General features: G+C 39.1%; 3 protein-coding genes and 1 long non-coding RNA gene across 5 annotated transcripts in view; 1 reads left to right on the top strand and 3 right to left on the bottom strand.

Annotated features, from left to right (window-relative positions):
- Nucleotides 1-5,858, bottom strand: part of DHRS9 (dehydrogenase/reductase 9) — a 23,252-nt gene extending 17,394 nt beyond the window's left edge. The window contains exon 1 of the mRNA XM_065931699.1: nucleotides 5,715-5,858. The gene's annotated coding sequence lies outside the window, so the exon portion shown is untranslated. The remainder of the gene's footprint in view (nucleotides 1-5,714) is intronic.
- Nucleotides 5,859-42,533: 36,675 nt separating this feature from the next.
- ABCB11 (ATP binding cassette subfamily B member 11) lies at nucleotides 42,534-122,115 on the top strand. 2 transcript variants are annotated; one of them, XM_065927891.1, is made up of 27 exons: nucleotides 42,534-42,609; nucleotides 44,074-44,095; nucleotides 44,950-45,001; nucleotides 45,784-46,022; nucleotides 55,200-55,287; nucleotides 56,543-56,676; nucleotides 59,633-59,804; nucleotides 63,685-63,809; nucleotides 65,769-65,943; nucleotides 73,716-73,829; nucleotides 76,322-76,432; nucleotides 78,659-78,784; nucleotides 80,505-80,708; nucleotides 82,559-82,729; nucleotides 83,221-83,422; nucleotides 84,651-84,720; nucleotides 89,130-89,232; nucleotides 96,211-96,375; nucleotides 103,273-103,377; nucleotides 103,465-103,626; nucleotides 106,816-107,019; nucleotides 108,729-108,970; nucleotides 114,035-114,191; nucleotides 115,327-115,524; nucleotides 118,963-119,169; nucleotides 120,940-121,086; nucleotides 121,915-122,115. In XM_065927891.1, the coding sequence occupies exons 1-27, from the start codon at nucleotides 42,534-42,536 to the stop codon at nucleotides 122,113-122,115; spliced, it is 3,972 nt and encodes a 1,323-aa protein (XP_065783963.1). The 2 variants fall into 2 exon arrangements, with proteins under 2 accessions (XP_065783963.1, XP_065783964.1); XM_065927892.1 differs by having other exon boundaries at nucleotides 118,963-119,173; nucleotides 120,941-121,086.
- Nucleotides 53,498-65,314, bottom strand: LOC136163462 (uncharacterized). Its single transcript, XR_010662243.1, has 4 exons — nucleotides 65,098-65,314; nucleotides 63,639-63,778; nucleotides 59,747-59,847; nucleotides 53,498-53,632 (listed from the first exon to the last, which is right to left on the bottom strand). It is a non-coding gene; the product is annotated as an uncharacterized lncRNA (long non-coding RNA).
- Nucleotides 122,116-122,695: 580 nt separating the features above from the next.
- On the bottom strand, nucleotides 122,696-141,376 carry G6PC2 (glucose-6-phosphatase catalytic subunit 2). The gene is given in 10 exon segments (XM_065928992.1): nucleotides 122,696-122,993; nucleotides 125,826-126,107; nucleotides 129,482-129,668; nucleotides 132,347-132,503; nucleotides 134,989-135,321; nucleotides 135,324-135,514; nucleotides 136,319-136,434; nucleotides 138,432-138,543; nucleotides 140,474-140,583; nucleotides 141,159-141,376. Coding segments are annotated over 10 exon segments (2,004 nt in total).
- Between the last annotated feature and the right edge of the window lie 2,803 nt (nucleotides 141,377-144,179).

The raw sequence follows: 144,179 nt of genomic DNA, 5'->3' as shown, positions 1-144,179 counted from the left end.
TCTATCAGAGTCCCTCTAACACCAAAGGACTGTGAGCTTATTGACTCATCAAGGCCAAGAACAGAGTAAGAGAAAGCAGATCTTTAGCCCCTACAACTCAACGCATGAGGTCGGGTGCAATTCTGAGTGGACGTCCTCTGAACAGGTCATGGAGTGTTTTCTTCAGCCAAAATCAATACTAGCCAATTTGCCAGTAAAAATTTAGAAAGCAAAGACCAAGGTCACACACACACACACGCACACGTACACAAGAGACATTAAATCAGGATTTAGGAGCTGAGGCCTTGGAAGCAGGCAGATCAAGTTTCAGACTCAGTTCCTCTACCATCAGAGGGCCTTTGGGTCAATTGTCATATTATCTTCATTTCCATTTTTCTATCTGTAAAATAGAGATAACTTCTACCTTGAAGAGTGTTGTTGTTATTTAGTCTCTAAGTCTTATCCAACCCCTTAGGACTGTATAGACTATAGCCCACCAGGCTCTTCTGTCCATGGGATTCTCCAGGCAAGACTACTGAAGTGGGTTGCCATTGCCTCCTTCAGGGGATCTTCCAGACCTAAGAATTGAACTCACGTCTCCTGCATATCCTGCATTGGCAGATAGATTCTTTACCACGGAGCCACCAGGAAAGCCCGCCTTGAAGAGTACCTGGTGAAATAAAATGACTAGACTTCCTGTTACCCAGGAAGACCCTTGTCATGTGGCAGGATTGGTTGCTGTATGCATTGCTCAGGTCTTAGCATGGGGTTCTCAGCCTCAGTGTTTTGGCAGTTTCGGTCAGATAATTCTTTATTGTGGGGGGTCTCTCCTGTGTATTACAGGATGTTAGCACCACCCTGGCCTCTGCCACTTAGATGCCAGTAGTCCTCTCCCCTAGTTGTGACAACAAAAAATGTCTTCAGACATTGCCAGATGTTCCCCTAGGAATAAAATTCCTCCCAGTAGAGGAAAATTTCCTCCCAGTAGAAATGCTGGTCTAGTGTTTCCTTGTCTTGGAGGTCCAGAACAGTGAAACTCAGTCTTTGTTTCCTCAGTAGTGACATATGGATGAAAGTTTATATTTTTTATGGTCTTACCAGAAAATTTTTATTATTTATAAATACTGGATGGCATCATCAGCTCAATGGACACGAGTCTGAGCAAATTCCTGGAGGTAGTGAAGGACAATGAAGCCTGGAGTGCGACAGTCCATCTGGTCGCAAGGAGACAGACGTGACTGAACAACAACAAATTCATAGCCTGCTGCAGTAAGCATTAATATCTATGATTTTAAAAAGTTTCCTAGGAACTTCGCTGTTGGTCTAGTGGTTAAGAATCTGCCTTTAAATGCAGGATACTCAGGTTCAATCCCTGTTTGGGGAACTAAGATACCACATGCTGTGTGGAGCAACTAAGCCCACGGGCTGCAACTACTGAGCTTGTGTATTCGAGTCCACACGATACAACGGGAGAGTTTGTGCATTGCACCACAGGGATCGCACATGCTGCAACTAAGAGCTGAGGCAGCCAAATAAATAACACGAATGAATATACGTATTTTGAAGACTGCCTTTTTGTCATCAGGAGGATAGGAGGCAGTGAGCAAAGCCAAATCTATGTATGCAGCCATTTGTGAATTTAGAAATTAGCAAATGAGCACTCACAGCATTTATGAGGCCTAAATTCTAGCTGAGCCTTTTGAGTTTGGACCGCTATGAACTCCTCTGGGGTGCCCTTCAGATGAGTACCATTGACTACAGAATTCAAAGAATGCCCTGAGAAAGCCATGGTCCTTGGGATTCCCAGTTGACCAAGTCAGGTAGGAATGACAGCAACTCTATGATCTATCGAGTTGGTACCACATTCTAGTGGCTCAGCTGGTAAAGAATCTGCCTGCAGTGCAGGAGACCTGGGTTTGATCCCTGGGTTGGGAAGGTCCCCTGAAGAAGGGAAAGGCTACCCACTCCTATATTTGGCCTAGAGAATTCCATGGACTGTATAGTCTATGGGGTCGCAAAGAGTCAGACACAACTGAGTGACTTTCACTTCACCTCACCACAGTCTAGGCCCTCTGCTAAGATCTAAAAATATTTATCTCATTCAAACCTTACAGTAAAATTATCTCTATTTTATGGATGAGGAAACAAATTTAGAATTGCATGTTAATGGGCTCAAGATAGAACTGTGTTGTTTCAGGCCACTTAATCCCAGCATCCATCCTTTAATTATCTGTTCCACTGTTACCAGGATTTCCACTCAACTCTGGGAGTCTGGACTGTGTGTACACTTCTCTACACCACCATGCCTAATGATACTTGATATTAAGTAAATACATGTAGAAAGAAAGAAGAAAGAAAGAGAAGAAAGTTTCCACTTGAACACCAGGCATCTAGCAATAACTGGATTAGTTTTTGAGTCCTTGGAATCATCAGGGCATCCACCTCTCCTTCTCGTCCTTGTCATCAGATAGTCACACTTCCCATTTAGATAACTTTAAACATTATTGAAAAACGTTCCTATAAAATTTATCTCATCAAATTATCAAAATATTTCTGTGAGCTAAGTAGGATTGGTGTCAGACATAAGATCATTTGCCAGAGAGTGGCTAGAACTAAAAATTTCATCTCTGAGCTCCTAAACTGTGTTAAAAAAAAAAAAAGAGAGAGAGAGAGAAAGATAAGTAGAACTAGAAAGAGAGGAACACATTATCAGTCGATAGGAAAAATTAAAATATATTATCAAAATTCCCCATGATGCCACAAAAACTCAAAAGGAATCAAAAAAGGAGAACTAGGTTTCTGTTTGATCTGTATTTGAAGGGCTGAAGAGTAACTGCTTGTCTGCAGCTACTGGAAAATATTACAACTCAATTCCTGTCCTTGTCCAGTTCTGCTTCTTTTAATTTTCTCTTCCTGGGTTTCTCTTCCCGGTTGAAATATCTAAAATAAGATCCTTTGATTTCACTTCTCTTATTCATCTTCCTCCGCCCTTTAAAAATAAATGAGAGATTCTTAAAAAATAATAAGATAGAAAATAATGTCCCCATGTTTCAAAGTCACTGTGAGGTACACTTTGTATAAGAGAGGTGGAGTTCTTTGTAGTTACTTCCTCCCAAACAGTTTGGTTTTATTTCCACAAAACTTCACGAAGAGAAAGCAATACCGAATCTAGTCAATCACACTGACTGTTCGGGTATTTGCTGAATCTTTATTTTTATTTTTTTCAATTTGCTGCAAGTGTGACCCGAGGTGAATTAACAACTAAGTTTTTTAAACCAAAACACATCAAATAGAGAACATTTATCAAAAAGCTTTCTTAAATATATTCTTTCTGAGTTTCTCTTGCACAAGCTTTCTTAAGGTTGACAGCAGTCTGACTGGACAGGTATGTCCCTTATCCGTTTAAATCTTGTAAACCTGGGACTTCTCTGATAGTTCAGTGCTTAGGAGTGTACCCTACAATGCAGGAAATGTGAGTTCAATTCCTGGTCATGGAACTAAGATCCCACATACTGCAGAGCAACTAAGCCCATGTGGTGCTACCATTGAGCCCGCACACCACAACCAGTCAATAGGAAAATGAAAACCTATTATCAAAATTCTCCACCACGCCACAAAGACGCAAAGGAAATAAAAAAAGGAGAACTAGTTTTCTCTTTTATCTACACAAAGTCCAAACACCACAACCAACGACCCTGCATGATGCAACCCAAATCCCACAAATTGAAACTGACTTGACACAGCCAAATAAATAAATAAATATTGTAAACCTGGTAAACTGACACCAGATTCCTTTTTATTTTTATCTTTTCATTGAATCAAGAAAGTCTGTCACTATTTAACCTAACTGGCCATTCTGAGATTTCTGTGACACATTTCTTTAAGAAAAATGACATTTGTGCCCAATGACACAAACTAAGAATATGATTAATGAATGATATTTTTTGTGAAAAAAGTCTTCAGTTGGGCACCCAGAAATCTAAAAGAAAATTTAAATGGAGCCAAAGATCTTACCTAAAATAGTCTCACATGAGCGTCAGATTAAAATAATAATGATTATGGTGCACCAATGAGATCATTGAGGTGATATTCATCCTTGGAAGTTCCCTCAGACAGTGTAATGAAGAAGCTCCTCCATTAGTTACGTTCCCCTTGAATCCCGCTTCCTGCAGGAGGGAAGTGGCCCTCAGGATCCAGTGTGCCTTGTATAATGGGACACTGAGGTGTGTGTGTGTGTGTGGGGGGGGTGCCTACTTTGCAGGCTCATTCAGTCTCCTGGTTGAGCCTGGAGGTGTGCCAGCCCACTCTTTTGTAGGGAAGACCTGATGAGTTTATGTTTTGCATTTTTAGTTCTAAGGAAAAAAACCTATCTCCAATTTTCCTTTGACTTCTTTCAAAACTTTTAAATTATAATTCATCAAATCATCTGCAATAATACTTAATATTCTCAGTCTCTTCTAGGTTTATTATTTTGCCAATATGCTCTCTGATATTATTGGCAGGTTAAGAATCATTGCTAAAGCCATGGTTACCTTATTTATGTTGCTGAGTAAGCATTGCTAACTGGAAGACATGACATACTAAATGTTATTATAGCTTACAGTTACAAAGCTTCAAGGAAGCTTGCAATATAGAGAGAATGTTATGTAGAGTTGCAGAAAGTGTGTTCAAATCTTCAGTATATTTCTTTTCATCTCAGTTATCTTTGAGCAGTTTTTAATGGCAATACCTTGAGAAAGTGACATTCATTGTAAGAGTTTTAAATCCAATTCCCATTTTTTCCCATTTGATATATGAAATAAATTTTCCTTGAATTCAGATATTGAACTTTGTTCTAAAAATTGGGAACACTTTTCAAATATCACAAATAAAACAAAGATGATACAACATTTAATTTTCATTTTGTGCAGCGTCTAGCCAAGGATATTTTTAGGGCACCTACTAAGCTAAGTAAAGTACAGTCCTTACCCTGGAACTGATAGTATAGCAGGACATTTCAGAACTATTTGTTCAACCTTAAACTGAATTTTAATTTAAAAATGTGTTTTTTTTTAAACTTTTCCCCCAACTGTTAAAAATTGATCCATTGAGAAAGAAAGACCACACCACCACTTGGATCATAAAGTCTTTAACAAGGGTTGCCCTTGAAGCCACTAAACTGACTTTCTCCCTCTGTTATTTGTATGTTGGAAGTTTCAGGTAAAATTCCAACCCCTGAATCATAAAACAGAGTGAATATCTGAAGCAGACTTATTGCTGTCATCCCAGTGTCCAGGAATCAAATGTGCATTGAGGAATATCCCTGCTTCCTCCTGGACAGAACAGCATCTTTCTCACTCAGCTTATGTGTGAGTGTATATTTGCCTAAACTGCCCTCTGAAAGTATTGGTAAAACAGGTAGACAAATAGACCTGACCCGCAGTTGGTAGCAAATCTGTTGTTCCAATTAGGAACACTCTTTTTAAGAGCTCTTCCCCACTCCAGTTTCCAATTCATTATAAGATTCCTAGATGGTGTCAAATAGGTACAGAGAGATGAACTAGAGGTAAATCTAATTGTAACTCTAGGGTGATAAAGAACATTCAAAGAGAAACCTGGAGAAGGAAGTTCAAGGCAAGGTTTCTGGTGGCATTGAGCTTATTTCTGTGATGAGATGGACCCAGTGCCATGAAGGAATGAAGTGACAGAAGTGACAGGAATGAAGGAATAAGTGACAGAACTCCATCATCGGTTACCTTATTTAAGATGACCTGGGACACAGAAGCTGTTGTGGCCTTGCTGGGCTGCTTGTAATCTGCCTGATCTGGCCGCTGTGCTGGGGGAAGGAAGGATTGTGCCACCCTGACCTCTCAGATCCTCTTAAGGTAGAAATGTCTGGGCTTCCGTGAAGCTCAAAGTACTTAAGTGTGTGAGGAGTCCGCAGGTTCCCTCCTCACTCTATGAGTCACTGTGACTCGAGTTGATGACTAAATTTGTCTTCTTCAGATGGAGGAAGCCAAGAAGCTCTGGGTCATGTGTTTCCAAAGGAATCTGCAGTATCTTTAGCAAATAAAATGTAGTAACTTTTAGAAGGGACTTAAAAATGATCAATGATACTTTTTCATTGTGAGTACTGAAATAATTAACATAGAGACATTTTGTAAATGGCCTGATATATTGTTTTAGTTATTTAATTTTTGAATTAAGATTATTGTTCATGATCTCTAGTTGTTTTTTTCATCCTGTTAACAGTACTCCTTCCTTTCTAAAAGAATAGGTAGGGGAAATCAGTCCCTGATGATTCTTTTTACCACCTTAAAAAAAACTGATGAGCAAGGAGATCAAAACTGGTGAAATGAGAGAGTGGACTTATAAGTCTTAATTTGTGTTTTAAGGTACAATAAAGAGATACTGACCTTGGTGGCTCAGACGGTAAAACGTCTGCCTACAATGCGGGAGACCTGATTTGATCCCTGAGTCAGGAAGATCCCCCGGAGAAGGAAATGGCAACTCACTCCAGTACTCTTGCCTGGGAAATTCCATGGACGGAGGATCCTGGTCATGGGGTCACAAAGAGTCAGACACGACTGAGCGACTTCACTTTCACTTTCAAGGAGATACTGAACAGTCTCTAGTACTGAGATCACTGGAAATGGGAAAGGATGCCCCCTTCTTTCCCAGCATTGGTCTATTTTAGAAACGATCACAACTGACCTGGCATACCCTGAAATGCAGTGGGAAGTGCTGAGGCTGCAGGTGCTAATATGTACCACCGCCTCCTCTCCCCTGCCCCCCAAGCTGACCACCTACACCTTAAGCACACAGGCTGGTACAAATGCCTCTGATTGTTTAGTTTCAGTCCCTTTATGTACTAATTTATTGCTACATGTCTCAGCTTTCCCAAGCTTCTGTGTTCCTTCTTTGAAAAGCGCAGTTTCTTGTGGTTGGACTGGGTAGATGAATGAATTTACCTGTCTAGGTAGAGTCTAGATAACTGCTATCACTCTTCAAATTACACAGGGACCTTTTTTTCTCCAAATGAACAAAACATAAAGACTGAAATTTATTTAGGTAAAGGTTTGCCATCACTTAATGGCAAATAGATGGGGAAACAATGGAAACAGTGAGAGATTATTTTTGGGGGCTCCAAAATAACTGCAGATGGTGACTGCAGCCATGAAATTAAAAGACGCTTGCTCCTTGGAAGAAGCTATGACCAACCTAGATAGCATATTAAAAAGCAGAGACATGACTTTGCCAACAAAGGTCCGTCTAGTCAAAGCTATGGTTTTTCCAGTAGTCATGTATGGATGTGAGAGTTGGACTCATAAAGAAAGCTGAGCACCAAAGAATTGATGCTTTTGAACTGTGGTGTTGGAGAAGACTCTTCAGAGTCCCTTGTACTGCAGGGAGATCCAACCAGTCAATCTTAAAAGAAATCAGTACTGAATATTCATTGGAAGACTGAAGCTGAAGCTGAAACTCCAGTACTTTGGCCACCTGATACGAAGAACTGACTCACTGGAAAAGACCCTGATGCTGGGAGAGATTGAAAGCGGGAGGAGAAGGGGATGACAGAGGATGAGATGGTTGGATGGCATTACCAACACAATAGACATGAGTTTGTGTAAGCTCTGGGAGTTAGTGATGAACCAGGAAGCCTGGTGTGGTGCAGTCCATGGGGTTGCAAAGAGTTGGACACAACTGAGTGGCTGAACTGAACTGAAAGGTTTAGGGTGTCCAAAATGTCTAAACATAGTTCTTCCCCTTTGATATTCCATAAGTCAGAGTAGGCCTTAAATTGAAAACTTTTTTGAGAGATAGTACATTGACTTACATCCACGTGAAGAAAGATACAACCAGTTAACATCTGACTCTTGATGCGAGCAAGTTAATGTTACTGAGAGGTGGAGACAGCCACAGGCACCTGGGTGGGGATGAGGTAGAGACTCAAGAAGGACCAAGAAAACACTAACAATAGTAGGTTCTACTATGACTCAGTCATCTTGTTTAGTGCAGCCCCATTTTAAAAACCTCTCAAATAGACTTTTAAAACGATCGGATGTTTTGACTGATTTGTGTGTTATGAAGCAGAATTCTGGCCATGTGTCTGGATTCCTCAATTCCAGTGGATCCAATTTAGGAGTTCAGCTTCTGTAGCACCAGGGTTGGAACACTTGCTTCCTTTGTCAAATGATCCTATTTAGGTGTTCAGTTAGAGGAATCATTCATTAGCAGTGCGTTATCTGGACTGGCAACATATCTGCATCAAGTTCACTTGGGCGCTTTCTTTCATTTCACTTTCTTTCATTCTCATTCCTTAATAAGGATATGAAGGTGTTTCTTTGTTCAAAACTCTCCTTATGTTAGATTTCTGGTCATCAAAGGTGATATAAAAAATCCAGAATCAAATTGCCATCCTATTTTCTTTCCAATTCCCTTTTAAAGCAGAAGATTGCGTTGTGAACTTCATTCAAGGGTAAATGTCAATGTTGATAATTGGGATGTAATTATATGGGGGCAAAGCTAGATACTGCCATAGAAAAAACACTAAACATATGACTCTCCCTTTTCTTCTAAATGTGTATGTCCCCCATTTTCCCCTCTGATTTCTGCCCAAGGATGCCTTCTCTACTCTTTTCCAGACACCAAAACACAAGGAGAATATCCAGATCTGAGGCTGTCTCAAGTGATATCCATCAGGCTCATTGTCCCTGCACTATGCCGGGGTGGTCCAAGCTACAGGTAATCCTCAAATGGGAGTCAAATGGAGAGAAAGACTAATCCCAGTGCTGTGGGCTATAGCAGAACAAATTCCTGGAGTATGGCTGGTGTCACTCTTGTAAGAGTTGTCAGAGGGGCAAGGCTGTTCATGGAGTTTGCATGTTGACCAACTCCTTCCTGAATAATAATATAGTCCTCTCTCCAAGGTCACTCTAGCAGAGTGTGTTTCTCTGAATAACTATGAATTGAATTTATGGCTTCCTATAAAAAAAAAAGTACACTTTGAAATTCTACCTCCTCCCTTTGTCAACAGCTCTCCTAGTTCCACTGTAGGGGTTCCCCTTACTACACCAACAATGCTTCTGACACATGAGGAGCTTAATTGCAAATGTTGTTCATAAAAGCATAGCTAGGCTTGGTCAAAACCAGGAACTCTGTTTTTTATCTGGCATTTCCTGACTGTCCCAACAGTAAGATGAAGCTGGGGTAGTCATTTGTTTCCCTACCCTGTAAGATCCTTAGGTATAATAATAATAAGGGACTGAGTCTCGGGTACATTTGGTAGATTCTTTGAAAAAAGATTCTTATTTGCAGAAAACATCATTTCAACTGAACCAAGAGATCTTTGTTTGAAAGGTGGGGTGAGGAGTATTATATTGGCAAGTATTGTCCTTCAAGAGCAAGAGAAGACGGGTGAGAATGGAGGGAAAGGAACAGAAGAACTGGGGATTCCCAGCAACAGAGAGACTTGTGAGAAATAGCGTGGAGGTTTAGTGAGAAAAATGTGGCTCTCACAGAGGGTAGGAAGTGGTTACTCCTTCTGGTGTGCCCAACACATGTAGAGCATTACATTGTTTTTATTCCCTGGCTTAAGAATGATCCTTTTACTAAGTTTACTGGTTTCTTCCTATCCAAGACAACTTCCTTTTCCCAGAACCTTAACTGAGATGATAAAGAATCAAATGAAATTAAGAGCAGATGCTTCATAAATCCTACTGTGTAATATGCAAGTACCATCCAGCAGGAAAGAACTCACTAGGAACCTGGAAATGGAGAAGAGTTAAAGACAACCTTCAGCAGTTACAGAAAACTGGACTCAAACCCTGTTTTAAGATCTTCTGGAATGTTTGTTCTGTGCCAGCCTGTGTTAGGCTCATGAGGTGCAAGGATGACTGAGTAGGGCTTTTCCTATTGAGGAATCACTCATCATTCATTCGTTAATTGTGGATTAAGGAAGCTCATAGAGCTGCTGCTTCTCCTCGAATGCCCCTTGCTGGCTCCCAACATGTGACCGTCATCTGCGACTATTTTTCATTCCTTGAGACTGTTTTAGATTGTCAGAGGAAGGATGAGTTCATCCCTTGCTGGTGGACATGTGAACCACTACAACCTTTTTTGAAAGCTGTCTGGAAACATTTATTAAAGTAAAAAATATGAATTACTTTTTGACCCAGCAGTCCCACTCCTGGGAATCCATTCTATAAAAACAAAGCCAGTATGAACTTATGAACAAGATGTGGCTACAAGATCCAGGAACAAAGTGGTGGCCACTAAGAGTGGCTAAGTAAATTGTGGTAGATATGTACATGGAATGTTATTTTGAAGCCGTGAAATAGAACAAATTATGGCTCTGCCATTTGGCATGGAAGGCTTTCCATGACCTCCTTTTTAAAGGCAGACAGGAATCTCTATATGCATGTGCATAAAGATATTTAAGTGAACAGGGAGAAAATATGGAGGGATATGCCCTGGGTTGTTAATATTAGTCACTTGTAGATGGATGGTGTAGGTGAATCAACAATGGGATAAACCAAGAGAGAAAGGAAAAGATTTTGTTGTTGTTGTTGTGTTGCATGGCTTGTGGGATTTCTCCAACCAGGGACTGAACCCAGGCCCTTCGCAGTGAAAGCTCAGAATCCTGACCACTGGGCCTCCAGGGAAAGATACTTTTAAAAGACTGCACTGAAAATAATTTGACTCAACACAATGCCAACTAAAATAAAGTCCTGTCATACGTCTACTCCCCCCTGCAAAACCAAGCATCAAAACAACAAAAAAAAAAGCAAAACAAAAAACTCCTGATTCTCATAGAGCCTTTATGTCCAATTATAGGCAATATAGAGAAAAGAGGAAACAGTCAAACTATATCCTGGGGGCTATAATCAATAAACCAATGATGGACTCCCAAGGACAAACAGCTCGGTTTATTCAATGAAAATAAATCGCACACAAAACAATGGAGAAGGAATCTACTGATTAAAGGAGATTTAAAAGATACAACCATCTGTAGTATGCAGGCCTTATTTGCATCCTGAAGGAACATACTCTAAAACAACAATAAATCCATTTATGGCAATTTTTATGAAACAGTTGGAAATTTAAATAATGGATAGTTGATTATGATAGTTTTTATTAATTTTGCAGATATGGTATTAGAGTTATCAATAAAGGAGCTCTTATCATTTATGTTAATTACTGAATAAAGTTTTTTTGGCAAATTTTAAGAGAAATTAAGCAAATCAAAAAGCAAGATTGACTTTGAGATATATAACATAACTCTTTTGTCAGTGTTTCCATGAATTAAAGTTCAAAACTGAATTAAAGTATTGCAGAAAATGGGGCCATACTGAGATTAGCTTCTGGTCTGATAACCTGTGCCTGAGATGAATATCATGTTAAGAACAGACTGCCCACCTATTAGAAAGTATAGATTTGTTGTAGGCTTTTTACATTCTAAATGTGATTTCAAATTTTCTCTGCTCCTTTGTCATAATGTTAAAAAGTAAGATATTTCATTACTATTTTATAAGATGCATCAAAAACTTTCCCTATAATAGAGTTGAGCCTGTATTTGCTAGGCAACAGCACCCAATGTCAATTCAAATGTTTTTCATATTAATCAAGGAAATCAATCTGGCCTCATGTATTTCTTATGCAAAATGCTTTCCCAGCTGTTATGGGAAATACAAATATTAGTAATATGGAACACAAACTTGACCATCAACAAGTTTATGATGTCTGGAACAATCACCGTTTTTAAACATAAATATCTTTATCATCTAGATGCATCTGGATTAATTTAGTTTGCAAGATATATTGACACCATTACATTGACTGAGATCTGTGATATGTTTGCTAGCCTTTCTGCTTTTCTGAATATAATGTTCATGTCCCACTTGAATACAATGAAGTAAACCTGGCATTTAGATGGTTGCTTATTTTAAAACGTGAATTATTAGCTTGAAAGCAAACTGCTGATAAACTAATTGAAATTCAAAGCATCACATGATGGGAATGGCAATACTGTTAATGAAGCCTACCTACTTATGCAGAGCCTATAGTGATTGGGGCTAACGTGGTTAGGACTCCGGGCTTCCACGGCAGGGGGCATGGCTTTGATCCCTGGTTGGGGACCTAAGATCCCATAGGCCTTGAGGTATCCAAAAAAAAGGTGAAAGCTTATAGTCTTTAAATCTTTTCTGAGCATTCATGCTGCTCTGGGCATGAGCTCGGCTTTCTAGATTCCCTGGTATACTCAGGAGTTTTTCAAAGACTTTATTCCCCAGAATCTCACTCCACAGCCTTTTCTTCCTTTTATCATGTTTATTCCTTCCTTCAACTGTTGATTTTCATCCCAGGTGGCAGCAGCTTGTTCCTTTGGCTGCCAATATTTTTGAGGAACATCCTTCACCCTGAGGGCATTCCAAGACAGGTGAAACAAAGGCAGGCTCCTTGTGGTGGTTCTTCAGGGAACTCAAAGACATGTCAAAGGAAACTATAAGTAAGGTGAAAAGACAGCCCTCAGATTGGAAGAAAATAATAGCAAATGAAGAAACAGACAAAGGATTAATCTCAAAAATATACAAGCAACTCCTGAAGCTCAATTCCAGAAAAATAAATGACCCAATCAAAAAATGGGCCAAAGAACTAAACAGACATTTCTCCAAAGAAGACATACAGATGGCTAACAAACACATGAAAAGATGCTCAACATCACTCATTATTAGAGAAATGCAAATCAAAACCACAATGAGGTACCATTACACGCCAGTCAGGATGGCTGCTATCCAAAAGTCTACAAGCAATAAATGCTGGAGAGGGTGTGGAGAAAAGGGAACGCTCTTACACTGTTGGTGGGAATGCAAACTAGTACAGCCATTATGGAGAACAGTGTGGAGATTTCTTAAAAAACTGGAAATAGAACTACCATATGACCCAGCAATACCACTTCTGGGCATACACACTGAGGAATCCAGATCTGAAAGAGACATGCACCCCAATGTTCATCGCAGCACTGTTTATAATAGCCAGGACGTGGAAGCAGCCTAGATGCCCATCAGCAGATGAATGGATACGGAAGCTGTGGTACATATACACCATGGAATATTATTCAGCCGTTAAAAAGAATTCATTTGAATCAATTCTAATGAGATGGATGAAACTGGAGCCCATTATACAGAGTGAAGTAAGCCAGAAAGATAAAGAACATTACAGCATACTAACACATATATATGGAATTTAGAAAGATGATAACGATAACCCTATATGCAAAAAAGAAAAAGAGACACAGAAGTACAGAACAGACTTTTGAACTCTGTGGGAGAAGGTGAGGGTGGGATGTTTCAAAAGAACAGCATGTATATTATCTATGGTGAAACAGATCACTAGCCCAGGTGACATGCATGAGACAAGTGCTCGGGCCTGGTGCACTGGGAGGACCCAGAGGAGTCGGGTGGAGAGGGAGGTGGGAGGGGAGATCGGGATGGGGAATACGTATAACTCTATGGCTGATTCGTGTCAATGTATGTCAAAATCCACTGAAATGTTGTGAAGTAATTGGCCTCCAACTAATAAAATAAAATAAAATAAAATAAAAAAAAGACATGTTAAAACAAGTGTGATTCCTTGGGAACAAGGTTTTCTCTACTCTCTCCAATATCATACATTCATACTTGGAATTCAAATTGCCATCTTGAAGAATACCATGTAAGTGTGTGTTGGGGGGGGGGGTGGTTAAAGCTAAGTTAAAATGTTACAGATTCTCTTATAATGTTTTAGTGGCCTTGTTCTGGTTAAATGTTTAGTGGGTTGCTGTAAAGTTTTGCTTATCTTCCAGCATTCCAATAAAGTTAATCCTTACAGGACCCTTACTCTCCACTCCTCTGACCCCCCAAGTAAATGAGTAAATGTTTAAAAATGAAAATTAGATCCCATTGTTCCTTTGCTGCATCAGAACTCATGAATGTGGTTTTCAAGGTCCTGCACGATCAACCTTTGCCTACCCATCCAGCCACAGGCCACACCACTCTCTCCCTTTCTTAGGCCAGCCTCTCCAAAGCCTCAGTCTAAGTTAAATCACTCTTCTCAAAAACCTCTTGGACATTTCCTTAATAGACTTTATGAAATTTGTCATCATTTCTGTGGTTACTTGTGTAATTATTTATTATTGGTTCTCCTTTGGATTATAAACTTCATGAGACTATGTCTATTTTGCTCATCATCTCTATCCATAGTGCCTATCATGATGCTGAGCTAATAGTCAATGATAAAAGAATATTTGTTGAATTAATAAATGAAAGAATGAGTAGATTTGGGATCAGAAGCAGTCTATTGTGATTTTTCCCAGGGGGTAATAGCATTAAGTGTTTCCTGGGCACCTGTCTACATGCTAGAAATAGGAGTAAACTCTCTTTTTCCCTTGTTCTTTGCCCCCTTATATGTGTCAGGAATATGATCCTGTTTGTTCAAGGACTGCTCTGGGATGGAGGAACTGAATTCCAAGATGAACCAGGGGCAAGAGTGGAATTTTTATGCTCAAGATAAGCTAGGAATTATCAGTGAAGAAGGAGAGAAGCTAAACCCATTAGACTAAAACAAAGAAAAGATTTTTCATATTAAAGTATTTACAATTGAAGTTGATTTACAATGTTGGGTTAATCACAGCAAAGTGATTCAGTTCTATTTATATACACACACATACATGTATATGTAGGTATATATATGTATGTGCGTGTGTGTGTGTGTGTGTGTGTGTGTGTATACATGTTCTTTTACGAATTCTTTCCCCTTACAGATTATAAAATATTGTTATTACAAAATAGCATAGTTCCCTATGCTATATAGTAGGTCCTTGTTGGTCACCTTACACACTACTATACTTAGTAGTGTGTGTGTTAATCTCAAATTCCTAATTTATCCCTTCCTCCATCTTTCCCCTTTTAAATTCATTAGATTGTTCAAGAAGTTCAAAAGGCCATTAGTTTATGAAGACATATTTCTCATAAATGTTATGATGATATAAATAAAACAAAAATGAGGGCAAAAGACATTGGGGTTATGGTAAAATCTAACAGATGTGTCAAAAAACACAGCTGCAGGCGCTTCCAAGGGGAAATTTAAAAATGTGAATCCAGTGGAGTGTGAAGAAAAGAGGAAGCAGGTTCTCACTGTTGGGAGTTAAAACTAGTTCCCTGGCGGCTCAGACAGTAAAGCATCTGCCTACAATGTGGGAGACCCGGGTTCAAACCCTGGGTCGGGAAGATCTCCTGGAGAAGGAAAGGGTAACCCATTCCAGTATTCTTGCCTGGAAAATCCCATGGATGGAGGAGCTTGGTAGGCTACAGGCCATGGGGTCGCAAAGAGTCGGACATGACTGAGCGACTTCAGTTTTCTATCTTTTTTCTTTTAGAGACTTAGAGATTTGAAGGTGAAAATTGAGAGGTGACATTGGAAATTATGAAGAAAGCTATATATACTTTAATATTGCCATGAATTTTAGCCTGATTATAAAAGTTAAATATGAATGTTTTGAAACTTGGGATATTGTAGGAGATACTAGAAATGACAAATGGAATTTCATGCTTGGAAAGGCTGTAGGTATTTTTAATCATTGTTTGGTTGTTGTTAGTTGCTAAGTCACATCTGACTCTTTGCTACCCCATGAGCTGTAGCCCACCAGGCTCCTCCATGGGATTCCTGGCAAGAATACTGAAGTGGGTTGCCATTTCTATACATTATCCTTTTATTGAAATACCTGTCTGATCACACATGACCCAAGAATATTCAAATAATAAACCAAATATAATCAGATATTAAAGACTGGTCCTTAAACATTGTAGCCAACCATGCCAGGCTTGCCTGTGATTTCACTGATATAAAGCCATGGCCTTACCTCACTAGCCACTGAACTATTTGGCACAGTCTCCTTAACTGTGAGCTATTTGCAGCAACCAGTTTGAGCACTGCTGATGATTTTTTCAGCTTCTAAGTAGTTGTTGAAATCTCAGCAGAGGTTGGAGAAGCCAGCTTTGTCATAAGGTCTGAGACCAAGATGTGGTTAATCCAGGCTTTGAGCAAGTCACAGCACCATTTATTAGCACTGGAGCCTTCTCAGTGAGATTACGGACAAATTGTCACCTTTAACAGTTGACTGAGTTAGGTATAGGTAGTTTACAAGGCTGATAAGAATAAAGGGATCCAGGAAGCAGAAGTGTGGAGGAGAGCAGAGCTTAATGCTTTACCAGTGTATCTGAGCTGGCAGTGACACGTCAGGAATAGGGCTGAGGGAGGAGAGGGAAGTCAGTAATCATTTAGGTGGGGGATCACTCAGAGAGGCCATGAGAGGTTGTTGGAATGAAGATTTGAGATGAATCATTACAGAGTCACTTAGTTGGGCTGTCTCTTCCTCTTTTTTTTTTTTTTCTTATTTTCTTGTGCCATTTTCTGAATTCCCTCTAATCAAATCTTCAGAATGTATAAAATGGTATACCTGTGTCTATGTGTATTTGCCTATATCTCCTTGAAAAATAATAATGCAATTTAATTTCTGGAGCTATTTATGAATGTAAGAGGATCTGTTAGCTTGTGTCTAGCTGCATGTGAAAGAATATCCTGGTAGTAGTGGCTTAAATAATAAGAGTAATGATGTCACAGTACATGAAATCTGGAAGTATTTGGTTCCAGGGTTGGTTCAGTGGTTCAATTATATCATCAAAGCCCAGACTCTTTTTATCTCTCCACCCTGTTGTCCTCAGCTTGTGACTCTTCATTTTTTAAAAGTATGTCATGCATCTCATGATCACCAGACATAATTTCTTAAGTTCCGACTTAGAGGCAAAAGCTCCAGCTTAGAATACAATATATTGTAGTTTTGTTTCTGCTTGGCATGCATGTGTGCACGCACACATACACACATTCATTTATACTACAAATAAAGACTTAAAGAGCAGTCCATGGAGGGGGTGGTGGTGGAAACAACTAGTGACTGTCCTTAGAATATGCCCATAAGGAACATGTGAAATCTTGAAATGAATTCCTGAGAATACAAGCAATCACCCTTCCACACCCAATAAAGAAGTATGTACATGCTCAGTCACGTCTGACTCTTTGCAAGTCCATGGTCTATAGCCTGCCAGGCTCCCCTGTCCATGGGATTTCTCAGGCAAGAATACTGGAGTGGGTTGCCACTTCCTCCTCCAGGGGACCTTCCCAACCCAGGGATCAAACCCACATCTCCTGCACTGGCAGGCGGAATCTTTACAACTGAGCCACATGGGGATCCTGATAAAGAAGTTCGTGCTCAATCATTTCAGTGTGTCTAACTCTTTGTGACCCCATGTACTGTAGCCCGAAAGGCTCTTCTGTCCATGGGATTCTCCTAGCAAGAATACTGGAGTGGGTTGCCATTTCCCAGTGCAGGGGATAAAGAAATGAGGATGTGGCAAATCAGCAAGTGTGGGATGGGCTGTGGTTTAAAGAGAGGATGCCTGACTACAACCCAGGATAGAGGAGCACGGACTCTGACACAGGTCTGCTGGAACCCTTGGGCTGGATGGGAAGACAGTCTCTAGAGTGATGGCAGCTGACTCTACTTCTCTGTCAGAGTTGGCTGCAAGTCAAACTTGGCTGCAAGCCCTCTATTTGGCACATCTCAGTTTGAGGTTTGATGCTCATGACCAGGGGCCCCTAGTTAATCACTCTTAATCATTGCTATTTAAAATTGTGACATTCTAACATGTGCCTGGACAAGTGTCATTGAGAAGCCATGGACTAGTGAATCAGGTCTAGATAGCTCACTGCTTTAGAGAAGTGTTTCAAAGCTAAGTTTTCTGTTGTCATAAGGCATTGCCTAGAGTCAGTAAGAATGCAACTGGGGAGCCTTCAACAGTAATTTACAACATAGCAATAAAAATAATGTTCCTGCCTTCACTCTTTCACTGGTAAGAATACTAGTTTACAACATCCACCTGGATTGAAAAACTTATATAGAGAACTGTGTCTTGGTCATATGAGACTATTGGATTGCTGTCCAAAGGCATGACTGACTGATTTGGTAAGACTGGTTCCTTATTGCCAAGGTATGAGACACTAGTTCCCTAACCAGGGATCAAACTTGTACCTTCCTGCATTGTAAGGCAGAATCTTGACCACTAGACTGCCAGAGAAGTCCCTTTTTCTTCTTTATTAGTTTTACCTATTCTTCCCTCTTTTCCAATTACTGATTTTCACTTGTAATTTTTATAACTATGTGTACAATGATGAGCCTTTGGGGAAAGGCAAGAACTACCATACTCAAAAGCATGAGAAAAGATGTGCTCATAAATGAAGTCTATGTTTTTTCTGCCAGTTTTCTTCATTAGAAAGGGAAACAAAAATAGAAATTCTGACCAAGTACTGAGTGCTGAAGAGGATAAATATCTGTGGAGTTCAGTGACTTTCTTTCAGATAGCTGTAAGTTACAACTTGCCTAGACTATGATTAAACAGTCTTATTTGGTATTGTCGATTCTATAGGGGGAGCATAAAACATCTAAAAATATGTTGAGGTTACTCAACTCACTGCTTTTGGGTCCGATGATCATCTTAAAGGAAGCATGATTTGAAGGCCATACTGAAGGGTTGTATGTATCAAGTGTTTTACTCTAAATGATCAAACAGGTAGGACCGGAAGGAGTTCCAGGAGCCAAGGCCAGATGTGACATATGGTTGGGATAAGCTGTCCATGGAGCCAGAGGGGATGCCAAGCATTGTTCAGATTAGAGCCAGCTTGTGGGAGAAGTGGGCCCAGAGCAGAGGTCTGGAGGGAGTTGGAGCTACCTACAGGTTTAAGACCATTAGGCCATATCACCGAGTAACAGCTTCAGACACCACCACACTGGGCTAGTCTACATAAGGATAAACCAAGATTGCATGCCAGAAAAGATCTAGAATCCACAGAACCCTTGCCTATGATTTCCAGATGAAGGCCCACTTTTCTGCAGAGGCTAGAGTCTCTAGGGCAGAGAAGGAAAGACTGAACTGCAACTAGTATTTGGAGAGCACCCAGAGTTTCTAGATATATTTTTAAAACATCATTCTTAGTATACATTTTATTAAACATCCTTTTAGACTTATACCTCTTGCCATATACTTTATTCTTTTTATATAATAACTTGCATATTACAAAAAGGAGTAGTTTTCTCTTATTGTATACAATTCAGAAGATACAGAAAAGCACAAGGCAGAATCTAAAACTCACCCATGTTCACATTTTAAAGCTTACAGATAATCACTTTTATATTTTCTTGTATTTTCTTCTAGTCATTTTTACATGTCTATAAAACAAAATTAGGAATATACTAATTTGGATAGATACAAATTTTACCTCACTGCCTGCCTTGGGGTGAGTCATAGGATAAATGAAGCGGAAGAGGAAAAATGCATGGGTTACTGGTTTACACTGTTACACTTTCATACTGATCTCCAATCATCCCCGCACAGCCATGGATATCTTAACTTCTAGGGAAGGGCTTCTACTCCATGACTATCAATACTGTATGTGGGTGTCAATCATGGGAATCCTTGACTAGACAAAACAGGATTCAGAAACTTCATTAAACAATTTTTAAACATATATTTTTCACGGCAGAGCTAGTTGTAGGATGTGATTAAGGAGGGTGCCTAATTGGTGGCTTGGGGGATGTTGGTGTATACATCCACATGCCAGCCAGATAGATTAACATCTCAGGCTCTAAACTAAAATTTCCTAATCTTAAAGTGTAATCTCTAGGAGTCAGCTAAACTTTGTGGTACCCATGCTGGAGGAGAAACTGCTCTGCCCCTAGATCCAAAACACTTTCTTTTCAAAGTCCAGCATATTTGCTCAGGATCCATGGCACAGGGTTCAGACAGACTTTGTCACCTTATGAAGGTGGTATTACCACTCCCATTCTACAGATGAAGAAACTGAGGCTAATACAGATTAAATAACGTGCCCAAAGTCACTCAGCTAGTGTGTGAACTCAAATCATTGTGTTTCCAAAGCCTATGTCTTGAGATTGGTTAGCTTTTAAGCAAATCTTCTGTGCCCACAGCTAGACCTCGTCTCCCAGTCTCTCTGGCAGGTAGGTATGGCCATGTGACAGAGAGCTCTGGCCAATGAAGTGTGGTGGAAGTGATGAATGCCACTTCCAGGTTTGTTGATGGCAACTGCCCACACAAAATGTCCCATATTTTCTCTTCCCTTTGTGTGATGGCTGGATGCCAATGTACAAGGAGACCTTAGAATCCACATGTGGAGGATGGTGGTACCTCTGTCAGCTTGGGTCCCTGAATGACTTGTGGAGCAGAACACCTTCCCGTGCCATGAATTTTCCTTCACTCGAGACCTATTGGACTTCATCTGAGTCCACGTATCATTAGCAGCTGTCATTCAGTTCAGTTCAGTTCAGTTCAGTCGTGTCTGACCCTTTGTGACCCCATGAACCACAGCACACCCGGCCTCCCTGTCCATCACCAACTCCCGAGTTTACCCAAACTCACGTCCACTGAGTCGGTAATGCCATCTAATAATCTCATCCTCTGTTGTCCCCTTCTCCTCCTGCCTTCAATCTTTCCCAGCATCAGGGTCTTTTCAAATGAATCAACTCTTCGCATGAGGTGGCCAAAATATTGGAGTATCAGCTTCAACATCAGTCCTTCCAATGAACACCCAGGACTGATTTCCTTTAGGATAGACTGGTTGGATCTCCTTGCAGTCCAAGTTACTCTCAAGAGTCTTCTCCAACACCACAGTTCAAAAGCATCAATTTGCCAGCGCTCAGTTTTCTTCACAGTCCAACTCTCACATCCATACATGACTACTGGAAAAACCATAGCCTTGACTAGACAGATCTTTGTTGGCAAAGTAACGTCTCTTCTTTTTAATATGCTGTCTAGGTTGGTCATAACTTTCTTTCCAAGGAGTAAGCGTCTTAACTTCATGGCTGCAATCACCATCTGCAGTCATTTTGGAGCCCCCCAAAATAAAGTCTGACACTGTTTCCACTATTTCCCCATCTATTTCCCATGAAGTGATGGGGTCAGATGCCATGATCTTAGTTTTCTGAATGTTGAGCTTTAAGCCAACTTTTTCACTCTCCTCTTTCACTTTCATCAAGAGGCTTTTTAGTTACTCTTCGCTTTCTGCCATAAGGGTGGTGTCATCTGCATATCTGAGGTTATTGATATTTCTCCTGGCAATCTTGATTCCAGCTTGTGCTTCTTCCAGCCCAGCGTTTCTCATGATGTACTCTGCATAGAAGTTAAATAAGCAGGGTGACAATATACAGCTTTGATGTACTCCTTTTCCTATTTGGAACCAGTCTGTTGTTCCATGTGCAGTTCTAACTGTTGCTTCCTGACCTGCATACAGATTTCTCAAGAGGCAGGTTAGGTGGTCTGGTATCCCCATCTCTTTCAGAATTTTCCAGAGTTTATTGTGATCCACACAGTCAAGGCTTTGGCATAGTCAATAAAGCAGAAATAGATGTTTTTCTGGAACTCTCTTGCTTTTTTGATGATCCAGCGGATGTTGGCAATTTGATCTCTGGTTCCTCTGCCTTTTCTAAAACCAGCTTGAACATCTGGAAGTTCACAGTTCACGTATTGCTGACCAAGGAAGCTCTAATCTAGCCATTTTTCTCTCTGCTAATCTCTGGGCCACAAAAACACAGCCAATTTTGTGTTAACTGATTCAAGTTATGTTTTTGCAGTTCATATTGGTTTTCAGGGTGGTAATGACCAAGCAAAAGAGTGCATCATCAGTGTACATGTGCAAGCTCCCCTGGACTGAAATTTCAGTCTTACCCTTGCTGCAACTCAGCCTGTCGGCACTGAAAACCCTTCTTTACCTGTCTTTCCCTACCTAAACAAATTAGATATCATTGTTTGGCAACAAATAAAACATCATTTTCTAATCTCTTCACTCAGTAGATATCCTGTCCTTGTTAATCCTGCCTGCATGTGTTCTAAGACCTTGAAAAAGTGAAAGTGTTAGTCACTCAATTGTGTCTGACTCTCTGCAACCTCATAGGACTGTAGCCCGCCAGGCTCCTCTGCCCATGGGGATTCTACAGGCAGGAATACTGGAGTGGGTTGCCATGCCCTCCTTCAGGGAATCTTCCTGACCCAGGGATTGAACCCAGGTCTCCCTTGCTCACTGTCTATTTCTGACCTGGTCCTTCCCCTACTTTGGGGCATAACTCATATTTCCCCTCTTCTGACACTCTTTTTCTGATGATTCCTGTCCTGACTGATGTGTCACATTTTAAATATTTGAGAGATGCACTGAATATTTGACATTTAACATTGTTTAATTTATATTCCTTAATTGCTTTTTATGTGAAGCCTAATCTTCTTTTTAAAATTTAAACATTCTCAGGGACAACTTAATGTTGCCCCTCGACAACTAACCTAATGTTTACAAGTTGGAAATCAGCATAACACCCAACATGGTGTCATGTAAATCATTTTTTAAAAAATTATTTGTTTGTTTGTTTTTGGCTGTGCTGAGTCTTCATTGCTGTGCACAGACTTTCTCTAGTTGCAGAGACTGGGGGCAACACTTTAGTTGTGGTGCACGGGCTTCTCATTGTAGTGGCTTCTCTCGTTGTGGAGCTTGGGCTCTAGGCACTCGGGCTTCCATGTTTGCTGCCTGTGGGCTCAGTGGTTGTGGCTCATGGGCTCCAGAGCCCAGGCTCAATAGTTGTGGTATACTGGCTTGGTTGCCCTGCAGCGTGTGGGATCCTCCCCAACCAGGGATTGAACTGGTGTCTTGTGTTACAAGGCAGATTCTTAACCACTGGACCACCAAGGAATTCCAATAATTTGTTTTTGAATGGTTCAAGGAAGGAAAGTAATGCAGCTTCTTTTATTTCTTCCATAGTGAGTGCCCATAATGATCGGCAATTCAAGTTTTTAAACAATCATTGGCCAAATTCTTCCTTGAGGCATTTTGAGGCATGATTTTGAAATGTGGTCTAAATTGGTCTACTGTGACTTCTGAAGCTCTACAATAGGGGTTCTCAAGCTTCAGTATGCCAGGGCCCACCTCCAGAATTTCTGATTCAGTAGGCATGAGTAGAGCCCAGATTTTCTATTTCTAGCAGATGCTGCTGCTGCTGCTGGTCTAGTCATCGCAGCTTGAGGACCTCTGCCCGACTTCCACCACACTGATACCATCTACCACTGCATCCCCTGCTTACTCTCCTCCACATGCTCCCCTGCTCCAGGGCTTTTGCATTTACTATTTTCCCAGATACTCCTGCACTTTCTTCCTTATCTCAGGTCATTCCTTATGTGTCATCTTTCCATTCATCTGATTTCAGATGATAACACTCTCCGCCCCCTCTCCCACCTCCCCCCCCCCCCACGCACACATTCACACACACACACTCACACATACACTCCCTATCAAATTCCTTTCTTGATGTTTTCCTCCACAGGATTTATCACAACCTGATGTATATGTTTTCTTTGTTTACTGTCTACCTCCTGTCCGCACCAGAACATAAGGTTCCTGAGGACAAGGATTCTTATTCATTCCTGTATTTCGGAGGAATGAACAGTGTTTGGCACATAGTAAGCACTCAAACAGTAGTTGATGTTTTAACTGGAGGACAGTAAGGACTATAACCCTATTGTCTTCAGACCGTGAACCATAAAGAAAACACACCTACTGCTGAAACAAAACAGGGATGACTAACAAAGCATTCACCGTGCTCAGGCTGACTCCGTCAAGGGGCTAGAGTTGAAGGAGCAAAGGAAGACACCATTAGCCCTCCCAGAGGCCCTGGACAGGCCACTGTCCTGTCCTTCTCATCTATGGGATGAGGGGCTTGAAATAAAGTATCTGCAATCTTGTTTCCCACTCTAAAACTTTATCTTTATCTTCCTCCGAGGAAGGACTTCCCCACAAAGGGAAGTTTAGGACAGTAGGACCAGTGAGAAGCTCTGCCCAGTTTTCTCCTTAGCATTTTCCTCCTTTGGCTATTGCCAACAATTTCACCAAAACAAAGTTAGCAAAATTCTGCTGAGAATCTTCTCCCAATCAAAAGTATGATCCCTCAGCAGGGCTGCCGTTTTGGTTTTGTGTCAAGTCTTTTTTCCTGTGTCCTAACTGATGCCACACCCAACCTTATTCTATCATCATTGCCTCAGAAGTCAACCCACTCCTGGGATTTTCAAACCAGTTCAGATAGGGGAACATTAAGAAGTCTTTCTCATCTTTGCTGACCTTGTTATATTGAGATTTTAATGCCTAATTATAATAACCCACAAAATTTGGGGCTAAATCACAAACTGTCTTTTGTATAGAATCCAGTAGAGACAAACAGTAGTGGAAACTGAATTTCAAAGGAAGCCTTATGGAAGAAAAATTTGTAATTTAAAAATTTTGATATTATCATTTAATTTGATCTTACTTTCTGCGAACTGAGAAGCACTGGTTGGTCCACAACATTTCAGAGTATGGGGTGGAAGAGGGTTAGCTTAGAAGGGTGAGGAGCATGAGTTCTGAACCCACTGGTTATAAGAACTTGTGTGGATTATTCACTTCTCTGAGTTTCAGTTTCCTCCACTATGAAATGGGGATGGTGATGACAGCACCTAACTCCTATGATTGTGGAGAAGTCCAAATAAGGTGGTACTCTTAAACTCTTAAACCAAGCCAGGTACTCAATAAGGGGATGACTAACGTTGGCTGTTACTATTCATTGCTGAAGGTCATAGTGAGACGTGTTTAGGAAAGCGTTTGCTCAGGAGAGGGAGAGAGAAGACATAAGAGCCTTTGAGAAGATGGAAGGACCAACAGGAAGGGAGAGGAACAGATATGGGTGGCAGCACAAAGCTATTGGAGAAGCTATATGTATTGATTTGGCTTGGTTTTCCATTCATTTGAAACTTTAAAAAAGAAAGCCTTACACAGGTCTTCATTTGGAAGGTTGAGCCTGAGGTTATTGACTGTTCAGACCAGGGTGCAAGGGTCATCTGAGCACTCAGTTGAACAAAAGTCTGTTTCAGGTGTTCTTTGAGATTATCTGTTTCCATGAAACTCTGGGGTTGGCAGACAGTAATATCAGGGCCCTGCACAAGGATTTTCCAAGAGTGATCTTTCCAACTGAGGAGGAAAAGTTTCAAGGTTGTTTTTTTTTTTCCTGCCTTGTTATGTTTTTAAGTAACTTTTCAAAAATAATGGTCTATAAGGGAAGAGTTGGACACAGCCAGAATCACTGTGCTCTCCCCGGGCACTCCAGCTCCCTTCCTTCGAAGCCAAGTCAACACAGTCCAAAGCCAGTTGACACTGTCAGAGAGCTTCCCAAGAGCGTTGTTTGTGGTTATTATTTTGAATGTGTTCAACTTTTCCTCAGGTGTCACTGAACTCTGCTCAGTCTGGCCTTCGGGGCATTCACCCTTAAGCAAATAGATAGTGTTCTCAAAAAAGCTTGAATTCTGTTCAGTGCTTTAAATGAGGAAAACTGGAGTTGGAACAGGTTGGAAAACCTTTTGACTCTCTACTGTGGAGTCCATTGTTCCTTCTGGCTTCTTCAAGTTAATGTTCCCAGGTAAGTGACTTATATGGTCTAAAGGATTTGCAGACTATGTTCTACAAGTCCACTTCCTTTAAGTCTTACTTTGTGCCATGCTGTGTTTCTGACTCATAAATGCTGGCATCTTGTTATACAATAACAATGCTACAAGGCTTGGATAGGAACTTGCAGAATACATTAATGATTTCATAATATATATAATACAGATGACTATTGTTTTCTATCTCATTTATAGTAATGCTTTTTAATGCATCAATTCTCTTGAGAATGTGTGTGTGTGTGTGTGTGTGTGTGTGTGTGTGTGTGTGTGTTGCGGGGTGGTGTATGGGAGCATATGGTGCAAATGGGTGAACAGATTGAATAATCTGTCCAAATTATAAATGCTAACAAAATTTTTAAACTTGCCTTTATGAACGTGCAGTTCTGTTTTGCCCTGGCCACCACAAAATCTTACCCCAGAAAGCTGCTGCTGCTTTAGTACGGAACTATACCAACTCCATTCTCCTAGTTTTCAGTAATTTAGATACTGAGCTCTGGATTCATGGCTAGCAGCGGAAAAGTTGGATTCTAAAATCTAATTTCCATTTTTCAGTTTCCTGAGCCAGTAGAAATCACATGTTGCTGATGATCTGATCAAATATCATTTACTTTAAGACTGAAGTGAGGCATTTCTAAATATTTTGAGGGGGGAAGAGCCTTCTAGACATTTTAGAGGCAAATTATAATGAGTGTCCTTAGAACTTTTAATATTGGAAACTGATAGTGGTTATTATTAAGCTTTAAAAGTATTGACTTATTTACAGGCTTATGCTTAATAGACGTTCTTTCTGTGTGCATCCACCTTCACCCCCACTCCCCAAACCCCAGACTTCTACTCTGCCCTGTAACACTCCTGTAGTTATCTGTTTTAAGCTTCCATCTCCCTGCCTAGGGGATTATACTCCCCTCCCCACCCCACTCAATTGTAAGCCCTTGAATAATTTGTGTATCCTACTATGAAGAGTGACGGTGACAAATATTTGCTGATGAATGCTGGAAGTGGACTTGGAAGCAATTTAGGAAGGAAACATTGTCCGCTTTGTGGTTTTAGAAGACCTTGAAATTGCTAGAAAATGCCAAGTCCCATTTTGGTAATCAAGTATTAGGGTTATGTTGCTTTATGAAGGTGAAAGAACTATGCATGTAGAGTTGAAATGCTGGGAGGAACTTTGGCGTTAAATCCTGTTTTCCTCAAGAGCAGTTCATTAGTTCTCCATCTGAACTGTGACTCCGTGAAGCAGGGTTCCCCATGTGCACCTCAAGAATCACTGTGTATCTCTTTCCTTTCTCCATGGGCTGTAGCCTCCAGGGCTGAAGGGCCTCAGTTTCATTACCCCTGGACAGTGTCTTTACTTCATTGACACACACTGTCACCCCACAACCTTTTTATCTGCAAGGCAGTATTTTTCTATTTTTCTTGCTTTTTAGTATAAGTCAGTATTTCTTTCCTCCTCTGATGATTCTTGGGAGAAAGAAATCATTGGCTGGGTTTGATAATAACAAAGGGCGACCTTCCTAAATCACTACATGTCAGCAGTGAAAGATACTTCAAGGGCTCTTTAAAAAATTTGGAATTTGTGGTTTCAAAAGGGACTTGAAAACTCACCAGGAGCAGGAGCAGCTCTGGTCTCTGAGCAGCTAAGGGGAGGGGAAAGCGTGGTGCCAGTGGCCTTGAATGGTCTTACAGAAGGGAGGACTTTATAGGAGAAAAGCCAAGGCCAATATTCATACTGGGATATGGGGTGAAGGAAGCCATGTCTCACATCTCTTCACTCCCCATCACCCCACACCTCAGCTCTCCAGTGGCTGCAAGTGTGTTTAGATCTTCCTAATCATTGAGGCCTAAATATGGAAAAACCTTTGCTTTTTCCTCCTGAACTCAGTCTAGGCAAGATCAACGTGTTTTAAAAATAGCATTCTGAGGAAAATGAACGCAGAACAAATCTCCCTGAAGAAAATTTGAAGCCAAGCAGAGTAGTAGAGTTGAAAAGCCATGTCCTAAATTGACAAGAGCCGGGCCCTGTTAGCTGGCTGTCCCATCACACAACCTGTTTCCTTTGGTCACCTCACACCAGGTTGCCCGGGAATGAGGTGACCTATGTATGCTCTTGGCCTTGGTAAATGAGGGGGCAGCTCTGCTGGGTCTCGGGGATTTCTATCCTTCCCAGCCTTATGTCTTACTCTAAGAGTATGGATTTATCAGAGTGTTGTGGGTTTTTTTTTAAAGTATAAATATAATTATATTCTTTCTTTGCCTAAAAGTCCTTATTAAAGACCCAAGTCCTCAGCATTATTAAGGATTATGATATCCTGAGGAAAGAGGCAGCCACATTCTCCAGAGCTGTTCCATCCACTGTCCTTCAGACTCACTGGACACCCTTGGGTCCTTGTGTATTGTCTCTCAAGTCCAGGCCTTTGCATGATCCTGGAACACTCCTCTTCTCCTGTTTCCTTGGCTAACTTGCCCCATGTTCAAGGTGTCATCTTAAAAACACTAGTTGCATAGCCTTCCCCAGCTCTCCAGGTGGGGACAGGGCCCTGCTTGAGGGTCTTGGAGATGCCCACACTTTTCCTTTACTCCCTGTCATTGGGCTTATTTCTCATGTGTCATCTGTCTTCCCTGCACAACGTGAGCTCCATGAGGACAGGCAGGTTGGAGGGCCTGTGCTCTGTTAGATTTTTAGGTTGGTTAAATCAGGTTCTCAAAGGTTTCTCCCCAGGCTTCAGGCTGTTCTGAACTGACCTAATAATGCAGGGATCTGCAAATATATCTGTGAAGGGCTAGACAGTGAATATTTGGGGCATCAGTGGGAGAGTGGGAATCATCTCTGTCACAGTAGATCTGATCTGCCATTGTAGCCCCAAAGCAGCCAAGGACAAAGCAAAAACAAGTGGGCATGACCGAGTTCCAATCAAACTTTATGTATAAAAATAGGCAGTGGATTGAAGGCCTCTATTATTGTCATATCCTTCAGCCTGGAAGGATTCCAGCTCCCAGGAGAACTGTTTTTACCTTGACATTTCTCTTCCTTCCCTCCCTCCTTCCTTTCTTGCTCCCTCCCTTTCTTTCTCCCTTTCTCTCTTGCCTTCTTTTTTCCTCCCTCCTTCCCTTCTTTCCTTCCTTCCTTTCTTCCCCGTTTTTCCTACACTGTCAATAGCCAGTTGCTAGTGTTGACCCAGTCTTTGGTGAAGGTCAGCCCACTCATCTATTGCTCCAGACTGGTGTCTTGAATTCACACCAGCAGCCTCGTTGGGCACTTAGGATCTTTGATTAGCTCCTGGCATGGCCTGTGGAAACTTGGATCTCCTCCAGCTTTGACAGCCTCAACCCCTGGGTCCACTGCCCCCTTAGCCCTCTCTCTGAGGTCTGTCAATGTCCCAGGTTCTCTAGGGTGACCCATCCAGGTGCTTTTGTCTGCTTACTCTCTCTCCTCCCTGGCAGTGGTCTTCCAGAATGTTGTTGCTAAAGTTCTAAGGTAGAAAAATCCTTGATGTGCATACCAAAGGATTTCCCTTGTGGCTCAGGCAGTAAAGAATCCTCCTGCAAAGCAGGAGACCTAGGTTTGATCCCTGGGTTGGGAAGATCCCCTGGAGAGAGGAATGGATGCCCACTCCAGTATTCTTTCCTGGAGAATCCCATGAGCATAGAGGCCAGGCAGGCTATAGTTCATGGGATTGCAAAGAGTCAGACTTGACTGAGCAACTAACACTATGTCTACCAATAAAGATCAGGAGACAGTTCTCTAATGTGAATTTCTGGGTTGATAAGATTACACATTTTATCAAAGAAAAAGAAACTTCAACCCTGAATAGTTAAACTAGTTAAATAGTTAATATAGTTAAATAGTTAATATAGTTAAATAAATATAGTAAAATAGTTAAATAGAAGCACATTGTAGTGTATGAGTCATAGACCACATGCCATTTGGCAGAGGGGGAAATTGGCTTTGGCATGAGCAATTCAGAATTGTTGGAGGATTCCATGATTAGGTGGCCAAAATCTGCTGACCAGTGCTTAGAAATCTTGATTTCTCACTTTTAGCATCTAAAGTCTCTTAAGTTTATCAGAAGACCATATTTTTTTCTGGAAGACATTAAATACTCAGTCTGTGTTCAAAGAGATTTTTCAGAGATGAGGATAATTTACTACATAAGAAGGTGGAGAAAGGGACCTCCCTGGTGGCCCAGTGGTTAAAACTTTGCCTTCTGGTTCAAGGCGTACAGGTTTGATACTGTCAGGGAGCTAAGATTCCCCCATACCTAGTGGCCAAAAAAACAAAATTTAAGTAAAAGAAGCTGTATTGTAACAAATTCAATAGAGACTTTAAAGATGGCCCACATCAAACGAAAAAAACAATCTTAAAAAAAAAAAGGTGGTGTGAAAAGGAAATAGCTTGGTACCTTTTAACTCTGAGTTCTTTGGTGTGAGTTAAAATACAATTTTGTTATTACAAATTAAGAAACCCTAATTAAAGCTTCCTGTAATATATGATACCCAAGTACCTTTCCCACACTTCAGGAAGCTCAAGAACCAATTGTTAGCTTAGATGCTATAGATAGTAGCTGAGAGAGTACAATTAGATGACTTGACATCAGTTTGCACTCTTAAATCATAAATCTTAAATCATGTGAGGAGGAGGCATATTCTCATTACCCTGTATAACAAATGTGTTTGTCACTGAAATCTAGGTTCCTGCTCTTTCCAGGGTTTCAGAGACTAACAGAGATGTTCTCCAGCATCAGCTATACGAGTTTCCCAGAATCTAATCTAATAAAAAGGGAATTAATCAGTGGGAAAAAACATGGTCTAATGATACATCAGAGTACACTTACAATGATATGAGACCATTCATCTAATTTTGGAAACATTGTTCCTTTGGTTTTTTTTTTTTTTTTTTTTTCTGGAAAATGCCAGGGGCAAAGCCTTCATTTATTCTTTCTAGTCATTTTGATCTCTCCTTGCACTTTCCCAAAAGTAGTGTTAGAAAACTGCCACTGTCTTTGTAGATGCATGCAAGTAAATAATACTTTCTACACAGTGGCTTTTAAAAGCCATCATGGCCATTTCAGAGCTAGCTCTCATTTCTGACTGAGCAACTGAAGCATGTCTTGTAGCACTGGAGAGTGTGTGTCTTTTAAAATACAGCTCCTTAGAGTGGACTACCAAAGTTCAGAGTGATGCACTGAACGCTTAGAAAGAAAACAAACAGAAGAACAGCTCCAGATATTTGGTGGCTGGCCTGGAACTCAGAGCTAAACTGTGTCATTCCCTTATTTTAAATAAACGACCTCTGTACATAATGTACATTGGAATGCTTTTAAAGGTTAACTATATATGTCATACGAACAAGTTGTACCTTCTTGCTTTTTTCCTCTGTGCTATACAGTGTTCTCATCAGCCATGTCTTCCACACGAGTAGTGTACATATATCAATCTCAATGTCCCCACTCATCCCTTGGTACGCACATCCTGTGTTCTCCACCTCTGCTTTGCAACATCCCATATTCTCCGCCTCTGCTTTGCAAGCAGGTTCATCTGTACTATTTATCTAGATTCCACATATATATATATTAACATACAGTATTTGTTTTTCTCTTTCTGACTTATTTCACTCTGTATGGCAATTCCATTCATGTCTCTGAATACGGCATACTTTGTTCCTTTTTATGTCTGAATAATATTCCATTGTATGGGTGTACCACATCTTTATCTCTTCTTTTGCTGAGGGGGAGTTAGTGTTTAATGGGGACAAAGTTTCTGGGGATGGATGATGGTGAGAGTTGCACAAAACTATAAATGTACTTACTGCCTCTGAACTGTACAGTGAATTATGGTTAAAATAGTATGCTTTATATTATGTGACTTTTTACCACACACACACACACACACAACATTAAAAAACAAAAGCATCAGGACCAAAAAAAGAAATAATTTCATGGAATACTCACTGTAATACTCCGTGTGCTCTAAGGTAACAGAAACAGTAGGATTATATATAGATACATAGAAGAAGATTTATTGTGAGGGATTGAGTCACATGACTACGGAGGCTGAGGAGTTCTTGATCTGCCATCTGCAAGATGCAGGCCTAGGGAAGTTGGGGGTATAGTTCCAGTTCAAATCTAAAGGTCTAAGAACCAAGGGAGCTGTTGGCATAAGTCTCATTTTGAGTCTGAAAGCCCAAGAACCAGGAAAGCAAATGTTGGAGAGCAGGAAAAGTTGGATGTCCCAGCTAAAGCAAATGGGCAAATTCACCCTTCCTCAGCCTTAAAAAATTAAGGCTGACATAAAACATGATGCTGCTGCTGCTGCTAAGTCACGTCAGTCATGTCTGACTCTGTGCGACCCCATAGATGGCAGCCCGCCAGGCTCCCGTCCCTGGGATTCTCCAGGCAAGAATACTGGAGTGGGTTGCCGTTTCCTTCTCCAGTGCACGAAAATGAGAAGTGAAAGGGAAGTCGCTCAGTCGTGTCCGACTCTTCACGACCCCATGGACTGTAGCCTACCAGGCTCCTCCATCCATGGGATTTCCCAGGCAAGAGTACTGGAGTGGGGCGCCATTGCCTTCTCTCATATAACATATATGTTGGTATATAACATTATGTCAGTTTAAGGTGTATATTTAATAGCATGTTGATTTTACACATTTATATTTTTTACAACATGATTACCACTATACTTTTAGCCAGAAACTTCATCACATCACATAATTATTATTTGTCTTGTGGTGAGAGCATTTAAAATCTAGTCCCCTAGCAATTTTGAAGCATACAGTACAGTATTGATGACTGCCACCACTGTGCTGTACATTAAATCTCCAGATTGTAAAATGGAGATCACAAAAATCACTATATTCAGAAGGAAGTAAAAGAGTTCATATGAACCCTAATGTATAGAATAGCTGGGGAAATAGAGAGGGAGAGTGAGAGACTAGATTGGTTTATTAGCTTAACAGATGAGGGCAGGTGGTGATGGGGTGGGGGAACTTGGTTGCCAAGCCTGAAGGGCAAAGGGAGCTTTCTCTGCCTTCTCCTTTTGGGACAGCTGATGTACAGACTCAGTTTCCTGTCCTTTTTATACCTGTCCTGCAAGGTGAATTTTACCACCATCACCATCATTGCCTGACTTAAAAGGTGAAGTCAGGGCCCAGAGAAAGGTTAAAAAGCATATCCAACAACACAGAGTGAAGCTGTAGGCAGTAACAGAATCTGTGAAACTCCAAAATTCACAGACAAGACACTACACCAGTAGCCTCTAAACACTGCCAAATATTTGCACACCATTGGAAAGAAATCTTTCTAAATGGAGCCAGGATAAAAATTGGAGACTGGATTTTTTCATAAAAGTCTTATTTTAAAATTAGGAAATGAAATCTTATAACCATTGTTAACGTTTTTACATTGTCCCCTTATCAAAGAGTATCTTAGCCTCTTGAAAAAGTTTTTGGTCAAAATTTCAAAAATGGTGTGACCAGCAAACATTGCAGACTGAATGTATTATTGCTGTAGTAAAGAAATTTTGTTGTTGGATAAAAGAATTTTGAATTAGGCATTTTTTTTAGTATTTTTTTTTTACTGACCTGATAAACTAAGTAATTAATATTTCTTAGTCTACTTCTTAATATTGAGTTTATTTTTAATTTTTTTTATAAATCATGCTAAAAGGTACTATTATTTTGATAGTACTTTTGATATGATGTAATGAGGATACTTTGCCTCCGTGATCTTCCTCTCCAAAACACACAACCTTGTCTAATCATGAGAAAAACAGCAGATAAATCCCAATTTAAGGAACATTCTACAAAACAACTCAGTACGTCTCAAAACTGTCAAGATCATCAAAAACAAGAGATTTGTAAGAAATTGTCATGGTTAAGAGAATCTTACAGAGATTTCACAACTTAATGGAATGTGTTTATGGCTTCACAATGCTTTGTACTATTGGATATTTAATCTTTGCCAGTATTTCAGTGAGCTTTTTTAGTATTTGTCATTGATCTGTATCCAAATTTATTCATTGGATTACAATATAATGATTTTTTTCTAATTTTATGAGCTTTTAAATTTCAAGAAAGGATATTAATTCTGATTAAGTATCTCTTTCATCTATCAAAATGATAGATCAAAATGTTTATATCAAATGTTTATATGTTTAGATCAAATGTTTGCATCAAATGTTTCTATCATTGCATTCCTGGTATCAACATTTCTCACTATATTTTTTTCATAAATTGCTAAATTATACTGAACATATTTAGTATTTTTAAATCTATTTTCAAAAGTAATTATAATCCTGTTTTTTTTTCCTTATGACATTTTTGCTTGTTTTGATATCAAGGTTATACTTGTGTTACAAAATGAATTAGGTAGCAGATTCCCTGGTCCATGCTGAACTTGCCATATTCTGCATCTAGTGGCTGCATTTGCAAAGGAGCACTGAAGCCTACCCACAGTATTTGACAGTATTTGGCTGTCGTTGGCCAGCTTCACTGACCCAAGAATGTCACCAGTGGGTTGTGCCCATCTACTGGTTTTTAGCTTTACTCACTTGAAAAATCAATCAAATAAACAAGCAAGCACAGGTAAGAAAGAAAAATAAAAAACAGCTATCCACCTATCAACCAGAGAAACCCATAGTCAATGGCTTGGGATTATTATTTCCTAATAATTAGACTCTTTCATGGGATTATCAACTAACTAAAAAGCCTGTTTTTGTCTGAGATTGTTAGTTAAGGAAATTTTTGAACCGAATTGTTCTTCTGTTTGGCTACATTGATTAAAGATGAGAAAATAACTAATAGTTGCAATGATTTTTTTAATCTATTTTTAATTGAAGGATAATTGCTTTACAGTATTGTGTTGGTTTCTGCCATACATCAACATGAATCAGCCATAGGTATACATATGTCCCCTCCCTCTTGAAGTTTCCTCCCATCTCCACCTGATCGCGGCACTCTGGGTTTTTACAGAGCACTGATTTGAGCTCCCTGAGCCATACAGCAAATTCACACTGGCTATTTATTTTACATGTGGTAGTGTATATGCTTCCATGCTACTCTGTCCATTTGTCCCATCCCCGCCTTCCCCCACTGCTATGTCCACAAATCTGTTCTCTATGTCTGTGTCTCCATTGCCGCCATGCAAATAAGTTCATCAGGACCATCTTTCTAGATTTCATATATATGCATTAATATATGATATTTGTTTTTCTCTTTCTGACTTACTTCAGTCTGCATAGTAGACTCTAGGTTCATGTTCTTTTTAGAACGGACTCAAATGCATTCCTTTTCATGGCTGAGTAATATTTCATTGTATATAGGTACTACAGCTTCCTTATTCCATTCTTCTGTTGATGGACATCTAGGTTGCTTCCTTGTTCTAGCTATTGTAAATAGTGCTGCAATGAATATTGAGATACATGTGTCTTTTTCAATTATGGTTTTCTCAGGGTATATTTCTCAGGGTACTGGTCTTCCAGTAGTGGGACTGTTGGGTCATATGGTAGTTTTATTCCTAGTTTTTTAAAGCAATCTCCATACTGTTCTCCATAGTAGCTGTATCAATTTACATTCCCTTCAACAGTGCAAGAGAGTTCCCTTTTTCCCACACTCCAGCATTTATTGTTTATAGATTTTCAGATGATGGCCTTTCTGACTGGTATTAGGTGATATCTCATTATAGTTTTGATTTGCATTTCTCTAATAATGAGTGATATTGAGCATCTTGCCATATGTTTATTAGCCATCTGCATGTCTTCTTCATTGAAATGTCTGTTTAGGTCTTCTGCCCCTTTTTTGATTGGATTGTTTGTTTTTCTGGTATTGAGTTGCATGAGCTGCTTGTATATTTTGGACATTAATCCTTTGTCAGTTGTTTCATTTGCTCTTATTTTCTCCCATTCTGAGGGTTGTCTTTTCACCATCTTTATCGTTTCCTTTGTGGTACAAAAGTTCTTAAAGTTTAATTAGGTCTCATTTGTTTATTTTTGGTTTTATTTCCATTACTCTGGAAAGCGGGTCATAGAGGATCTTGCTGTGATTTATGGCATAGACTGTTCTGGCTTTGTTTTTCTCTAAGAGTTTCTGGTCTTACATTTAGGCCTTTAATCCATTTTGAGTTCAGCTTTGTGTCTGGTGTTAGGAAGTGTTTTAATTTCATTCTTTAACATGTAGCTGTCCAGTTTTCCCAGAAGCACTTATTGAAGAGACCATCTTTTCTCCATTGTATATTTTTGCCTCCTTTGTCAAAGATAAGGTGTCCATAGATGTATGGGTTTATCTCTGGGCTTTCTACCTTATTCCATTCCTCTACATTTCTGCTTTTGTGAGAGTACCATACAGTCTTAATGACTGTAGCTTTGTAGTATAGTCTGAATCAGGCAGGCTGATTCCTCCAGTTTCATTCTTCTTTCTCAAGATTGCTTTGGCTATTCAGGGTCTTTTGTATTTCCATACAAACTGTGACATTTCTTGTTCTAGTTCTGTGGAAAATGCCATTGGTGATTTGACAGGGATTGCACTGAATCTGTACTCCAATATTCTTGCCTGGAGAATCCCAGGGATGGAGAAGCCCGGTGGGCTGCTGTCTATGAGGACGCACAGAGTCAGACACGACTGAAGTGACTTAGCAGCAGCAGCAGCAGCACTGAATCTGTAGATTGCTTTTAGTAGTATAGTCATTTTCACAATACTGATTCTTCCAACCCAGGAACATGGACTATCTCTCCATCTGTTTATGCTGTCTTTGACTTCTTTCATCAGTGTCTTATAGTTTTCTGTATACAGTTCTTTTGTCTCCTTAGGTAGGTTTATTCCTAGGTATTTTATTCTTTTTTTTTTTTTTTTTTTGCAAGGGTAAAAGAGATTGATTTCTTAATTTCTCTTCCTGATTTTTCATTGTTAGTGTATAGGAACACAAGTGATTTCTGTATATTGATTTTGTATCCTGCAACTTTACTAAATTGACTAATTAGTTCTAGTAATTTTCTGATAGTATTTTTAGGGTTTCTATGTATAGTATCATGTCTTCTGCAAACAGTGAGAGTTTTACTTCTTCTTTTCCAATCTGGATTTCTTTTATTTCTTTATAATCTTTCTCTGATTGCCATGGCTAGGTCTTCGAAAACTGTGTTGAATAATAGTGGTGAGAGAGGGCACCCTTGTCTTATGTCTGATCTTAGAGGAAATGCTTTCAGTTTCACCATTGAGAATAGTGTTTGCACTGGGTTTATCATATATGGCCTTTGTTATGCTGAGGTAGGTTTCTTCTATGCCCATTTTTGGATGAGTTTTTATCATAAATGGGTGCTGAATTTATTCAAAAGCTTTTTATTCATCTATTGAGATTATCATGATTATCATATGGTTTTTATCTTTCAGTTTGTTAATACAGTGTATCACAATGATTGATTTGTGTATATTGAAGAAGTCTTGTATCCCTGGAATAAACCCAACTTGTTAATGGTGTATGACCTTTTTAATATGCTGTTGAATTCTGGTTGCTAGAATTTTTTTGAGGATTTTTGCATCTATGTTCATCAGTGATATTGGCATATAATTTTATTTTTTGTGTGATGTCTTTATCTGGTTTTGGTATCAGGGTGATAGTGGCCTTGTAGAATGAGTTTGAAAGTGTTCTTTCCTCTGCAATTTTTTGGAAGAGTTTGAGAAGGATAGGCATTAGCTTGTCTCTAAATGTCTGATAGAATTTACCTGTGGAGTCAATTGGCCCTGTGCTTTTGTTTTTTGGGGGATTTTTTTTTTATCAGTTTTGATTTCAGTGTTTATAGTTGGCTTATTCATAGTTTCTATTTCTTCCTGGCTCAGTTTTGGAAGGTTGAACTTTTCTAAGAATCCTGGGGTGGTCTTCCTCCAGCTTCACTGTCACCATCATAGGGCCCTGCTGATCCCATGGGGCTTGGAACAGCTGACCAGCAGACTTTCTTGTGTCCACAACCATCATGCCTGGAGTTTCAACTGAAGGCTTCTGAGGGCACCCTGGGGAATAAGAATTGCGTGATAAAGGGATACATGGCAAATACTTCAAAGAACCCACACAAGAAAGAAGATGACCTGTAACCAAGATAACTAATTTTATTAATTCACTAAATCCACAAATATTTTTTAGAAGCCTACCTTGCACAGAAACTGTTCAAGATGTTTGAAACACATTAGCAGAGTGTCCATTCTAGTTGAAACAGTAAAATAAACACAACCAAAGAAAAAAAAAGAATCTGTCCATTTCTTCCAGGTTATCCATTGTATTGGCATATCAAGTTGCTCATAATAGTCTCTTATGATCCTTTGTATGTCAGCATTGCCTATGATAACTTCTCCTTTTTCATCTCTAATTTTGTTGATTTGATTCTTCTCCCCTTTTTCCTTGTTGAATCTGGCTAATAGTTTGTCAATTTGTTTATCTTCTCAAAGAACCAACTTTCAGTTTTACTAGTCTTTACTATTGTTTCCTTTATTTCTCCTTCATTTATTTCTACTCTGATCTTTATGATTTATTTCCTTCTATTAACCTTGAGGGTTTTTGTTCTTTCCCAGTTGTTTTAGGTGTAAAATTAGGTTGTCTATTTGATGTTTTTCTTGTTTCTTAAGGTAGGATTGTATTGCTATAAGCTTCTCTCTTAGAACAGCTTTTGCTGCATCCCATAGGTTTTGAGTCATCATGCTTTCATTACATTCATTTCTAGGAATTTTTTTATTTCCCTATTAATTTCTTCAGTAACCTGTTCATTATGTAGAAATGTATTGTGTAACCTCCATGTATTTATGCTTTTTTACAGTTTTTTTTTCCCTTGTAATTGATATCTAGTTTCATAGCATTGTGGTCATAAAAGATGCTTGATACAATTTCAATTTTCTTAAATTTACTGAGGCTTGATTTATGACCCAAGATGTGGTCTATGCTTGAGAATATTCCATGTGTGCACTTGAGAAGAAAGTGTATTGTTCTGCTTAGATGAAATGTCCTGAAGAGGTCAATTAGGTCCCACCTGGCCTAATGTGTCATTGAACACCTTGTTTCCTTATTAATTTTCTGTTGTGATGATCTGTCCATTGGTGCAAGTGGAATGTCAAGTCCCCTACTACTATTGTGTTACTGTCAGTTTCCCCTTTTATGTCTGTTAGTGTTTGCTTTATGTAGTGTGGTGCTCCTATCTTGGGTGCATAAATACTTACAATTGTTATGTCTTCTTGGATTGACCCCTTGATCATTATGTAGTGACCTTCATTATTTCTTTTAATTTTCTTTATTTTAAGGCCTATTTTGTCTGATATGAAAATTGCTACTCTGGCTTTCCTTTGATTTCCATGTGCATGGAATATCTTTTTTCATCTTCTCACTTTCAGTCTGTGTGTGTGTGCCTCTGGGTCTGAAGTGGGTCTCTTGTAGACAGAATATATATGGGTCTTGTTTTTGTATCCATTTAGCCTGTCTGTGTGTTTTGGTTGGAGCATTTAATCCCTTTGCATTTAAAGTAATTAAGGATATATACTTTCCTATTGGCATTCTTCAAAATTATTTTTGTAGGTCTTTCCTTCTCCTGTGTTTCCTGCCTATAGGTCTCTTTAACATGGTTGTAAACTGGTTTGGGGGGCTATATTCTCTCAACTTTTGTTTATCTGTAAAACTTTGATTTTTCCATCAACTTTGAATGAGATCCTTGCCAGGTAGAGTAATCTTGGTTGTATATTTTCCCCTTTCAGTACTTTAAATACATCCTGCCATTTCCTCTGGTCTTCAGAGTGTCTGCTGAAAGATCTATTGTTAATCTTATGGGGTTCCTTTTGTATGTTACTTGCTGCTTTTCCCTTGCTGTTTTTACTGTTCTTTCTCTGTGTTTAATATTTGTTAGCTTGATTAGTATGTGTCTTGGCATGTTTCTCCTTGAGTTTATCCTCTATGGGACTCTGTGCTTCTTGGATCAATTGACTATTTCTTTTCCCATGTTAGGGAAGTTTTCAACTATTTTCTCAGACCCTTTGCTTTTCTCATCTTCTTCTAGGACCCCTATAATTCAAATGTGAGTACCTTTAATATTGTCCCAGAGGTCTCTGAGACTATCCTCAATCATTCTCATTCTCCTTTTATTCTGTTCTTCAGTTATTTCCACTATTCTTCTTCCAGCTCATTTATCTGTTTTTCTGCCTCAGTTATTCTGCTACTGATTTCTTCTAGAGTATTTTTAATTTCAGTAATTGTATTGTTTGTCTCTGTTTATTCTTAATTTCTTCTAGATCTTTGTTAAATGTGTTAATTGATCCTTGCATTTTCTCCATTCTGTTTTTGAGGTTTTGGGTAATCTTTACTATCATTACTTTGAATTCTTTTTCATGTAGTTTGCATATTTCCTCTTTGTTTATTTGGTCTTGTGAATTTTTACCTTGTTCCTTCATTTGTATAATATTTCTCTGTCTTTTCATTTTTTTCTAGCTTACTTTGTCTGAGGTCTTCTTTCTCCAGGCTTTAGGGTCATATACCTTCTTCCTTCTGGTTACTGCCCTTGGTGGGTGAGGTTGATCCAGTGGTTGTGTAGGCTTTGTGTCGGGAGGGACTTGTGTCTACATTCTGGTAGGAGGAGGTAAGTTTGATGGACAGGATTGTGTGAGGTGGTAGGTTTTGGGGTGTCCGTGGCAAGCCTCTCCACTAGTGGTTGGGTCTGTGTTCTGTCTTACTTGTCAGCTGGCTGAGGTGTCTTACACTGGGTGCTGCTGCCAGTTGGGTGATTCCAGGTCTTAGAATCAGGTGGAGGTCTTCATGAGAGTTCTCAATAATCAATACTCCCTGGTGTCAGTAGGTCTCTGGCAGTCCACTGCCCTGGATTCAGAGCTTCCACTCCAAAGGCTCAGGCCCAGTCTTTGCCTGGGGAACTGACTCTCCACAAGCCATTTGTTATGGCATTAAAGGGGATTAAAACAAAAACACAAAAATAACAAAACAAAATAAGAAACAAAAGAGGAGCCCCAGACAAATGGTAAATGCAAAATCAAGCAAATAATAACAAAAACAAAGGAACACACGTATACACACACACAAAACCCAAAGTAGTCCAAAGACAAGAAAGTACAAGAGTGACTTGGCAAGCAAAGGAAACCAAAAATGATACCAATAGATTAAAAACAAAACTAACTAAAACACAAATTGGTAAACAAGACAAAAGCAGTGTGTCAACTGGAGAATAAGCAAAGAAAACAAAACAGACTAGCAAACATGGTGAAATAAAGGAAGAAAAGGAAGAAAAGGAAAAAATAGAAAAGAAAAAAAGATTTATATATATTAAAGAATAACTATAGCAGGAAATGAACAGTAAGAAAAACAAACAAACAAACAAAATTTAAAAAAGAAAAGAGTCCCACAGAATCACGGAAAACCCATGAAGAGGTAGAAGTATATAGAGGAAATCAAAAGTGTGACTTAAAAAATGTTCTCAAAAACTTAAGAGTTAATAGTAATAATAAAATAAACAACCATAGCAACAAAGAAAAACAACAAAGATAAAAAACTAGGATCACCTACAGAACAAATTAAAATATATGAATAATAATAAATGCTTTTTTTGGATCTCAGCTGCCGGTGTCCTTTCCTTCACTGTGAGTCACAATCCACCTCTGCCTCTCTAGGATGCCCTCCAATACTGGGCTGATGTCTGGACCTGCTGTGGGAACAGCTCAGACTAATCTGGCCCTATTCTTGCCTGCAATATCCACAGCTACCAGAGCTAGTGTGATTTTGTGTGTGTGTGTGTGATAGCTCTCATTGCCCTTTTGTATATTCCATAGACACAGTCTTCCTAATTGATCATGTGGTTTTAATCTGCACCTTGTACAGCTGGTGGAAAGGTTTTTGATCCGCTTCCTTAGCCACACTACCCTTGGAGTTCAATTGTGGTTGTATCCCCACCTCTGCATGTGGGTCATCCACAGGAGTTTGCTCCTGAGGCAGCCCTGGCAGACTTAGGTCTGTCTTAGTGAGCCTGGGTGTGGAGGTGGCGCAGTTGCTTGGATCACAGGGACCTTGGTGGTGCCAAGTGTGCAGAGACGCTGGTGGCCTCAGGCGCAGGAGCTAGGGCACTATTACAGTCTTTTTCTAGCCTCTGGGGCAGCTGGCATTCAAAAGGCCTCTCTGGCTGGTTCTTCTCTGCTGTTTGGTGCAGCAGGGACTCAAAGGTCTCCACTGGCTGGGGTCCTCTCTGTTGCTCTGTGCATCAGACACTCAAAGGGTGACCTGCTCTGGAGTCTTTGTCTATTGGTTAGCTGCCAGCACTAGCATGTGAGGGAGAGAAGCTACAGTGATGGCTCCTCCCCCTGCACATGACTCAGCAGTATCGCTTTGCTTCAGTGGCTACCCAGCATTGCTCCAAAGGCATTCTCCACCATGATCTCCTCCCTCATGTCCTGTTGGGCTGTCTCCCAACGGTCAACAGCAACCCCCACCCTGGGATTGCTCTCCAGTTCCTATGCTCCAGCTCCCAGCCACTGTGTGCTTCAGGAGACTTGGGTCCCTGACCAGGGTACATGGGGCTGCAGCAAGGATTGTCTGCTTCTCACTCCATTCAGACAGTCACAGATCAGCTGCTTCACTCTCCAACAACCTCAAATGCTTTCCCTGTGTCTCAAACAATTGTCTCAGTTTGGGGATCTGACCTCTTCTTCAGTTCCCCTAACCCCAGGTGCAGGTCCAGTCCTGCTCATTCTCCTCTTTTCCACTTCCTTCCTTTGTCCTACTGAGTTTGGATCTATATATTCCTTTCCAGTGGTCAGGGACCCCTGTCTGCTCTCAGATGGTGTTTTGCAAGATCTTCTGCATCTGAAGGTGTATTACTGATGTATCCATGGAGAGAGATGTACTGCACATCTGGCTACTCCTTCGCCATCTTGTCTCCCTCTGCAATCACTCTTTTCTTTTATTTTCTAGGGTTTTTTTTTTTCTTTTTTTTTTTCTGTGAACTGCAGTTGTTATGTCTGACTCAGTAATTCTTCGCAGTGTGAAGAAATTTGGAGAGGACAATCATGGTTTTGAGTCAGACAGCTCATGTAAGTGGCCTTTTTATCTTACTGTCTCTTGTACACAAAAAAGGTGAAAACAAAAGTGGAACAAACTAGTGAAGATATTCAAGGAGCAGAGAAAATTCAGCAATAATAAGTAGAACTATTACCTCATATTCTTCTTACATAACCTGGGTATTTCTCTTGAGAATCCATGTAATATAACTGCTAAGAGTGCTAGGTAAGAATGCATAAATCCTAGGAGAGTGAAAGCATCTCACTATAAATAATTTTTCCCTGGATAGACTTGGGTTGTTTTAGCACTGACTCAGATGGTAAAGAATCTGCCTGCAATGCAGGAGATCTGGGTTTGATTCCTGGGTCAAGAAGATCCCCTGGAGAAGGGGATTACTACCCAATCCAGTATTCTTGCCTGGAGAATTCCATGGACAGAGGAGTCTGGTGGGCTACAGTCCATGGGGTTGCAAAAAGTCAGACATGACTGAGTGACTAACACTTTCAATACTTTCATTATTATTACCTTTATTCATATACTGTTATAATTGATTGTAGTAATATGCATTTAGTGAGCATTGCTCTCTGAGAGGAATGGTACAAAGACACTGTTGGCCAGAGTGAGGTAAAGTGGATGGGGATCCACAGCACAAGTACCTAGAGTGTGCTAAGGGCAGATGATTCTATGCTATTATTATCTTCAAAAGTCCTATGATTTTACATTTTATAGAAAAGGAAACTGAGACTTAGATACATTGTCTTAAGCTTGACAAAGATTGCATGATTAATGATTAAAGGAGCTGTAATCCTAACCTAGTTCTGATTCCCAAATATGAGAGGTTAATCTTTATCTACTCTATAATGCCTCTTTACTCTGAATGAAATGAAACGAAAATGCCAGGGGAACCAGGATGTGCTGTCCTATGACGATGGTTGACATTAAAATCCTGGGTACCTTTCCCTATGGCTTCCCTATACCCATTACCCTGAACCCCCAATTTCACCTCTTCCCTTCCATCTGCTCTGACCTGTGCTGGGGAAAGTAATATGTGGCTCAATTCTATGGCTTCTAAGGCACAGGGGTGTCAATGACATCTTATTGTCTGGTTGATTTATGGCCTGTACTTTAAGTAGATAAATTCTGATGTTTCTAAAAAACCAAACAATAAATAAGTATTCATTTTATTTGGTAGTTCAAAAAAATCAGATTTTTCTGTAACTAATTTACATATTTTGGTCTTTAGTTAGCATTCAGAAGATAAAAAGATCTCATTTTCTGGAGAAAATGTAGTCAAGGCAGCAGTCTTATATGTGAAAGAGTGTTTTCTTCTATAATATAGAAGAAGAGAGAGAAAGGTGAAAAAGCAAATGATTATTTTGTATTGTTCCATGAATAAAATAATCATAGAAATGTTTTTCCAGAGCAAAATTGTTAATGATTATGTTTCATTTTGTCATTATTATTAACTGCTTTATGTGTTGTTTTTATCCTGACAGATAACAATGATAAAAAATCAAAGTAAGTGACTGCTTCAACAATGTAACACATTTTCCAAATAATTCCCCTAATATTCACATAAAAGACACAAAGCCGAAACAATATTTTCATATACATTGCACTGCCTACAAAATGGTATATATAATCCATTCTTTTTCTCTTTAAAACATTACTATAATTTGATTTCAAAATCTTTGGGAATATTCCTTCTGGATTAGGTTCAAATATCCCCTGTATGTCCAAGAACCCCACAGAATTTCTGACTTAAACAAGCAGAGGAAAAGTTGGACATGTAAGATTTCATGGTCGCTGAGGAGTTTTCTGAGGATATAGAAAAGAAAAAAAAAATAGGTAAAAATCTCTGTCTTGAGGAACTTAACATGCCTTTAAGAATTCTCTCCTTTAGTGAGGGAGACATAGTAAACACCATAGATAAATAAAATATATAGCATGGTAGATAATGATAATTTCTCATCCCCTTTCTAAGAAAAAACAATAAACATGGAAATGGAGATTTGAAATGATGTGGGGGGAGAGTTGAAATTTCAAAGACTTTGACCATGGATGGCCCATTGAAAAGGCAACTTATGAGAGAAGGTATGAAGGAGGTGAGGGAGTTCTCCACTCTGTTATCTGAAGAAAGAACACTTCGGTGAGAGGAAATAGCAAGTGCAAACACCCAGAGGTGGGAACAGATTTGGTGCATATGAAAGTCAGCAGAAAGGCCAGGTGGCTCAGGTGGAGTGAAGTAGAATTTCGCAGCCAGTGGGGGCTTTCATTCTTACTAAAGAATGACGAATGAAATCACAATTTAGGGAGAATTTCTCATTGTTTTAGAAAGGATGGTCTGTAAATCCCCATGTTTTTCTCCTCAGGTTACAAGATGAGAAGAAAGGTGGTAGCAGTCAAGTTGGCTTCTTTCGATTGGTAATAAAACTATGCTGATTAATGGCATAGGTTTTGCAACTGTGAGTTGTTCAGATTGTGGGGAAAATGTTGATTTTTTAGTCATATTGGCAGGTGATTAACTATAGTGATCAATTTTTCAGTCCTAAACTTTGTCTATGTGACAACATGTGGATTAGTAATTAGAAATCCATTGCTGATTAAACACACAAATTCTATCTGGTAGATCAGAAAGGTGTTCTAGAAAATAATCTCTAAGTCCCTAGTGATCATTTTAGGAAAAAAAAATTGTCACAGTAATCATGTTATGCGTATTTATTCTTATGATGCCTTTAGAAGTTCCATAGTATAGGTATTTTCTTCAAATTTGCAAAATAGAGACATTTCTGGGCACAAGCAGATGCTCTTCATTATCAGTATCAGTTCTGGGAGCCAATTTCTACTATTGCTGAATAAGCCATATGGAGAATCTACATGGCAATAGCATCAGGGTCAGTGATTGTTTCCCCCATAAGCTGGGGATGAAAAGCTAAGAACTAAAGTCAGCTCTTGAGGTAAAGAGAATGAATTAAGAGACTAGGAAAGAAAGAACATGAGTTAACAATGTAAGAGTTTAATGACTTAGATAATTCATACACTGTTTATTTCAGTGTTAGTGAGAACTCTCCATTTCAATTAAAACGATTCCCTTAAGACTTGGTGTTGAATACTATTTATCAGAATCTAGTAACTAAAATTAAATAGTCCTCCTACCTCTCCTGCTTTTCACCCATAGATGATCTCTGAATCCTTTGTTTTTCAAGTTTCGATTTTCTTCAAAGACTGACATTTGCCTGATGTCTGTGGGAAGTTTATGTGCACTTCTCCATGGAGTAGCCTATCCAGGCGTGCTACTCATTTTTGGCACAATGACAGATGTTTTTATTGAGTATGACATGGAATTACAAGAACTCAGTATCCCTGGAAGAGCATGTGTGAATAACACCATAGTGTGGACAAATGACTCCCTCAACCAGAATATGACAAATGGGACACGCTGCGGGTAGGCTGCTATTGTTTTTACTTTTTTTGCTCATATCTTAGATTGTAATTCAAAATGTGTAAAGAGAACCTTATGGAAGGACCTGGAGTGGTATCTAACATGGAGCGAACAGAAAGATAAATTTACACATAATTCTATAAATTACTCTGCCCTGAAGTTCTTCTTATTCCAGTGAGTTTTAAAATCCCAACAACAACAACAAAATACAGAATTGGAAATTTCTCATTAAATACATACCCAAATTTCACACTTTGTAGACCGTAGGCTTGAGGATGACACTGTCGATACTTAATATTGTTGGAAGGTGACTCATAAATTTTACTTGAGTCCTTGTCACTTCTCATATCTGAGACTTCCTTTTCCCTTCCTCCCTCTTTCTTTCCTCCTTCTCTCTTTCCTTCTTTCCCCTCTTCTCTTTTGTCCCTCAGCTTCTGTGGCTGTGGCTGATGACCCACTTGACCGCCAGTCTTCTCTCTACAATGGGAATATCATCATTCCTGTGCTCTCGAACTTGGAGTAGGGGTCACTGGCCTCAATTAGCAGTTGAGTCGCTGTGAAAGAGTGACGTGGTGCTATGAACAGAAGACAGCCATGCAGAATTAGCCAGAGCTCACTGTGCTCCTGTTCTGTCTGTGATAAGCCCGACAGGCTGCCACGTAATCAGTGAGTCTGTAGTATACCCAGGGTTGACTCACTGTCATAGCATGGACTTTGCAGCCTGTCTCATGCTGCCTCAGGGCCAGAGCAAGATCATTTTCACATATAAACTCACTCAGGTTCAAGAATCAAGAGCAGGGCACATCCTGGCTAGAGAAACACTTGGAATGGCTCCCTCAAGTGATTCATATTTTTCTCCACCATTTATAAATTTTTCTATAGGCTTGATTCCAGATTATGACAAATCCTTCCAAATTACTAATGTTCTTCCATAATATTTGTTGCTAGCATCTTTCATTCATCTACTCATTCAACCAAAATTTTTGGAACACCAATTATGTACAAGGAAAATGTGTAAGCATAAAGACTACAGTGGTATCTTATGAGTAATCGTCCTTATCTTTGTGGAGTTCACGTCTAATTGGGGAGACCATCATGAAATCAGTGACCATGCAGATAAGTATGTAGTTATAAACTGGTTAGCACTTGACAGAAAAGTACAGGACAACATACAATGTACAGAATTATCCTTAAAAAATAAGCCTACTCATAAGAAATAAATTTCCAACATATAAAGGTGTATATTTCTCTTCTAAATTTGGAAGTAACATAACAATTTGTATAAAAGAGAGACTGTCTTCAATGATAGTCTGTAAAATATTTTCACTTGTGCCATGCGGCTTGCAAGATCTTAGTTCCCCAACCAGGGATTGAACCTGAGTCCTCTGCAGTATAACTGCAGAGTCCTAACCACTGGACGCCCAGGGAATTCACAATGACAATCTTTTATTTTCTTTTATTTATGTTGGAGAACAGAAGACTTGAACTGATATTAACAGAGTGATATGACTACAAAATGTGAACTAATCACTTACCCTTTTGGAAAAAAAATCCATTCAGACTTACATATGTAAAAAGACCCCAATTGTTAATAACATCAGTCAATCCTAAAGGAAACCAACCCTGAATATTCATTGAAAGGACTGATGTTGAAGCTGAAACTCCAAAACTTTGGCCATCCTATGAGGAGAGTTGACTCATTGGAAAAGACCCTGATACTGGGAATATTGAGGGCAGGAAGAAAGAGGATGATGCAAGATGAGATAGTTGGATGGCATCATCAACTCAATAGACGTGAGTTTGAGCAAATTTTGGGAGATAGTGAAGGAGAGGGAAACCTGACATGCTGCAGTCCATGGGGTTGCAAACAGTCAGACACAATTGAGTGACTGGAAAAAAATGAATTAATAACACTCATGAAAATAAACTCTTCAAGTGAAAGATCCTGAAAGTATATCCTATAATGCCTTGAAAATTGGAAATGAATGTTAGAGGGACCAGTATTTGAGACATATTCAAGATAACAAGTGCTGATAAATATTTATTAGATAAACTGAAGAATGAATATGCCCTTAATGTCTGCATCACTGGCATCTGATAGAAAGGATGGCTACCCATTACTCACTGGGCTTTCCAGGTGGCACTAGTAGTAAAGAACCCACCTATCTCTTATGCCAAAGGAGACATAAGAGATGTGGGTTCAATCCCTGGGTCAGGAAGATCCTCTGGAGGGGGGAATGGCAACCCACTCCAGCATTCTTGCTTGAAGAAAAGCTCATGGACAGAGGAACCCGATGGGCTACATTCCATTGGGTCGCAAAGAGTCAGACACAACTGGGGCAACTTAGCACATACCCATTATTCACACTTTATTGATTCTTACTGGATCATACACTTGAAGGTGAGCAAATCGTTCAAAGCAAATAAGGGCTTTCAGAAATTCCTTGGCTTTGGCTGAATTCACATGATACTAAGCATGTAAATAGATATCTGTCCTTTTAAAAAATTTTTTTCATATGGCTATTTGAAATTGTGTAGACCACACCTTTCTTAGGCCTTTACCAGGAGCTCAAACTGAAGAAAATGTGAGTTATTATGGTCACTGACAAGAATACTGCTAACGAGCAGTATTCTGAATAAATGTTTGTTTAGCTTTCATGTGATAAGATCACTGTGAAAATGAACTTGGGTGGGACAGAAGAGAGGCAGGGGATGTTTTCTTACCAGTAAGTAGTGAATGTGCCTCCAAAATTACCCAACTCTTTCACAGATTCTTTCTTGGAAAAAGTACAACATTAAAAGTACAATGTCTCCACTTACTATAATCAGTGTGCTAGTCTTGGACTATACAAGAAACTCAATGGTCTTATCAACATAAACATGCATGTACAATGTAGGAACTGATTTTTCTCTTTCATTATATTGATTTCAACATATCAGTTATCATCCATTTGATGGAATTTTAGGCTGAAGCCTTCCAAATGGCTGAGTGAATAAGACTGAGAAGGATGGCAGAACTTTAGACTTTCTGACTAGCTTCTCAGAATTTATTTGCTCAGAGTAGTCAAATAATAAGGTAACAGAATGAAAGAAGAAAAAAAATCACAATTCAGTTTACTTTAAAAAAAAAAATTCAATTAAAGTGTAAAAACTCAAATGGAAGCTACAAACCTTATAACTTAATTGTGGAAGTGACATACCATCATTTCTGCTATTTTCTGTTGGCCACACAGACCAACTCTGGTGTAATTTGGGAGAGGACTACACAGGAGTGTGAATACCAGGAGACAAAAATAATAAGGGGCTCCTTGGAGGACCCATGGCCATTGGGAAGTTTGTCCTTACCTACTCGGCATGGATGTGTTGATGCAGAAATCTAAGTCTGTACTCCCTCTTGGATTTCAGTCTATTTTCTTAGCAATATACATTTATCTTATGCACTCAAGTACTATTTTGAAGTTAGACACTGAAGACCATCTACTTTGAAAAACAGTTTTATCAGGATTTAATTCATATACCATAAAATTCACCCACTTAAGGTATCCAGCTCAGTGGCTTTTAGTATATTCACAGAGCTATTTATTCATCGCCACAATCAATTTTAGAACATTTTTGTTATTTTACTATCACCTAAATTTCACTCCCCAGTTCCCCATCCTCCCCTCAGCCCTAGACAACCACTAATCTACTTTCCATCTCTGTAGCTTTGCTTATTCTGGACATTTCATGTAAATGGAATCGTACAATATGTGGGACTTTGTGAAAGCTTCTTTAACTTAGCCTAATGTTTCCAAGGTTCATCCATGCGGTATTAATAGCATAAATTAATACTTCACTTATTTTAATTGCTGAATAACATTTCATTGTATGAATATAATACATTTATTATGTGGATATAATGTGTGGGTTTATCCATTCATCAGTTGATGGACATTTGTGTTGTTCCCTCTTTTCAGTTATTACAAATGCTGCTACGAACGTTTGTGTACATGGTCTCCTATGGACATATGTTTTCATTTCTCTTGAGTAGATACCTAGGAAGGGGATTACTGGGTCAGATGTTAATTATATGTTTAACCACTTGCAGAATTTCCAGACTATTTTTCAAAGTGGCTGTACCATTTTATGAGCTTCCCGAGTGGCTCAGACAGTAAAGAATTTGCCTGTAATGCAGGAGACCTGGGTTCGATTCCTGGGTTGGGAAGATCCCCTGGAGAAGGAAATGGCAATCCATTCCAGTATTCTTGTGTGGAGAATTCCATGGACAGAGGAGCCTGGTGGGCTACAGTCCATGGGATCACAAACAGCCAGACATGACTGGGTGACTAACACTTAACAGGTGCGAGGGTTCAAGTTTCTTCACATTCTCACCAACACTTGTTATTATCTATGTCTTGACTGTAGCTCCATGCATGCATGAATGCTCAGTTGTGTCTGACTCTTTGCCACCCTATGAGCTGAGATTTCCAGGCAGGGATACCGGAGTGGGTTGCCATTTCCTCCTCCAGGGGATCTTCATGACTCAGGGGTTGAATCTGAATCTCCTGCACCTCCTTGTATGGGCAGGTGGATTCTTTACCACTGAGCCACCTGGGAAGCACTGACTGTAGCTCCAGTAGGCTGAATAATGGCCCCCAAAGATATCTACAATATTCCCGTGAATGTTACCTTGTATGGGAAAAAGAGTCTATGCAGATATAATTAACTAAACTATCTTGGGATTGGGGAGATTATACTGGATTACCCAGGTGAGCCCTAACTGCAATCACGAGTATTTTTTAAAGACAGTTACTAAAGAGAGGCAGAAGGAGATCTGACTTTAGAAAGAAAAAGAGACAAAATGTGCCTGTAAGGGACTGAAGTGAGGTCCCAAGCTCAGAAACCCCTGTAGCTACCTGAAGCTGGAAGAGGAAGAAACAGATTCTCCTCTAGAGCCTTTGGAGAAAGTGCATCACCACCAGCACCTTAATTTCAATCCTGTGAAACTGGTTTCAGACTTCTGGTCTCCAGAAATGTGAGAAAGATGGAAATATGTGTAGATATCAAAGGGTGACATAAGGAATCTTTGAATGAGGAAAATATTCTGCTCTTCATTGTATCGAAGTCAACATCCTGGTTGTGATAATGTCGAATAGTTTTGCAAGATGTTACCACTGGGAGAACACTAGATAACGGGCATGCATAATCTCTCTGTAATATATCTCACAATTGCATTAGCCATTCTGGCAATGTGCTAGCATAGTGTGAGGGTGTTCTATAAAGCAACTTTACCTAGTAATAAATCATTTGTCCATAGGTCAATGTCTCACGCATTGAGGAATATGGACCCTTTGATATTTTGGAAGTAGGATATGCATGCATTTCTACCAGTTGGATTGCCACTGATATTCACTCTAATGCAACAGTCCTCAACCTTCTTGGCACCAGGGACTGATTTTGTGGAAGACATTTTTTCCCCATGGATTGGGTGTGGGGAGGATGGTTTCGAGATGATTCAAGTGCATTACATTTATTGTACACTGTTTCTAACCTAATGCTGCCACTGAGCTAATGGGAGGTACCCGTATGCAGCCCAGAGGTTGGGGACCTGCTCTAAAGTGTCAATGCTACTGAGTCTACAGTCCATAAGAACCCCTATTAACTCCTACAGTTCATAAAAACCCTAGTGAAAGGAGAGCTTCTGGTGAGTCAACGCATCTTGTCATAAAGATCTCCTAGGTATCTTCAATGAGAAACCTAAGGCTTTAGTACATCTGAAACCTTGGTATACATTGCTGTTGTTCAGTTGCTAAGTCATGTCTGATTTTTTGTGACCCCATGGACTACAGTGCACCAGGCTTCCCTGTCTTTCACTATTTCCTGGAGTTTGCTCAAACTCATGTCCATTGAGTCAATGATGCCATCCAACCATCTCATCCTCTATCACCCCCTTCTCCTCCTGCCCTCAGTCTTTCTCAGCATCAGGGTCATTGAGTGATTCAATTTTATTTATCTTATTTTTCATAAAAAGCAAGGCAAGAATCCTAATATCATGGTAAAATCCTCAAGAATCCTCATATCATCTATTTTACCTTTTCCCTCTAATTGATATTTTTCTCCTCTCTTCTCTCTTTGACAAATGTGTCAGGGTAATCTTAATTTACTCAAGTAGGCATATGTCAGTTTTGCTGTTAAAGAGAAAGACACTCAAATCAATTTTAAACTTTATAAAATATTTTCTAGGATTTTATAATCATGATAGTTTTCCACCAGGCAGATGGTAAAGAGTTTGATGTGCAGTCAAAGGATCCAAGTCAATCTCCTGTTTTCCTTCCTAACAGTTTTTCTGACAGGCTTGCCCTGTTGTCCCAGAAATATTCCAAAATAGTCTTTAAAACTCTAATGACTCTTCCCAGAATAAATAAAACTGAGTTAATGATTCATCTCTGGGGTGCCTCACGAGTGAGAAGAACCACAAACCACACATGTTCCTATCCACACCCCTCAACAGTGATGCAATTCTCCTGAACTTTGCTCCAGTAAATCCCACAGCTGGGTCAATGCTCAGCACCCTTCGTCCATGACTGGCAGCTGCATTTTTCATGACAGGCACTCTCTCACCTCTGCTTACATAGTTTGTAGAATAAGTGCATCCCAGGGAATCTAAGTAAAACTTTTTGACAAATGCTCATAGTTTTCTGTTTTGGGGACACACAAATTTTATTTCACAAACAGAAAGCCAAGAGTATGCACTCATTTATACATTAGAAATCTTTACTCATCAGTTCCGTTCAGTCGCTAAGTTGTGTCCGACTCTTTGTGACCCCGTGAACTACAGTGTACCAGGCCTCCCTGTCCATCACCAACTCCCGGAGTTCACCTAAACCCATGTCCATTGAGTCAGTGATGCCATCCAACCATCTCATCCTCTGTCGTTCCCTTCTCCTCCTGCCCTCATTCTTTCCCAGCATCAGGGTCTTTTCAAATGAGTCAGCTCTTCATATCAGGTGGCCAAAGTATTGGAGTTTCAGCTTCAACATCAGTACTTCCAATGAACACCCAGGACTGATTTCCTTTAGAATGGACTGGTTGGATCTCCTTGCAGTCCAAGGGACTCTCAAGAGTCTTCTCCAACACCACAGTTCAAAAGCATCAATTCTTCGGCACTCAGCTTTCTTTATAGTCCAATTCTCACATTCATACATGACCACTGGAAAAACCATAGCCTTGACTAAATGAACATTTGTTGAAAAAGTGATGTCTCTGCGTTTTAATATGCTGTCTAGGTTGGTCATAACTTCCCAGGAATAAGCATCTTTTAATTTCAAGGCTGCAATCACCATCTGCAGTGATTTTGGAGCCCAGAAAAATGAAGTCAACCACTGTTTCCACTGTTTCCCCATCTATTTCCCATGAAGTGATGGGACTGGATGCCATGATCCTAGTTTTCTGAATGTTGAGCTTTAAGCCAACTTTTTCACTCTGCTCTTTCACTTTCATCAAGAGGCCCTTTAGTTCTTCGCTTTCTGCCATAGGAGTGGTGTTATCTGCATATCTGAGGTTATTGATATTTCTCCCTGTAATCTTGATTCCAGCTTGTTCTTCCTCCAGCCCAGTGTTTCTCATGATGTACTCTGCATATAAGTTAAATAAGCAGGGTGACAATATACATAATACTCATAATACTACGTTATACACTGTATCTTTGTAGGTATTTCGGTTTTGGAAAGGCCTCTGATTGGGGATACTTGTATATAAGTTTACGATTTTCTAGATCTTGTTCACTCTGGGAGTCCCCTTAAGTCATCATGAAAAATTAGGAATGTGGTAAACACAGACATATTAGCTGGTTTGGAGACTGTCAGAAGGTAGACTAAAGCAGTTGTTTCCTTCCTCTTTAGTATTTTTCAAGTGAAAGAAAAATCTAGAAACAATTGAGTACCTACTATGTGTAAGGTATTGTATCAGGCCTCAGCAGTGAAAGCAAGCAGTCTTTTCTCTCAAGTTACTCGCAGTTTACTAGCAAGAGAAACATGAATATACTCGAAATAAATATATTCAATAAAAATGTTGAATAATAGTGCAAATGGCAATAAAATTTGCCATGGGATAGTAGTTTGTTGTGAATTAAATAAATTATAATTAAATACTTTGTCTGAATTCAGTAGAGGGCGAGAATAATTCAAACTTGGGTCAAAAGGGAAGGCTGATAGATAGCAGAAAGCTGGTAGAATAAGAACATCTAGGCTAAAGATGCTACTTTCTGATTCTCTAAAGAAATGCATATCTAGTTTTTCTCCGTGACTCAGATATATCATCAACCAATGTGTTAATTTTCCTGTGACAAAACTTATTTCCTGAAAACAACTTCAGAATCATTTTTTTCTCCTCTTCCTGCCCCTGCCAATTCCAAACCCTGTGTCACAATGTGATAGCTGTGATGGGAAAATGCTGTATAGCTTTCTTGCCTCCTCACAAGTTCTTTGATTTCAACCTTAGAGATTGTCCTAGAGAGCAAAGCTTTCTGGGCTGTGGTCAGCAGAAAGACTTGGAGAAGAAATTGTTTTTCTCTCCCTATGGGATGATGTGGCTCAGCGGTAAAGAATCTGCCTGCCAACGCAGGAGACGTGGGCCCACCAGGCTCTTTTGACCATGAGATTTTCCAGGCAGGAATACTGGAAGGGGTTGCCATTTCCTTCTCCAAGGGATCTTCCTAACCAAGGGATTGAACCCACGTCTCCTGCATGATTTACAGCACACATCTCTCTACCAGTGCCTTTGCAGACACTGGTCTGGCTTTTTGAAATCCTTCTCCAGCTGTGACTGTGCTTTCACTAGTAATGACCACGAGTGAAAGGGGCCTCAGTGGACAGAGCTCTAAGCTGCCATCTAGGGTCCCCTGTCTTCCCACAGCTGCCTATTAATTACTACGCAACCCTCACATCTCTACCTGTAAACACGAAGGAGGTAGGCATGTTTGCTATGATGGGTACCGTGAGGTCTGTTTGGGGATTTGGATTGATTGTAATTCTACACAGATAAAATGCTTTATCCATTTTATTTGCAATATGTATGTAACATACAATGCATATATTTTAAATATACAATATGTGTATTTTAAAATCCTCTGTATGCACAAAGCCAGTCTTTGGTAGCTAGATCCTACCTGTAAATCTTACCATTTTTTCCCCTCTTTTAAAGGTTTCTGGACATTGAAGCTGAAATGGTCAACTTTGCCAGTTACTATGCTGGCGTCGCTGTTGGAGTGCTTGTCACAGGATATTTTCAAGTTAGTGACACCTGCCTTTTATTTATAGATCAACATCTGGGTTCAAAGACATGACAGTGAAATGCAAAATGTGTTCTTTAAATTTATTCAGAAGCCCCAAGGGCTACAGTTTTATTTCAGGGGGATGAAGAGGATGAGAAAGAATTTTTCCTCTCAGCTGGGGAGGAGGATATGGGCACTTGCGTAGAGAGGTAGAGAATAGACATTCAGCTTCAGTGTCTTGTCCTCCCCTGCCCTCCCTGCTTCACTCTCTCTTCTAAACTCAGAAATAGTGGAGGATGTGTTCATACAGGGAGGCTGAGTCCCTGTGGAAAGCAGATGTGGGGAATTGGAGGAAAGCAAGCTTGACTTTCTTTTTTCTCTTGAAATCCAACCCAAATTCTGTAAATCAAACCCATATTCTAGATTTCAGTTATGGGAGGGCTTGGTGTTATTTAACTCTTACTAAGGAAGAAAAACATTTTATCTTTTGCCTTTTCATGTAAAGAAAATAATAAATTCCCCCTACTCTTCATTCACTTATGAATTCCAGGAAGTTAGTTTTAGTTATAAAGAGAAATGAGTTAATCCTCACCCCCCCACCCCTCCCCACTATCCTGGCACTAAAGCTTTAATGACAGGCTTCTTTTGCTTGGGAGGGAAACTGTAGGCAAGATTCCCTGCTTATGTCATAATTTTTGTCTTACATTTTTCTGAAAATCATTGTCCAAGAGCTTGAAAACTGCAGCATTCATATTAAGTCATTTCAGTCATGTCTGACTCTTTGTGACCCTTTGAACCATAGCCCACCAGGCTCCTCTGTCCATGGGATTCTCCAGGCAAGAGTACTGGAGTGGATTGCCATGCCCTCCTCCAGGGTTGAAAACTTGGCATGCATGCTTATTGGCAGGCCTCTCAGGAGAAAACTTTACTTGGAAGTGGCATGCAAAATTAGTGATTTAAGAGCAATAATTTACTTTTGGTGTGATAAGCCTTCTTTTACACATGAGGAGAGTGATAGTTAATAAGGTTAACTCTGGAAGTAGTCAAGCTGGATTCAAACTCAAGTCTCTGGCTTCCCTGTTCACAGGGTTCCACTTGTCTCCACTCTCAACTGCAGATGTCAGAGCTTACACCTTAGTTCTGAACAAGAGGCATGTTGTGAATTACTTTCCCTTTTTTTCAGCTGTTCTAGTGAAAGTATTTTCTAATGAAAAGAGAAGGAATTAATGCCTGTTCTTATCACAATGATAAACATTCCTTGCTCCATTTCCAGATATGCTTTTGGGTAATTGCTGCAGCTCGTCAGATACAGAAAATGAGAAAGTTTTACTTTAGGAGCATAATGAGGATGGAAATTGGATGGTTTGACTGCAATTCAGTGGGAGAGCTGAATACAAGATTTTCTGAGTAAGTGGCTGGAAGGATTTTTTTCTTTTTGGCCTGCACCACAGGACATGTGAGATCTAGTTCCCTGACCAGGGATTGAACCTGTGCACCATGCAGTGGAAGCATGGAATCTTAGCCACTGGACTGCCAGGTAAATCCCTGGTAGGATGTTTTAATGGATGTGTGATTTTTCTCTAATGAAACTTTTGTTTCTAAATTAATGACAATTGGAGAAACATTTTCAGTTCTTCTTGCTGCATTTTGTCTAAGTTGGGCTTTTATAGGAAGCATGACTTTTTCATAGATAATGGTTTATCAAATATAACTATTAAAAATTGAAAGCTGGGATATGACAGTTTGGTTTGTAGGTCCTTGATTAAAATATTAGAAATGAAGTATTATGGAAGACAGTTCAAAAGAAGTAGGGTCATCTGGCCTTGAAAGGAGAAACAGGGATGTCACAATCTCTGTCCCCATAAGGAAAACAATGCAATCAGAATGAATGATTAATATCTTGCTTTGTCTGTTGATGTAATTTCTGCACATAAAAACAAAAGCAAAAAATTCAAAATAGCTTGAGAAAGATTTAAACTGAAAACTGGAAAAAAAAAAACAACAAAACCTGAAAACCGAATTTAAATCCAGTTTATTTCTAAACACTTTGTCGTAGTTTAGTCACTAAGTCATGTCCTACTCTGTGTGATCCCCTTGGACTGCAGCCCGCCAGGCTCCTCTGTCCATGGGATTTCCCAGGTAAAGTACTGGAGTGGGTTACCAAGCCCTTCTCCAGGGGATCTTCCTGATCCAGGGATTGAACCTGCATCTCCTGTATTGGCAGGCGAATTTTTTTTACCACTAAGCCACCCACAAAGCCCATACCTAAATATTAGTTTGGGTCATTAATAGTACCCCTCAACCCCGTGTAATTTTTGAATGATCCAAGCCCTGAGTAATGAGAACTGTTGAATCTTATTGAAATTTGAGGTCCCGTGAAAGACAGTTAGCAGTGTAGTGACAATAAAAGCAGACTGAATATCGGGATCCCTAGTCTCCAGCACTGATTCTGCCTTTACTTATTTTGACTTTGAATAGATACTTATCCTTGTTAGAATACAATTGTCTAATCTCCATGTAATATCTTAGATCCTTTTGCTATTAAGTCCTGATCCTTGTTTGCTCCATCTGGACAAGAGATTATGGAAAGTTTGCAGGAATATGAATTTAATGTAATTATTGTCAACCAATACTCTGGAGCACTTACCCTGTGCAAGGCATTAAGGTATACCACAGAACTCCTGATCTCAAGGAACTTACATAGCAAATAATAAGAGCTAATATATATTGATCACTTACAATATGCTAGGCACTGTTCTACATACTTGACATATATTAACTAATCCTCATTGCTACCTATTGAGGTAGGTTCTGTTATTATCCACATTTTATAGATGAGGAAACTGAGACACAGAAAAATTAAGTAACTTGCTCGAGAAGAGCTTGTGTTTAAAATCAGAGTCTGGCTCCAGAGTCAGGACTGTTAACCACTCTTCTATACTACCTATAAGCAAGAAGCAATAATTACATACACATACAGGAAAACATGTATACAGATTGATTGGAGGCTTCCCTGACAGCTCACCAGGTAAAGAATCTGCCTGCAATGCAGGAGACGCAGGAGACACAGGTTAAATCCCTGGGTCAGGAAGATCCCCTGCAGGAGTAAACGGCAATCCACTCTAGTATTTCTTGCCTGAAAAATCCCATGGACAGAGGAACCTGGCAGGCTATAGTTCAGTGGGTTGCAAAGAGTCAGTTATGACTAAACCATTAAGCATACACAGAGATTAATCACATTGCTATGGAAACACCGAGAAGAAGATAATACTTCTTCCTGGAGGATTATGTAAATTTTTATGAAATAGGTGGTATGTGAGTAGAACTTTGAGACTGAAAAGATTTAGCCATATATAAAGGAAACAAGGGTTCTTCATGTCAGACCAGGATGTTAGCTTTCAGTTCAATTCATTTCAGTCACTCAGTCATGTCCAACCCTTTACAGCCCCATGGACTGCAGCACACCAGGCTTCCCTGTCCATCAGCAACTCCCAGAGCTTGCTCAAACTCATGTCCATCGAGTTGGTGATACCATCCAAACACCTCATCCTCTGTTGTCCCCTTCTCCTCCTGCCTTCAATCTTTCCCAGCATCAGGGTCTTTTCCAACGAGTCAGTTCTTTGCATCAGGTGGCCAAAATATTGGAGTTTCAGCTTCAACATTCAGTCCTTCCAATGAATATTCAGGACTGATTTCCTTTAGGATGAACTGGTTGGATCTCCTTGCAGTCCAAGGGACCCTCAAGAGTCTTCTCTAACACCACAGTTCAAAAGCATCAATTCTTCAGCGCTTAGCTTTCTTTGTAAGTCCTGCTCTCATATCCGTACATGACTACTGGAAAAACCATAGCTTTGTTAGCAAAGCAATGCCTATGCTTTTTAATATGTTGTCTAGGTTGGTCATAACTTTTTTTCCCAAGAAGCAAGTGTCTTTTAATTTCATGGCTACAGTCACCATCTGCAGTGATTTTGGAGCCCAAGAAAATAAAGTCTCTCACTGTTTCCATTGTTTCCTCATATATTTGCCATGAAGTGATAGGACCAGGTGCCATGATCTTAGTTTTTTGAACGTTGAGAAAGAAAAAGAGACAAATAAGATGGTTTCCAAAAGCCTTTGCCTATGTTGAGTGAACATCAGTTGGGAAAACTGGATTAAAGGCAAACTCTCTTGGCTATGAGGGGAGAGGCTTAATGACCTCCCACACTACAGCAAATTTTCCAAGACATGAGAAGCTACTAAGTTTCCCAAGGGCAATGGGATACAGAAGTGGGAACATTTAGGGAAAAAAAGGTTAAACTTTCTGGGCAAGATATTTGAGTTGACCAAATTCAGTTTTAGTGATCAAAGCCTCTTTTGTTTCTAGTGATATTAACAAGATCAATGATGCCATTGCTGACCAAATGGGTATTTTCATTCAGCGCATGACCACGAGCATCTTTGGGTTCCTGATGGGGTTTTACCAGGGTTGGAAACTGACCTTGGTTATTATCTCTGTCAGCCCTCTCATTGGGATTGGAGCAGCCATCATTGGTCTGGTAAGAATGTCTTCTCACTTCTTTCCATGGGAAAACCTTTGCACTGAGAAACAGCCAAAAATGTGAAACTTGTTTCCCTTCTCCTGAGTGTGCTTAGTTAACATCATTACCACTATATTCATTTATTTTGTTTATTACTCAGTATCAGATAACATTTCATTATTAAAGGTGACTGTTTTAATAACATACATATTATTATATTAGTAATATTAAAAATGTGCTTAGACATTCAGTCATGTCCGACTCTTTGTGACCCCGTGGACTGAAGTCTGCCAGGCTTCTCTGTCCATGTGGATTCTCCAGGCAAGAATACTGGAGTAGGTTGCCATGGTCTCCTCCAATAATAACTGTATTAACTGGACATTTACTATTTTGCCAGGCATTATTAGGAGCTTCATAGACATGATCTATAATTTTACAACAATCTTATAAAGTATTAATGCCATTTTAAATATAAGAAACGGAGGCTCAGAGAGGTAAAGGGACTTTTACAGAACTGCACAGCCAGCAAGAGACAGAACAGGATTCGAATTCATGGAAGCCTGATTCCAAATCCCCACCCACTGTCCAGTGTACATATGGCTTCTGTGGTCTCCCAAGTTTGGATGCTTCCCTCAGAAAGACCCAGCAAATATACCTGCATCAGTAACAAGCACATACAAGAGATTTCTGCAATCACACTGTGTTCTCCACCCCATGTGATCAGTTTCAGAGAGGTATCTGACCCATTCAGAGAAGTATCTCAGTCAGTTTCCATTCCCCAGGTGTGCAAGTCAGGAAAAAGTGTAGGAGTAGGAACTTGGGGTCCCTCCCCAGAAAACACTCCCAAAGATTGAGAAGTTATTTCGTTTTACTTTCAGAGCAGTCATATGAGATAACACATCATGGGATCTGGCACACTAATAATTTGCTGTAAGCAAGAACAGAGTTTGAAAAACTGCACACATATTCACATCACTGAGCAACAGGTACCAATCTCCATGACTATATTTTCTAGCAAAATATTCTCTACCCTCCACTGGCTATATTACTCAAACACATCCCAGCTTATACAGAGTGACAATAGTAAAGAGCTCACTCTACTTAACTAGGCCACCACCTGGCTCTATCACTTGGCTCAAGAAAAATATGTTTAATCTGTGAAATGTCAGTTTCCTCCTTGTTAAAACAAAGTTAATACCCCACAAGGTCATTGTGATGACTCAAGGCATTATCCATGTTATGCACTTAGCACAGCAGCAGGCACAGAATTAATTGCTAAAGAGATATTAGCTTTTATTTTTTTCTCAATCTACTGGATCATGCAAGCTTTACAACAGTTTTTCCTATCAAATGCTTTCCAGTGGCACTCCAGGAAAGCCTCAACTTTTCCAGAGGGTTGTTGGGGACTCTGCAAACATTTGATTCAGCATTTTTCCCCTCTAAATGTATTTAATCTCTTACTTCAAACCCACCATAGATTGATAATCACTCTCAAACAGCTCATGTGTCACATTTTAACATGTTGGAGACCAATAACATAGCCTGGCTTACTTGGTCTCAAATAGGCTCAAAGCACAGTTTCTCTTGTCATCTCAGTGACCATATTTCAACTTCTTGTAAATATGTCACCAATTTGGAATGTTGTAGTTCTACATTGGTTTCTTCTTGAATTCAGGTCTGTGCATGTTTGTGTAAAATGATGTGAGCAATTTTACAAAGCTCAATTCAAAAGCAGATCAGAAAAATGTGGAGGGGGCAATATATGACATATTAGAAATGATTGTGGGTCTTGTATGCCTTTTCTGACTTTTATATTTACTGTAGGAAACATGATATCGCCAATATGCATCTTTTAAGCTCCTATATCAGTTTAGCTGGGGTATTAAGAGATTCTTTAATGTGATTTCCTGGTGGCTCAGATGGTAAAGAATCTGCCTGCAATGCAGGAGACCAGGGTTTGATCCCTGGGTTGGGCAGGCCTCCTGTAGAAGTGAATGTCCACCCACTCTAGTATTCTTGCCTGGAAAATTCCATGGACAGAGGAGCCTGGAAGGCTACAGTCTATGGGCTCGCAAAGAGTTGGACACAACTGACTAACATTTTCACTTTTCATTTTACAATAAAAACTGATAACATTTGCAACTACTTAATTTTCTCATTACTATGCTACCCATCGGCTTCTCTGGTGGCTCAGTGTTAAAGAATCCGCCTACCAATGCAGGAGACACAGGTTCAATACCTGTGCTGGGAAAATCCCTTGGAGAAAGAAATGGCAACCCAATCCATTTTTCTTGCCTGGAAAATCCCATGGCAGGCTACAGTCCGTGGGGTCTCAAAAGAGTTGGACACAACTTAGCAACTAAACAACAACAACATGCTACCTCTATATATTTCAGAAGTACATTAGAAGAGGATTGTGGTAAAAACTGCAATGGCATCCATACTAACCGAATTCAAATTTTAATGTTGACAAAAGTATTCTCACTTTCCCATTGTTAGTGTATAGGAATGCAAGGGATTTCTGTGTGTTAATTTTATATCCTGCAACTTTACTATATTCATTGATTAGCTCTAGTCATTTTCTGGTAGAGTCTTTAGGGTTTTCTATGTAGAGGATCATGTCATCTGCGAACAGTGAGAGTTTCATTTCTTCTTTTCCTATCTGGATTCCTTTTACTTCTTTTTCTGCTCTGATTGATGTGGTCAAAACTTCCAAAACTATGTTGAATAGTAGTGGTTTCCTTTATTATTGCCTTTTCAATCTTGTGAAATAAATGTACTGGAATAAAATACTACTTGTATGCTAAAATTCTAAGATTTTGTTTGATAAGAGTTTTGTTGCTAAAAGTTTGGAAAAACTTGGAATATAAACTCCCTTAGTCTGGGTACTATATGTATTTTTTAGATTTCTGAGTCAGTTACTCTTTCACAACATTTGCTTCTTGTTTCTTAACCTGTGTCAGGGAATTCTTCTGTGGTTGATTCTAACTAGGACTCAATTCAAGTCCAATTTTAGAAGAAGTAACTTGTTCAATATTAAGTGCAAAGTCTTTTTCTTTCCTTTTGTGAAAAGCAAACCTAGTTAGATGAACCCCTATGGTAGAGTCAAAGTGGTGTAATATTTATCTGAAGTTTTCTCCTTTGGAATTACCTCTGCATATCGTATCATGTGTTTGGCTGCTCAGAACCTCTTTCTTATTCTGTATTCTAACCAATATGATGCCTGCATGGGCCGTGGTCTTTGTATCTGGTATTTGTAAACTGTAACATGGTCTTTGGCCAATAGTAATGAAATGTGACAATTTGACTTGAAAACATCATTAATATGATGACTGAAACACTGTGGTCCCACAAAATGCTCTATTTGGGACTTAATCTGTGAGAGGTTTTTTGAAGCTGACTTTTAATGGAATTATTCTGATATGTCAATAAACATCCGTGAATGAGGCTTGGTGGTGGTACTGGTTTAGTTGCTAAGCCTTATCTGACTCTTTCGTGACGCAGTGGACTGTAGTCTGCCAGGCTCCTCTATTCCTGGGATTTACTAGGCCAGAATATGGGGGTGGGTTGCCATTTCCCTCTCCAGAGGATCTTCCCAATACAGGGATCGAACCTGAGTCTCCTGCACTGCAGGTGGTCTCTGACATTGTTGGTGGTCTCATGCATTGCAGTGGTCTGCATTGCAGGCAGATTCTTTACCGGCTGAGCCACCAGGAAAGCCCAGATGAGGCTTAACATGGCTCAAACTTGGACCAAATTCTTCCTTTGTTAAACACTGTTCCAGTAGGAATCTAGTTTTGTCTTAAGCCATACCACATGCTAAATGAACCACTGAGGGACAAGGTGACTTACCTAATTATCTGGTCTTCACATTTTATTTTCTTCTTTTGGATTTCAGAGTGTGTCCAGATTTACCGACTATGAATTAAGGGCCTATGCCAAAGCCGGCTCAGTTGCTGATGAAGTCATATCATCTATCCGAACAGTGGCTGCTTTTGGTGGTGAGAAAAAAGAGGTTGAAAGGTTAGTTAATTGAGGGACTTCCCTGGTGAATCAGTGGTTAAAACTCCGAACTTCCAATGCTGGGGCTGTGCGTTCTATCTACCCCTGGTCAGGGAACTAAGATCCCACATGACTCGCAGCAAAGCCAAAAAATAAAATAAAAAGGGAGTAAGAAATAAAAAGAAAGAAAGAAAAAAAAGCTAGCTAATTGAAATGTCTGACATTTCCTTGGAGTTTGTTGATCTGCACACTACCCTGAATCTTCCCCCATTTTGTATAAAGTGGCAGATTCACCTTGCTATGGTACCCAGAGGGAGCTTTTGTTCAAGAAATAGCTATGCAAAGTAATAAGATTGGTGAAAACACTTACAAAAGACTCCTAAACCTTTAGCTCTGTGTTTTTGAAGATGATGTAGTTGGTGGTTTTTAAAAAGTCATTTTAGTTTGGATACTAACGTCAAACTCTGATGATGTGTGTGTATACATCCCACACACACTTCATGCCACTCTGAACCACTGTCTTCTGACATTAAGGAAAAGCCTACAAGATTTAAAATGCAATTCTGCACATTTTTATTCAATAGCTTTTTATTCAATGTTTTTACTTAGCTACTGTATGCTCATTTGAAGTCCAAGATTTCCATTCAATCAAACAAAATTTGACATTGATATATTATAGACCATCATTTGAGGAGATAATAACTGTTAATGAATATCAAAACCTAAATGGCCAACACAACACAATTATTAAAACTTTGACTTTGTTTATTTTTCCATTTATTTAGTATTTATTGAGTGTTTATCAGGTTCTAGGTACTGATTCTATAAAATAGCCACCAACTTAATTAAACTCTTATTTCATATGTTGTAGATCTAGCATGATCACATTCTCAGTTGCTACCAAATTCACCAAATGAAAAATAAAATAGGATTTACAATATCTAATTATCCTGTTTTCTTTTTTCTCTTTTGCTTCTTGTGGTTGTGGAAAAATAAGGTTACCTTATTTCTCATAAAAAATTTCAATAGACATTTCCTCCACCATGAGAGGTATTATCTTTCATACCATATGACTTAATAAAAGAATTCAAACTCAAATAGTGTTGCAGTGAAAAGTAAAGAAAAGGAATGGGTTTTTTTCTTTTTCTTTCCTGAGGACAAGAAGATAAAGAGAACAGTAAGAAGACCGGAACATTTCTAGTTTTTTTTACTTTAACCATTCCTAACTCTGCGTATTTATAACTAAGTTTGCTTTTCTGCCCCCTTACTCTGCAAGAGTTGCATATCACACCTATTATCCTTTGCTTACCTTTGCAACAACCTCTTCCCCTTGTAGCTCTTCTTTTTACGTATCAGGAAGAAGGCCACAGAGCCACGGAACTGCCAAACTCAATTACTGGGTTACTGACGCCAGCATATGTTTCTGAACAAGATCCTAACACCTTTGCTTCTCACCACTGGCTCCTGACTGCAGGCCCTCACCTTATATAAGCCCCTAGACTCCTCATGGAGGGGGTCACAGTTCTTGAGGCTTGAGCCTACTATGTTTCTCTCTCTGCCAGCTGAGAATTAAAGGCAGCTTTCTATGTCCTCCAAGCTCTGTCTCTGTATTTTCTTATTCAGCTCCAGTTGGTAGATAATGTGATGATTTTGGCCAGCAACAGCAGTTCTGGATCTCTCATGTCTAAATCTTTTTGTTGAAAATTCTTTTCTCCTGGGGGCAAAATGCCCCATCATACTCATCCAAGAAGTCATCAACTATGAGACTTGCTTAGACAATATCTATCAATACATTGTCAATGTCAGCTTGAAACAAATTTTAGAAACTACACAGATATGATTGTTTTCTTTCCCTACAGTTGCTCTGTGTTTGGAGTGATTTTATTATCATTGATTAAAACCACTGCATTGTAGCCTGCTTTAAACATTTTAACTTAAGCTGCTGTTGCTAAAATAGACTCAAATGTTTTCTCTTCACAGGTATGAGAAAAATCTTGTGTTTGCCCAGCGCTGGGGAATTAGAAAAGGGATAGTGATGGGATTCTTTACTGGATTCATGTGGTGTCTGATCTTCTTGTGTTACGCGTTGGCCTTCTGGTATGGCTCCAAACTTGTCCTGGATGATGAAGAATATACACCAGGAGCTCTTGTTCAGGTACTTCCATCTTGATGACCTAGACAGAACATTTCCTGCCTGTATCTCGGAAAAATCCACAGAGAAGGCATTTTGTTTATTCCATTAGTGTCCGAAAGAGGACAGCCTCAGTGATTTGATGGAGTCCATCTGCAGATACAAGCAATACTTATGACTTTTATAGTAGAGGGATGTTGAGCACTTGAGTTGATAAGATTCGCGATTTAATGCTTTTCAATCAATGGAAGATTTTATAGCTGTAAAACAATGATTTTTCTGAGTCCAGAAGATAATATGCCATGAAAATGGAAAGTCAGGGATCTCTCAGCTAAAAATTAACAGTTTATGTGGTTGAACTTAATAACAACATGAGATATGTGCTGGACATAGTTGTGAAATAAAATGAGTTACTAAAATATGAAGCCAATAATACCCTCAATTGAACAGGTAATACAGGCGTATTTTATTTCTCACTTGCACTGTAGCCAAGCTATAGCTAATGCCTTGGCTACTTTAATTTCCAATATCTTTTCAGTTGTTCTTTCAAGAATTAATTATTGAGCATCTACTATATGCCAGATTCATACAAAGTGCACAGGATTCAATAGTGAGCAAAAGAAGTGTGATCTTTGCCTTGATTGAATTTACAGTTTAGTGGGGGCAGGTTAGCAATAACTAAATAATCACACCACTGTGTAATGACAATGGTATTATATACTACAGAGGACAGAGCCCTTTACTGTGAAGAGCAGGGTACCCAGTTGTGGCTGGGGTCAGGGAAAGCTCTTCTTGCTTGCTATCCCCAAATCTTCCCTCCCTGCCACCTTTATAGCTCCTGTCCTTGTTCAAATCCTTAATTGGATGGTACTTCCCCAGTCAGGTGTTCCATGATCATTCGATTTTTTTAAATGCTAGCCTTTTCTTGGGGCTTCCATGGTAGCCCCTTTTCATGGGGCTCTGTGGTAAAGAATCTGCCTGCCAATGCAGGAGACCTGGGTTTGATCCCTAGGTCACGAAGATCCCCTGGAGAAGGAACTGGCAACCCAATATTCTTGTCTGGGAAATGCCAAGGACAGAGGAGCCTGGCAGGCTACAGTCCCTGGGACAGTATGGGATCTTTAGTTTATAAGGCTTTTATTTATTATTATTTTTTGGCTGTGCCCTGTTGCATGTGGAATCTTAACTTCCTGACCAGGGGCAGAACTTAAGTTCCTTGCAATGGGAGCTCGGAGTCTCAACCACTAGAACACCAGGGAAGTTCAGTCATCCTCTTTTATTCTCTTGCATGTCTTTATGAACTTTTCCTTTAGAGTCCTTGAATGCATCTAAACACTTGCATTTACTTATATTTGTTCCAGTTTGTTCCCAACTTCACACAGTAAGCTCTATGAGGTCAGGAAGATAAAACAAGAAATGTATGTTTCATTTGACCTATTAATTATTCAATAAAGCATATTAATTTAAAAGGCATGCAAGTGGTTTCATATAAGATTTAAAACAAATTGGTTCCAGATTCTTGTAGAACAGGCATAAATTAAATAACGCAAAATACCAAAATCTTGTATACCAGGAATTTGCTAGCCAGAAGACTGCAATTTGAAACCTACTGCTTTTGTACAAATACATATCTAGGGAAAGTTGAATAGAAATTTTATTTGCAAATAGAAATGATTATTAGAGGTCAGGCCATAATCATTCTAAGCCACTGACTTTATTTCATTAAGAACCTGATAATACACTAAGAATGACTTTTTAAAAACATATTTATTTATTATTTAGCTGCACTGGGTCTTAGTTGTGGCACATGAACTCTTAGTTGCAGCATGTGGGATCTAGTTCCCTAACCAGGGGTTGAACCCAGGCCACCTGCATTGGGAGCTTGGAGTCTTAGCCACTGGACCACCATGGAAGTGCCATTAACGATGACTTTATAAATTTTAGTTTTTTCTTTTAAAGATAAACAGTTGGCATCACTTGAACTTTGTTTAAAAAAGTTAAATATGATGAATCACGTAAAAATGTTTTGTAAACCTTAAAGGGATAGCATAGATGGAAAGTGTTAGTATTAATTTAAGCACTTACTTAATAACTTTAATACAGCTTTACACATTTGAAAAGCCAGTGAAACTACTGCAGGTCTAAAATCTGATTGTAAAGTCTTTTTCTTTATTGACCTAATGACTCTTAAGAACTTCTAGCTTTACCAAACTAGAAATACCTGTAGTTGATTTCAGTCTCAGCAGCTTGTATCTGCTCATTCTGCAGAAAGGCATTCATTGAGAAAAGACATTCTTCTTATGCTTCCTTGACTGTGAGTAGAGGAGAGAAGTGTTCACAAATAACAGTTTCAGAGGAATAATGAGAAAATGCTAAATTGAAAATACATAATTTTAGTTGGAACCATTGAATTAAAAAAAAAATCCTTGGTGAATCTCTCTAGAAAATATCCAATTTTATGGTTTTGTTAAAAGATAAATTCAGGCATATTAAAATTTTTAGGAGTTTATTTGAGCAAATATAATTCCAGTTGGGCACATCAAACCAGGAATAGCTAGAGGGGTTCTATTAATAGAAGTTAGGGAAAAGACTTAGAGAGGAGAAGAGGAGGAAGCAAAGCCAGGAAATTATTGGGCTGGCTGTAGCTTAAGTAATTGCCTTATTTTGTTGTTGTTTTAGTTGCTAAGCTGTGTCCTACTCTTTGCCAACACATGGACTGCAGCACACCAGCTGATTAGGTAGCATCACTGGCTCAATGGACATTAGTTTTAACTAACTCCGAGAGCTAGTTGCCTAATTTTGGAAAGCCTCTTTGGCTGTTCATGATTAGCTTTGTCCTTAGCTTTTGATTTCTTAGCCTTGAGGCATTCAGGCTTAGGTTTTGGTGGCTTACATAAGCTGCTAAGGCATTAATGCTACCTCAGTCTAATGGCAACATTGTTTAACTCATTTAACAAGTTTGCACCTTCAAGTTTCCTGCCCAGTCGATTATAGGCTACTGTATACCTTCTATAAAGAATTCCTTCTCTCAACTGATAATTCTTGAGTACTTACTATGTACAGACATGGTATGTAATATGTCTCTAACGTTTAATCATAAGTTACTAACCTTACCTCTTACTCCTTGTAAGCCACCATTTATATCTTAAGAAATTTTTCTTTGGGAAGATGAGAGACATTCTTTAACAGTATAATCATTGGTAAGCGTTCCCTTTCTGGTTCCTTCTCTTTCTTTCTCTTGCATGTGCATGCACTTTATTGGCCATGCTCTGAGCTGCGAACTATTAAGGCTGAGTTTGCAGGAGCTGAGTGTTTTTAATCCACTAAACTAATTAACAATTAGGTTAATCTAACACATTTTGTGATGCACAAAATCATTATTGGCTGCATGGTAATTGGGCCTAAATGGTAAGTAGTTCACATAAATGGCTATAATTAGTATCACTTGTACATGGACAAAAACCACACTCTGTGATCTATTACAAAAAAAGATAAAAGGGAACTGAATGGTGCTGAAGTCTGCTCTTTCATGCCCCTTTTAAGTTTCAGGACTCAGTAATGAAAAAGTAACAGCAGTAATAGAGAGGAGCATTATTTAGTGTATACAAGGTGTCAAGCACTGAGTGAAGTATTTAGTATAATTACCATGTGTAATATTCACAATTTCACTCTGTAACTGATGCCATTATGCCACCACTTGAAAATGAGTTGGAGCCACGAGGTGAGAATTATATGCCAAGTAGCAGAGGATGGGATTTGAGCCCAGATTTCTGCGATTCTGGGACCCGACCCATTAAGTACCGTTTTCCTATTTCTGAATCTCTTCCAAAGGGTCACAGATTCCATTTTATTTTATTTATTTAATTGAAGTACAGTTGACTTACGATGTTGTGTTAGTTTCAGGTATATAAGAAAGTGATTCAGTTGTACATGTATACATATATATATATATATTCTTTTTCAGATTCTTTTCCATTATAGGTTATCACAAGATATTGAATACATCGATAGTCCCCTGTGCTATGCAGTAGGTCCTTATTGTTTATTATTCTATATATAATCGTTTGCATCTGCTAGTCCCAAACTCCCAATTCATCCCTCCCCGACTCCCCTCTCCTTTCGTAACCACAAGTTTGTTTTCTGTGCACAGATCCCCTCTCCGGCATAGCGCACCCTCAGATACACTGTTCCTCAGAGGCTTCTTTTGCCCACCTTCTTCCCACACTACTGTTTACAGGGCTAAAGTGTGTGATATTTGAAATGAGAGATGATGGTCTACCAGGAGATGTGCTAGCTCCTGCAATGGTATTAGTGCCTGCAATGCAGGAGACCCAGATCGGATCCCTGGGTTGGGAGGATCTCCTGGAGAAGGGAGTGGCAACCCGCTCCAGTATTCTCATCTGGAGAGTTCCATGGACAGAGGAACCTGGTGGTGGACGGTGGGGATGGGGGGGTGGGTTGCAGAGTCAGACACAACTGAGCAACTAACACTTTCAATTTCTGTCTGTCTCACTCATTCTTCACTTAAGAACCCCAAGAGAGACGTTCGTTTCAGGCAATGCTTGCAAAACCAGGCTGATCAAGGGTTTGACTTCAAACTTCAGTTTCGGCCACTAGTGAATTGGTCTAGAATCTAAACCAGGGGTCAGCAAACAATGGTCCGCAAATCAAATCCAGGTTGTGGCCTCTTTTTGTAAATAACATTTTATTGGAACATAGCCACAGTTACTTGTTTCCTACTGTCTATGAAAGCTTTTGTCCTACATAGTTGAGGAATTGAGTTGAATAGCTGCTTCAGCCCATATGGCCTGAAAAGCCTAAAATGTTTACTAACAGGTCCTTTATGGAAAATGTTTACCAACTCTTGAGCTAGGACATGTGGAAAATTAAACCAAGAGCAAGTACTGTTCTGTCTGTTCATCTTATCACTTCCTATGTAGAATCTCACTTCTTTCATCACCATCATCACTATTATTTTCATAGCTGTCATTAGATTAATCATCTCTACACACATTATCATTTAATCCCTGTAAAAACTCCTTGACATATATGCAGTCATTTCCCCTGTATTATCAATAGTGAAATCAGGGCTTGAGAAATTAAGTAATCTGCCCATGGGAGGGATACTTGCCATAATTAAGGAAAAGGACAGATGGACAGGTGGAGGACAGATGAAGAGAGAATGTTTGTCTCCATGCATAGCCTAGGGAATTCAGGGAGAAGTCAAGAAGAAGCTGGCCCACAGCATCATGATATAGAGAATAGAGAAGATATTAGAGAGGGAGAATATGACTGACAGGCTTTGAGAAGCCCCACGGGCTAGCCATAAGGGAAAAAGAGAATGGGGAGGAATTTGGGGGTATTTTGTTCCGATGTGATATAATCTATGGGAAGAATCCAGCTCATGGAACTACCACAGACTAGGATCACTTGATTACCTGAAAAAGACTACATTCAAGCAGGAGTCAACCTTTATTTTAGCTCAGCAAATAGCTCAAATCCTCAATAGATGGAGACCAAGGAAACAGCCTCCATGTGAGTCACGTGACAAACAATCATTCTTTGGTTGAAAGGGTAGAGAGAAATAATCACGTGCCCATCCTAGAGGCCAGCTTGAGGAATTAATTGCCTCTTCCTTTACAAATAGCACTGATAAAAACAGTTCTGTTGGCTAGGAACAGTTGATTGTGATCAGATAGCCTTCCTCTAACTTAGTGCGATGGCCAGGTTTATGAGTCAAAGGACGGCTTCCCCAGCTCTACGCAGGAAGCTGGCCACTCCACTTGTGTGCAATAGCAGCAGATGAGCCTGACAGCTGGACAAAATGTGAATGGAGAAAGTGAAAGTCACTCAGTCATGTCCGACTTTTTGCGACCCCATGGACTATACAGTCCATGGAATTCTCCAGGCCAGAATACTGGAGTGGGTAGCCTTTCCCTTCTCCAGGGAATCTTCCCAACCCAGGGATCGGACCCAGGTCTCCTGCATTGCAAGTGGATTCTTTACCAGCTGAGCCACAAGGGAGGCCCAAGAATACTGGAGTAGATAGCCTATCCCTTCTCCAATAGATCTTCCCAACCCAGGAATTGAACCAGGGTCTCCTGCATTGCAGGCGGATTCTTAACCAACTGAACTATCAGGGAAGCCCTGTATTCGAATAGTGCTCTACCAGTTAATATACATTGAGACATTACGTAGTTAGGCTGTCTCTATACACCTCTGTTTTCTCTATTATTGTAAGGGTTAAATGAAATAATACAAGTAAAGAACTTAGAAACAAGTAAAGAAAATACCTTATTATTGTTGTTATTATTACTGATGGTAGTAATATAACTGTGCATGCGTGAGTGCTAAGTAGCTTCAGTTGTGTCCAACCCTTTGTGACCCTATGGACTGCAGCCTGCCAGGATCCTCTGTCCACAGGATTCTCCAGGCAAGAATACTAGCGTGGGTTGTCAAGCCCTCCTCAATGGGATCTTCCCAACCCAGGGATCAAACCGTCTTCTCTTACATCTACCTGTATTGGCAGGTGGGTTTTTTTTTTTTTTTTTTTTTTTTTTACCACTAGCGTCACCTGGAAAGCCAGGTATAGCAGTAGTTATCCTAAAAATTAGTTCACTAGTAGCAGGAATATGGGGCTTCCCTGGTGGCTCAGGCAGTAAAGCATCTGCCTGCAGTGCGGGAGACCCGGGTTCGATCCCTGGGTCAGGAAGATCCCCTGGAGAAGGGAATGGCAACCCACTCCAGTACTCTTGCCTGGAAAATTCCATGGACTGAGGAGCCTAGTAGGCTACAGTCCATGGGGTCGCAAAGAGTCGGACACGACTGAGCGACTTCACTTCACTTCACTTAGCAGGAATATAGCAGAAGCAGTAGGCACATATTGCATGTAACAAACTCTAGGACAGTCAAGCTAATAAGTGTCTTTATTGTTTCAGCAACCCTTTCACCAGAAAACCATTGTAAGGCTGTTTATATAATGAATCAAATTCTTGTGTCATGACTCTAACCCACTCAGTGTCTATATGCTGCCTTACACCTCTTACTGACCTAAAAACATGTTATTCTTTGTAGAATAGTGATGTGCAATCAAATATAATGTAGTCTTTTAAATCATAACAGTAGAAAAATTGGAGATACTTTACAGAACAAAAGCGATCCCAAGTGTTTCCAAACAGTTATTTAGCTTTCAAACTCCCACAGAAGGAACTTCCCTGGTGGTGCAGTGAACAGGAATCTGCCTGCCAATGTAGGGGACATTAGTTCAATCCCTGGTCCAGAAAGATTCCACATGTTGAGGAGCAGCTAAACCCATGCGCCACAACTACGAGTCCATGCTCTAGAGCCCAAGAGCTGCAACTACTGAAGCCCTACTGAGCCCATGTGCTGCAACTACTGAAGCCCGCAGAGCTGAAGCCTATGCTCCACAACAAGAGAAACTACCGCAATGAGAAGCCTGCACATTAAATTGAAGAGCAGCCCCCATCCTCGACACATCTAGAGAAAGTCCGCGCGCAGCAATGAAGACCCAGTGCAAAAAAAAAAAAAACTAATTAAAATAAATAAAATTTTTAAAAAGCTGTGTTGTGAGCTGCCCTATAGAGAGGACCATGTGATAAGGACTGTATGTCTCTGACCAACAAAGACCTAAGGTGGTCTGCTCACAGACATTAAAAAAATAAAAATCCCATAGAAGAATATTTCTGAGAAATTTTTGAGTTCACATGGATAGTCCAAATGACAATGAACACTATTTACAAACTGATGAAAATTATGTTTATCTCTTTTTATTTCAGATTTTCCTCAGTGTCATAGTAGGAGCTTTAAATCTTGGCAATGCCTCTTCCTGTTTGGAAGCCTTTGCAGCTGGGCGTGCTGCAGCCGCCAGCATCTTTGAGACAATAGACCGGGTATGTAAAAGCCAAAAGTAACGGCCATTAGCAAGTTGAGGGCGGGGAGAGAAATGAACTTGTGAGGAATTTATCCTCAGTGTTAAAAAATATGAGGAACTATCACAATGCCCTTAATTCAGCAATACTTAATAACTACTGTCATGAGCCAGACCACAGTCTGAGATGGGAGTGCAAGAGTGAAATACAGCAAATAAGGCCCTTCCTCTCATATCATATGGGAAATGGGCATTAATGAAGTAGACATATCCAAATATAGGATAATATTAGAGAGTGATAAGTACAACGGTGCCTCAGATGGTAAAGAATCTGCCTGCAATTCAGGAGACCTGGTTCGATCCTGGGTTGGGAAGATCCCCTGGAGGAGGGCATGGCAACCCACTCCAGTATTCTTGCCTGGAGAATCCCCATGGACAGGGGAGCCTGGCGGACTACAGTCCCTGTGGTTGCAAACAGTTGGATGCCACTGAGCAACTAAGAAACAGCAGCAAGTACAGTAATGTAAATAAAATAGGTCACTGTGATAGCGGTTGGGGTAGGGGAAGGAGACTTTATATTGAGTGACAGTGACACCATTTATGAACTGGGAACCAAAGCAGGTGAGTCAGCCATGCAAAAAAGTACTTGGGAGAGGAGTGATGCCTGGGAGGTAAGAGCAGGGAGCATATTTATGGGAGAGACCTCCAGGTTGGAAAAGGGCTTGGTGAGTGCAAGGAACTAAAACAAAGTCAGTGTGACTGAACAGAGTGAGCAAGAGAGAAGCTGGAGGGATGGGAAGCAGCCAGATCATACTGGGTCTTTAAGACCCAGCTCATAAGATTAGATTAACTTCTAAATGTGACAGAAAGTCTACAGGCTTTGACCCTGGTAGCCTAGCTAAGATTTTCCTGATTAGTCTATTGGAGCACATTGGACCTCAAGATCAGTTCAGTTCAGTTCAATTCAGTCGCTCAGTCATGTCCGACTCTTTGTGACCCCATGAATCATAGCACACCAGTCCTCCCTGTCCATCACCAACTCCCGGAGTCCACCCAAACTCATGCCCATCGAGTCAGTGATGCCTTCCAGTCATCTCATCCTCTGTCGTCCCCTTCTCCTCCTGCCCCCAATCCCTCCCAGCATCAGGGTGTTTTCCAATGAGTCAACTCTTTGCATGAGGTGGCCAAAGTATTGGAGTTTCAGCTTCAGCATCAGTCCGTCCAGTGAACACCCAGGACTGATCTCCTTTAGGATGGATACAATGGTCAAAATCCAAGAGCATCTTCTCTGAGAAGATGCCCAGGACTGTGTCAGAAGCCCTAGAAATCCAGACATACATTGTGGGTCCCTACATTGTAAGTGCTGGTGAGATATAGAGCCTACCTGAGGAAACTGTCCATCACCTTATCTGTTTTATATTCTGGGGTTTCATTTATTGGGCTATAGAAAGATAGTTGAAAACCATGTAGAGCTATCCAAATTATACCTCATTCTTGGCATTGTTGTATGCTCAAATAAGATGTGTCTAAAAGTTCCTTGAAACTATTTTAAAAAATTAAGGCATTTAAAAATTATTATTTTTACTAGAGAATAAAGAAGGGAAAATAGATGACACTGTACCCCCCAAAAGAGGTAGGATGATGAATTTCTCTCACTAGGGTAAGAGAAGGAAGAAGTTGACCCTGAGTGTTCTGATAGCAGGAGATAACCATTACTCTGATCTGATTATCCACCATGGTCAAGTTCTGAATTAGGCTCACTACTAACAGCCATGGAGGTGAAATTCAGCATGTCGATTAAAAGTTGGTGGCATTTGAAGACATCACTTGAGGACATTCAGTTAGTGTCAATCATCATCTACAATAGTCAAATGTAGGGTGCTTTTGGACTTCGACCACTTGAGACTCCTCTACTTCCTCAATGTACAAATGTGTATCATCTGTCAAGTTAGGTTATGGTGACGATCACATAAAAGAAAAAAACATTAAAACACCTGTAGATTGTCTTCTTGGGTATCTTAATATTATAACACTCCATAATAATATCAATATATTATATACTAATATATTAATTACTGATTAATACCATATATTATATTGTGATATTTTCACCATATAAAATATATCACAGTAATATAAAATAAATACTAACTAAATTAAATTAATGTGATAATGTTTTACACAAATTATGTGGTCATTGACAGTTTTAATTATAATTAATTATACATTAATTATGTAAGTTTGGTTATATATAAATCTACATATATGTATAATATATATTTTAATGCAATTATATAGCAATAGTAATTACACAGTAGTAATCTCAACATTAATTTCCCAATAAGTGTTAGTGAACATTATTACTATTATTAATACAATTTCATGTAGAAGCAGCATATCTTTGGCAATGTTTAGCCTGATTGCTGTTCTGTGTTATGAATAAATTTAAACTGAGATGGACAGTAAATGCGTGTTATACATGCTATTGCCTATCCCTTTGACATTCCACTTCAGAAACCCCTCATTGACTGCATGTCAGAAGATGGTTACAAGCTGGATCGAATTAAGGGTGAAATTGAATTCCATAATGTGACCTTCCACTATCCTTCCAGACCAGAGGTGAAGGTACGTGCCAATCTTTTTCCAATTTTCTTCTTTGATGATTCATTTCCAGAACCACAGATTTATTTGTTTTTCTGAAGCATGACTCATTTTCCAGGAGCACAGAGCATGTTTCTCTGGAAGTGTCCTCAGGTCTTGTTCCTTAGGCCACTAACCACATTCCTTGTGCTAATAATAATAATATACTTTGGTAGGAACAGTTTGGTAGCACATTCCGGTTAAGTCAGCTGAGTGACACTCTGTTGAAATGAGCGGCAGGTCCTGTCACTGTGAGCGCAAGCTAAACAAACTGCAAGGCAATCAGAACAAGTATCTCTTAGAGGCTGCAGACGGTAGAACACTGCATGGGTGGGGTATGAAGTGGCAAAGGAAGGCTGTTGTCCGAAATTTTTTACTTCCTATCCATGTTTGCAAGGATCATTAGATCAGTCCTTAGAGGAAAGGTAATTTTGTAATCATTATCACTGTCTTGTACTATTCCACTGTTCTGGGCACAAGGTGAGGAAAATTTACACTATTTCCACACCTAGTGAGCAAGTGTCTTTAAAGGCGATTTGCCCTACAGGAAACGTAGAATCTACTTCTCTAAAAGAACTGGCTTTGGAAGGAGAGGAGACTTACTCCTCGTTTTTAACAGAGTATCTTTAGCCACCCTTTCTTTTCATTTATTTACTTTCAATTGAAAAATAGTTGATGCACAATATTGTACTATTTCAGGTGTACTACATAGCAGTTAGATATTTGCATACATTATGAAATGGTCGCTGTGGTAAGTCTAGTTATCATATGTCCCTATCCAAAATCATTACATATTATTGACCATATTCCGGATGCTGGATATTATGTCCATGTGCCTTATTTATTTTATCACTTCAGGCTTCTACCTCCTTAACCCCTTCACATATTTTCCCCTCTGGCAATCACTCATTTGTTCTCTGTATCTCTGAGTCGGTTTTCATTTTGTTTTGCTTGTTCGCTTATTTTAATTTTTAGATTCTACATATATGTGAGATCACACAGTATCTGCCCTTCTCTGTCTGATATTTCACTTAGCATAATGCTTTCTAGATTCATCCATGTTGTCATAAACAGCAATATTTAATTTTTTATGTCTGAGTAAATTCCTTTATGTGTATGTGTGTATACATATGTGTATATATATACATATATATATGCATCAATAGATAAATGAGTATAGAAGACATATATATATATATATACCACATTTTATTTACTCACTCATCTATTGATCTATTTAAATTTCTTCCATATCTTGGCTTTTGTAAATAAAACTGCAATGAACACTGGTATGCATGTATCTTTTCAAATTAATGTTTCTGTTTTTTTCTGATAAATACACAGAAGTGAAATTTCTGGATCATTTGGCAGTTCCATTTTTAATATTTTGAGGAAACTTTGACTGTTTTCCATAGTTAGCTACCCTTCCTTAATATTTCTATTATCCCCACAGAGGTCATGGAAATACAACTTAATTCTAATACTACATAGTTGAAACATAAGTAAATTTACATATATGCACATACAAACAAATATACATCATACATACATACTTGTATATGTATGTAATATAGGTACATGTATATTCTGATATTTCTGAAGTATATTCTTGATTATAACACACATACATATATAAACATTAAATGTAAAAGTGCCTTGTGAAATATAAATAACAAGGTAGTACTTACTCAGTAAACATTTTTAAATAAATGGCTAAAAATTTACTTTATAATATCTGTTCAGACAGCTGTTCAACAAATACCAGTTGAACTGAAATACATTTATTTCATTTCTGTTTTATCTTCTATTCTCAATGCTAGTAGTTTGCTTTAACAAAGTCTTCTACTGCTAAGTGACTTTCTCCCCTAAGGTAATTGGGACAGTCTCCTTGAGGTATCCTGGCATGTCAGAAAAGTTTTAAATTAGATTTTGGAACATAGTTTTTGAGATGGGCCTGGCTTATTTACTTCAACAGTGTTACCACACATCATTTTATTTGTTGGCTATGGCTATTAGTTTATGACTAAGTAATATGCTAAATGCTAAAACCACATCCTAGCATTGTTTACTAATTTTTCTGGTTATTAATAGAAATCAATGGATGTTGCTATGAGGGCATAAGTAAACACATACACAGTGTCTTAACAAAGTGTTCTAACTTGTAGCCTAACTGATGACAATCTGAACATTGTTCTTTTCTTTGCTCTGCAGATTTTAAATAAACTTAGCACAGTCATTAAATCAGGGGAAGTGACAGCTGTGGTAGGATCCAGTGGAGCTGGGAAAAGCACAGCGCTGCAGCTCATTCAGCGATTCTATGACCCCACTGAAGGCATGGTGTGTATCTTCCAGAAACTTCTTAATACATGGGGATGTGTGCATGGATGCTCAGTCGTGTCCAACTCTGCAACCCCATGGGCAAGCCCACCAGGCTCCTCTGTGCATGGAGTTTTCCAGGCAAGAATATTGGAGTGGGGTGCCATTCCCTCCTCCAGAGGATCTTTCTGACCCAGGGATGGAACCTGTGTCTCCTGCCTCTCCTGCGTCGGCAGACAGTTTCTTTATCAGTGAGCCACCTGGGGATAGTAGGTTGAAAATGGTGATATATTGGTCAAATACAAACACCTAGCAAACACGGACAGCACTTTGACATCTGCATAGTTCAGTTAATGATTTGTTTGGTTTGGTTTTTTGGCTGTAACCTGCCGCAGGTGGGATCTTCCCTGACCAGGGATCAAAGTCTGACTTAATGATTTTTTTTTTACTAAACCAAACGGACTAATTATCTCCATAGTAGTTGTGTTCAATGAATAATCAGTCCATCTGCTCAGTGATGTAGCTGAATGTACAGATACATTCAAAATGGTATTGCTGCCTTTTCAGTGAGGGAAAATTTCCATTTCTTTCTTTGTATTATAACAAAATTGTTATTATTCCTTAAAGTTCTCCAAACATTAAGTATAAGAAAGCTTACATGGCCAGAATTAAGAGAGAACAGTTCTTGATTGTTACCCTGAGATGTTAGGTCTAAAAATAATTACATTATTTTCACAAATTACTTAGTCTCTTTCTCCTTGTGTTTGTCTGACTGTAAATATAGACTGAAACTAAAAAAATATTAATAATTGCTATTTATCACATATTGTATGTCAAGTACTTTATAGAGACCATTACTTATTTTCACAGCAACTTCCAAAGAAAAATATTCTCATTTTACAAATGAGGAAGCAGAGAAGTTGTGAGTTGCCCCAGATTTGAACCCAGATCTGTTGGATGTCAAAGGCTATGCTCTTTTCACTCTGCCTCATAATCATTCTTGTTAACATCTCCTTGATGCCTTGAGATAGAATCATTTGACTGTACATTAAAAGACTTTTTCCATGCAATGAGCTCTATATAATGCAGGTACTGTCAGAGTGACATGACAAATGTGATAAGGTTTTCTTTGTTCACAGACACTTTATTCTTTGATTGGGTATTCTTTGCTACATACCACTATAATTATACTCTGAATATATAGAAATCATGTTTTTTATATAAAATGTTTATATTTTTGCTAATAGTAATGTTTATTTATCCCATTTATAGTTTCAATTGTATTTGAACACCTGAGTGTCATTTGATGAATCAGGCTAGAAAATAAGATTTTATTCTAAAACATACACATATATGCAAGATAGAGACCATTGGTCATTTTCTTTGCATCTTTTGAAGTTCATTTTGACTTCAAGTCAAAAGATAGAAATATTTAAAGTATGATGAATAACTGACTGTACTCTTTATTGAGAAATTAAAGCTTTTTCTATTCTTGGACCAATTGAGCTAAACTAAGTGACCTTTATATCAGCTGTGTTTCTACAATGAATTGTCCTACAGCTATACTTAATTTCAACTTATATTGTCATCCTTATATTAACAACCACATTATAAGAGGAATAGTTTTACACAATCTTGTGGGTCTCATTTTTTCTCCTCATAGATCAAGTACAGCACAGTAGTAGTATTCAGAATCTTGAAGGTTTCCAAGAGAAGTGATGTTGTGGTTTTTGTTCTCTAGGTGACCTTGGATGGCCATGACATTCGCTCTTTTAACATCCAGTGGCTCAGAGCTCAGATTGGGATAGTGGAGCAAGAGCCTGTTCTGTTTTCCACCACCATTGCAGAGAACATTCGCTATGGCAGAACAGACGCAACAATGGAAGATATAGTCCGAGCAGCCAAGGAAGCCAATGCCTACAACTTCATCATGGACCTGCCACAGGTACCCCTAGCCTCTCATTCCAGAGGGAAACCCAGAATTTATAGAGGGAAAAAAATTACATAGTAATATGCATTGCTTTTCATTTGAATTCTAAATTATCAATGTCATGTTTTCATCTTGTGCCTGGAAATGTATTTTGAGTTACCCTCTTTGTCTGAAAATATGTGTAGTTAACACATTAAAATCTACCAAACTGCAGCCCCTCTTTTAGAAGCTTGCTTTAACATACCTACAATTTCCTTATTCCATCTATTTAAACATTTGTCTAAGCAGATGATAAATTTGTCATGTGGTGGTAACTTTCACAATTCTCTTTTGATGTCTGCAGCTGTTACTGTTCTCAAATTTTCTTGTGTTTGGGCTTCTAATACTGTGTCTTCAGTACTATGTCTCACATATTCAAAATTTCCTCATTTATCTTCATTTTATATTATAGCAATGACAAAATCAACTCAGTATTATACTTGTATGGATTTCTTGGCCAATGGTCTGCTAAATCAAAGAAGAATTATTACTACTATTTAACACAAATATAGCGCTTACTACCGTAGAAGGCAATGGCACCCCACTCCAGTACTCTTGCCTGGGAAACCCCATGGACGGAGGAGCCTGGTAGGCTGCAGTCCATGGGGTCGGGAAGAGTCGGATACGACTGAGCGACTTCACTTTCACTTTTCCCTTTCATGCACTGGAGGAGGAAATGACAACCCACTCCAGTGTTCTTGCCTGGAGAATCCCAGGGGCGGGGGAGCCTGGTGGGCTGCCGTCTATGGGGTCACACAGAGTCAGACACACAACTGATGCGGCTTAGCAGCAGCAGCAGTGCTTACTACATGTCAGGTACTTTTCTAAGCACTTCACATCTATTAGTTCATTTAATTCTCCCAATCATCCTGTCAGACAGCTATATTATTATCCCCATCTACAGAAGGAGAATTGAGGTTCCAAGAGGTCAAATCACTTGCTTAAGGCAAGGTTCTCATCCAAGGTAGTCTGGTTCCACAGTCTGTGCTCTAGAATACGTCCTGAGAAGCCTTCCAAAATGCCTGTATGAATAGGATCGCAGATGTGTGTATGATATAGTCTAGTAGTTAAACAATATAAAGCTTCAGAATCAGACCGCCTCTGGACAAATCCCAGCTTCTGCACTTGTAAGATTCGTGAACTTGGGCAAATTACCCCCTCAGACTGCAGCATTACTTTATCCATCCATTAAAGAGAATAGTAGTACCTGCCTCATGGCACATCAGTCAGGACTAAATGAGATGATATGTGTAAAGAGTTCAGAACCACGCTCTCTACATGGTAGGTGCTCAGCTCGTGTTGCTAATGTAAGTGAGATGAGAGACCGACCACATCACCCCCTTGTGAGGTTCCAGTGTACACTGGGCATGCAAGATAGCAACTGTTTGCTGTCCATGGTAGTGATTATAAAGCTACTTTGATCTTTCATTCATAATATATAGACAACTTTAGACTTGTGTTTTTCTGTGTTCAGCTAGAAGAAAGAGACAAGGAATTGACATATGCTTTAGTCCTCTAAAGTGGATTTTCAGGATGTTGATTAACTTTTATTGTGGTGGAAACATTTTACTTGAAGTTGAGTTAAAAAGAAACATGTTTATCATCCAGAATGAAAGAATAAATCAATATCTTTATTTTACACACAAATATTGATTAGATGATAACCTGTTTCAGGAAAGTTTTTTTTTTTTTTTTTTTAAGTGAAAGATGGATGTGTGAAAACTCATGCTTGAGGAGGAAGCTAGAAAGGACTTTTGTGATGAATGGATCACTGTCAGGATCCATCTGATTCTTGCTCTTCATCACTGATGTGGCTTTCTTCCTAGCAATTTGACACTCTTGTTGGAGAAGGAGGAGGCCAGATGAGTGGTGGCCAGAAACAAAGAATAGCCATTGCCAGAGCCCTTGTTCGAAACCCGAAGATCCTGCTTTTGGACATGGCCACCTCGGCACTGGACAATGAGAGTGAAGCCATGGTGCAAGAGGCGCTGAGTAAGGTTTGTTGAAAGTCTAAGTTCCTTTTACAAGTCCGTGTGGAAATTCTTGTGTTGTTGTAGGAAAGGCTTCTGCGAAGAGAGGAGGAAGAGAAAGAGAGACATAGAGAGACGGACTACAGGGGTCATTGTATCTGTTTGGAGAATATTGGCTCACCACAATGTTCCTCACAGTTGAACAGAAGACATATGATTTGCTTCTAAAGGCTGCACATGCAAAATTGTAAATCTTGTTAAGTCTAACTCACAAGATGTGGTTTTAAAAATTTACATTTTGGTTTTAAGATGTTGATTCATAGCAGCAACTGGAGCAACGTGAGATGTGTTTAGTAGCCACTAAGAAAGTATGCTGGCATTTTCTAATGTCTGTTTAGCCTATTTAAGAATCTTCTTGGGGAGCGAGCCTCTGCCTTACTTGTGGATTCTGAGACAGTCCAAACGTCACCGTCAGCTTTGCCTTACAGTCTGTCTCAGTGCACTGTACATCCTCACAGGTTCAGCATGGGCACACAATCATCTCTGTCGCTCACCGCCTATCTACAATTAGAGCTGCAGACGTCATTATTGGTTTTGAACATGGTACAGCGGTGGAAAGAGGCACCCATGAAGAACTGTTAGAAAGAAAAGGCGTTTACTTCACTCTAATAACTTTGCAAAGTCAAGGAGACCAAGCCTTTAATGAAAAAGACATAAAAGGCAAGTGCCTTTTCAGTTATGCTTATACGTTATGTTAAATAGTTAGCATATATGATGCTTTTGGATTTCTATGCATTTTAATATATAGTGTCTTAGTTGTTCTCCTCAAAGCCCTGGGGGACATTACATAGATGATAAAGGAAAGAACAGATGTTCAGGAGGTTTAGTTATTGATCAAGTCATAGGGCTAAACCCAGGTCTCCTGTGGAAGAAACTTCAACTCCATCCCCTTTTTTCCCCTCACACTTTGCAAATAAGAGAGTTTTCCTAGAATGTCCTGCACTCAGTATGAGCTCTCTTCTTGTTGGTTGAGTGAATTAAACAAGGACTAAAAAGTTTTATGCATATTTTCTTCAATGTAGGTAGATACTTCATGTCCTAATGTACTTTCTCCTTTACAATTTGAATTTTCTTTTTTTTTTTTTGGCCGCATCATGTGGCATGTGGGATCCAATTCTCTGACAAGGGATCGAACCCATGCCCCCAGTAGTGGAAGCATGGAGTCTTAACCTCTGGATTTGGTGGTTTACCTAAACCTATGTTAAGCATCCATTACAAACTTTCTCTCCCATATCAAATCTGGATTTGTTAACACTATTGGGTAAAATGACTGTATACATTGAACATGTGATTTATTCTGAAAAGATTTTTTTTTTTAATTTGTTTCATCTACTTTTTTTTTTTTTTTTTTTTTGCCACCTCTAGTGGATTTCTCAGGCTTCCCTAGTGACTCAGACAGTAAAGAATCTGCCTGCAATGCAAGAGTCCTGGGTTTGATCCCTAGGTCAGGAAGATCCCCTGAAGAAGGAAATGGCAACCCACTCCAGTATTCTTGCTGGAGAATTCCATGGCTACAGTCCATGGTGTCAAAAAGAGTTGGACACAATTGAACAACTAATACTTTCACTTTTCTTTTCAGTGGGTTTCTCACAAGATTTTTTTTGTCATTCATATCAACTATAGCTATAGGTATCTATTTCTGTGGTAATATCACATAGGCTATCATTTAATTCAAAAGATTCAAACTTGATGAGTATTTTTAATTTTTTATTGTTAGAATGTGCTGGACAAGTGTTAGCTTTTAGTTATTGCAATAAAGTTAACAGGTTGTTTGAGATCAGATATAGTAACAATATGCTATGCAAATATAGTAAATAATCTTATTTTGCTTTGATTCTGCTTATTGTATACACTAAGGGATCACTCGTGTTGTATTGAATAGGAAAAGATGAAACCGAAGATGCCTTACTTGAGAGAAAACAGACCTTTAGCAGAGGGAGCTACCAGGCTAGCTTAAGGTAAGCTCAGGCAACGGGGCAGATTTTAAAGTTTTCAGATGTTTTCAGGAACCCTCTGCAGGTAAGATCTTCTGGCAATATCTCAGGTACACTTGGAAAACCCTTAAATATAGCCCCAGGTCTTGTGTGATATGAACATGCAAGTGAATCGTTGGTTGCCATATTGACATTTCTGTCTCCAATCCATAGAGGTTTCTTAAATTTGGCTTCTCATTTTATTGAGGGTAGGGGGTCATGATAAAGATGTTCTGTAGTTAAAATGTTATTTATTGAGCTTAGAAAGGGGATTTTTAAAAAAATCTGTGTTTAGACTTGTCTCCCAGAATTAACTGTGGTATGAAGCACTGTCTTTTTTTTCCATTTATTTTTATTAGCTGGAGGCTAATTACAATATTGTAGTAGCTTTTGCCATACATTGACATGAATCAGCCATGGATTTACATGTGTTCCCCATCCCGATCTCCCCTCCAACCTCCCTCTCCATCCCATCCCTCTGGGTCTTCCCAGTGCACCAGCCCCAAGCACTTGTCTCAAGCATCCAACCTTTATCTTTCTGGCTTACTTCACTCTGTATAATAGGCTCCAGTTTCATTCATCTCATTAGAACTGATTCAAATGAATTCTTTTTAATGGCTAAGTAATATTCCATGGCATATATGTACCACAGTTTCCTTATCCATTCGTCTGCTGATGGGCATCTAGGTTGCTTCCATGTCCTGGCTATTATAAACAGTAGTGAAGCGCTGTCTTAAATGGAAGTCAGATTCATGCCTTCAGCTCCATTCTTTAACCTACTGAGCTGCAATTGAATTACAAATATTTCTGCTCCCAGAGTTCCCCATCCAAGGTCAAATCATTCTTTAACTAGATGAAATATGAGATGTGTCATCTAACACTCAAAGCATATTTTCCTAAACATGAACTTTTGAGGGGGGATCATTCTGTGGGTATTGATTTCCAAAGCATATTTTTGGAGCATGCTGTAGCAAGACTATAAATTTAATCTTTCATTATGGTTTAAAAGTTTAAAAAAAATAGTTCCTTTAATGTTAAAGGTCTGTATATTAAGAAAAATTCTGCCCAGGAGTATTTGTGTGTATTTGTGAAAATGTTATTCAAGATCTTTTTTTCTTAAGTTTGGAGACTATTTGTAGGCAATAGACTGACATTTCTCTACCATGTCCCTTATCATTTCTAGGATATTTGATTCAAGACTGTGCTCTAAACAAAGGCTCAATTTATGACTTGCTCATTCAACATAGCTAATTGTTTATTGAAAAATGGTTAAAGAGGCTTAAAACATAATATTCTAGAAACAACTCCAAGTAATTCAAACACAGATTTATTTACTTTTAATATTCAAAGACTAGTTCACTGGGTTTTATGCTTAGGGGTTTTATTTTTCCTTTGAAGGACAAGTCTATTCAGAACATTTCAAGAAATGTTAGTTTCATTGAATTTTTTCAATTTGGAAAGTAATAAAGCAATAGTTCACATGTAAAAGCTATAAAAATTGCTTAAATTGTTAGGTAATTTTTAAAGACATCTGGTATTAATTATTTCACCATGTTTTTTTCTGAATGGAAGAAAAAGATTATAAAGGTCATCAGAATCATGGTCTGAAGGTATGAACTAACTTCTTAAACCCAGAAAATGACTAGGCATCTCTTTTGACCACTAAGTTAAAGCTTGCAAAGAGGAAATGTATCTCATGGTGAGGTCAAAAGGAAAGAAATATTTTCTTAATTTTTCAAATGAACAGAATTTTTCCCATTCTAAGTAGTTTACTTACAGTTTACTATTAGACCCAGATAACAGTTTTAATATAAATATTTCTTATTTGGCTATTAGCTCTTACAAATTCTACATTTTGGTGACTAGGGAGAGAAGCCCAGAAATACAACCTGTACACCGAAAGTAGCTATTAACCTCCTACAGAGAAAGATTTATAGGTTTGAGTAAGAAGATCTGTTAAAAATATCTTATTGTGTAGGCTGACAGATTGTTTTTTAAGAGGACTAATTGAAATGTTAATTTGTATCTTATTTCCTCGGTCTGATGCCTAAGTCTCTCTTTAGTAATATACTTTAGATTCAAGAACAATTTCCATGGATGACAATAATTTCCTAAATGATCATGTTGAGAGAGAGAGAGCATATAGTCCCAAATTAGCTGTTTTTGTTTCCGATGAGAAGTGGTACACAGCTTCTGAGGAAGGGAGGGGCAGATGTTGTAGGTTTCTGAAAAGGGGAGTGACAGAATCCTCATGCTGCTGTTCATGGTAGACCAGAGCGGCAGGTCAGGCCCCTGCCTCGCACCCTTACTGTTCATGGTCTCCTTATGCTAGACTGGTAGAATGCTGGATGAATGGGCAACAGGGAATGAGAAGGAGAGAGATTTAAGAAACGTTAAGATTAAAGTACTAGAAATTTGAGGGAGTAAAGATTGGTGTCTTCCCTGCTCAGAACTGGGAGTTAGTCAACTATATTCTGATGCCCTCTTCTCCACATACTCTTCTGACCTTGTCTGCCGACGCTCTGAGTTTCTTTTTCAGGCCCCTAACCTTCAGTCTCAGCCCTCTCTTGCACTCAGCTCTCTCTAGCTGACACAGACCTATCCCTCACACCTTTGGGAGTTGAGCTCTTGACCTCAGTTACCTAACTGAAAGAAATGACTCTATTGCTGCAGAGTTTCAGGCCAAATGGGACGGGCTTGGGGTGTCGCAGAAGCCAGTTTGGTAGCAGGAAGTCAGAGTGGGGTGTGGTTTTATGCCTGATCACAATGAGAGTTTGAGCAAGAGCAAGAGGGAGGACTTGACATAAATGCACCTGTTGAACCTGGTGACTAAGGAAAAAGATGCCATCTAATGAACGTGGGATAAGTGAGGGTCATGAAGTTGGTGCATTGCTGCCTTCTCAGGAAGGATAGATGAGCATCTGCAATAGGCAGGCACCACCTTGGTGTTTGTTTTAGTCTAGCCTAACCTGAAAACAGATGACAGGAGACTTATGAATAACACTATGTGGATCGCTCTACCACAGCTGATGCAGATCTCCTCATTACTACAATCTCCCTCTTTACACTGTGTTTCTTCAGACCAAGTGCTTTGAGAATGTAACTTCCATCCTTTCAAGTCTTCAGGATTACCTTTATCACTTAGCAGCCCATTTGCAAATGGCTAAAAACCCTCAGCCAACCTGGTTTAACCTTTAAAGGGAAAGAATAAAAACATCACTAAATAGTTCAAAGGGGCTTTGGCTTCAGGCAAGACTGGGGCTTCAATGACTTGGTCAAGATACATACAGTTTCTTTTTCTTCCCTTCTCAGCTCTACTTTTTTTTTTCAGTATTTGTTTTTTAGGAAGCTTCTTTTCTTGACATAATTGCCAACAGCTTCCAGTGTCACATACTTTCAAATTTAACCTAGAAGAAAGTAGAAGTCTCCTTCCCGGAAACCTCAGCGGAAACAAAGCAGCTCGAATCACTTCCTATAGCTGCTCTATACTATTTCTGTAACTAGTAACCCTATCTCCATACTTGTCTTTATACTGTTCTGTCAATCAGCAATGCTCTTTCCTCTAGCCTACAGATACCCACAGCCTACCTTAGCCACCTCCTCCATGAAGCCTGTCATGGTAGCACCTGACATATGTTCTTTTATCCTTTAAATTTCCATGCTGTTTATTTAAACCTGCTTTATAGCACTTATCACATTCTTCCTTATATTAGGGTTGGTTACATGCATTGTTCTTCTATAAAACTTTAAGTGCCTTAGGGGAGAAGACTGTAATTGTCCAGTCTTTGTGTCCCCTCATAGCACCTAACATTGATTTGTACGTTGTAGGCGTACAATCTTCTTCTGTTGAATGAATCAGTGAACACATCGAGCTAAATTATATTTCAATAATATATTTGTTAATTAAATCCATCCCTAAAGGCAGTACATAGCCTGGAGAAATTTTCACTAGGGTTCCTGTTTCCTCCTACTAGTCTATTTGTGTCCAGGTAGAATTATGCTAAAGCAAACATCAGGGAGAGAGAGAAAGAGAGATATCAAAACTTATCGTACAATCCTAAGGGAGGTAGTAGTGATGGGCCATTGCCGTTATAGCAATAGCAGAACCATGTGGGTTTGGGATAGATTTGAGTCTTGGGTGCTTTTTTTTGGTGGACTAGTGAAACAACTTTGGCCTCTTCTCTTCCTCCTTTGTGTGTGTACTCTGAATCAGGGTTTAGCTTGGCACCATAGCAACCAGACTGATAGTTCTATCAAACCCACTCAGGAAGCTCCCATATCCAGTTACCGTGTAAAACATTTCTGTTCATTTGACACAGGTGATGTAAACTTGGAACCAGTTGAGTCCTGTTCCGACAATCCACAGACTAATTCATCTTTCTTTTTACTTACAGAGCGTCCATCCGACAACGGTCCAAGTCTCAGCTTTCTTACCTGGGACATGAATCATCATTAGCACTTGTAGATCATAAGTCTACTCATGAACAAGACAGAAAGGTCAGATACCAGTGGCTCATAGGGGGATGGAAGAAGTCTCTCCTGGGGACTGTCGTATGCCCTTTAAGCTTAGAATATGAGTTTTCAAGGCCTTTATCTAGTAATGTTTCTCTAAATCAAACTACATGGGAGGCTCCATTAAGACCTGAATGAAACTCTAAATTTTATATAATGCTTTACATAATATTTTCAGAGGTGCATAAATAATAAAATATTTTAAGAACACATGGTAACTAAGCCGAACCATTAAAAGTTCACTGATAATTCTCTTTTTTAATATAAATTTATTTATTTTAATTGGAAGCTAATTACTTTATAATATTGTATTGGTTTTGCCATATGTTGACATGAATCCACCATGGGTGTACATGTGTTCCCCATCCTGAATCCCGCTCCCACCTCCCTCCCCATCCCATCACTGATAATTCTTATGTGAGCCATTCTAATAAACATAATTACATGTACTTAGCAGACTATTTGATTATGTAGGAATCCCTTTCAATTTCTTAAGACTATCTGAAACCCTTTCTTTGTAAAACTTTAAATCTCCTTCTTAAATGATTATAATAATTATAAAGTGTTAGATACAAGTTATTGCAAATTTTAAATTAATGGGGACTGAGTAGGTTTTATGGACATTTGTTTACTTAATACAGTTTTATAATAATTGTTTTAGGGTACATTTAAAATTAACACTATTAATTTTAACACTATTCCAAGCAACATAAAAATGAAATAGATACGAGAAGAATCAATACATACAGCAATAGTCAACTTTGTTCATCAGGATATCCATTGCTGCAGTGGGCACAGTCTAACTTTCACATAAGGTGACCATCCCTCCTACTCAAAGCCTTTCTTAATCACTGAACTTTATTCTTCAGCCCTGATCCTCTCCTTTCAATCTCCCATTACTCTTCATTTCAATATTTTCATGGCAATTTTCTTATTGAGGCTTATTTCAGATCATGTTTTCTTATCCTGTTACTAAATTACAAGCTTCTTAAAGTTAGTGACTGTTATTTGTGTTTGTATCAACGTGGGCATCTTGCTTTACCTGGAAATTCCTTTTTCCTTTACTATGAGACCTAGCAAACATTTCTGTTTATTTAACACATGTAAACCTAGAACCAGCCGAGTCCTGTTCCAACCTGCTCATAATCTACAGACTCTTTCATCTTTCTGTTTAGCTACAGAACTGCACACGGTAGGACATCAAGTGATTTTTAAAACTAGGATGAAAAATTAACTTTTTATAGTAAAATAAAGTCCAAACCACAAGATTTATCAAAGAAAATGAGTCAGAGAATATTTTAATTACAAGCACATCCATTATGCATGATGTAATTTCAAATTATCTTTAAAACATTTCAGTATGAGAATCCTTTTGGGGAGTAATTATAAACACTGATTCACAATGCCAAATTTGTAATAAAGTACTACATATGATTTTATGACTATGATGGAAGGATTATTAAGGCTCTCTTTTGGTTTTAAGATATTAATAATAAATAACGTTCTTAATTATCTAATGATGTTATTGTTGTTGTTCAGTCGCTAAGTGGTATTCGACTCTGAATAGATAGTGTTCTCAGTATCTAACACAGCTGGTTTAAATAAACTTCATAGAGGAACACTTTGTCTCAGGAATAGCAGGGTGGATCCAAGGAGAGAAAATGTTTAGCAAGCCTGGTTGCTTACTGCATCTTGCCATTAAGGACTCAGCACCTCCTCTCATTCTAGAAATAGTTTCTTCATTTATGTCTGTGGTGCTGCCACCCGTAAGTACAAGATGCATTATACAAGGAGTTTAATAAGCTTCAAGGAAGAAAGAACCAAACACTACAGTGGCATTTCAAACATAACAGCACCAATTGTATTCAATTTTTTGCATTTTTATTTTTTCCCCTAGTTTCTGGGAAAATGTTTGACAATAAAAACAAGAGAGTTAGGAAGGAAAAGAAAATCCAATTTTGTTATTATTGAAACTGGTAGATGACTCAGCACTGTTGCAGAGAACAATCAGATTTCCTGAAGATCTGAAGATCAGGTTCCCTGACTTCTGATGCAGGGAAAACTCAGAAGGGAGTTATTTAAATAAAAGGAAATCTAAATCAAATACAGAGAGTAGTTCCAGAGAAAACAAAACTACTCCCTAAGTATTCTACTCATCAGCATTGCCAATTAGAATATAATAAATAATTAAATGGAAACCAAGAATCTGCCTGCAATGGAGACCCAGGTTCAGTTCCTGGGTGGGGGAATGATTCCTTGGAGAAGGGAATGGCAACCCACTGCAATATTTTGCCTAGAAAATCCATGGACAGAGGAGCCTGGTGGGCTACAGTCCATGGGGTCGCAAAGAATTGGACGTGACTGAGCATCTGAGCAGAGAGAGTGTAATTTTAAAAAGATGACACTTTGATTTCTTTCTTTAGTTAAGGGAGGAAAAGGAAAAAAAGTGACAGTGCCAATGTGATTCTGCTAAAGGTAGAAGTGAAATAGGTCTTGTGCTTATATTAATACTGCTCATTTGTATGATAATTATCTTAGAACTTTTTTGATTTAAAAATTAAATATTTTAAAAAAGGAAACAGCAGAATCAGCATTGATAGAATTTAATATAAGGACTTCCTAATCAGAGTAAATTTTAAAATATTTTAGATATTTAGGTTATTCTAATTCCAAGTAAATTTTAAAGTATTTTGATAGTTAACTAAATTCTTTAAGATCAAGCGCTGGTAAGAAAAATTTTTTTCATTTTGATGAAGAAGCTCTAACCTGACCTGTTGTTTGGGGGATGTTCTCTTTTGTGTGGCAAGGCAAAAAGGTTTACTTATATAAAGGCATTATCTCCACCTTGTGGTCTCTTCAAGTTTTGACTCTGAAAGCTTAGAGGAGATTGTTTCAGGTTTGTGCTTCCACAGTGTAAGTGGGCTGTCTGACCCGACGTTTCATGGTTAACTTGTGACAGAGCTAAGACTATAGCCTGTTTTCTCTTGGTCTCCAAGCTATAGGCATTGGTTAGGAGATAGAACAGGGTTTCCCAGGTGGCTCAGTGGTAAAGAATCCACCTGCCAATGCAGGAGATGTGAGTTCAGTCCCTGGGTTGGGAAGATCCCCAGGAGAAGGAAATGACAACCCACTCAAGAATTCTTGCCTGGAAAATCTCATGGACAGAGGAGCCTGGTGGGCAAGGTCCATTGGGTTGCAAAGAGTCGGACATGACTGAGTGACTGCGCACGCACACATAAGAGATAGGACAGAAGATCTGTAAAAACGACTACTAGTATTTGATCATTTGGAAAGTCCCTGCTTCTCGGTCATGGTTACCTTTTCCTATCATCATATCTTAAAGCTGTCACCAAGGCAGGAGACCGCCTATGGGTTGGCATGAAGAATTCGATGTAACAAAATATAGAAATCTGGACATGAGATTTAAGTAGGAAGTTATATTTTCACCTGAGCTACACAGGATATGGATGGAAGGAAGCTGGGAAAAGCCCTTTGTTTAGCATTGAATCATCTACCTTGTAAGTGTGATCAGTATTTTTTAGATAAATGTTTTTTTACATTTATGCACCATGAGCATAAAAGCTTCATTCATTCTTTCATCCAATAAGTATTGATTGCACACCTAACAAGTGCCAGATATTGTCTTAGGGATGCAAAGATGAGGAAGAGCACTGTTCTTTCACTGGAGCTGCTGGCAGGATACTTCTTTACCTATGATAAATAAGTGAGCACTGTGCAACTTATCATTGACACAATAGAGGCAGGAATTGCAGTGAGGAAGCGTATATAAACTTTTATAATTTTGTCTCTCTGTGAGTTACTGGTTTGCTGTGAATTTATTATGTCTATGTATATATACTTATCTTTTATATATATACATATTTATATTTATTATATTAATTAATATAAAATATATAATACAATATTAATTATAATATTATATACACACACACTCACACACACACGCATATGTTTTGGGGTTTCCCTGACAGTTCAGCTGGTAAAGAATCCGCCTGCAATGCAGGAGACCTCAGTTTGATTTGTGGGTCGGGAAGATCTGCTGGAGAAGGGATAAGCTACCCACTCCAGTATTCTTGGGCTTCCCTTGTGGCTCAGCTGGTAAAGAATCTGCCTGCAATGCAGGAGACCTGGGTTTGATCCCTGGGTTGGGAAGATCCCCTGGAGAAGGGAACAGCTACCCACTCTAGTCTTCTGGCCTGGAGAATTCCATAAACTGTATAGTCCATGGGGTTGCAAAGAGTCAGACACGACTGAGCGACTTTTGCTTTAATACATATTTTTAGCTTTTTAGCTTTTTTTAGATGAGTTAATTTGTATTTAGCTTTGCAAAATCCCAGAGAAAAAACCGTTCTGTACATAATGACTTGCGTTTTCTTTTGTTTTTATACTACTTTTAGTTCAGTTCAGTTGTTAAGTCATGTCCAACTCTTTGCAACCCCATGGACTACAGCACGCCAGGCTTCCCTGTCCATCACCAACTCCTGGAGTTTACTCAAACTCATGTCCATTGAGTCAGTGATGCCATCCAACCATCTCATCCTCTGTCACCCCCTTTTCCTCCTGCCTTCAATCTTTCCCAGCATCAGAGTCTTTTCAAATGAATCAGTTCTTCGCATCAGGTGGCCAAAGTATTTGAGTTTCAGCTTCAACATTAGTCCTTCCAATGACTATTCAGAGTTGATTTCCTTTAGGATTGACTGGTTTGATCTCCTTGCTGTCTGAGGGACTTTCAAGAGTCTTCTCCAACACCACAGTTCGAAAGCATCAATTTTTCAGTGCTTAGCCTTCTTTATGGCCCAACTCTCACATCCATACAGGGCAAAGGCTAACAGAGTCTTGTCAAGAGAATGCACTGGTCGTAGCAAACATCCTCTTCCAAGAAGCTATCAAGTTAGCTTGACACGATTTTATGGATGCTGGAGAATACATAAGAGCTGTGTCAAAGATGCAAGACTTTTTACTCAAAGCATGAGCAGGAGCCAGTGCATAGCATTTCCACTGATTCCCCAGCCTACCCCCACTTCTCAGCTGATGAAAGAGAAGTAGGTGATTCCAGCAAATGAAGGGGAAGAGGAAAGCTAGGCTTGAGAAACCTGGTGTTTTTATAATGGGCAATAAGCCCTTTTCTTAGGATGGAAACCCTATCCCTCTCCTCCAAGGCTATTTGCTTGAGAAAACAGCCTCAACAAAGGTGGGCAGTGCCTCTGTTCACAAGATGTGCAGAAACACGAGAGAGCCATAGAGAACTTTGTCTACCTCTTTCCTTTCGAGGAGGAGGAGGCAACTGAGCCCCAGAGAGCTAAAGTGCTCTATGATATATTCCATTAGTGGCCACGTGGGGCTCATCCAAGAACCATGCTCTTTCCACATGCCTGTTTCCCTCACGCTTTCACAGACACCTTTCTGCCTCTCTGCATTGATTTCCTAGAGTTGAGTAAGACATCAGAGATGAAATCATTGAAGGATTTGCTGCATGAGTGAGTAGCAACTATTGAGGGCCGACCAAGAGAGAACCTGAAATGGAGGCATTGACAGACCATCACCAAGCAAGCTCTCCCTCCACCCTATTTGGCTTGCAACTAGAATATGGACACCAGGCTTTTATTTCAATTGAATTGGTAATGAAGTCTTTGACTTTGGAAACAAAAGGATAGTATCTGAAGTTCCTTACTGTTGTCTGTTCCTTACAGTCAGCTCCTGAAGGGGCAAATAACTGTGTGTAAATGAAATAGAACACTAACATTTTTTATTCAATTTGCTGTAGACATTTTTAGTATATTTTAATAGAAAAAGTAAAAAAAAAATCAATACAGATCTATATAAGCCACCTAAAATCTTTTCTCAAACAAAGTGGACAATAAATTTAGCAAATTATTGAAGAATGGGCCTAACAACGAAGCACTGAAGAATACCATTAGCAAGGAAAAATGATGGTAAAAATGATGAAGTTCGGAATATAATTTTTGCCTTCAAGAGGCTAAAAATTTGCTAGCTCTGACACTTTAATGGCAATTAAAGAAATTGGAATGGGGAAATTTTAAAATAATTTGTACTCCTTGTAAAGAACATGCAGAATTTAGAAATCCAAATTGATTACCATTTACTTCTGGGCACTAATTAAAGAAAACTTTTACAGAAATATGCAATTGATAACCATTGTCACCAGTTAGTACATTTTAAAAATTATTTTGCGTTGTTTAGATCCACTGGTCTACCTTAGGGCTTGAGGCAGTCACTAGACTTTTATGAAGGACATATCTTGAAAATTTCACAAATCCTCAAATATGTAAATACCACTCACCATAGCACAAAGGGCTGCAAAGAGTCGGACACAACTGAAGCAACATAGCACTCACGTACTCACTATAGCACAAACATGTTTTTAAACTGGGAGTTATTTTTCTTATAGATCCAACTTAGTTACTACTCCCCACGTGTTAATACCTATGCGATTGTGAAAAGAGAACTACCAGCTCACCTTCAGATGAGCAGACACTCTAAAATCAATCCCACCCAAGTCATAGCATGTTGTTTAGTCCCTAAATCATGTCTGACTCTTCTGTGACCCCATGGACTGTAACAGCCCACCAGGCTCCTCTGTCCATGGGACTAGCCTGGCAAGAATACTGGAGTGGGTTGCCATTCCCTTCTCCAGGGGTTCTTCTCGACCCAGGAGTTGAACCTGTGTCTCCTGGGTCTCCTGCACTGGCAGGCAGATTCTTTACCACTGAGCTACCAGGGATGCCCAGGCCATAGCATGGCGGCAAGCAGTTCAGAACCATCTCTCACAAAATATCGTATCACCCTGTCTCATAGACCTCTGAGGTCATGCATAACCAATCAAACCATGACTCAAATCTGTGAATGCCAAAGGGTCAACTGTATAATAAAAGAGTATATGCAAACACTTAAATGATTAATGTAACCTCCTCTCCCCTCAAGGACAAGAACATTCCTGTGGAAGAAGAAATTGAACCAGCCCCAGTGAGGAGGATTCTGAAACTCAATGCTCGAGAATGGCCCTACATGCTGGTAGGGTCTGTGGGTGCAGCTGTCAATGGGACAGTCACACCCATGTATGCCTTTTTGTTCAGCCAGATTCTTGGGGTAAGCAAGCAGCTGGACCAGCTTTATTCTCCTCCTACCTTTTGTTTGTCTATCAGTGGATATTGTCACTTTTGATAGGTTGGTTCTTTGTTGGTATGTATTTAACTTTTTTTTTTAAGGTTTTTTGTTGTTGTTGTTCTTTTAGTTCTTTTTCCCCCTCTCATCTCTAAAGAATTAAAAATGTCTCAAGTCTCCATCAAACAGGAGGTGAGAAGACAAAACTGAGACTCTCATTTGGGCTGGCAGCACACTCTGACAGTCATTGTGTCTGTTAAAAAAAAGAAAAAGACACCATGGCTGCAAACTTAGTGTCAAAAGAGGGCAGTTTACCCATATGCAAACCAAGTAAGAATGCAAGGCAAGTTCTTTGAATGATATAAAAGGATTTGGGGGCCATTTTGATCTTGCTGATCAGCTGAGGTACAAAGTTTGATTTGTAATAGCAAGTGTTCATGCATGTTGTATAATACTCTGCTCTTCTGCTCATTGCACCATTGAAATGGGCAGTTGGGGAAGAAAACAGGAAAAGGAAGAGAGAAGTAAAATAAGGCATGTATAAAGAATAAACTTATTTCAGTTTTTCGTCTCCTAGGAGTTTTAATATTCTCCATCTGCTATTATTGCTATAAAAAATAATAATATTGATGATAACAATAAGTACAAACATTAATTAGGCACTAAGAACTTTATATATAATAGTTCACTAAACTTTCCTTATAACCAGCTGTGGTAGGTATTCTTATTGATCCTATTTGACAAAGGAGCAAACTAAAGAGCTTAGAGGAGTAAGTGGTGGATCTGGGATTCAAATCCAGGCAATGTGACTGCAGAGCTGAGTTCCAATAAAATCTTATCATTGCGAAGTCAGTTCTCAAAATGTTGTCATATTTTCTTAGTTGAAATTCACACACACACGATTCCTATGAGATCAACAAGGAGGAAAACCTAGAATCTTGGAGAACTTATGAACTTGTTCAAGGCGACACAGGGTCCCAGAAGGTGGTGGGACCAGCCCTAGAACCAGCTTTTCTGAAGCCTAGCCTAAAGGATGTGTAAGAGTCCCAAGTTTCAGTTTCCCCCTCTACTTTCTTTCACTTTTATGATCTGTCTGGCAGAGATCCTGACGAAAACTGTTCCAGCAGGCATGAGTTATATAGAAAGACCAGCAGAGTCCACAAACCAAGTCAAATCAATCCTGTAGGGAGCACCCCGGCCCTTGCTTCAGTTTTCACACTGCCCCCTTGTGGTAAGTGAGGAAATTGTCATAAAGCTAGGAAATAGGAAACGCAGGGACCAGCTCTGGTAAATGAAATTTCTGCTTATGCTGAAAACATCTTGATAATTAATTTATATTCCTTAATATCTAGGAAGTACAGTATCCTAAACATAATAACAATGTCCTTTTATTCACTTAACAGATACTTGTTGATTATCTCCCCTGGACTAGGGACTGGCATGTTAGTGAGGGTGCCTTCCCTAATGGAGTTTCCAGTCTGTGAGGAAGACAGATGTTAAACTGAAAAATCCACTCACATTCACAAAATAGTTATTGATCACTTTACTGTTTCCCAGGCATTGTTGCTGGTATTAAGAGTACAGAGGGATTAAGAAAACCAGAGCCCTCCCTGCTCTCAGAAAGCTAACATTCTACTAGGGAGAGGCTCTGGAAATGCATTCACTAAGCAGTGATGTAGATGCAGAGGGTGTAGGGGATGGCATTGAATCTGTTAAGACCCAAGGCCCTAGGTGTTTGCTTTTAAATTAAAGCCAGGATTCAGCTCCTTTGCTGATCATCTCTTTTTCTCATGAATGCAGAGTAAGGAATGTGTTCACTCAGCTTCAAACCCTGTATATGAACTGCTTTGGGAAGAGTCCTGGATTACCCACCAGGAGACTTCTTTACTGCCCTGGAGTCACACCATGCTACTTCTTTCGTGATGTCTCAGTTTCCTTAACTATAAAAGGAAGGATTGACAAAGAGGCTCTGTAAGATACCTTCCAGCTCCTATGGGCTATCGAGTGGCCAAGTCAGAAAAAATTTGATGATTCAAATTATAACACCTGCCCTCCAACAGCACCCACTTGGTTACTGATGGTGAGAATATTCTCTGTGGCTCTTCTGGTCACAACCAGAAAATCCTAGCCTAAGCAATTTAAGTTTTACCCTAAGGACCAAAGGATCAGAGTAGCAGGATGAAATCCAAAATCTCTTCATCATTGATGTTCTTACAGGGTTAAGTTTTCTAAGAGAATAAAGCTTTATTATTTTTCTTCTTTGATAAAGAAGGTTGTTTTTGTCTCTTAGCATAATTATCACAGATTCATCAGTGGGTTCATGATGCTTTCATCTCATAGGGTATAATCATGAGTCAGATAATAGTCTGGTTTTAATTGTGCCATTGTCATTCTGACATATCTAAAGGGCATGATATTCACATTTGGTATTGAGACCATAGTTTGGAACAAGGACACAGCAAAAAATTGGGCATTAGGAGCCTGGTTGCTAATCTAGTGAAGCCTCAATGTACACGTAAGGCTTACTTTCTCTTGTTCACTTTCACTGGGTCTGCTTTACTTGGAACAGTAGTTTGGATGTAGCATGCTGGGGAAAGGGATTCCCAGACAGCGCTAATGTTAAAGAATCTCCCTACCAATGTAGGAGATGTAAGAGATGTGGGTTTGATCCCTGGGTTGGGAAGATCCCCTGGAGGAGGACATGGCAACCCACTCCCGTATTCTTGCCTAGAGAATCCCATGGACAGAGGAGCCTGGCAGGTTCCACAGGGTCACAAAGGGTCAGACACGACTGAAGCGACTTAGTATGCAGCACACACCTGTGCTGGGGAAAAGCATGAACGTTGGAATCAGCCAGCCTTGGATTTGCTGCATTCTCTGCTCCGTGCTGTTTGTGTGTGTTTACGCAAGTGGCTTCTTCTTGATGAGTCTTAGTTTCTTTATCTGTATTATGGGACAAGAAAATCTACCTCACCGGGCTGTTTTAAGAATCCCAATTTTAAGGAAATCCTCATTTAAATTAAAGTAGATTAAGTAATTCATTTGTATCTAGTAAACAGCAAGAATCTAATGAAATTTCATTTTCTCCCTAAACTCACCTTTACAAGATGGTGTAGATGTGTGCGCAAACTATAGCTGGTCTAAAAACAGAGAAACCTATGGATGGGCAGCCCTTTGGGGTGCATTTCAGTAAGAATGTACAAAGGACTCATGCAGTAGAGTTTAGGGGTAAAGATTACAGATAGATGATGCCCAATCTTGAATTTAATATTAGCCAAACATTCTTCTTTTTAATACTGAGAAGATGGGTATTAACCCAGAACCAACAGAGTTGTGCCCAGAAAAAAAACCATTGCACTAGAATCTGGAAAATAGGCATTTCCTTCAGAGTGCCTTGAAGAATTATGGATGGAGGTTCATAACATTGTACAGGAGGTGGTGATCAAGACTATCCCCAAGATAAAGAAATGCAAAAAGACAAAATTATTATCTGAGGAGACCTTACAAATAGCTGAGAAAAAAAAAGAAGTGAAAAGAAGAAAAGGAGAAAAGTGAAAAGGAGAAAAGGAAAGATAAATCCATCTGAATGCAGAGTTCCAAAGAATAGCAAGAAGAGATAAGAAAGTCTTCCTCAGTGATCAATGAAAAGAAATAGAGGGAAACAACAGAATGGGAAAGACTAGAGATCTCTTCAAGAAAATTAGAGACACCAAGGGAACATTTCATGTAAAGATGGGCACAATAAAGGGCAGAAATGGCATGGACCTAACAAAAGCAGACGATATTAAGAAGAGGTGGCAGGAATACACAGAAGAGCTATACAAAAAAGGTCTTCATGACCCAGATAACCACGATGGTGTGATTACTCACCAAGAGTCAGACATCCTAGAATGTGAAGTCAAGTGGGTCTTAGGAAGCATCACTACAAACAAAGCTAGTGGAGGTGATGAAATTCCAGTTGAGCTATTTCAAATCTTAAAAGATGATGCTATGAAAGTGCTGCACTCAATATGCCAGCAAATTTGGAAAACTCAGCAGTGGCCACAGAACTGGAAAAGGTCAGTTTTCAGTCCAATTCCAAAGAAAGGCAATGCCAAAGAGTTTTCAAACTACCACATAATGGCACTCATCTCACATGCTAGCAAAGTTATGCTCAAAATTCTCCAAGCCAGGCTACAACAGAACCGTGAACTTCCAGATGTTCAAGTTGGATTTAGAAAAGGCAGAGAAACCAGAAATCAAATTGCCAACATTCGTTGGATCATCAGAAAAGCAAAAAAGTTCCAGAAAAGCATCTATTTCTGCTTTGTTAACTATGCCTTTGATTGTGTGGATCACAACAAACTGTGGAAAATTCTTACAGAGATGGGAATACCAGACCACCTGACCTGCCTCCTGAGAAATCTGTACACAGGTCAAGAAGGAACAGTTAGAAATGGATATGGAACAACAGACGGTTTCCAAATCAGGAAAGGAGTATGTCAAGACAGTATGTTGTCACCCTGCTTATTTAACTTAATATGCAAAGTACATCATGTGAAATGTTGGACTGGATGAAGCACAAGCTGGAATCCAGATTGCCAGAAGTATCAATAACCTCAGATATGCAGATGACACCACCCTTATGGCAGAAAGCGAAGAGGAACTAAAGAGCCTCTTGATGAAAGTGAAAGAGGAGAGTGAAAAGCTGGCTTAAAACTCAACATTCAAAAATCTAAAATCATGGCATCTGGTCCCATCTCTTCATGACAAATAGATGGGGAAACAATGAAAAAAGTGAGAGACTTTATTTTTCGGGGCTCCAAAATTACAGATGGTGACTACAGCCATGAAATTAAAAGACACTTGCTTCTTGGAAGTAAAGTTAAGACCAACCTAGATAACATATTAAAAAGCAGAGACATCACTTTGCCAACAAAGGTCCATCTAGTCAAAGCTATGGTTTTTCCAGTAGTCATGTATGGATATGAGAGTTGGACCATAAAGAAGGCTGAGTGCTGAAGAGTTGATGCTTTTGAACTGTGGTGCTGGAGAAGACTCTTGAGAGTCTCTTGGACAGCAAGGAGATACAACCAGTCCATCCTAAAGGAGATCAGTCCTAAATATTCTTTGGAAGGACTGATGCTGAAGCTGAAACTCCAATACTTCGGCCACCTGATGCAAACGGCTGACTCATTTGAAAAGACCCTGATGCTGGGAAAGATTGAAGGTGGGAGGAGATGGGGACGACAGAGGATGAGATGGTTGGATGGCATCACTGACTCGATGGGCATGAGTTTGAGCAAGCTCCAGGAGTTGGTGATGGTCAGGGAAGCCTGGCGTGCTGCAGTCCATGTGGTTGCAAAGAGTCAGACACAACTGAGCTACTGAACAGAACAGAACAGAGCAATGACCACCAGCTAAACAAACCTGGACAGAGGACTTGAGCTTGTGGACTTTAGTTTGCCATCTGTAAAATAAAAGTTAAACTGGTTAATCTGTAGTGCTATAGTCCATGATTACAATAGAGAACCACATGGAGGAATGAGAATTATGGCATCACAGTTTGGGGTTTGGGAGGATTTGTATAATGTTTTTTTAAAACCAAACTGAAATATAAGTCCTTTTATTTATAAACTGTAAAATGAACTTACATGAGTTATTCCATACTGGGATGAATGACTGTGGCATCTTCTGAACCCACTTCATTCATTAGGAATGAATATATCTTTTATTACTAAGAGCTATAAAGGCCCCAGAAACTCTGTCCTGAAAACAATACACCTCATTAATTTAGAACACCTCCTCCCACTTTGAAATTTGTGATGATTTCAATGGGCTATTTCTGCTTTACAAAAAAGGTCTTGTTAATAGAGAAGTAAACATTGCTTTCAGGAGATTTATTTGGCATATAGCAGGCATTCGAATATTTATTGAATAAATGGTTTCCTTTGAGCAACTGCTTGCTGACATTGTTCTAGTTATTCAGATTAATGCAGAGCAATCAATAAAGATTTATTGTGCAGTTCTCTAATGAATAGTCTTTCTGAACTCTCACAGCTCCCTCACATAGTCTGAATTAAGAAGGCTTTGTTGTACCTAAAACCTACTGTAAGGTGATGTTATTAAGATTATGCAGCTGTTCTTTACATTTTCTTGGTGCAACAGCTTGGGCTGTTGTCAGTTACTTGAACACATGCCTCTAAGTTCAGAATATACTTATGAGTATAGTTTGCCACTTATTATAGCCTGAAAAAAAAACCCACTCATAATTTCCATAGTTTTATTTGAGGGGAATGTTTTCAACTTCTGATGATTTAGAAGCAGCAACTTCAGCCTCTGATGGATAAAGGCTTTTCTGTCCTAAGCCAATCCCAGTCAATGCCTTGATAGCTAGTTGCTTTTGTGTGTGTGTATGCCAGCTGCTTTTTTAATGATGCTATTATTTGTGTGTGTGTGTGTGTGTGTGTGTATATATATATATATATATATATATATAAATACTATAAAACTAATACTAGGAGAGAATAATATTCTTAGATTCTCAAGTAACTTCCCCACTTCTTTCCTTTTCCCCTTACCTTATTATGTAAAGAATTTGAAGCATCTCATCATATTTTTCATCTGTATCAAAGAAAAGTCAATAAAATTGCCTACAGCAGGCAAAGAAGCAAGGTAAAAATTCTTTAAATCATAACTACTGGTTTCCATTCACCAGCCTTCCTTCTTCACAGATAAAGTACACATATTCATAGTTAACTTTGGTTTAATACTAGTATGTTCATAGTGAACTTGTTTTTAACCCAATGCCTAAGAGAAATTCCTTTTAAACATATTTGAATTTATTTCTTTTACTGTTGTTTATAATAATAAAGTGACCTCCTTGCTTACTGTCTTGCAAAGACTTTTTCAATTCCTGATAAAGAAGAACAAAGATCACAGATCCATGGTGTGTGCCTGCTCTTTGTAGCAATAGGCTGTCTCTCTCTTTGCACTCAGTTTCTGCAGGTAAGGAATTTTATTTTTCAGTAAGCAATTTAGCTATTTTCTGCCATTTCAAGTTAAAATATCACTAAAGATTCCTTTATGTTTTAGGGATATGCTTTTGCCAAATCCGGGGAACTTCTGACAAAAAGGCTACGTAAATTGGGTTTCAGAGCAATGTTAGGGCAAGACATCGGCTGGTTCGATGACCTCAGAAATAGCCCCGGAGCCCTGACAACACGGCTTGCTACAGATGCTTCCCAAGTTCAAGGGGTAAGCCATGGGGGAAACCAGGGATGTAGCAACTGGAGTAGACTTTCTTTCCTTTGTGTATTCTGATAATTACATACATTGTTGTTTATTCAGTCATGTCTGAACTCCTTGCGACCCCATGGGCAGCAGCACACCAGGCTTCCCTGTCCTTCACCATCTCCCAGAGTTTGCTCAAACTCATGTCCATTGAGTCGGTAATGCCATTCAACCATCTCGTCCTCTGTGGTCCCCTTCTCCTCCCACCTTCAATCTTTCCCAGCATCAGTGTCTTTTCTAATGAGTCAGCTGTTTGGATCAGATGGCCGAAGTATTGGAGTTTCAGCTTCAGCATCAGTCCTTCCAATGAATATTCAGGATTGATTTCCCTTAGGATTAACTGGTTTGATCTTCTTGCAGTCCAAGGAACTCTCAAGAGTATTCTTTAACACCAGAGTTCAAAAGCATCAGTTCTTTGGTGCTCAGCCTTCTAGACAGTCCAACTCTCACATTCATATATGACTACTGGAAAAACCATAGCTTTGACTATACGAACCTTTGCTGGCAAAGTAATCTCTCTGTTTTTTTAATACACTGTCAAGATTTGTCATAGCTTTTCTTCCAAGGAGCAAGCGTCTTTTAATTTCATGACTGTAGTCACCATCTGCAGTGATTTTGGAGCCCAAGAAAATAAAGTCTGTCACTGTTTCCATCATTTCCCCATCTATTTGCCATGAAGTGATGGGACTGGAAGCCATGATTTTAGTTTTTTAAATGTTGAGTTTTAAGACAGCTTTTTCACTCTCCTCTTTCACTTTCATCAAGAGGTTCTTTTAGAATTATGTAGGTATTTCCTATGAAATGGGAACTCGTGGGACTAGGGTATCCCAGAGCCACATTTTCTCTCATTTCCAAAGCTGACAATCAGGAGTGAAAGCAAACTGTCTCCTCAGCAGTGCCGAGAATCAGTGTTACAGCATGAATCAAAATCTCTCAGGGTTTCGGATTTCCTGCAAGTTTAGTAATTGAGAACTTTTCCAAGTCTCCTTTCTCAGATTATTTTTAGGCCCACAGGCTCCGATTCCATAGGACTTAATAGCGCCCCCCAGGGGCCGTGTGGATAAAAGCCTTCTTCCACAGGTGTCTGGGGTTATAAATTAGTCTTAGGAAAAGAGAAGTTGTTCTGAGCAGCCCAGGAAACCAAGGGAAAGATGGAAATGATTGCTATCTAGAATCTTGACACATTCCAAAGTCTGTGTATCCGAATAATGGAGGCTAAGCTGTGGTTTCTAAACCCCAGAACCTGTTGCCTTGTTCAGGAGACTTACCCATATGTACAAGGTGAGGCTACACCTTTATAAAATCAAGCATTTGGATTAAAGTGATGAGAGCTCAGCTTGCCTCCCAACACCTCTACTCACTTTCCATGATAAAAAGGCAAAGAGGAAAAAAAGTCATGGTTTGTCTGTGAGGCTCTTCCTGGAAGAAAAATCTTGCTGGATTGCTGGTGCCTTACTGTATGTATATCTCAACTCCTACCAGTTCAACCAACAATATGGACAATGACATGGAGAATTTCAAAGGAATATAGAATCCTTTTACTGCGAGGAAAGTTCCTGTAAATTTTTCACATTGATCATTCTAGGCTTTTTCTCTGGGGCTTCCCTGGTGGTTCAGACAATAAAGAATCTGCCTGAAATGCAGGAGACCCAGGTTTGATCCCTGGGTCAGGAAGATTCCCTGGAGAAGGGAATGGTTACCCACTATGGTATTCTTGCTTGGAAATTTCCATGGACAGAGGAGACTGGCAGGCTACAGTCCATGGGATTGCAAAGAGTTGGACATGACTGAGCGACTAACACATGTTTACATAGGTTTTTTCTGTGGAAATGTGTTTCTCACAGTCTTTGGGTTACACTCTGCATGTTATTTTGTAATCTTTCTTTTTTTCTGTCAAGAAACTTGATATGAGCATATTTTTGCCCTTATATATTCTTCTATGATGTATTTTTAATGACTATATAGTTCATTATTTTTATATATCACAATTTCTTAAAGAATTTCAATTTAGGTCTCCTCCTTGTAAGTAATTTATATCATTTTACATCAGGCTTGGCATATTCTTGATTATTTTTTTGGTTTTTAAAATATAATCATTGGATCAAAATGTATAATCATTTTGAAAGATTTTAGTATGCATTATCTTGCTGCTTAAAGAGTTTATACCAATTTTACCCTTATCATCTGAGTTTTCTAGTGTCTACTTCACCTTATTCTTGATGTTAGGCTAAATAAATAAACCATAAGCTCATTTTTACTGTTTTTGCAACCTTCAATCTTCAAGGAGTTTTATAGGTTATTCATTATCACTAGAATTTATCTCTCACTGACTGCTCTAGCTCTGAAACCCATGAAATGAGATTAGTCAATAGATGAGCTCCCAAGAAGCTGTGAATAAGATGTAATACTTTTATTAATCCAGTGTTCAAATGCTCTACGGGGATCTCATTATGTAGAAGAGTCTCCCTTTTTTAAACACAGAACTACTATATGATCAGTGATTTCAATCCTAGGTATATAAACCCTAAAGAATTGAAAGCAGGGACACAAACAAATACTTGTACACCCATGTTCACGTCACCATTGTTCATTATGGCCAAAAGCTGAAAGCAACTCAAGTGTTTATCAGCAGCAATGAATAAACAAAATATGGTATATACTCACTATGGAATATTGTTCAGCTTTAAAATAAATAAAATTCTGATACCTGCTCTAACATGGATGAACTTTGAAAACATTATGCTTAGTAAAATCAGCTAGACATAGAGGGATAAATGTTATATGGTTTCACTTGTATGTGTTACCTTGAACTGACAGTCACAGAGACAGAAAATAGAATAGAAGTTAGCAGGAGCTGGGGAGAGGGAAGAAGGGGTGTTAATATTGATTGGGTATAGAGTTTTTGTTAGGGATGATGAAAAAGCTTTGGGAATAAATATGGTGATGGTTGAATGGCATTGTGAAGGTATTTAATACCACTGGCTTATACTTTTAGAAATGGCTAACTTGATAAACATTATGTTTTATATATATATTGTATATTACGATTTTATCATAATAATTTAAACAGTCTATCTTTTTGCTATAAAACAACCTTCTCATGATGTTTAGTCAGAGACTGCATATCTGAGATTGACTGTGTTTGGCTTGCAGGCTACCGGCTCTCAGATCGGGATGATGGTGAACGCCTTCACTAACATCGCTGTGGCCATGATCATTGCCTTCCTCTTTAGCTGGAAGCTAAGCCTGGTCATCGTGTGCTTCTTCCCTTTCTTGGCCTTATCGGGAGCCATACAGACCAGAATGTTGATGGGATTTGCCACTCATGACAAGGAGTCTCTGGAGATTGCGGGACAGGTAATCTCCCACACCCACTTTTCAGTCTGCTTGAGTGACTATCAAACTGCTAAGAAGGAGTAGTGCAAACAGGCCTAAGAAAGTTGTCAGCCTGCAATCATATGGTTGCAAACTTCCCATTAGCCTTTTTCATATATGCCTCCGATGCTGAGGTTGAGCAGATGTGGAGAAATAGTGGGGCAAACACAGAGGTCACATGTTCAGTTTACTCCTAGACAGTTATCTTTTTCACACCCCAATTTGGCATAGTATCCTCCTTTGCAGGAGTGGATAGTTACCTTTATTGTCTGCTCTTTTTTTTTTTTTTTTAACTTAATGATTTCTCCAGGTCATACTACCGACATAGAAAGGAATTACCATCTTTTTGGCACACAATTTTAACTTTCACACTTCAGTGTCTGCTAGACTTGTGGCAAATATCTTTCCCAAAGAGAACCATGAGATACATACAGTTTAGATCTTGAATACATTTAGGCTGCAGCTATGCACTTTTAAGACTGTTCTAATTAAATCTGGTTATCAGAGATAAGTGAAGAGATGATGGCATAGACATTTATCAGGGACAAGAAATCATCCACACACACACATATACACCCTCCCCTTTTAATAAATTTACTATCAACTAAGGTTTGTCTCTTTGAAGAGGAAAAGTTAACATAGCCCAATTAGACAGAAGCCAAAAGGATTTTGTATGCCAATGGTAGAAAGTAGCCCACTTTTGTACCTTTTTTAGGATAGGACCCTAATTCAGAAATAGTAATTATTTACCCTAGAGTAGGGATTGAAACAAATACAAATTCATAGTATAGACTAAAAAATAAGCTTTATACTTAATTTTTCTTACATAATATTTTGTCAGAATAATTTTTAAGAAATAGAATCTAATACTTTAAATTTATATTATGAAAAAATCTTCTGTCTCAGACACATCTAAAGAAACCATTTTGGACGTTTCAAGTGAATTCATAAAGAGAGGCTTCTGTGCCATTTTTCTCCCTCTCCTCTCTTCCTCAACAATTAGAGGCAATGAAGCCATGTTCAGTTCAGTTCAGTTCAGTCACTCAGTCATGTCTGACTCTTTGCGACCCATGAACCACAGCACGTCAGCCCTCCTTATCCATCACCAACTGCTGGAGTCTACCCAAACCCATGTCCATTGAGTCAGTGATGCCATCCAACCATCTCACCCTCTGTCATCCCCTTCTTTTCCTGCTCTCAATCTTTCCCAGCATCAGGGTCTTTTCATATGAATCAGCTCTTCGCATCAGATGACCAAGTATTGGAGTTTCTGCTTCAACATCAGTCCTTCCAATGAACACCCAGGACTGATCTGCTTTAGGATGGACTGGTTGGATCTCCTTGCTGTCCAAGGGACTCTCAAGAGTCTTCACCAACACCACAGTTCAAAAGCATCAATTCTTCAGTGCTCAGCTTTCTTTATAGTCCAACTCTCACATTCATACATGACTACTGGAAAAACCATAGCTTTGACTAGACGGACCTATGTTAGTAGTGAGTAGAACTTGAACTGATAGGATGTCTCAGGGTCTAGTCAAGTTGATTTCCAGCAACTTCTTTGTGTTCCCAGAAGATGTGGTGTGTATTGCCTTGTGCCATTTGCACTAGATCTAATCCATGTAACCACTGAAAATGGCATGAAAGTAGTTACCTCTGCTCTTTTATTTCTAATGCTCTTTTTCCTTCTTCAGATTACAAACGAAGCCCTCAGTAATATCCGTACTGTGGCTGGGATTGGAAAGGAGAGGCAGTTTATAGAAGCATTTGAGGCAGAACTGGAGAAGCCATACAAGACAGCCCTCCGAAAAGCGAATATTTACGGACTCTGCTTTGGTTTTTCCCAGTGCATCGTGTTTGTTGCTAATTCTGCTTCCTACAGATATGGAGGTTACTTAATTCCCAATGAAGGGCTCCATTTCAGTTATGTGTTCAGGTGAGGAATATCTGGCTAAAATCATAAAAAATCAACATTCTAGGGAGGAATAGTCTGGTCTGATTTGTTAGTGGCTGCCATTTAAAGCATCCCAAACTTGGCGTCTTAAACAGCTGAAATTTATCATTCCTTAAAGATTCTGTTGGTTTTCAGGGTGGCAGATAGTTATGGACTGCGCTGATTCAGTTAGGCTTCTGAGTGACCTTCTGTCTCCATGTGGCCTGTTAGCAGCCTGTTTTCTTTGCTTTGTGCTCTTGGAATTACAAGTTCAACAGGATATTGCCAGCGCCAACGTGCACGTGCTTGCCAAGTCTCTGCATGCCTCACATTTTCTAATATATCTCTTTGGCCAAAGAAAGTCATATACGACAAAGCTCAGATTCAAAGAAAAGAGGAATGTAACCCATCTTTTGATGAGAGGATCTGATAAATGTTTCTGCTTTATGCCCACACTGCTGTCACACAGCACTGACACTGGATGGATGCCCTGAAGTTCAGTTTATACTGACACTATTTACCTGGAGGTAGCATTGGATCCTCTCACAGGTTAAGGACTCAGTCCTACAGGACTGCCTCTCCCTTAATCCTCCATACCAATGCAAGTCTAGGTCATCACCTGTGCTTCTCACCAACCAGCCAGAGACTCAAGGTTCCCATGACATCCTCTTCAGCTTTGATTTATTTATTTTTTTTTATTTTACTTATTTTTTTATTATTATTATTTTTTTTATTTTTCAGTGGGTTTTGTCATACATTGATATGAGTCAATCATAGAGTTACACGTATTCCCCATCCCGATCCCCCCTCCCACCTCCCTCTCCACCCGACTCCTCTGGGTCCTCCCAGTGCACCAGGCCCGAGCACTTGACTCATGCATCCCACCTGGGTTGGTGATCTGTTTCACCACAGATAATATACATGCTGTTCTTTCGAAACATCTCACCCTCACCTTCTCCCACAGAGTTCAAAAGTCTGTTCTGTACTTCTGTGTCTCTTTTTCTGTTTTGCATATAGGGCCATCGTTACCATCTTTCTAAATTCCGTATATATGTGTTAGTATACTGTAATGTTCTTTATCTTTCTGGCTTACTTCACTCTGTATAATGGGCTCCAGTTTCATCCATCTCATTAGAACTGATTCAAATGAATTCTTTTCAACGGCTGAGTAATATTCCATGGTGTATATGTACCACAGCTTCCTTATCCATTCATCTGCTGATGGGCATCTAGGTTGCTTCCATGTCCTGGCTATTATAAACAGTGCTGCGATGAACATTGGGATGCATGTGTCTCTTTCAGATCTGGATTCCTCAGTGTGTATGCCCAGAAGTGGTATTGCTGGGTCATATGGCAGTTCTATTTCCAGTTTTTTAAGAAATCTCCACACTGTTTTCCATAGTGGCTGTACTAGTTTGCATTCCCACCAACAGTGTAAGAGGGTTCCCTTTTCTCCACACTCTCTCCAGCATTTATTGCTTGTAGACTTTTGGATAGCAGCCATCCTGACTGGCGTGTAATGGAACCTCATTGTGGTTTTGATTTGCGTTTCTCTGATAATGAGTGATGTTGAGCATCTTTTCATGTATTTGTTAGCCATCTATATGTCTTCTTTGGAGAAATGTCTGTTTAGTTCTTTGGCCCATTTTTTGATTGGGTCATTTATTTTTCTGGAATTGAGCTTCAGGAGTTGCTTGTATATTTTTGAGATTAATCCTTTGTCTGTTTCCTCATTTGCTATTATTTTCTCCCAATCTGAGGGCTGTCTTTTCACCTTACTTATAGTTTCCTTTGTTGTGCAAAAGCTTTTAAGTTTCATTAGGTCCCATTTGTTTATTTTTGCTTTTACTTCCAATATTCTGGGAGGTGGGTCATAGAAGATCTTGCTGTGATTTATGTCGGAGAGTGTTTTGCCTATGTTCTCCTCTAGGAGTTTTATAGTTTCTGGTCTTACATTTAGATCTTTAATCCATTTTGAGTTTATTTTTGTGTATGGTGTTAGAAAGTGTTCTAGTTTCATTCTTTTACAAGTGATTGTCAAATAATTTCAGCTTTGATTTATATGCTAGAGTGTTTCATAGAACTCAGAGGAATATTTTACTTCCTCGGTTACCAGTTCATTGGGCTTCCCAATGAAAATGGCATGGTAGTCATAAAGAATCTACCTGCCAATGCAGGAAGATGCAAGAGATGTGGGTTCAATACCTGGGTGGGAAGATCCCCTGGAGGAGGAAATGGCACCCAACTCCAGTATTCTTGCCTGGAAAATTCCATGGACAGAGGAGCCTGGCAGGCTAGAGCTCACAGGGCCACAAAGAGCTGGACATGACTGAGTACAGACAGCATAGCACAGCTCAGAACCAGCCAGATGGGAGAGACCCAGAGGGTGTGCTGTATGGGGAGGGCTTGGAGCTTTCATAGTCTCTCCAGGAATGCCACTCTCCCCAAATCTCCACATGTTCTCCAAACCAGGGGCTCTATGAACTCTGTCTTTGGGATTTTTATGGAGGCTCCATCTTGTGAGACCTGATTAATTAAATCATTGACCATCAATCAAAGTCAACATCCAGCCTCTTCCCTTCCCTGCGGTCTGAGAAGGGACTGAAGTTCCATCTTTCTAATCACATGGTTGACTCTCCTGGCAACCAGGCCCCATCCTTAGGTTGTGTGTGCATGCTTAGTTGCTCAGTCGTGTCTGACTCTTTGGGACCCCATGGGCTGTATCCTGTCACATGCCTCTGTCCATGGAATTTACATGGAAAGAATACTGGAATGTATTGCCATTTCCTACTCCAGGGGATTTTCCTGACCCAGGGATCAAACCTGAATCTCTTGCCCACATCTTTTGCACCTCCTGCATTGGCAGGTGGATTCTTTTCCACTGTGCCACCTGGGAAGCCCATCCTTAGGTTATCCAGAGTTTTTAGAAAAGCCAGTTCCTTAACATAACAAAAGACACATTGATCCTCTCAAAATTTGGGAAAATCCACAGTTTTAGGAGCTCCAAGCCAGAAACTGACAGAAGACCAAATATATATTTCTTACTATAAGTCCCAATATCACAGAGGAGTAAAAAGTCATATTGCAAAGGGATGTATAGAGTTCAGTTCAGTTCAGTTCAGTTGCTCAGTCATGTCTGACTCTTTGTGACCCCATGAACCGCAGCACGCTAGGCCTCCCTGTCCATCACCAACTCCTGGAGCCCACCCAAACCCATGTCCATCGAGTTGGTGATGCCAGCCAACCATCTCATTCTCTGTCTTCCCCTTCTCCTGCCCTCAATCTTTCCCAGCATCAGGGTCTTTCCAAATGACTCAGCTCTTTGCATCAGGTGGCCAAAGTGTTGGAGTTTCAGCTTCAACATCAGCCCTTCCAATGAACACCCAGGACTGATCTCCTTTAGGATGGACTGGTTGGATCTCCTTGCAGTCCAAGGGACTCTCAAGGGTCTTCTCCAACACCACAGTTCAAAAGCATCCATTCTTCGGCACTCAGCTTTCTTTATAGCCCAACTCTCACATTCATACATGACTGCTGGAAAAACCATAGCCTTGACTAGATGGACCTTTGTTGACAAATTGATGTCTCTGCTTTTTAATATGCTGTCTAGGTTGGTCATAATTTTCCTTCCAAGGAGTAAGCATAATAAGATTGATTAAGCATTTTCACAGTCTACCATATTGGTTAATGCTGAGAAAACCTAGAAGTCTAAAATAAGATGGTTCATAGATCTACTTTATTTGAATGCTGTTTCTCGCTAAGAAGGCAAGTCTCCAGCTGACTCTTCCTAGGTGGAGATAGCAAAGACCCAGTCAGGGAAATCATGTTCCTTTCTTATAGCTGGATTCTCCTCTTCTAAGATCAACTTTGAGTCCAGTTTCTCACATTTCCAGAGCCTGAGGGTGTCAGGGTACCAAGGAACTGGGTGTACATGTATATGAGTGTGGTGTGATGGGGTGGAGGACCTTGGAAGGATGAGGGGGAGATGGTCTGAGAAAACCCTGGAGGACATTAGGAAAATCAGCCCTAGTAAAAGTCTGTTCTCAAGTCATGAACCAGTTCTGTCTTCTTGCCTTCTATCTTCTCCTAGAAATAAAGGAAAATTTTTCTTCTGCCCCACTACACCCCCCACCCACCAGAAAGTCTCTTTTCTAAATTTTTGCATATTTAGAGCTACTAACCTCAAACTAACTAATCACAAACTGTTGACTTATTTAGTTTAGATAAGAATTTTGAAGAATTATTTGCCAACATGTAAAAATCAGAGACTATAGAAAACTCCCAATTTCTGGCTTCTCTTTAAAAACTGAAAGATGACCTTCCATCACTTCCTGTTTTATTCCGGGTGCTTGTCATTGCTTTAAGCTTTAGACTGGGATCCTGGAGATGTTTGGGTTTGCAGGTCTGCCCTAAAACCATTTCTGCTTATAAACTCAGCAGTAAAACATACAAAGAATCAGACACAACTGAGCGACTAAGCAGCTAAGCACAAGCGCTCACAATGAAACTGGGATGAGTAGAAGGATTCAGGTGATCACATCTTTCTCATGCAGTTGGAAGCATATGAATTACATGCCTGCTTGGTACAGAATTGATGCTTATATCACCAATCATTGTCTTTCACACACTGATCATAGATTCATAGAATGTTCACATTGTATGGATTGACCAAAAAGTTCATTTGGGTTTTTCCATAACAACTTTGAAGAAGTTCCAATGAACTTTTTCACCGGCCCCAATAAAAAAGTCCACGGCAATCTGGTGATCTTTCAACCACTCTCATTATTTCCCCAAGAACTCTTTTTCTCAAACATTTTTTTTTTTAAAAGGCTGCTCTACTTGAAGCTGGGTTTGGAGGTTTGAACCCCCTTTGTGCCATCCTCACCTCACCCTTTCTTGTTAGAACACAACTTAAACAGCGTTCATCTCCCCAACTTCCCATTCCCAGATAAGTCTAAAGAGACCTGTTCAAGGCTGCTCAGTCCTTTCCAAGACTAGGCCCCCCCAGACTCTGGCCTCTTAGGCCACCACACCACCCTTTCTAGCTGGGTGTCTGTCTGATTGCAGGGTGATCTCTTCAGTTGTCCTGAGTGCGACAGCTCTTGGGAGAGCCTCCTCTTACACACCAAGTTATGCCAAAGCTAAAATCTCAGCTGCTCGCTTTTTCCAACTGCTGGACCGACGACCCGCAATCAAGGTGTACAGCAGTGCAGGTGAAAGATGGGTGAGTACTGGAGGTGGGGGTAAGGAGTGCAGTGTGTGTCTCCTGAACAGCCATTGGGGCTGGTTATTTAAGACCACTTAGCTTTGAAATTCTGCAGTATATGGGTGCATTCATATGCACTCAGAATGAGCAGATAGTAGATTTATCAGTGTAAAGGAATGAAGTATATTAGCATCAAAATTATTCATAAAGCTGGCATTTGAATAAGGCAATTCTATCTAGTGAATACTTGTTTTATAATACACAGTTAATATAAAACACACTTAGTTCCAGAATGAATGAAGCTATAAGTCTTTGAGACTTGTGCAATCACCATGATTTTACTGCTGTTCTGCTATGGAATGTAGAAAAACCAGTTTCTCCTGTCCTGTAATACTGACTTATTTCATGTTTATCTCAGTTCCACATGCCTTCATGTGGACACTGAGAAAATCAATTTGATCTTAATGAAATATCAATTTTTCTAATTGATATTCCCTACAGGTATCTTTTTAGATCTTCCTTGCTTGATTTTTAATATCCCAGTATGTTCAAGAGAGCAAAACAACCTAAACCCCAGTAAAGTTAACTAAATTCAGAAATCTTAAAATTGGTCAAATGCCCAATTTTTCCTTCGGCTCAGTAAAAGGCAAGTCTCTGTGTGGTTTATTAAATGTCTATCCATTTCTAGAGTTCACATGTTAGATAGAACAACTGGAGGTTTTCACCTTTGCAATTCAGGGTTCAGGTAACTTTCTGTGGAGGTCATTTCAAGTGTTAAATTATTATTTTAAATTTTCCGGGGAACAGAACTGTAGGAGTTTGCATAGTTACTGGCTTCTGTGATGTAATCATCTCTTCTCTTCCATGCAGAATGTCAAAGACTGACAAGGAAATCCCTTTAGGTTAGAGCGGGGAATATTTGATCTCCTGATCAAATATCCTTAAATTCAATGCCCCACCCTCCCTGTATTCTACATCTGTTAAAGTAGGGAATAGAATGCTGTTTCATTAAGTGGCTGTCCTTACACTTTGCATTTTGGCAGCTTGGTGTTGAAGGTAGCTTAAGCAAGGATTTAAAACTCAGACTTAGGTGCATTATCAAGAGTCTAGATTCTAGTAGGAGAATATGTAATTCTGATCTTTCCATCCACAGGACAACTTCCGGGGACAGATTGACTTTGTTGACTGTAAATTTACATATCCCTCCCGACCTGATGTACAAGTTCTGAATGGCCTTTCAGTGTCTGTTGGTCCAGGGAAAACCCTGGCATTTGTTGGGAGCAGTGGATGTGGTAAAAGCACCAGCATTCAGCTGTTGGAACGTTTCTATGATCCTGACCAAGGGAAGGTGGTAAGCAATGCAAATGCATTTGAGAATTTAGCTTTCTGCAGAGGATCTCTAACTTCTAGAAGGGGGTCTTCAAGGTTGTCCTTACCAGACTCATTCTGAAGCGCTTGCCTTGGGCAGGATTCTCCAGTTCCTGTCATTTGCTGCTTGACCTGATTCTACCTCACAATTTCTAATGTTAGATTCATTCTTCCCAGTTCCAGATGGTCTCCTGACCAGATAGGCAAAGAAAACTGCAAAGCTGGAGATGAGTGCACTTAATAGAAGCATTCACTTACCTGTAAATGGGGCAGAAAGTGCAGACTAATCAGGAAACTAATGACTGGGAACAGAAAAAGTGGGGGTGATGAGAAACACAATGATAAATGAGTAAGAAAGGGAATTTAATATGAAAAATCTGAGACAATCCTGGTTCAAGAAGCTAAAGTCTAAATATTAAAGGGTCTCAAATTGGTAGTCATGTGCCTTAAATCTTTGGTAAAGATATTTGAAAAATTGATGACTTGTTTTGTTGCTTATTTTCCACAGAATTCCTTTCTCTTCTTTTCTTTTTCCTTTCTATCTTTCCAAATAATATATGCAGAGGATTACAAAGTAAAATAAGAAATATTTGTAAAAAACACAGCAAAACAAAACAAAATCAACCTTTATTCCACCATTTCCACCCCACCTCCCTTTTTCTGCTCAAAGGCAACTATTTTTAATCACTTGATGTTTTTAGATCTCACAACAATTACCTCAGTGTCCCTAAATAATATGCACGTGTTGCTATTTCATGATTTAACAAATTTAGACCCTCTGTTGATTTATTCGCAAGAGATGGAAATTAAGCTTACCCTCCTCCTTTCCCCTCCTTTGACCCACCTCCTCCCAATATGGTTATATTACTTTTAAAAGCTCCTGTTTTTGTAAATTTAATTAATACAGTTCTGTTGCTTTTCCATCACCTGTAGATAACATCTCTTGAATTCTCATTTTCTAAGATGAGAATAGCAATTCTACCTCTATTTTTACTTCTTTCTCCCCGCCCCCTTTTTTTGCTATTCAATCCCTAATAGCTACACTTTTATCAAGAATATAAAATGCTTGCATTTTATTTATACTATTTACTGTCTTTCATGCTTTTCCTCTAGGCTGATTCTAAAAGTTGAAAATCTATTGACTTTTATTATGGCTATGGAAATATTAATTCATCACATAGTTAAGTAGTGAGGTACATTAGCATCACAGTTTCCTCTCTTGCTTTTCTGAAAGACTTTCTTTTTTTCTTGTATTCTCTGCCTTTATAAAATCTTTAGTTTCTTCCCATGTTCTATACTGACACTCTGAGGAACCTGCTTCTTTCCTTTCTTTCTGCCACAGCCCGGGCTAATTACATCCTGTAAATGTTAAACAATTGTCAATCTGTGAGTTTGCCACAGTATCTTTTGGATTAGCTCCATTATTTCCTAGTTCATGTATTTTCCTCTTTCTTTAGCTTCCCCTCTTATTTTGTTGGAGTGCATCTGTAAGTAGTTTTCTAAGAAATGATTCAGAGGTGTGGGTCTGATTTAATCCACATATTTTGAAAAAAGACTTTCTGATATCCCTGAATAATGTAATTGTCTTTGCAATGAGGATAGATAACATGATGAGGAAAAATGCTGAGGGAAATTTGAAAGAGGTAACTAAAGTTTCCTTTGCATAGAGCAAAACAGGGAAACAAGCAAACCGATAATGGTAAAATCCAGGAAATTATGAAAATAAGGAGTAAGAGTTGATTATCTGAAGATTATAATCACTTCTCTTATTAATTTTAGGTATAGGGATTTTATTTGTTTGAAATTATTTGGTGGTTGATGACTCTAGAAAGTACATGGCACTGGGGGTCTGATCTCTGCAAAGGAGAGGATCCAAATTAACCAAATGTCAGATCTTTCATGACCATCACCTGGGTAGACTGTGAACTACATGACATGCAGGAATTCGAATCCTTCGTGTTCAACATCTTTAACATTAACATGTATATTAAGCATATTTCTCTGAATGTACTCAGTGAATGTTCTGGTCACAGGTAGAAAGCAATGCCCATGAGAAAAATGTTTCCTTGCATTTTATAGACACAATTTATTTTATTATATCATTGTAAAATGTTATTACAGACATTTTTCAGTTAGAAAAATACCACTTTTAATGCAATTGTTAAAAATCCTCTTTGCTTTTAAGGAAGCTAACAAATGCAGGCATTCAATGTTTTTAGCATTTAATTGGGTGCCTATGATGTGCCCAGATTAGTTCCTGTGGGAAATTCTAAGGAGCATGAAGCATGTCTTCTGTCTTCTGGGAGCTTACAATACTCGCACATAGACAACAATTAGCAAACAGTTCCAGTACTTAATTATTAGTGCTTTGCAGTGTATAAGTACTATGGAAAATGTATAAAGGAAGAGGAGCGAGGGTTAATTGTTGAGGAATGCCATATACTTTTTCTAGTAGTGTTTGTGTTTTATGCTGCCAAAAAATTACCTAAAATATAGTATATTCATACCACTTAATGTAATCTTTTTCTGAAATCATGGGGCTAAATACTTTATAGTGGTATGTTAGACATACTGTCCTTTTACTGTTCTAGGTCTTTTAAGTGAAAGGGCTCAAATGGTAGATGTTTGAATTCCTGTACTCAACTGCCTAAATAAATCATGTTGTTGTCATTAATGTTCAGTCAGTAGGTTGTGTCCTACTCTTTGCAACCACATGAACTGCAGCTTACCAGGCCTCCCTGCCCCTCATTATCTCCTGGAGTCTGCCCCAGTTCATGTCCATTGAGTCCATGATGCTATTCAATCATAAAAATATATCATGAGTTCCTAGAAAATAGAGATTTTTTTCCCCTATGTCATACCAAAGACTGCCTAGCATGGTGCCTTTGTAGCAGATTATTCTATATATGTCTGTTGGTTGACCAAGTGAATAAATGTACTCCTTTCTTAACTTACTTCTTCATTATCTTTAATCATTCAGAGGTTAGTATCATTGAAATCAACAGGTTTGATTCTTATATTGTCCAATAGCTTTACATAGGAAACCCCACTTCATAACCCATGGAGTCTCAAAATTGAGCAATTATGTGTACTTGGAGAGGATGTGCTACACCAGAAGATAAGGGAAGTTTTTGTTTTTTAAACTAGATCTGTCTTGAGTGCCTTTCTTATTTAATACCACCTGCAGAGCTAGAGTTTGGGAAGCAAACAAACAAAACCATGTCTGATCACAACTTTGACACCGCTTCTGGCAGACACTACCTCCAGAGGGCAAAAGCAGCATAATTTATTTCCAAGAATTGTGCGTTTGTTGTCTCTTGAGCAAAGCACGCATCTTGCATAACACTAACTCTAGGATATGAACTTTCCTCACTGCTGGAATTCTAAAATTCAGTGCCCTGGTTGTCACCTCTGTTGGCAGATGATAGATGGGCATGACAGCAAAAATGTAAACGTCCAGTTCCTCCGCTCAAACATTGGAATCGTTTCCCAGGAACCAGTGTTATTTGCCTGTAGCATAATGGACAACATCAAGTATGGAGACAACACCAAAGAAATCCCCATGGAAAAGGTTATAGAAGCTGCGAAGCAGGCTCAGCTGCATGACTTTGTCATGTCCCTCCCGGAGGTAGGTACCCAGTCAGAGTCATTCCTGGTGGGAGACAGGGAGGCAGAGAGGTAGAATGACCAGAAAGGCATTATGACTGTGGCTCAAGGAGAAGGTCAAAGGCAACACAACTTATTCCCCAGGACCCTGGGATTGTCTCAGCCTTTTACACAAAATAAATGTCCTTCATCAGCATAATCTTTAGGGCTTTATAAAATTTTTTTTGATGTGGACCATTTTTAAAGTCTTCATTGAATTTGTTACAATATTGCCTCTGTTATTTGTGTTCTGGTTGTTTGACCTTGACCGAACCCACAGTCCCTGTATTGGAAAGTGAAGTCTTAACCACTGAATTGCCAGGGAAGTCCCTAGTCTGTAGTTTTGAACAGTATTATATTATCCAATGCAAGGTGTGTTATAGAACTTGTTGTACAAAAAGTAATACCACATTGAGCAGCAGCTTGCGTGTGTGTGCTTAGTCACTTGGTTGTGTCCAGCTCTTTGCAACTCCATGGACTGTAGACTTCCAGGCTCTGTTCATGGGATTCTTCAGGCAAGAATACTGGAGTGGGTGGCTGTTCCCCTCTCCAGGGGACCTTTCTCACCCAGGGATCAAACCAGATCTCCTGCATTGCAGGCAGATTCTTTACAGTCTGAACCACTAGGGAAGCCCTGAGTATCAGCTTAGAATAATGAAAAAAAAAAAAAAAAAATCCTGAGATTTGGAGCAGACGTTGATTTGAATCCAAGTGATGTCACTTTCTAGTATAAAGTTACTTCTGTAACTTTGGGATAACTACTTTTCTTTTCTGAGACTCAGTCATTCTACAAAAAGGTATAAGATAACTTAGAATGAAAGAGTATACAAAACAGCCACACAAAAAAAGCTGCTTCTGTTATTTCTGTCATTGTCATTCCATTACTTGGCAGCAACTACTATACATGCAGAGTAAGTTGCACTTGGTTTGGAGTAAGCCTCACTTTCTCAGAGCCAAGTCTGAATGCAGTGTAACATTGACCCTAAATTTTTCCATCCAACAATGGTCTTTCTTGGTGTTCAATCACAAAGAAAATGAAAACATGGAAACTGAAAAATTTTCAGAAAAGAAACTGAAAAATAGGTGATAGGGAGAAAATTATTTCTGTGAACATTAAGTGTTAATCTGGCTAGAGTAGTTAGTACCATCCCTGATGCACAGTAAATACTCTGTGAATGTAACTTTTTTTACGCAAGCATTCAGCAAGGGATTCTCTTCCATAATTTCATAAAAATTATAAATATGTGAACTAGTTATCAATATCTGCATTTTCAGGTGAGTTTGCAGCTCACAGAAATTTAAATAATTTGTTCATGATCACAGAGCTAGTATACAGCAAGAGTGAAATTCAAAGCAAGGCTTGCATTCCAGAACAACGCCACCTCAACAAGGGAATGGATGAGAAGATCTCCCAAAGGTCCTGACATCCTAGGACCATTCTGTCCTGGAAAGATATTCCAGACAGGAGATTGGAAATCAGGGAATCTTACATCAGGGAGGATCTCATACACAAGGAGAAAGAGATTAAAAAATAAATACAGAGAAAAGGATGCAAAGTCCCCTTGTTTTCCAACATGAAAGGTCACAAATGTCATATTTTTTTTAGATCCTAGATGGAGTTGAAGTCCTTTATAGAAATGATTCACAATTTCACAAAACAACAAATTGTTTAAATCCTGAGGAGTCATTGATGGGGGCTCCATAAAGCACAGGAGCATGCTTCTGGTTCTCAAATTTACCATATGTTTTCCAGAAATATGAAACTAATGTTGGGTCCCAGGGGTCTCAACTCTCTCGAGGAGAGAAACAACGCATTGCTATTGCTCGGGCCATCATACGGGATCCGAAAATCTTGCTACTAGATGAAGCTACTTCTGCCTTAGACACAGAAAGTGAAAAGGTAGGTATTGATTTTCTAAGCCTTAGACCATTGTAAATGAGTCTCCTGCTGTAATATTTGTCCTTATAAAATGGTAGTGTTGTTAATTTTCTGATTCATTAACAGTAGAAATGGCTACTCCTTTGCGGAACCAAAAGACATTAGCTTAGAAAAAGGATTTAAAATTGCTTCAAATAAAAAAAAATTAACTTTAAAATAAGAATTGTTTTTAAAATTGTTTAGGTTAGGTGACATTTTTTTCAAGGGCAAATGATTAGCTATCTTAAGTAAAATAAAATAATCCTGGCCATCTGTTAGGCATTTCATATTTTGCAGTTCTAAAGTTCTGTGGCAGAGCAGATGGGAAGCATACAAAACAAAGTAAGAGGTGGTTTCTGACGTGCATTTTGCATAAAAGTAAATGCAACTGGGCAAAACACATATATGAAATTTACCATTTATAATTAACTCCTTAAAAATTAGGATTTCATTTTGGAGACAGCTAAATTGTCCTCAGTGAAGAATGGTAGGGAATGACCACCTACCTGCTACCTTACATCATTTCCCTGGTTTCATTTCATTAATAGTAAACTAGCCCATTGAGTAACGTAAAATTACTTCATGGTCTCGTAGTTTGGTTCATTATAGGTTCAGTGAAATTTTTCAGCCTGTGGACTGCAATTTAAGTCATTGATACGTTGCATTCAGCAAGTATTTCTTTAAACCTCTCTCTCATTCAAGCCCTGAATATAGTGATGTTGCTCAGGTGGTATGAAGCAGAACTCAGGCAATAGTGGACCAGGGAACAAATATATGTCTTTGTATCAACTTTCCATCTTCTCTTTGTAGACAGTGCAAGTCGCCCTGGACAAAGCCAGAGAAGGTCGAACCTGCATTGTCATTGCCCATCGTTTGTCCACCATCCGGAACTCAGATATCATTGCTGTCATGTCACAGGGAGTAGTGGTTGAAAAGGGGACCCACGAAGAACTGATGGCTCAGAAAGGGGCCTATTACAAACTTGTTACCACAGGAGCCCCCATCAGCTGACCTCACTGGTGAGATTCTATGCACAGATGGTACACCAGTTACAGGAGTGCCATGGACTGTTTTTTTTTCTTTAAGCAAAAATAATGATGTTTTACTTTTACAGATATACATTGGACCTGAGCTAGTTTACCTGCAACAATAATTTAGTTTTAAATGTCTGTATATAGAAAATGAAAGAAACCAGGGTCATTGGCAGTAAGAATCCAACGTCAAGCAGCCATCATCCAGTGCTTTCACCAGTCCCAGTTACTCCATGGGAATTAGCGAGACATCGTGATGTGGAGGAAATAAGACTTGGAACTCCCCAGGTGTAGAGAACCATCCCTTGCATTTTTAACACTTGGGGTTCACAGAGCCTGGTCTAGACTAGTCACTTGACAAATATCTGCTGAGCTGGACCAAGGTCATATAGAGAAGAACAGAAGGACTGAAGACCGGCTGTTTTTTTATTTAAGTTTTCTTGCATGTGAAAGCAGATTCATCCATCTCTAAGGATGAGGAGAGAAAGCAGGACTTATACTTTGGGCACTCTCAGATTGAAAGGGATAGAAAAAGACAGGTATTAAAAAGGAGTTACCAGTCAGGAATGTTGATGTATAAATTCAAGGTATAGTACGGGGGTGGTGAAGTCCTCATTTACTGGACTAGATTCTGCTGTACGGCTGGAGCGGGGGGCTCTATCCTGGGTCTTGTACTCCTCTTCACCCCGTTCACATTGGTTGCTGTCCTTTCTTTCTCCAAATCCCAGCATGAAGTGAAAATAGTGGATTTTACCTTGTGTAAATGTTTTCTTCCCATGGCCAACAAATGAAATTCTGCAAATTAAGCCTGAGCTATCATATGGTGGTGTATTATTTATGTCTCTGGTCCAGTGTTTCCTGGTGAATAACCACACAGGTGGTTTAACAGGTTAACTAGTTAGAACAGAAGAACTGATCGTTATGAAGTCAGAAAGGGAGAGGTTAGAGGGCAGCATTCTACTTGTGACAAGTAGCAGTGATAAGTAAGTTGCAGAATAAAGATGCCTTCAAGATGGAATTAAGCTTTGTAGGAAGCACGTGCTTATCCTGTAACACTGAAGAAAAAAGACCAACATCCATTTGTTTTAAGTTTTTGTTTCAGAGGAAGAACATAAGCTATGTGCTGGGAGGCTACCAGTTTCCTGGAATAGAATGGATGATTACATTATTTTTGAAAAAAGATACTTGGAAGTTATTGATGAGAGGGAAAAGCTTGACTGGAGATGGTTTAAAATGATTTGGGAAAACACTTGAATTACAACTTCAAAAATGCAGGAGTAAATAAAGTTGCAAGTTTATTTTACAATGTCCGGGATTGCCAGTGTCTTCATTTTTGTCATGTATCCTGTACCGCTCATGAAGATGTGGTTTCTACAATTTTACATTATTGTTTCTCAGGTGATGGAAAGACTCCTTAAATCTGTTGTGACTGACACTATCTTACGTCTTTCTGTAATTTCTTTTTTTTTCCAATTATTTTTATTAGTTGGAGGCTAATTACTTTGCAACATTGCAGTGGGTTGTTTTCAGGATGGGTTCTGCTGTGTTCAAACTCTTTCCATAACCCCAGTTAATAAAACTTTATGGAAGAAAAAAATACAAAGATTGGAAGATAAAGTTGGGAAAATTTATCTGAGGGTAGGACAAAAAGACCTGAGAAGTAGAAAAAGACTTAGAGGAACAATCCAGGAGATGCAATAATTAGCTAACAGCAGCTCTGGAAAGAAAGTTCAGGAAAAAACTGTGGGGAAGCATGATTAAATAGTCCAAGAATATGTCCTATAGTTGAAGGATATGAATTTTCAACTTGAAAGAGTTCACACAATGTCAAATATAATAAATAAACAAAGATCTTGCCTGGGCACACCATTATGCAATTTTGGAAGACTGAGCCAAAGGAGAAGATACTAAAAGCTTCCGAGAGAAGGGGAACACATGATAAAGAAGCATAATGACATAGGACCTCTTGACTGTGACACTGAAAGTGAGAAGACCTGAAGATTTGCCTTGAGAATTCTGGGGGGAAAATTATTTCTGTTCTGGAATTTTATTCCCAGCAAACTATTCTCAAGAATGAGAGATGCCTAAAGAAATTCTTCCATTTATGAGTTTCAAAACTGCATGGAAGCAGGTGCCTATAAAGCAGAAATGTTACTATTTGAGGAAAAAATAGAAGAATTGGCCTCCAACTTTTTGTCTAGAAACACATTTTCATGTTGTTACTCTAGGTCTACTCTACCTGTGCCCTTGGGAAATTATTTCAATAAAAAGACATTTTGAATTTAATGATGCAGTCATGCATACAATTTTTGGCAATCATACGCTCATTTAAAAATGTAAATCCAGTAATATTTTGATGTTATGTCCTTAAAGAGGAAAATTTATAGAATCATAATTAGGTATAGTTCACCACATATTTTTTTAACGCATTAAAGATGTTTCCTATCTGAAGAAAATATCAGAATATTCTCATCAGTCTGTTTTAGGATCCCACACTATATTTCCAACTAATGAGTTGGATTTATTAATATGTCTTATGCATGTAGAATCTCTCTGCAATCAGATCAATAAGGATATTAGTGGAGATAAAAAATTGCAAATTTGGCTGCTCTTTCCAAACACGTTTTGAGATAAATTTACATATACATGTGTACTATTATAAAATAAGCATTATGTCCACTTGTATTGATGTAAATTTCCAGGTCAAGTGAACAATCTCACCTGTCTATAAGAGATGGCAGGTGAAGTTAACTGAAATCCAATTCCAATTTCTTTCTCACTGTGTTCAGTGAAATACCCAATTAATTTAAATGGATAGACTGTAAATAAAGCAATGCACATGATTATCATCTAATTAGCACTGGCCAGCATTATAATGTGCTCATTAGTGAGTTGTATGGGATCCTAAGGCTCATAATGAGTAATCAGGGTACACGTGACTGGCATGTAGCTGTCTGGATGCAGCTACTAAACTCAATAAACCAGCACTAAGATAGAATGTGCAGTAGAAAAAGGAAGAAGAAAAAAAGAAAAAGGAAGAAGAATACACAGCCAGACAGTGAGTTGGCAACTTCTTTCTTCCTATAATACAGTTATAGCTCCTACTCTCAGATACAAAGAGATAAATGTGAAGACAACAGAACAGCTGGGAATAGAAAGGGAAATGTTCACTCAAGGTGATCCAAAATGAGTATCTATAATAATTAAGAATGATTATAGGAAAGAAAGAAAATTGTGATATCTTATTGGTTGAGAGTATATATTTCTTTTTTTTCTTCTTATACAATTTATTTTTTAATTGAAGCATAATTGCTTTATGGAATTTTGTTGATTTCTGCCAAACATCAACATGAATCAGGCATAGGTATGAGATTATATATTTCTGATAGGTCAAGTATGGAATCAAACTAACAGATAAACAGTGTTTTCATAAAATTCCTTAGAAGTTGAAAATCTGATGGATCATTTAAATATACCCTGTAATAACATTCACAAAGCATTTCATAATTTAGAAGCCACTTTGCCTTCATAATTCTTGTTATCGTGAAACCATTTCGTAGGTTGCAGAGGAGGAAGGCAGCTCTAAGTTGCATTCATCGTTATATACATAAGGAGTTAAGTTGACACCCAGTCCTACACCCTTTCCCCTTGCATGCTTCTGTTTCAGAGGTCAGAAAGCAAAATACTTACCTTCCCAGACTCTTGCAGCTAGAGGAGACCATGTGACTGCTCTGGTCAACTAAATACAGGCACAAGTCTCTGTGGAGGCTTTTCCTTCTGGAATAAAGCCTGGGTTGAAGATACCACATTTGCTGTCCCCCTTTCTTCTTTCCTGGATGCACAGTGACCATGCTGTGGCCACTTGGACAGAAGCCATGCACTGTGGATGGCAGAGCAGGAGGACAGGCTGAACCTGATTCTTGGACCTCGTTGAGCAGCTGTTGCAGCCTGGACTGCTTACCCCCAGCCATCCTGTTAAACACAGACAAAACACCTCTCACTTGTTTAAGCACTGAAGTGGTTTGTTGTAGTTGTAATTGTTGCTGTTAATTATAGACTAACACACTCAGTAGATAGAGTTAGATTTTTATTAATAAAAAATGTTGAAACATATATTTAAAGATAATAAAGCAATGTTGAAATATTGATGTATTCACAGATGACCTCAAAATATGACCTCTAAATCCAGAGGTATTCCACAAACATTAAGTGAAATAAAGAATTAATATGTCTTTTTTGCAAATGTCACTGCTATGAGAAGGAAATGTCAGTGGATGGATGTCCTTTGCAGCTCATTCTAGTTGTTTTCTAGAAACATTTCACGTACCCTGCTTCATTTTGCTTTAAGCAAAGGAGACATTTACTTAAACACTTGGTTCTTTGTGACTAAGCTTTCTCATCCTCTCATATTATTAATATAAAATTGGTGCCAGACTGGGAATGGCCTCGCTTACACGGGCGGGATATAGCCAGACTTGAAAAGAAAGTGATTTAAGAAGAAGATGAATTTGAAACAGAATGGACTAGAATAGATGGGAAATCAAGTCACCAGCTAATTTGTAGCTGGAGACAGTCTCAACCCAATTCTTCCTAGCCCACAGGCTGGAGATGTACCAGGCTATCCAGAGCCTGGACCGCCTGGGAAAACTCCCACAGGAAAGGCCTATATTGAACTCAACCTTGTATCTCTATCACCAAATGGAATTTAATAAGTGTTTGTCAGGTGTTGGGGGAGGGTGGAGAAGTTAGAGAGGGAAAAAAAAAGACAGAAGGGGCCCTGTTTGAGCCTGAGATTTTTGAAGCTATGTGGAACTGAACCTCTAATTTAATTTAGCGTGGTCATCCTCAAAAGTCTTGGCATCATATAATTCGATGTTAGAGTTGTGTTGTAGTCAAGAAGTACATTGCAATAGCCATAAAGAATTATTAAGTAAACATTATCTTTATGTGTTTGTGCTGTGCTTAGTCGCTCAGTCATCTGACTCTTTGTGACCCCATGGACTGCAGCCCACCAGGCTCCTCTGTTCATGGATTCTCCAGGCAAGAATGCTGGAGTGGGTTGCCATGCCCTCCTCCAGGGGATCTTCCCAACCCAGGGATCGAACCCAGGCCTCCTGCATTGCAGGTGGATTCTTTACCGTCTGAGCCACCAGGGAATCCCAAGAATACTGGAGTGGGTAGCCTATCCCTTCTTCAGGGAAACTTTCTGACCCAGGAATCAAACGAGGGTCTCCTGCATTACATGTGGATTCTTCACCAGCCAAGTTACCTGGGAAGCCCCTTATGTCTTTGAGAGATCTGTAATTAGTTCACAACAAACTTACTAAAATGCTATTTCAAAGTTCTAATCACTTTGCTCATATAGCAGAGTTGGTTAAGTACCTCCAAGCCTTCTTCACACAAAGAAACTTTTCTTGTCCTTTCCCTTCTTCTCAGTCAGCCTGTTACCATACATATCCCACTAGTATTTCTCCCAGCAAGAAGAAGATCCTCTTTAGAATATTAAGGAAAGGGAAAGGGAGCTGGTGATTTATTACAGAATCCCTTTTGTAAGTAGGGACTTTCTTTTTTTTTTTTTTTTTTTTTTCTTTTTTGTTAATTAATGTATTTTTTATTGAAGGATAATTTCTTTGCAGAATTTTGTTTTTTCCTGTCAAACCTCAACATGAATCAGCCATAGTTGTACATATATCCCTTCCCTTTTGACCCTCCTTCCCATCTCCCTCCCCATCCTACCCCACTAGACTGATACAGAGAGATAGGGGCTTTCCTGGTGGCTCAGATGGTTAAAAAAAAAAAAAAATCTGCCTACAATGAAGGAGACCCAGGTTTGATCCCTGGGTTGGGAAGGTCCCCTGGAGAAGGGAATGGCTACCCATTCCAGTATTCATGCCTAGAGAATCCCATGGACAGAGGAGCCTGGTAGGTTGCAGTCCATGGGGTCACAAAGAGTTAGACACGACTAAGAGACTAATACTGTCTTTCTTATGTAAGATAAGCAAGTAGGAAGTCTGTGAATATTTTCATTTGACTATTTTTGGCCTCAAACATCAGTTACATTATTTCACATCTCTATGCATCTCTTTTCATAGTGATATAATTCAGATTCTAATTGGAATAGGATGTTTTAAAGACCAAAATGTATTATATAAATCTAAGCCTGTTTATTAGCGTATCATATTATAAAATGGAGCACACTTTCAAATTTACAGCCTTGTTCATTGCAAGTAAGTAAAATTTAATGAGAGGGCTTCCCAGGTGGCTCAGTTGTAAAGAATCTGTCTGTAATGCAGGAGATGCGAGTGATCCCTGGATTGGGAAGATGTCCTGGAGCAGGAAAGAGCAATCTACTCCAGTACCCTTGCCTGGAAAATTCCACAGACAGAGGAGCCTGGTGGACTACCATGGGGCCACAAAAAGTCGGATACGACTAAGCGACTGCACACACAACACTTAATGTAATTGGCTCTTCTTCCAGTTTTATGGAATGAGATCCTCAGAGTTGCAGATTTTCAGAGCTAGAAGGAAACGTTCATTCTAAGTCGATTTTAAGTCTCTCATTTGAGAAACTGGTCAACTGAATCCACCAACATTAAAAGGACTCCCAGCATCCCAGGAGTTAAACACAGAGACATGTTAGACCCCAGTCAAAGGACTCTATCCAGGGTACTTGCTGCCAAGCTCCACAAAGTCTTTCGTGCATCTATCTGTCTGTGAATCTGCTAACACCTGCCCCCTTGAGTTCTGACACCTTTGGGGATCTAAACAGGGACATGTGGTACCGCTTTTTGACTGGCCAGCATGAACAGGGCATCAACACCTCAATGCTAAAAGAATTAGACTGACACAAAAATTTCACAAACTCAGACAGGAATATTTACTTCCCCCCTGTTAAGTCAATGCAATCTTCAAATACAAAGACAGCAAGGCTTCTATGATTTCTTTCACTCAAAAAGAAATTATAAAAAGGCAGAGTTCGGAATGATTCTGAAGAAAAAGAGATCTCAAGGATCAGATGCTTTCAATGCACAATTGTTGAGCTTGAGGGCAGGGGTGGTGTCTAAGAAAGGCAGTGATGGGTGAATGCAATGTCCACCTTTAGAAAACCTCTTCCATCAATGGCAGGGTATGTGAGGAGACATCACAGTCTGGCCTGTACTGTTCCTAAGATGCAGACCAAATCCAGGGTGAAGTCAAGTCCTTGGCCAGAAGTTGGGGTGTGACTGGCCCACTTGATATGAAAGGCTGGGGGGAGCTGGAGGAGAAAGGAAGTTCTTCATCTTAACCAGCTCTGGGTTTCTTTCCCAGACACACATGAGCCTGCTCCTCCTGAAGAGTGCCCAGACTGTCCCAGGGCAGAGGTTGCTGCTCCCACATGCACCAGCAGTGGAGACGGGCTGAGGAGGATGGCCGTGATCACTCCTGGGGGCAGCCCCTGGTCTGTGCCGCAAACCCCGCTAGGCAGGAACACAGCTGCCACCCTTCTCTCCTTACCCAGTCTGGTCCCCAGCAGCTTCTTTAGAACATAGTGGTCTTTGGGGAAAATAATCACAGGTTTTGAGCTGAAGACAAATTCAGAAATCTTGTGGCAAAATCTTCAAAGAAAAATTCGAAGACATGTAAAAATTCAAACAGAAAATAATTAATTGGTCTTACATTAACCTTTATACCCTCAATCTTTGAATTTCCTTCCTCTTTGAGTGCAATCACATCTATGCTGCCAAAAGAAACAAGATGTGATTTCTTCCGGGTCATCGCTGTGATCACCATCAAAGAATAGCAAAGACAGTAATTAGTACTCCACACCAAGTCAGCCTGAGATTTGACATAAATTGCATTTGTCCTCTGCAGAGCTAAAAGTAAGCACTTATATTTCCTAGAGTTTTCTAATGAGTTGCTGTCATTTGGCAGAAGTTTCTGAAATATTGCTTCTTATAGACCTTTCTTGCCATTAGCATTTTTTAAAAGAAAAACAAAATGAAGATTCAAAAAAAATAAGTACCACTGCTTTACCTTCAGTATGGAATCAGCCTCAGAAAGCATTAAAGGTAAGGGGGAGGAAAAATTAGGAATACTACCTTAGTTCCTTGGAAACTCTGAGGTCCATTTTTCCAGGAGGCTGTTTGCAATTTCCAGAGAGGCTTGGACAGTCAGTCAATGAGGGCCAAATCCTCAGGTGCAACTAGACATCAGCGATTCTTTTTAAACAGTTTTTGAATATCTTCAGAAGTACTGGTATCCAGAGTATAGGTATGACAGACCCAGCCAAGCAGGAAAACTTGGTCAGGAAGTCATCCATCCATAGGAATATTGGATAAAGCTCCACTCAAGTTTTGTGACCCTTTAAGGGTTTCTGGGGCAAAGAGGGAGGGAAAATCCAGACTCTCTGGTCTGAGGCAACAGAACTAAGAGTCCTGGGAGACCAAGGTGGTTCCAGTCCGTAGGACAGAGTAAGACAAGAGAGCTCCACAGAGAGACTATCAGATCTGCAGAGGATTTTCCTCAAAATCACGGCAATGTACTATTAGCTTTTTAAAATTTCCTTTTAAATGTGTAAAGATGCTCAACATCGCTCATTATTAGAGAAATGCAAATCAAAACCACAATGAGAGATCGCCTCACACCAGTCAGAATGGCCCTCATCAAAAAGTCTACAGACGATAAATGCTGGAGAGGGTGTGGAGAAAAGGGAATGCTCTTGAACTGTTGGTGGGAATGTAAATTGAGACAGCCACTATGGAAGACGGTATGGAGATTCCTTAAAAAACTAGGAATAAAACCACCATATGACCCAGCAATCCCACTCCTAGCCATATACCCTGAGGAAACCAGGGCTGAAAAAGACACATGTATCCCATTGCAGCACTATTTACAATTGCTAGAACATGGAAGCAACCTAGATGTCCATCGACAGATGAATGTATAAAGAAGTGGTGGTACATATACACAGGAGAATATTACTCAGCCAAAAAAAGGAACGCCTTTGAGTCAGTTCTGATGAGGTGGATGAACCTAGAACCTATTATACAGACAGAAGTGAGTCAGAAAGAGAAAGATAAATATCATATTCTAACACATATATAGGGAATCTAGAAGAATGATGCTGAAGAACTTATTTACAGGGCAGCAATGGACAAACAGACATAGAGAATAGACTTATGAACATGGGGAGAGGGGAGGAGAGGGTGAGATGTATGGGGAGAGTAACATGGAAACTTACATCACCACATATAAAATAGATAGCCAATGGGAATTTGCTGTATGGCTCAGGAAATTCAAACAGGGGGTCTGTATCAACCTGGGGGTGGGGGGGTGGGGAGGGAGGTGGGAGGGAGGTTCAAAAGGGAGGGGATATATGTGTACCTATGGCTGATTCATGTTGAGGTTTGACAGAAAACAACAAAATTCTGTAAAGCAGCTATCCTTCAATTAAAAAATAAATTAAAAAGAAAAAACAATAATTATTTTTCAGGGAAAAGCACTGTGTGATTTGATCTGTTATCGAATTCAGTAGGCACAGATGTACACAACTATTTCACTTTAACTAAAAATAAACAAAATTTTAAAATGCAATTCCTCAGCTGTGTTAGCTGCATTTCAAGAAAGTAATGAAATGCATTTTAATAGCCATATATGGCTAGTGGTTACCACAATGGACAACACAGACATAGAACATTTCCATTACTGTATAAAGTTCAATTGAAGTGCTGGAATATGGAATATACAGGCTTCATATCCTTAAGAAATGGATAATGTTTTAAGAAACAAATCTTTTGACTTTCTCTTTCACCAAGGTTTTTTTTTTTTTGTATGCACCATATTTATTTACAGGGTGTGAATAAATATAAAGCATTGAGAGGTACAACTTTGAGCTTCAAGGGCATCTTATAAGAATTTTTAAAATCATCCTTCTGTTACACTGAAATAGGCATAGAGAATGCACCAACTTAACCATAAGAGGCAGACATCCTTTCAATAGGTTGTCAAAGGAAAGAGATTCAACACTCTTCTTGGTAGCTAGTTTCAGCAATAATAAATTAATTTGCATTCCTTTCAAATGTATGCTTGATTGGACAGTTTCTCAAGTCCTCTGTCTAGATTTCTCATCTTAAAAACTCATATTGACATTTTTCTTCTGAACATGTAGCTATGTAGACATTTTGAATATATGTTTAAGTTACAGTAAGTCAAATGAACTCAATTTCCCTTACTTTTGGCAAATAATTTGGAACCAGTAGAGTCTTTTCCATCAATATTAAAGGCAGGCATTTTCTCCAAGGCAGTGAGAAGCTCTTCCTCTAGCTGTCTAAGCAGTTTCAATTTGCAAAAGCAGCTCGCCGCCATATGAATCCCTCCAGGAGGCTTCAACTAGAGCAAAGAGGGGAATTTCATCACATGGGGACTTTAGGACTTTATGGCAGATGGGGTTTGCGTTGTTGGGGATTAATCATAGAAAATGAGCCCATACCTCCTCCTATTCCCCTTCTGAGGATCATGCATCACCCCACAGACAGGACTTGCAATGTGGTGGCTGAAGAGAACTTCTCTGTGAGAATCAAGAAGGGATTTATGGTGGAGTCAAACATTGTAGCAGAATCCCACTGGGTATCAGTACCCCACTTTCCTCAGGCCTTGGTGACAGCAGGCTGATGCTGTGTTGGGATGGGTGATTCTTCAAAACAAACATTACTAATTTCAAACGAAACTTTGATAACGGGCTCTCAGACAGGAATGAGATCTCTGACAAGTGCAGCGGTGTATGTAATGAGGCATGTGTTCTTAGTCACTTCAGTCATGTCTGACTCTGTGCTACCCATGGACTGCAGTCTGCCCGGCTCCTCTGTCCATGAGATTCTCCAGGCAAGAATACTGGAGTCGGTTGCCAATTCCTTCTCCAGGGAATCTTACTGACCCAGGGATTGAACCTATGCTTCATAAAGGATTAAAGGACTGATGTGACTTTCTACTGACCAACAGCGGGGTGAGGTGGGAGGGATTGAACTAATGAACAAGGGGCAACATCTTCAGTATCATCCTACTCTCTTTTACCCAAAGGCCCCACAGACACGAGACAAATTTCCTTCTTAACATAATCATTCATCATCCTCACCTTACTTAGTAATCACTCAACCTCGGAAACCAAGTTCAGTTACCTTTTTTAACAAAAGCTATTACAAATTGTGTTTTGTAAAAGTAACAGCTTATACTTAGTAAATACACTTAGAAAGGAACAAATAATTACTTTGATTTTGAGAGGTTTTGTTAGTGTCAACTAATATTTTGTCAAATAGCACTTGCTAGAACTGGTGTTTTCATACATATTTATGGATTATTTAATATAATATCTAAAATAATTCATATATTGGTATTCTTCAGAAGAGTTACATAAAGCATTGTGGTAGATCACAAGTCACTACAATATGCAGCAAAATCTGACTCAGAATGTACTTGATTGAAATGAAATAGTTATCAACTTAAAGTTTAGAATTACTAGGTCCAATAAAGGGGAAAGAAATTTACTGAAAAACTTTTAATATGTTAGCATTCCATCAATAATAACTTTCTAAAGTAAAGCTGTATATTTTCATCACAGTTCAGTATATGCAGAACTCAACTAATATAAGCATTTCATAATTTTCCTGGGTTAGAGTATGACCTACAGGAAGGCACTCGATTTCCCTGGTTTTGAAAGATTAGCTCCTACAAATAACATATAAAGATGATATAATGAAGAGATAAACCTTTGGGGTGGAGTAAATAATGTTCTAAGCAGAGAGTCTTCAGAAGAGTTTTAATAAAAGTTTATTAAAATTATAAAACAGAGACCAAGAGTTAAGAAGAGATTCAAGTTCAGAAAGTAACCAAGCCTATATCCTTCCCTGTTGATATGTAACCGTAACGAGAGCTACTGCTGGCCCCATCCATACCCAGCATACTTGGTATAAGTTAAACAGGATATGACATTTTAGGTCATTTCTGGAAAAATTACTGACTTACATGGCAACGATCTTAGAACCTATGTGAAAGCATTCATTCCTATCGATTTTTACCTCTTGAAGAAACAAAATACAGTGTCATGTAAATAATATGTCAGAAGCTTGGGTTCTAATGTTCTGATGGTGGTATGATAACAGTGAGTTTTTTCACCTGAATAAACCTCCATTTCCTTATCTAAACACTGAGGGGATCAGATCTGACTGCCATTAAAATACCCACAGGAGCCAGAAGCACCCTGACTTTCAGATGGTAAAGTTTTCTGATACTGGTGGTTCTGTGAGGTACCGAAAACAGCGGCAGCGTGCGGAGTGCATCTCTCCTGCTGGTGACAGCCGGCTACAGTGGATTGTCTCCGGTGGGAATGCAGGCCCTGTGTTACCATCCAGTCAGATTACTCGGGAAAATACAGAAATTCAAACTTTTATGTCAAATATCCTGGTTTTGAAATACTGGCAACTAACCTAAAATTAGGGCTTCTCTGGGGGCCCCGGGGTAAAGAATCTGCCTGCAATGCAGGAGTTCCAGGGTTCAAACCCTAGGTGGGGAAGATCCCCTGGAGAAGGGAATGGCTACCCACTCCAGTACTCTTGCCTGAAGAATTCCACTGGACAGAGGAGCCTAGCAGGCTACCATCCCTGGGGGTCACAAAAAGTCAAACAGGAATGGTTGACTAACATACACTCTAAAGGAGGGGGTAACACAGGCAACTCTGAAGGCCAAACTAAACATATATGTGAATGGACTGGGTCTTATGGCTGCCATTTGTGACCTCCAACTGGCAGCCTCCAGTTTCTCTCTGCCCTGTTGGTCCTATGTGAGGATGGGTTAGCGTCACCCTGGGGCCACAGGCACTAACCCTCCACCCAATTCTAATTAAGCTGTTTTGCATTGGTTTCATTAACATATAAATACAGTAGGGAATCAGGGCAACCACAGTCAGTGGGATGGACGCACTTTTACAGAAAGACAGCAGGTAAAACAAATACTTGGTGTCAGTGGGGATCTTGATGAAGTGGTAGAGCTGCAGGGTGGTCAACGAGGCCAGGGCACAGAGCAGCCGGAAGCTCAGCCTGTAGCCGTTTTCTCCTCCACAGCTCCTGAGGAACATCTCTGAGTGCATCGCAAAGCCCAAGCCAAAGAGGACCCCGAGGTTTCTCACAAGTCCGGCAAAAGGCGTGGTGTCAATGTGTCAATCCAGTCGGGGTTGGCGCACCAGTTCTTGGCTATGGGCACGGACCACAGCAGGTCAATGTCAAGAAGTCTGAGAAGCAGGTAAAAGCCAAGTGCAAGCAGGAAGAGGAAGAGATTGGTCTTCAGGTATGCGCTCAGGCTGGCTGTTCGGATACCCGGAGTGCATTCAGAGACCTCCGCTACCAGGACGCCTGGGGGTTGGAAAGCAGCACCGAACAGAACTGTGCGCCTTTGAGACTCGCAGGAATCAGTCCTAGATTGATTCCTAAAGAATTTAGCCATAGTTTTCAATGATAAAGGGCTGTAGAAACCTAGGTTCTATCCATTTTCCAAAGCCTGTTTTTTAAAGGCAGGAACTGAAACCTCACTTTTCCCATGGTCTTTTACCCATCCACAGTAGCACAGGGGGGATCTTTCAGGAGTCCAGGGCACTGAGGAACAACCCACTTTATAGGCAGAGCACGGATCTAGGTGCTTGCAATTAATATTTCAATTGCCACAGCCAGTTAGTGTAGAGAGCCTTTGAAAGATATGTGGAGTTGAAAAGCGGAAACTCGATCATTGTGAATGCTGGCAGAAATACAAAGCAGCTGCTGAATGAAATCCACAGTTAGGTAATAATCACTGCAGGTGTTTCCAAGAGAGTGACATGGCGTGCAGGTTGGAAGGCCATTATTAAGTCTCCCAAACCGAGACATAAGCATACTGTCCTTCGTGGTGTTCGGGAGTTGGACTCAGCACTAGTCACACTTTAGAGAAGCCCAACCATGTCACTAAGAGGCTATGCGCTTACACTTTTGAGTGAGAATGTGCCATTTTCTGTATGGAGGATTTGAGAGATATGAAGAACCACTTAAACTCCTAGGGCAGCATTAAGTATCAGTGGCTTGATAGAATTACCCGAGTTTGGGGAATCAATTAGCAGGGAGAATCTGACAACATAAAGGACACTAACGCTTTCAATGATACAACAAAAGGTAAGTGATCATATTTACCACCAATTACTCCAAGAATAACTTGATGAGGAAAATATTTTGCTATGAATACTCTGGAGATGCAGACACTGATTTGAATCAACCAAAAAAGACTCCAAAGAAATGACCAAGTCAGTCTACGATGGAAAAATAGAGACAAGCATAAAAAGCAAAGAAATTGTATCACTCATAAAAATGGGCGGGGGGTTGAAATCAGATGATCTTTGATAGAGGTATCTTCTAGCTGTGATGTAATATCGTAATTCTAGAGGGACTTTCAATTGTTTTTTCACTCCATAGAATTTCAAATGTTTTAACAGATGTTTCTATATTTATTGATGCATTAAACTGAACCAGTGCTAGGCTATATCGTGAAATTTTAATAAATGCTGTAAAAAGAAACCAACTTGGCATCCTGATAATTATTCTAATGAAGGGAAATTTGAGTTTGGGGGAATTATTAATATCTACAGTGATCTAGAATAAATTATATATATTTTTACTCCCTGTCATATGTGCTTCCTCTTTCCTCTCTCAACGTCTCTTTGCTTGAAGAAAACTCACAGAAGAGGCAGCTGCCAATCTGATGAAAAGCACACAGGCATTCCATCAAGGGCAGGTTTTCACTGGATTTAATTTCAAGACTCTCAAGCTCTCAAGAGTCCTGGTTCCTTGGTTTTTGACACGTAGAAAATAAGAAACAGAAAGTGACCTATGGGTTATATATGTTGAATTAGAAGCTATAGTATGCAGAAAACATAAAAATATTTAAGTCCAAGCAATGTTCATCATTTTAATAAAAAATATTAGCAATAATGAGTTCTAGGAATCCTTGACGGTTCTGAATGATTTGTCCCTGATAATTGGACTAAATTTTGGATATTGAAATTTAAGGAGTAGAGAGAAACAAGACATTCAAAGAGAAAGTAAGCAGGGGTTACCCATATAAAAGAAGAATCAACAAGGAGGTGGTAATATTTAGATAAGGTGTGGGCACTCAGTACATTTTGATGGATCAACGAAATGATGCAGTTATAAGAATCAAAAAAAAGTTGAGAATTTTTTTTTTTTTAGAAGAAACAATTTTCCAGGTTTGAGAACTGGAGGAGAAAATTAACTACAGAGAAAAGGCAAGGCTTATCTAAATTCCTACTTTGAAAAATTGTCTATGGATAGAAAATGCTAATTTTAAAAAATTACAACATGTTTTTACCATTGTTGTTTTGGATTGGATAATGAATACCTTAAGGCATACAGGTCACAGTCTCATTAGGATAAACTTTAAAGATGCCCAAATTCCTTTGGTTATTTGTTTTGTATATTACCCAGTATTACTCTAAAAAGTGGAATATGAGAAGAACCTTGGAAATTCTTTATTATAAAGAACTTCCGTGTAATGGTATATCTTATAGTATCTTTTATGCAATTAACTGGAGAATCTTATTTCAGACTGCCTAATAATTTATGATTAAAGTGATGCTCAAAATTGTTTTAATGATAGTTAAAGTATATCAGGAAAGAAAAGAAGGAAAAAAGTAAAAAAATTTTGAATAATTTAAAGGTCTAGGCCTTTCAGAATGTTATGAATCTACTAACATTAAATCTACTAACATTAGAATTTAAGTTTGCTTCTGGATGTTTTAGATTAAAAGATTGCATAATATTTAAAGCTAGAATATATGTTATTTATGTCAAAATCATTAGTTAGTCAAAGAAAGCATAATTATACTAAAGTAACCAATGCATTCTAGGGGAATGAGGCTTCTCAAAAATTTCTGTTTAATCTTAAAGTAAGGGAATATGCATGCAAAAATACTTCCTTATATAATTTTAGATGACTTATTTATGAACTACCAAAGTGAGTATAGTATTATGGGAACCCCAAAGGCACATTTAAAAAGTCATTAATCAATTAAACATTTCCAACCCTATAACGTGGTAATCACTATGAGCTAATTAGGATATTATCTTAAAGCAAAATATTAATCTTCTATTCATTTTGCTATACTGGCTATAATAGAATTGAATAAGCACATTTCAATAATTAAAAATACACTAAACTGAATTTTTAAAAAGACTTTCTGTGTTTAAAACTGTCACATTCCAGTGCTACAGAGATTGGAGCAAAGCTGACCTGTGCAGAGTGATAGAAGACTTATCCATCTGACTGATCGTGTGGCTCAGGGCCGCTGTCACCATGATATACCAGACACATGATGAACCCATTGCATGGCCAGATGGACTTCCTGCAGCAAGACAGTGGCAATCCATTTGGAAGGTGGTTAATAGAGTACAACTATCGTAAATGGACAATAGAATAGCATATTATATATTACAAATAACTCAGGAAAAAACCATAGGACATAGGCTATTTGTAACGCTTAGTAATGCGTAGAAATAAAGAAAATTGAGTCAAAATTGAGTCAAATACTATTTCAAAAAATTTCCCTGGGTTATTCAAGTTCATTGAAGTCCAGAAATCAAAATGTTCAAGTCTAATTCAGAACTCAGGCTGTTGCATCAAAAAATCTGCCACATCCTTAGTCATTCTTCATATCTAACTGTTTTTAACTGATGATAAAATTGAAGTACTTGGATTGAATCTTGAGTCAGCTTATTTTCCTTGGGCTGAAAAGTCAAACATCTTAAAGCTATCACTGCTATATCTCATTTACCAACTAACTGCTATGTACTAGCTACCATGCCCATCTTGTGACTGGTTGCTGCACTAGGAGCCTTTGTCATTAAGTGGAAAAAGGAAGCTACAAAGTGGCATCAATCCTGGCAGAATAAATCTGCAGACAGGAAGCCTTTCTACTCCCAGAATGTCTTTCCCATGTTGCTAGATCTTTTTTTAAAAAAATCACTTTGTTTTGATGTACTCCTTGAGTTTTTACCAAGTGGAGATTCATTGAGCTTAAACATCAGTCTCTTTTTGAAAAACACCAAGTTAAATAAAGACAAATCTATTACTTATGGATCTGTTTCTTTCAAATCAATTTTTTAAACAGAAATTTTCACGGCTTTTTATATGTTTCATGAGTTGAAAAACTTAAAGGAGTGAATGTAAAATGTAGTATTTCTTCTTTTCTTTTCCAGAAAATGTCTCGTAAGACAGAGCATGTGCTGGGAAGTTCTGGGATAAACCAAAGTAGCATTTCAATTGTCTCAAATGCTATCCATCCATCCATCCATCCATCCATCCTGCATTGTTTTAACAAAGATAAAATACATACCACCCCTGACATGATGGAATGCACAGTCTGTTGGAGGAGTTAGATAATAAATAACTAATAATAGTATAGTGTGATAAGTACTATAACAGATGGATGCCTACTTTTTTGGTAGCAAAAAAAAAAAAAAAAAAAGATATTCCAAGAACTTATTAGGAACTTACGCATTCACTGTATTCAAGATTAGTCTCAGAATATCAAATGCCAAGAATTTTAGGCTATGTGGCAAATTGTCTGGAGGTACAATATAACACAATCTTACAAATTAAAACAATATGCAATTTACCTTATGTATATATATTTAAAACTTTTTATAATCTTAAACTCAACTCTCATAGTAAAGATTTTATACTCATACAAAATCTTACTTATGAGAGAGTGGATCAAGAAGTCTACTTATATACTGTATACACAAGAGAAAAAACAAAGTGGAAAGAAATAACTCTAAGATTAGAGAGAATTTTGGCAGGCAATAGTAATACCAGGAAGTCCTTACCTTTCTTACAGAAAACCTGTCTATTGTCTCATTTATGTGATTCTCAGAAGATCTATAATAACTTTGAAAGATGCACAGCATCAGATAAATCAGCATTTCCGGTATTTTAATATATTTTTTAAAAAATTTGTTCTAGTTAATTGTCTTGGTTTGTTTCTATATCAAACCATGACCTTCTTCCAAAAAAAAAAAAAAGTGCCAAGAATAAAATCATTTGGGGAATATTCTAACTTATCCTTTTACAAATTTTTAAAAAATGAAATTTTCTTACTCATAAAAGTTTTACCCTTTTCACTAGCAATTTTTGTTCATGAACTTTTAGCATCCTCACCCATGCAGTTTTCTTTAAAACCCTCTATGATACTATGCAGTTATTAGGTGATAATTATGTACAATGGCTATCTGTTGGAATATCTTTAGTAACCTGAGGCTGCTTTAATAGCTTACCTGGACCTGTTTCGCATGTAGTGGGGAACTGTTCAAGGCATGGACTTGAGTGATTTGGGTAAATCTGAGTTTCTTGGACCCATCAGTAAGGCCGATGACCAAATAATATCCTGTATTTAAAGAAATACAAATATGCATATATGTTTAAACACACAGTTATTACTTAATTGGAGACTAACTATTCTCTCCTATAAAAATGACTCAAGCAGACTGTTGATGAGGAAAGCTCATTATTGAGAGGCTTTGAAAGAACTTGAGTTTTGGTCTGTCTCTCATTATAGAGGATGAGTCATACGGAGTTTGGGCATCCTAGTTTCCAATAAAAACAGGGACTTTTTTCCTTGCAAGGGAAGTCTTTCAGTGCTTTGGATATTTAGACTGAAAATATCAAAGTGGTCCTTGGAATTATTAATCTGTTCATTATGGTGCAATTTGTTTAACTCACTTCTTGGTTAATCACACCATATATGTAATAGACTTTTGGAATTTACTTCTAAGTCAGATAAAGTATAGACTTCTATTCTCTTTTGTAAGTTCTGTTTACAAATAGGTGTTTCTAGTTAACCAGTATGTTGGAAAGATTTTCCAAGTAAAACTATACACATCTGAAATGTGAGCATTAAGCCAAAGCTACAAATTTTAGAAGAAGCTTTATGAAGAATGAAACAAAACAGAACAGGCTTACCATTTAAAAATAAGATTGAACCAATCCCCAATGACTGCTACCAATATCATCTTAGTTCCAACTGTCTGATTAAGTTGAAACCAAAGTGGAAAATAAATAGAAAAGATATTTCGGGGGTCTCCAACATTGGACATAAAATATAGAAAATTGTAGTAAGCTCGGTAGTCCTTCTGCAAATGCTGAATAATGAGCACTCCATTCCTATGAAAGAAATCCATCTTGAAAGAGAGGCAGTTCTAAACATAGAGTGAGTGGAGCTGAAGCGCTCTGAGTTCTACCGTTTCTATATGATACGCTCTTGGCGTTTTTTTACTGTGACATGTGATACTGACCATCTGTGGAGAGGGTATGTCTATCCTCCTCTGCTGAAAAGTTCATCTGCTTTATGGTTTTAATTGATGCCAAAGAGGTGAAGTACATGCTGATCTGTGTGCCAAGTCGAGGGGAAATTTGGGTACAGACACAATGCATTTCTTACACAGTCTGTCTTTTGTGTGAACAGTTGGATCATGTTTGCTTGAAATTTTTGCACAGTTCATTTCCTTCCAGGGAAGAGACATTAGCAATTTCTGTGCTTCACTAGAAGACTATGTAAATAATTACTGCATGTCAAATAGCCCTTAAAGCAATGCATTTTAATTTAAAATAAACTGTGGCTCTTTGACTATTATATTGGGTTTTTCAGGAAAACGAATGAGTAAGTATCTAGGCATGAAAAATTTATATGGTGTGACAGTATTTTCTGATTGCAGATGTTTAAATAAAAATATTTTGATATTTCCTTATTAGCAAAGAGAATAATATGAGAGCTGTGGAACAGAGAAGAAAATACATGGAGTATATTAAATCTGGAAGAAAATGTGTTACTTTTCAACTGTGAGTCCACAAAGCAGATATGGAGATTACTGGGTAGTAGGTCTACTAGATGGTAGAACTTTTAGGAATGAGGCATATTTTTACTGGCTAGCGAAAACAATTGAGAACGTGGGAGAGTTGCTCATGTGAAAGAGCCCAAGAAAATAAAGTCTGTCACTGTTTCCATTGTTTCCCCATCTATTTGCCATGAAGTGACGGGACTGGATGCCATAATTTTAGTTTTTTGAATGTTGAGTTTTAAGCCAGTTTTTTCACTCCCCTCTTTTGCCTTCATGAAGAGGCTCTTTAGTTCCTCTTCACTTTCTGCCATAAGGGAGGTGTCATCTGCTTATCTGAAAAGTGAAAGTGAAAGTTGCTCAGTCGTGTCCAACTCTTTACGACCCCATGGACTATATAGTCCATGGAATTCTTCAGGCAGAATACTGGAGTAGGTAGCCTTTCCTTTCTCCAGGGGATCTTCCCAACCCAGGGATCGAACCCAGGTCTCCTGCACTGCAGGTGGAATCTTTACCAACTGAGCTATCAGTGAAGCCCTGCATATCTGAGGTAATTGATATCTCTCCTAGCAATCTTCGATTTCAGCTTGTGCTTCATCCAGCCCAGCATTTCGCATGATGTACTCTGCATATAAGTTAAATAAGCACTCAATATGCCAAGAAATTTAGAAAACTCAGCCGTGGCCACAGGACTGGCTCCATCATTTAATGGCACCTTATTATGGGGATCCAGTGTCTACAGGTACCTCCCCAGACTCTTTGCTTCTCTTGGAGGAAATGTTTTGACTGACCAGTCTTTTGGGGTGCTTTTTAAAAAATGCCATGCCTTTCCCAGATAAATGGAATTTCTGGTTATGGAAGTTATGCATTAGCATTTTAAAAATACTTTCCAAATGATTGCAATGTGAAGTTAGGGTTGAAAATCATTGATATAAAGCAATTCATAGCATAGCTTGTTCTCCTTTTGGCCTTAAACCCCTCCCTCTGCCAAAAGTCTACTTGAAAGAAGCTTCACTGACATTTAATATGTCAACTACTGGGCTTAATTGGATTTCCCATTACATTCGATTTTTGCACTAAGTGATGTATCTTGTTGTCAAGTCTTTGGAGACTCTATCCCTAGAATGAAAGAAAACCCTAATCTCCAGAAGAGGTGAAGCAGTGGAGGTAATTGAAGTGCACTTATAAAATAGGGCATAGTGGTGGCAACTTTGCTCACTGAGTTTTCTGCGCTTCTCTCTCAAAAAGAACTTAAAATACAGCCAGGCTTCTATGGATAAGAACTTGGGTCTGACAGTCACTAAGTAGGCAAATGGCATCAGATCGTTTTTCAGAAAGTGTCTTTAAATGTCTTCCAGAAAATGAATTTTAATCTCTGTCCATGGTGAGAGCCTCACAGTCTCTTTTATTATTCTTACTGCGGTGGGAGAAGAGCCAGGAAGTAGTCAGCCAGCACTGGCTCTCCCCAGGTTTTGCTCTCCCCTTGGGCAGACTACAGACTATGAATTATATTCACTCTCATTCTCCCACTACTGTGCTAATCTGATCTGAGGGATGTTTGGGATAAAATTAATTGTGCTGAAAGCTCAGTTGTGCTTTAGAATGTCTTGCATTTATGGTCTGCCAATTATTTACCTGTGAAAATACTCTATCTTGGGACTTTGCTGGTGGTCCAGTGGCTAAGACTCTGCGCTCCCGATGCAGGGGGCCTGGGTTCAATCTCTGGTCAGTGAACTAGATCCCACATGCTGCAACTAACACCTGGCATACCCAAATTAATAAAAAATAAATTAAAAAAAAAAACACTCCATCTTATTATCCAATTTTAACTTCACAGAGATCTTTATTTTAGGGATGAGGAAATGAACAAGTAACTGCCCAGCTCATGTTTTTAGCATGGGAGGCCTGCTTGGAAATGAAATTTTGTTTCCAGAGCAATGATTTTTCTCAATCTAAGCCTTGACTTGGTTGCTTAAGGCCAATATTGATGAGATTTTTAAGCAGCTGCAAAATGAATAAGAGCTAATGCTATAACCAGCTTGTTTCAAATGTTTTCAACCACCCAGACCTCCAGTTTCCCTGTATCGTGATTGGTTGACACTGAACCACATCTGTTCAGCTGCTTGATCACTAAGAGGACTTCACAGAT

This window comes from Muntiacus reevesi, chromosome 3, assembly GCF_963930625.1.
Source record: "Muntiacus reevesi chromosome 3, mMunRee1.1, whole genome shotgun sequence".
Lineage (NCBI taxonomy): Eukaryota > Metazoa > Chordata > Mammalia > Artiodactyla > Cervidae > Muntiacus > Muntiacus reevesi.
The sequence above is the reverse complement of the archived record's forward strand: the minus strand, read 5'-3'. Positions and strand labels throughout refer to the sequence as shown.

Excerpts from the sequence above, each read along its gene's own strand:
- ABCB11 (XM_065927892.1), top strand. The coding sequence starts at position 42,534 with ATGTCTGACTCAGTAATTCTTCGCAGTGTGAAGAAATTTGGAGAGGAC. Across the intron at positions 55,288-56,542 it reads TTGTCACAGGATATTTTCAA|ATATGCTTTTGGGTAATTGC; the intron begins GTTAGTGACACC and ends CTCCATTTCCAG. Across the intron at positions 119,174-120,940 it reads CATGTCCCTCCCGGAGGTAG|AATATGAAACTAATGTTGGG; the intron begins GTACCCAGTCAG and ends ATGTTTTCCAGA.